The 108,652-nt window shown below is 55.7% G+C and overlaps 5 protein-coding genes and 1 long non-coding RNA gene across 14 annotated transcripts; 4 read left to right on the top strand and 2 right to left on the bottom strand.

Moving 5' to 3' along the window:
• Window positions 1–7,297: 7,297 nt before the first annotated feature.
• Window positions 7,298–26,744, top strand: GRK2 (G protein-coupled receptor kinase 2). The gene is made up of 21 exons (XM_082628269.1): window positions 7,298–7,615; window positions 17,642–17,718; window positions 19,606–19,679; window positions 19,811–19,912; window positions 20,000–20,074; window positions 20,200–20,261; window positions 21,061–21,112; window positions 21,357–21,448; window positions 21,748–21,847; window positions 21,933–22,011; window positions 22,100–22,230; window positions 22,440–22,534; window positions 22,607–22,714; window positions 22,922–22,988; window positions 23,303–23,403; window positions 24,001–24,067; window positions 24,150–24,245; window positions 24,484–24,646; window positions 25,032–25,168; window positions 25,257–25,370; window positions 25,455–26,744. The coding sequence occupies exons 1-21, from the start codon at window positions 7,503–7,505 to the stop codon at window positions 25,617–25,619; spliced, it is 2,070 nt and encodes a 689-aa protein (XP_082484395.1). The 5' UTR covers window positions 7,298–7,502; the 3' UTR covers window positions 25,620–26,744.
• Window positions 26,745–29,812: 3,068 nt separating this feature from the next.
• On the top strand, window positions 29,813–41,612 carry ANKRD13D (ankyrin repeat domain 13D). 3 transcript variants are annotated; one of them, XM_082629579.1, is made up of 16 exons: window positions 29,813–30,046; window positions 30,626–30,761; window positions 30,886–31,010; window positions 31,875–31,920; window positions 32,003–32,146; window positions 32,397–32,586; window positions 34,918–35,001; window positions 38,006–38,081; window positions 38,474–38,555; window positions 38,881–38,942; window positions 39,050–39,180; window positions 40,131–40,288; window positions 40,378–40,494; window positions 40,580–40,743; window positions 40,877–40,911; window positions 41,261–41,612. In XM_082629579.1, the coding sequence occupies exons 1-16, from the start codon at window positions 29,957–29,959 to the stop codon at window positions 41,457–41,459; spliced, it is 1,839 nt and encodes a 612-aa protein (XP_082485705.1). In that variant the 5' UTR covers window positions 29,813–29,956; the 3' UTR covers window positions 41,460–41,612. The 3 variants fall into 3 exon arrangements, with proteins under 3 accessions (XP_082485705.1, XP_082485704.1, XP_082485706.1); XM_082629578.1 differs by having other exon boundaries at window positions 40,823–40,911; XM_082629580.1 differs by lacking the exon at window positions 34,918–35,001 and having other exon boundaries at window positions 38,006–38,072; window positions 40,823–40,911.
• A 928-nt stretch (window positions 41,613–42,540) lies between these two features.
• Window positions 42,541–50,605, top strand: SSH3 (slingshot protein phosphatase 3). 2 transcript variants are annotated; one of them, XM_082628549.1, is made up of 14 exons: window positions 42,541–42,820; window positions 43,378–43,415; window positions 43,995–44,226; window positions 45,187–45,305; window positions 45,385–45,456; window positions 45,813–45,878; window positions 45,965–46,153; window positions 46,237–46,330; window positions 46,594–46,722; window positions 46,805–46,851; window positions 47,510–47,656; window positions 47,883–48,083; window positions 48,180–48,453; window positions 49,587–50,605. In XM_082628549.1, the coding sequence occupies exons 1-14, from the start codon at window positions 42,755–42,757 to the stop codon at window positions 49,857–49,859; spliced, it is 1,947 nt and encodes a 648-aa protein (XP_082484675.1). In that variant the 5' UTR covers window positions 42,541–42,754; the 3' UTR covers window positions 49,860–50,605. The 2 variants fall into 2 exon arrangements, with proteins under 2 accessions (XP_082484675.1, XP_082484674.1); XM_082628548.1 differs by having other exon boundaries at window positions 43,375–43,415.
• Window positions 50,606–53,668: 3,063 nt separating this feature from the next.
• LOC309807869 lies at window positions 53,669–84,637 on the top strand. Of its 5 annotated transcripts, none has more exons than XR_014294681.1 (3): window positions 53,669–54,007; window positions 56,673–56,841; window positions 83,759–84,637. It is a non-coding gene; the product is annotated as an uncharacterized lncRNA (long non-coding RNA). The 5 variants fall into 5 exon arrangements; XR_014294682.1 differs by lacking the exon at window positions 83,759–84,637 and adding an exon at window positions 82,431–82,494; XR_014294683.1 differs by lacking the exon at window positions 83,759–84,637 and adding an exon at window positions 81,151–81,534.
• Window positions 81,661–83,511, bottom strand: POLD4 (DNA polymerase delta 4, accessory subunit). Its single transcript, XM_082627811.1, has 4 exons — window positions 83,172–83,511; window positions 82,845–82,934; window positions 82,519–82,630; window positions 81,661–82,159 (listed from the first exon to the last, which is right to left on the bottom strand). The coding sequence occupies exons 1-4, from the start codon at window positions 83,485–83,487 to the stop codon at window positions 82,135–82,137; spliced, it is 543 nt and encodes a 180-aa protein (XP_082483937.1). The 5' UTR covers window positions 83,488–83,511; the 3' UTR covers window positions 81,661–82,134.
• Window positions 84,638–91,284: 6,647 nt separating the features above from the next.
• CLCF1 (cardiotrophin like cytokine factor 1) lies at window positions 91,285–101,404 on the bottom strand. 2 transcript variants are annotated; one of them, XM_082626904.1, is made up of 3 exons: window positions 100,901–101,404; window positions 94,580–94,746; window positions 91,285–92,722 (listed from the first exon to the last, which is right to left on the bottom strand). In XM_082626904.1, the coding sequence occupies exons 1-3, from the start codon at window positions 100,914–100,916 to the stop codon at window positions 92,228–92,230; spliced, it is 678 nt and encodes a 225-aa protein (XP_082483030.1). In that variant the 5' UTR covers window positions 100,917–101,404; the 3' UTR covers window positions 91,285–92,227. The 2 variants fall into 2 exon arrangements, with proteins under 2 accessions (XP_082483030.1, XP_082483031.1); XM_082626905.1 differs by lacking the exon at window positions 100,901–101,404 and adding an exon at window positions 99,656–99,780.
• Window positions 101,405–108,652: the final 7,248 nt, after the last annotated feature.

Here is a 108,652-nt window from a genome sequence, read left to right as displayed (position 1 = left end):
GTAACTGTGACACGTGGGTTCAGTAGTTGTGGCTCACGGGCTCTAGAGCACAGGCTCAGTAGCTGTGGCGCACGGGCTTAGTTGCTCCGTGGCATGTGGGATCTTCCTGGACCAGGGCTTGAACCCGTGTCCCCTGCATTGGCAGGCAGATTCTTAACCACTGCGCTACCAGGGAAGCCCTCCCATGGCACTTTGAACTTCTTAAGGGTGGGGCTAGACTTAGCTAGCTCTGCTTCCCCCCTTCATCTGCCCTGGGAGTCGAGGGATAAGGAAATTTACTGAGCATAATGAAAAGTGGATTTATAGGAGAGGGAAGCAGGACCAATTTCATGGGTGAGTGACCCACGCAGTCACACAGGGCCCTGCCCTCAGACGGACCCCACACTTAGTTTAATGCACTGTTGTCACCATCTTGAAATTCTTAATTTTTGAGCAAGAGGACGTGCATTTTATTTGCAGTGGACCCCACAAATGATGTAGCTAGACCTGGGGAGAGGGCCAGTACCAGCTCCCCCCACCCTCCCAGGCCACCTCTGTGCTAAGTGCCATTTGGGTGGCCAGCAGCAGAGCAGGCCTGGCACTTGCTGGCTGGGGAGACTCGCCCTACCACCACCTTTCCAGGTGCCAGGCCGGAAAGGAAACCTCAGCGCTGACGCCCATGTACGGGCAGGAAACAGTGAGAGCAGACACCCAACGTCGGGGAGGACCTGTTTTGCCCTCAGCCTGGCGCTTCTGCCTCCCCACCCGCCCCCCTCCAGAGAGCTACAAGGGGGGCAGGAAGTCCAGCTGCTATGCCCCCTGACTGTGCCATGACAGTGCTAGGATGGCAAGACAGAGGGAGAGAAGCAGAAAGAGAGCCAGACCCAGAGGGAAACACCCTGAAAGACCCAGAAAAGGAAAGGCAGAGAAAGAGGTAGAGAAAGGAGGAGGGGAGAAGAGAAATGAGAGAAAAGAGACCATGGAGGACGCTGAGAGAGAGGCACAAGTGAGGCCCAAGGTACTCAGGACAGTGGCCACTCAGCAAGCCATCTCCCTCGGCTCAACACTGCACAGACGTCATCTCCGTTTATCCTCAAAACAATCCAGTGAGGCCAGGAGGGAGGCGCCCCGGGTACAGATGAGAAAGGCAGTGCTCAGAGAGGTGCAGTAACTTGCCTAAGGCACCCAGAGAGGCAGCCGGAAGTGGCACTAGCATTCGACCCCAGGTCTTTTCCGCACACATCCTCCCTCCCCCTGACACGGCAAGTACCAGTCGCCACAGTGGGGCCGGTGGGGGCTACGAGACCGTGACTGGGACACTCGCAGGCGGGCTGAGAGGGTCAAGGCACAGACACCCACGGTGGGAACGCAGCAAGGACCTAGCGCCAGGCTGAGCCGCGGACGTCGAGGCGCATGCGCGCTGGGAACGGCCCCGGGAGGGCGCCGGGGGCTGGGGCGGGGCCGGATTCAGGGGCGGGGCCACGTCGCGCTGAAGCTCCGAGGCGGAAAAGGAGACTGGGGTCGGGGCAGCCGTGGGGCTAGTGACCTTACGGAGGGTTCCGAGGAGAGCCGCTGCTCTAGGGAAGTGGGTCAGGCGGAGCCAGCGGTCTGGAAGCCTGGCCCAGAGTTGTGGGCCATCAAAGGCCCTTGGATTGTGCGGGAGGGAGCAAAGAGCCTGTCTCCTGGAGATGTAGGAACCTCCTGGATAACCAGGCTCTTTCCTCCCTCAGGGCCTGTGCACTTGCTGTTCCACATGCCTGGAAAGCTCTTTTCCCTGCCCCTAACAAAGCTGCTTCCCTCCTAGCCTAGCTCTGGCAAAAGTGCCAGTCCGCAGAGGTTCCCCCGACTTCACCTGGGGAGGCTGCTGGCTCTTACAATAACTTGTCACTTGCCTCATAAGGATGTTTTGAGCATTAAATGAGATCATCTGGGTTCTAGGAACAGTGACCTGCAAGTGGGGAGAACCCAGTAAGTGTCAGTGTTTATTATTATGTATGGTTTGCCCATAGATTCACTGTCTTTCTCTATGTTGGATCCCCAAGGCCAAGCACCAGTGCCTGGCATGTAGTAGGAGCTCAACAAATATTGTTGGATAAGTGAATGAGTAAATGAGGTGAAGTCCCAGCAGCCTAGCCAGAGCCTGGCACAGTCTGTGCCCTGGGACATCAAAGAGGTGGCTGTCCACTTTAGGCAGGAGTTTCTCCTGGTCAATCTGCACACCCCTGGTGAGGTGTACAGATCGGGAAGCCCTCAAGCTCATCCTCCAGGATCTTCAAACCCCAGGATGGAGACAAAGAAGTGAAGCCCCAGCAGGAGGAAACTTGCACCCCTGGGCCTTGGCACATGCCAGTCCTCACCCCCAAACTCACTCATGCTCACGTGCATACAGTGTCAAGTTCAAGACCTTCCCCAACTCTTCCCCTGACTCTTCTCCTGAGCATCCCATCTCCTCACATTATAGCTCTTGTCAGGTTAATTAGAGGCATTCATTTAGGGGTCTTCTTCCTCACCAGACTGGGCCACCACTGAATCCTGTTTCTCCTTGTGGCCCTAACTTTGTGCCCAGCGCCATGGTGGGGGTTAAAGAGTGCCCCAGTGACCACAACAAACAGGGGGACCCGGGGAGAGCCCCTTGAACAGGAACTTTTTTTTTTTTCACTAAAAATGAACAGGGTACCGCAAAAAAAAAAAAAAAAAGAACAGGAAGTTTTCAGCCCTCGGGATGCAGAGTGAGCAGGAGTCTTTCTTGCCGGAAAGGAGGGAAAGGAAGGTCATTCCAGGCAAGGGGAGTTATAAAGTCAACACCCAGAGGTGGAAATGAACTTGGCTTGTTGTAGGGACAGAAGGAAGACCAGAGAGACTGGAGAATAAAGGACACAGGGACGGGCGAGTGGACTGAGTTAGACAGATGGGCAGGGGCCAGACTGCAGGGCTCACAGGCCACAGAGAGGGGTGGGTTTTCTCCTAAGTGCAGGGGTGGTCATTGGAGATGGGGTTAGATTTAGGGCTGTAAAAATTCTGGCTAGGGACTTCCTTGGTGGTCCAGGGGTTAAGACTCCACACTCCCACTTCAGGGGGCCCGGGTTCGATCCCTGGTCAGGGAACTAGTTCCCGCATGCAACTAAAGATCCCCACGTGCCGCAGCTAAGACCCGCCGCAGCTAAGACCCATCGCAGTCTAAATAAATAAATAAATAAGGACTTCCCTGGTGGCGCAGTGGTTAAGAATCCACCTGCCAATGGGCTTCCCTGGTGGCGCAGTGGTTGAAAGTCTGCCTGCTGATGCAGAGCACATGGGTTCATGCCCCGGTCCGGGAAGATCCCACGTGCCGCGGAGCGGCTGGGCCCGTGAGCCATGGCCACTGAGCCTGCGCGTCCGGAGCCTGTGCTCTGCAACGGGAGAGGCCACAACAGTGAGAGGCCCGCGTACCGCAAAAAAAATAATAATAATAATCCACCTGCCAATGCAGGAGACATAGGTTTGAGCCCTGGTCCGGGAAAATCCCACATGCCACAGCGCAACTACTGAGCCTGTGCTCTAGAGCCCGTGAGCCACAACTCCTGAGCCCACGCTCCTAGAGCCTGTCTGCGACAAGAGAAGCCACGGCAGTGAGAAGCCCGCGCACCACAACGAAGAGTAGCCCCTGCCCGCCTCAACTAGAGAAAGCCCACGCGCAGCAATGAAGACCCAGTGCAGCCAAAAATAAATAAATAAGTAAATTTATTTATTTAATAATAAATAAATAAATAAACAAAAAAACTCTGGCTAGAGGAGAGGCAGGGAGGAGGCTGGTGCAGGCATCAGCGCCAGGCAGCACCAGGTGATGGGACTCAGATTGGGTTTAGCAGGGCACAGTGGAAGGATTTGTGGTGACACAGCAGGGTAGTCGACAGGACAGGCTGGATGAGAGCATGTGTATGTGGGGGTGGGGGGGGCGGCAGAGGCAAGTGAGGGAAGAGAGGAATGGAGGATGACTCCTGGGTTTTTTCGGTGGACGAAGGAGCCACTACTGAGATGGGGAGGCGGGAGAGGAGCAGGTGGGACCGGGCTGGGTGCGGAGCCAGAGCTCTCAGTGTGGGACGCGTTAAATTTGCAACACCTATTAGTCATCTGGGCAAGATGCCAGGTAATGATGTATCTGCAGTCCTGCCAGCTAGGCAGAGACGGGGTTCCACTCCTCATTCACTCCCAGCATTCCAGCCAGAGGCTGGCACGGTCTAGGCACCAAAGTTGGTTGAAAACGACTGAAGCCAGCCTGAAAAGGCAGGTTGACAATCGACCTTCCCTCAACCACCAGAGGGCAGCACTACCCAAAAAAAGCCTCCCTAGGCCCGCGCTGGGACCAACCTCTCCCCAGCCCAGGGCTTCCAAGAGCGGCTTTCCAGGGTCCCAGGAATCAGTGAGGGGTGCCCTGGAGACTCTCTCCCTCCCTCTCTCTCTCTCTCTCCCACTCCTTCAACCCCAGCTTCAGGCCTGCCTGGGTTGCGGGTTGGGCAGTGGCTGGGAAGGGCCTTCTGGGCTTTCAGGTGGTGTCGGGGAGGTAGGGCCACCTCGGGGAGCAGGATGGCTGGCTTTTCAGAATTCACGGGGACTCTGGTCTGATGAGTTCTTTGGACAGGATTTTTCAATAGGTGTGGCTCCAGAAACCCCAGGTGGCCGTAGTTAGAGTCCCGAAGAGTTGGGGAGAGGCGTGAGGAGAGGAAGTTAGATGCCTTCTGGCGCATCCTCCTGTGCCTCTGGCCGTCTTCTACCCCAAACTCCATGTGCCACCTTGGGCTGTGGAGCTCATTCACTCAATCACTCATTCATTCATCAAACATTGACTATACCTTTCTGTGCCAGGTCCCACGGTGGGCACTGGGGGCAAGAGGTGAACTGGGAGCTTCAGTTACAGTGGGAGGAGGTATGAACCCTTTTTTTTTTTTTGCAGTACTTTGGCCTCTCACTGTTGTGGCCTCTCCCATTGCGGAGCACAGGCTCCGGATGCGCAGGCTCAGCGGCCATGGCTCACGGGCCCAGCCGCTCCGCGGCATGTGGGATCTTCCTGGACCGGGGCACGAACCCATGTCCCCTGCATCAGCAGGCGGACTCTCAACCACTGCGCCACCAGGGAAGCCCTGAACCCCTTTTTTTATACGTTAGCATTTCTAACATCAGGATGCATTTTCCAATGGATACAAACATTTAATAAAGCTTCACACACACACACATCCCACCCCTCTGTCAAAAACTTGAAATGATGCATCTTGCAATTGACGATGCTTTCAAATCAAGGAAATAGCCAGTTAGTGCAGAACTGGAGATGAACAGAATTGGAGGCAGGGGATTGGGGAAGGCTACCTGGAGGAGGTGGGTCTTAATGGATGAGCAAGAGTTAGCCAGGGAAGAGGGCACACAGAGTGCTTCCAGACACAGGGCGGAAGAACAAAGGCACAGAGGTAAAAACTGATGGGCAGGCTGGTGGGGGGACCCCAGGCATAGGGGATGGTGGCAACACAGGCCTGAGAGAGGAGCAGGACCCAGTCATCCAAGACCTTGACTTGCAGGTTAGGGAACTTGCTCACCTGATCTGCTTTGGGCAGAGTGGGCCCCCCTCTGATTTCCCACTCTCAGCAGCCCCAGAAGGCTGGGAGCACTGCTCCTCAGTGCTAAGCAGGCAGTAACCCTATCAGATCTAGATTTGGGAGAGGCATCTCTGGTCAGGGCCTGCATCAGGGCAGCAGCTGTGGGGATCCTCAGAAGCAGACAGGTTTAAGAAGATTCTTATCTGGAGGCCAGATAAGAGGGTGTGGTGACAGATTAGGGAAGGGGAGATGGAGAGCCAAGGATGATGCCTGGAGTTCTGGCTTGAGTGTCTGGGTGGATGGTGGTGTCGCCCACTGACGAGGAGACCTCACTATCCTGATGTGCTCCGGTTCCAGGCTCTGCGGAGGCTGATCTCAGAAGGTAGCCTGAGAAGTGCAAAGAGCGGGGGCGGGGCGTGGGGATCCTATGCTTTGCAAAAGGGTTCTGATTACTGGCCCACCAACTGGCATGAGGCTTTGGCTCCACGTGCCCAGGACTGGGAGGGGATCTTGTCACCTTGGAAAGCAGAGAGAGGCTCTGGAGGGCGTGTTGAGTAAGGGGTGCCGCTTTGAGATACATGGATTTCCCCTCCCCCGCACTGTGGGCTCTCAGCAGAGTAAGTTTCTCTTGCCAGGCAGTACAGTGACCCGGGTGCCCTCCCAGGCTGAGAGAGGTTTGACCCCACTTTGTGGAATCATGATGATTCTGGTCCGGGGCGGGGAGTGGTGTTGGTGCAGGGTCCTTGGTCCTGAGTGGCAGTCCTGGGGGCCTGGATTGGGTCTGGAGCAAGAGGAATGGGGATTGGGACTGGGGTTAAGTCTGGAGTCTGACTGCAGTTGTCAGGTCCCGGGTCCATGGTGGCCTGTTAAGGGTTCTAGGTCCAGTCTGGGTCCCAGTTGGATGACCTGGTCCTGGGTCCGTGTCCAGAGTTTTTGGTGTTGGGTCTAGAACCCTGGTCTGGGATTGATGGTCCAAGCCCAGGTCTGGGTCCTGCCCCTAAGTCCAGGGTTTGGAGTCATGATAGTGGTCTGAGTCTGGGGGTGGAATCAAGGTGGGGGTCAGTAACCAAGATGGGATCAAGGTGGTGGTCTGTGGTTGGGATCAGTGTTTGAGGTCATGGTCCAAAATATGGATCTGGGGTCCTGTTGCGGGTCGGGGGTCAGTGTCAGGATCTGGGTTTGAAGGGGGTTGGGCCCAGGGTGGTGATCTGAGGTCATGGTCAGAGTCTGAGGTGGTGGTCCAAGGTCTAGGTCTGGGGTCCTGTTTGGAGTCTGGGGTCAGGAATGTTATCCGGGTCTGGCGTCAGGTTTCCGACTCTGTCCAAGGTCAGGGGTCAGGGGTTATAGATCACGTTCTGCAATGGCCGTCTGGGGTCACAGCCATGGTCTGTCGTGGAGTCTGGGATCCGAGGTGTGATCTGAGTTGTGGTCAAGGTCTGGGTCTAGGGTCTTCTTCTGGCCAGGGTCCCTGTCGTGTTTCAAGTCTGGGGTCAGAGTCATGGCTGGGGGTCGGGGTCAGAGAGCCGAGGACCTGGTTGGGGGCTGAGGCGGGGTCTGGGTGCCGCGGGGGTCAGGCTCGGTCCAGCCCGCGCGGCCTCCAGGGGGCGCCGCCGCCCGCCCGCCCGCCCGGCCCCTCGCGGGCTCGCTGGCGCTGTGCGCGGCAGGCGGGGTCGGAGGCGGCGGCGGCTCCGGGGCGCGGGCGGCGGCGGTGGCGGCGGCGGCGGCGACGGCGGCGGCGGCGGCCCGACTGCAGTCCCGGCGGGAGCCGAGCGAGCCGGGGCCGGGCCTGAGCCGGCGCCATGGGGCGGCGCCGCCTGTGAGCCGCGGCGAGCGGAGCCGCGGGCGCCCAGCGGGGCCAGGCAGGCGGCGGCGCCCGAGGCCGACGGAGCGGCCGGGCCGGGCCGAGCGCGCCGAGCGGAGCGGAGCCGAGCGGCGGGAGAGGCCGCCGCCGCCGCCAAGATGGCGGACCTGGAGGCGGTGCTGGCCGATGTGAGCTACCTGATGGCCATGGAGAAGAGCAAGGCCACGCCGGCCGCGCGCGCCAGCAAGAAGATCCTGCTGCCCGAGCCCAGGTGAGGCGGGCGCCGGCCCCGGCCCGCCGGCCCCTCTGCCCCGCTCCCCGCGCCCCGACCCCGCAGCCCCAGACCACCCGGGCACTGGCCCCGAGACCCCCTCTACTCCGCCAGCTCTCCGCGTCCCGCAGCCCTGACCGGACCCCTGCGCCCCAGGCCCTGTGCACCTGAACCCGGAGCGCCCCAACGCCGGGGTTTTCCAGTTGCACTGGCTCCCCGACCCGCTCAGTGCCCCTGCCCTACTCTGCCGCCTTTCCCTTCACACACTCCGCCTGGCCCCCTTCTCCGTCAGCCCCTTGCTCTTGCCTTCTCCCCCAGGGCCTCCGTGCTCCCCTTCCTCCTCCTCCGGGTGGCCCCGGGTCCCGTGGAGTCCCCTCCTCTGCCTGCCCATCTACCTGGCCTGACTATATCGCCCATACTTTCGCCACCCCTACTCTCAGCATCCCCGGCTTGGGGTTCCACCACCCGCCCAGGCCCCCCCTCGGGTGGACACTTCTGTGAGGTTTGGGGCAGACAAGTCTTCCCGGACCTTCCCCATTCTTCTGGCGGGTCACTGGCCTGGGGTGGGGATTGAGAGTGCTTTGGGGGCCAGGGTAGCGTGGGGATCAGGGTATGGTGTGCGCCACATCCCTCAGTCCCTCTCCCCTCGAATCCCTCCTCTGGTGAGGCCCGCCTGTGGTGCCCCGTGGGTGCTGTTTGCCAGGGGACGTCCCAGCACCCCTGCAGCAGCTGGACCACAGCTGCCACCTCTCTGTGAGGTAACTGGTATCATTGCACCTGATATCCAAGTTTCAGCTGTTCAGGATTTGGGCACAGGAGTGGACAGGATATGGACAATAGCTGAGGCTGTCCAGCATTTTACGGCTTCTAGAGTATTTTCCCATTGCCTGAGCCTCACAGCAGCCCATGGGCGGGTAGGTCAGGTGTGGTTTTGTCCCCATGGAACAGGTGGGGAAGCTGAAGGCCCAGAGGTGAGTGGCCTGCCCAGTGTCACCGGCATCCAGGGTGGTGGCTGGCTACCAGATCGGGGCTTCCGGCTTCTGGTTCCACACTGTGTCCACCACTGTGGCCTGAGCCAGGGGGGCCTGGCCATTCTGCATCTACAGGAGCCATGTGCCCACCACGATCTCTCGTGCTGCGTGGTGAGGCCAGCCCCAGAAGCTCCTCCACCCCTGCCTGAGAGTTGCCATGCTGGTGCCCTGCCAGCCCAGGAGCCTGGGCCCGTCCTAGCTCTCCTGGTCTTATCATGTGACTTTGGGCAAGTCCCTTCCCATTTTGGGGCCTCGGTTTTCTCATCTGTGAAATGTGGATGGTGTGAAATAAGGACTGTGACTCTGTGGCATCCTGAGTGTTTGAAGCGGGGCCCAAGGCTGCGGCGGTGGGGAGGGGGTACGGTGTCCACGTCTCTGGTGCCCTCCTCTGTGACCCGTTCTCTGGGTTTCAGATTGACTGAACACCAGACCTGGGAGAGGAAAATTGGCCTGCGTTTTGAAAAGGCCGTTAGGGCCCTTTTTTTCTAAGACATTTGCAATCAGATTTCTCAAAACGGGAACCAGACTGACTGTCAGCTGCGGGCTGTCCAGGGAGCGGCGACAGTTAGAACAAAAATGAGTTCAGAAATGACAAAGCCACGAGGGAGGAAATGGGGGAGTCACCCTCTGGGTCTCACAGCGGCTCCCCTTGGTGGCCTTGGCCTCGAGACCCTCTGGCAGGTTGGACTTCTGCAAAGTATGAGGTGGGGCCTTTTCTGGAACTCTCTGCGTTTGGGTAATCTCGCCCCAGAATGCATTGCTCCTGATGGGGCCCCGCCTTGGGTTGGCTGTGCAGGTGTAAGAACCGTGAGCAACAAGATGTTCCTCTTTTCCTGTCCCCTTTACATCCGTGATATTGATGGTGGTGATAGGAGTAATGGTGGAAATTATAATTACTTATTTTTGACTTTTGTCATCTCAGTCGATCCAAAAACCAACCTGTGAGGTTGGCAAGGCCATGCCTTGCATGTAGTAGTTGCTCAAGAAACATCAGGACTGTGTATAGTGTCTGAAACCAGGTGAGCTGTGAGTTTTAGGGGAACACAGCAGGAGACCGAGAGCCAGGTGTCATGGGTTCTCAGGTAGGGTCACCGTCTGGCGGCGCCGCATTGGGCAGATTGCCCACACCTGTGAGATGGACTAGAGGCCCTAGCAGTGACTGTTAGTGAGCTAAGGCTGAGGAAGGGCCTAGGAATCCAGGCCTCCCGCCTCGGAGGATATGCCACCCTTTGCGTTATGCTTCGCCCACCCCCTGGGTCAGATGTCTCCTGCCCTGAAGACCATTATGTCTGTAACTTACGTCTGCCTGGCACTTCCCAGTTTGCAAAGTGCTTTTTACTCCATTTTATCCTTTTCACGACTGTGGGAAACAGGCATGGCAGGTGGTATTTTCCCACTTAATAGTTGAAGCAACTGAGGCTGGGAGAGGGGAAGAGACGTGGTCACAGAGGCGAGGTGGCACTTGAACTTGGGGTCTCTGGACTCCCAAGTGCCCTGTCCCTGCTATGCATCATTTCTTCCACACACCCCTCTGTACCTCTGCTCTCAGCTCGGTCCTTGTTTTGTGGAATGTGCCAGCTGGCACCCCTGGCCCGGAAGCACAAGGGCAGCCCCCGGCACCACCAAGGCCCAGCCCCTCACCGTCGGCTGGGACAGAGCTGAGCTGCTCTGGCAAAGCTAGTGCACGGAGGAGACGGCTCCACGCCTGGGGTCACGTCTTCCCCTCAGCTGTGAGGTCAGGGCCAGGGACGAAGGCCGCGGTTTGTCTATGACAAGGTGCCATTTGGAGTCGTTCCCACCTTGGGGTGGTCCCTCTTGGCAGCCTCCCTGTGGCTGGTGCCCGGGTTGTGGCTTGGCCGGGAGCTGGGGCTGGCATCACAGCTCTGACTTCTGAGCGCTGCAGAACAGGAGCTGTTGGGCACAGTGCCACTCTGAGTTGGCACGGGGGCCTTCCCTTCTGTCACCCTATAGAACCCGAGGAAACAGACCCATTTCTCGCGCTTCTCATGGAGGGAGGCAGCTGTGCAGCTGGAATCAGGAGACCGGCTTCTAATCCCACCGCAGTCCCAGCTCACATGGGCCCCAGCACGTCCCTTATGCTGGCCCAGCCTGCCTCCGTTTCCACCTCGGTAAAACGAGGGGCTGCCCTTTACCGGTGAGCTCACCGCTCCTTCGGCCCTCGGGGTCTGTGGTCTGGACCTCTCCCTGAAGGAGCCGCTGTCTCGCTTTCCCAGCAGCAGCAGCAGTCCTGCAATTAGCGTCATTTGCTTCATGTGACCACGGAGGCCTCGTGTAATTAAGCTCTGGGCTCCTGGCGGAGGAGACCGGCCTGGGCGGTCCCAGGAGATGTCCCTGCCCTCCCTGGTGACAGTGGCAGCCCAGCGGCAGATGTCAGAGCCGGGTGCCTCTTGCAGCCTCCCATTCTCTCGGCTCTTCCTTTCCTGGTCCCTCCCCCACCGTGGATTTCCTCCTTCCTGCCCTTTTCTGGCTTCCCCGTCTCCCAGACCCGCAGCTCTTCCTCCGCTGCTTCTTCGTTCCTGTTAACTCTTTGCTCCCAGGACTTCCTGCCCTTGATGTGTGGAGCGGGAAGAGGTGCAGGGAGTGGTTTTCTCCCTTCCTTCTTCCAGTTCTGCATCACCAGGAGAAACCCTGCTGTTTTCAGCCTTTATCCCTTACCCAGAACTTTCCACTCCAGTAGCAGCGTTCTCCGCCCCCGCCTCCCCCCACAAAACAAGATCCTCTTTTGGGCAGTCATTCCCTCTGGGCCTCTGAAGCCCCCGCGTTCCCCAGGAATGGGTCTCCGGGACATCTTTTCCCATCTGTTCTCCTTTCCAGATCATGGGGTTTCACATTTTTGCCATTAAGTTGCTCGCCCGCCTGCTGTTCCCTCAGTAAAAGGATTTGAAGGGCGCGTGAGCATGACAGGTTGGAATCCGTGTCGGGGAATCTGGGCTCTGTCAACCCAGGAAAAGTGTGTCCTATTAATGCACGATTAATTCCTAGTAGTAAACTCCCGGTGACATCAGGTGTAGGCAGGCTCTGCAGCGGTGTTTCCTGCCTGCCCCGGGCACCCAGGGAGGCTCTGCAGCGGGGCCGAGCGCTTGGGGGCCGGTGGGGTCGGGCTGCGTGCACACGGCTGGTGCTTCCAGGATACTACGCTCCCGCCTCAGCACAGACAGCAGAAGCCACGAGCACGTGAGAGTCTTTGAGGAACGCACAGCCTCCAGCACACCTGCCCTTTGTTCCTGTGGCCCCGAGGGGCCAGTGTCCTCTGCTGGACACATAAGACAGAGTCACACTCGAGTTCTCACTAATCTGTTTCAAACAGGAGGTCCTAAAACGGAGGCGTTTGGCTGCAGCCTTTTCTAAAACAATAACCTGCCCTCTCTGCATCGCTGCTAACGGGGAGGGTAGTGTCTCCGCGGGCCGAAGAGCGGGGTTTCAGAAGCGGGTTTTCAGGTGTGAATGAGTTAGCAGCTCTCTTCTCTGAGCGGGGAGTTCTCTGAGTCTGGAGGCCATTCTGGGTTTGGGGTCGGGGATAGCCCCCTTTCTGGGAGCTGCAGGGCAGGGGGCCCTGGAAGTTGTTCTGGGTTTGTTCTGAGGTGATGGCAGCAGTGAATTGTGGGGTGTAGAAGTCGTGATGTGTGACAAGGCCGCCAGAGTGCCTTTTCCCGCACATCCTGCAAGCTGTCACTTTGTGGCCACCATGCCCTGGGGAACCTGGGTTGCTGCGGACATTCGTGGTGGGCTCGTGTGTGGTGCCCCGTGCTGTCGTTTTCTCTTCCCTGGCCCGGGACTTGCTCCAGAGTTGGCCGTTTGGGTTGGTCTTTCCCATTTGATGTGTGGCCCTGTCCTCGAGCTCAGAGGGTGTTGTCAGCCCCAAGGAGAGTCACTGAGAAATATTAATGAGAAGCCCCAGGGGACTTCCTCGTGCAGCTGCCACCGCGGTGCCAGGTTTCCTGGAAATGCCATGGAGGAGCGCCCCAGCCACGGCTGTAGCCTCTGATCTGCTGGCTGAACCGCCGTCGTCTCCCACAGCGTGACGGTTCCCGGCGTGGCTGCACCAGACCCTCCAGGCCCGGAGTCCCCGGGCCAGCTTGCACCGACCGTCCTGAGGTTTCGTGGTTGTGGCATTCCTGTCACACGGGAGCACAGGAACCATGGCCCTTGGCCGGCCAAGGTGCCGGCCAAGGCTGCCCCCAGCCTGACGGGCTCCCGCAGCCACTGGCAGTGGGTGGAGGGCAAGGCAGGCAGGGCAAGAGTCCGGGGCCCCCCGGGACTCTGCACCCAGCTCTCCGGCAGAGGCTGGGGTAGGCCCTTGCCTGGTGGGAGGCCCTTTCTCAGGGAGGGCTGGACATTTTCTTGCCACTAACTTGGTTGGGACTCAGGGTGAGCTACTCAGCTTCTTCTGGCCTCGATTTCCTCACTATCAAGATGAGTGTGTTTGCTTCTGACCCTGCGGTCCCCCCCGGTCCATACAAGCTACAGTTTGTGACCCTGAGTGGGTGTCATCTGTGAGGCCCGTGTGCCACAGAGAGAAGGAATTAGCTTTCCCTTTGAACCATGTGGTGCCGGAAGGTGCCGGAAGTCCTCCCCCTCGGCCCTCACCCCCTCCCTGCTGTCCCATCACCCCAGCCCGCGCTCTGGGCTGGGAGGGCGGAAGTGCTCTCTCCCCTGGTGTCAGGCTGGGCCTGCTCCTCAGAGCAGCTGGAGCCGGAGTGAGCAGCCCTGGCTGTCGGGCAGCGGGGCCGGGCAGCTCCTGCCAGGGGGCCCTTGCTCCTTTGGCAGGGCAGGTATTGGGCTCTGCCCACTGGGGCCCCCAGGCTGTGCGGCACGAGTGCCTGAGGCTGGTCTGTGAGCAGAGCGGAGGGGCAGCCGCTCAGGGTCGGGGGTGCTCATGGGCCCAGCCGCGGGGCGGGCTGCCAGCCAGAGCCCCACCCTCTGAGGAAACAGCAGGTGTGGGGCTGAGACCCCAGCAAGACTGGGGAGCTTCTGATCACACTCCAGAAGGAGGCGCTTGCTGGGGGTTCCAGCAGGAGGGCTCCCTTCAGGAGAGGGAGGGAGCTGACAGCCCTCGCAGCAGGGCTGCGTTCTCCCCTTGCTGTGTCCTCTCCGCCTTTTTCAGTGGCCAGCTCAGTGTTGGCAATTCAGCATTTGTTGACATCCTCATTTTACAAGTGGGGAAACTGGACATTTGAAGTTTGTGACTTGGCCTGGCCTCAGGGAGGGAGGTGGGGAGGGCCATTCGGAGCCCAGGCCTGGGTACCGGTCCGACTGCAGCAACAAAGGCCACTGAGGCTGTTCCCCGGAGGGGCTGGGTCCTTCGGGGGCTGGGGCGGGGAGGGTGCAGATACTGGGCTCTCGGACAACCTGGAGTCCATCTGGGGACCACGTGCTCCTGGATATCAGAGTTGTTGACCTGGGCGGGGACAGGAATGCTGCTCTGGGCCCTTCGCCACTCAGACTCCGCCAGTATCAAGGAGAGGGGGTAGGAGATGAAGGTGACCCAGCCCAGGAGGCCGCCATCGCCTTCTGTGCCAGCCTGTATTTGCCGCCCTGGCGGGAGCATCCCCCATAACACACTTGTCTAACCTGCCAGCTCCCTGGGCTCCAGCCCTGTGGGAATGGACAGGAAACCCTAACGTTGCAGCCTTGGGGGCCTCTCCTTCAAGGACTCCGCTGAGTCTGACCTCATGTTTGGTTGGGGGGGGTGTTTATTTTATTTAGAAAACATTTTTTTCTTTTTAAGGAAGAAAGTGGAAGTCCTGCGGGCTGGGAAGAATGCTGTGGCCATCCACCCTGTGCAGCCTTCCGAGGGAGGCAGGGTCTGGCCGCTGAGCAGCGCGGAGCCCGGGCCTTTCCTCCGTGCCCTGGGCCGAGCCGGTGGCAGAGCCCCCAGGAGGGCAGAAGGCCCGCGCCGGGTGCCATGCCCGGAGAGGAGCCGGCGGCTCCGCTCTCTCGCGGGCAGGCCCTCTGCGAGCGCCTTTCCCGGCCTTTGCATGTCCAGCCCACGAGCCCGCGGCGGGAAGTGGCGGCACTGCTCTGGGCTGGGCATTCCCATCGCGCCGCCTTGGCTGAGCTGGCGCCAGTCTTGCTGGTTCAGGGGCAGGGGGCTTCCCAGTGACCATTGCAGGGGCTATGCCCAGCTGCCCCGTGGGGTCATCTGACAGGCCAGAGTCACCCTGCCTGTTACCTGCACCTACCTGTCTGGACGTTCCCTCTGACCATCCAGCCCCATGGAAGATCGACATTTTGTGATATTTCTTCTCTCTTTATTGCTTTGTCCACCTCCCAGGAGAAATCTGGCCCTTGCAGGGTCCCCGGGCTCCACACCCCTACCTCCCGGCTGCCTGGTCTCGTGACCCTGCCGAGCCTTCGCTACCTTGGACTGGGCCCACCCCGCTGTGCTCCACCCAGCACACCCCCCGGCCTGTTTCCCTGTCCGAACGGGAGGCCCCAAGCTGTCCCTCGCAGAGCTGGGAGCCCTGAGAGATGGGCGCAAAATGCACCCCACAGACTCCCAGGGCTCCCTGTCTCCAGTCCGCAGGCCCCAGGGCAGGGGCTGTGTCTTGCTCAGTGTCACAGATTTTTTTAGCTTCTGATGTGTGTGAAGTGCACGAGGGACTTGGGGGCTGGTCTCATCTCCTGAGTCCCTGGGAGTCCCACAGAGCCAGGGAGATATGTCCTTGACGGTGGCTGGTGGACGTGAGCAGGTGTGTGGCCCCCAGGAGGGTAGGGTGTGCCAGCGTGGCTGAGGTACACGTCCCGGCCTTGGAGTCCCTGCGGTTGTGGAGGGCGTCCTCACTTTCCGGGAGGGAACTGGCTCTGACGTGGTAGTGCAGGGCCACTGGGCCGCTGGCCCTCAGCTGGAGCTCTTCTCTTGTCGGCTGGAGTAACAGGATGGCGACACAGGAGGGCTGTCCAGGTCATCAGCACCTTTCTTCCTGTTGGAGACAGTTTTCGGAGGAGGTCACGGCATCTCCGAGCGTCTGGGGAGAGGGGTCACAGCTCCAGGACTGCTCACACCGGCTCTGCACGCTCCCATGTTGTCTTGCGTGGCCCGAATGTGGACAAAGGGCCCGGGAGGGCCAGGGCCTGGGCCTCCACCCAGACCACCTGAGAAGGAAAGTGCTGAGCAGGACAGGGCAGGAGTCGCCCCGCCTGCGAGCCCAGGCCAGGGGTTGGGTGGCGTCTGCTGGCTGCACTGGCCCTGCCTGGAGCCTTCTCTCCTCAGGCCCCCTCTCTGATGGGGCCCGGGGCCTCAAGACCCCCAGCTGGCCTCGTCAGCTCTTCTTCTGTCCTTCCATCCGTCCATCCAACAGACGAGCCTGCTCCTACCCCACCTTGTTTCTTCCCCTCCTTCCTGGCCCAGTGTCGTCAGCTACCTGGGCTTCCTCCTGTGCGCGCCCCCAGCAGAGTCTGTCCGCCCACCCGCCACCCTGGACCGAGCTTCCCAAGTGTTGTCTGCTGGGCCTCCTCCCTGCCCTGTGGCTCATCCCTGGCTAGGTCCTCCCTGCCTGCCCCCATGCCCACCCACCTGCCCTGGGCTTTGTCACCTGGTGACATCCTGTTTGCATTTAAGGAACCCAGTGAGGTTCTGCCTTCTCCACACGGCCTCTCCCAATGACCCGGAACATTCTTTCCTGCCTGAGTCTCCTCCAGATGACGGGGCCTCACTCAGGCTTTGTCTCATGCTGTCTAATGTCACAGAACCACCGGTGCAGGACTGGGAGGGCCTGCCTGGGGGGGGTAGGGTTGCGTGGCACCTTCCACTGGGTGATGGGCAGCAGGACCCTGTGCTGGGCTCCAGCAGGGGTGCGGGGGTACAGAGAGGTGGGCACAGAGTCCTCTTCGTCCGTGGCCTGCGGGCAGCCCCACATATCCTGAGGCCTGTGAGCATCGCACGGGCTCAGGTGTGACTGCCCAGCACGGCCCTCAGTATAGGCAGCTGGAGCCCAGGCTAGTGAGGTCCAAATGGGACCACAGCTGGTTGGCAGGGCAGGACTGCAGGTGGCCCAGGAAAGGAGAGGAAGGGACAAGAGGTGACTGAGGCGTGAAGCGTGGCCAGGTGTGGCTTTCCCAGACAGTGCTCGGCAGTGGGGGGAGATAGCCAGGGGCGGGGAGTGTGGGCTTGGGCTTCCGTGGTCACAACAGTGGCCTCTGCTCTGCTGCCCTCCCAGGCGACCCGGGGCAGGGATTTTTACTTCGGGTGTCAGGGACACGGGAGCTGAGGCTTGGCTTTTCTTTTTCAATATTGAGATATAATTCACATAACATAAAATTCATCATGTTAAAGTGTACAATTCACTGGATTTTAGTACATTTACTATGTTGTGCAACCTTCACCACTACCTGATTCCAGAACGTTTCCATCACCTTATAAAGAAACCCTGTGCCCATTAGAAGTTATTCCCCTTTTCTTCTCCAGCCTGACACTCACTAATCTGCTTTCTGTCTGTAGATTTGCCTGTTCTGGACAGGTGGTATAAATGGAATCATATAATATGTGGTCTTTTGTGACTGTCCTTTCACGTAGCAGAATCCCCTTAGGTTTATCCATACCATGACGCACACGTACACCAGCACTTGACTCCATTTCCTGGCCAAGTAGTATCCCATTGTCAGGATGGGCCATATTTTCGTGACCCATCATTTGCTGATGGGTGAGTCCTGGCTTCTGAGGTTTGGCCAAGTTCCTAAAGCCAGACGAGGCAGCGCTGGGACCAGGCTTCTGAGCAACCACCTGCTGGTCACCCTAGCTGTGGGGGACAGAGCCTTGGTAGGCAGGCACACGACTGCTCAGGTCCCTCTGGTGTGGCCACGGTCAGGTCTAACAGGGGTGGCTGCCTTCTTGGAGGGAGCAATGACACCCACCAGCAGTGCCCTCCACTCTGGATTCTGGGAGAGGAAGCAGCGACCTTCCAGGGAAGCAGGGCCAGCAGGCCTGACAGGAGACTTGGGGGCTCCAGGTCACCCCGGCCCCTGTGTCTTTCAGCATCCGCAGCGTCATGCAGAAGTACCTGGAGGACCGGGGCGAGGTGACCTTCGAGAAGATCTTCTCCCAGAAGCTGGGTGAGTACGGTGGGGACCCTGCCGGCCCTGGGGCTTCTGCCACTTGTCCAGCTGCCCAGGCCGGTGTGTGGGGGGGTGTGGGCAGGAGGACTCTGGGGCCGCCTTCCTGCCCCCATCCCAGCCGACTGGGCTGTGCTCCCCTCTCCCAGGAGGTTTGGCCTCCCAACCACCGGGGCAGGGGGCAGGGCAGCCGGCGAGCCCCCCGGTGGCAGCAGGGCGGTGACTGAGTGCTCTCCCAGCCCCTGGCCGTCAGCCCCGGAGCCCCCTGAAGGGGCGGGGCCCGCAGTCTCCCAGGGCCGCCAGGGAAGTTCCTCCTTTGGGGTTTGTTTTTGAGAGTTGCAGCTTCCCCTTGGTGCAGGCACAGCTGCTCCGGGCCGTTGGTAGAACTGACAGGAAGGGGCGGGGCCCTTCCTGTGGCGCCCGCTGGGCTGTGGTCGCCCCCCCCCCGCCCCCGCGGGCCCTCTTTGTGAGCAGCCTTCTTTGGCCGGCCCCTCCGTTCCTCGTCCTCAGCGCCCGTGTCTTAGAGGCTTCGTGGGTCCACCCCGCGGACCTGGCACACAGGGAAGGGTGAGGCGGGGCTCAGGGAAGCAGGCTCCGGCCACACACAGCTCCGGAGAACAGGATCTCCGCTCTGAAATGGGAGTGGCCCGGCCTGGCAGGATCGGGCGTTGGAGGTCAGGCTTAGCGAGTCAGTGTGTCGGGAAGCACGCAGTGTGGGTCCCCTGCCTGTGCTGTGTGACCCGGCACATTGCTTCACCTCTCTGAGTCTCACCTGGGAGCTAGGACTCAGGAGCCCCGCTGCCCAAGACTGTTGGGGGGCCAGGTGAGGCAGTGGCAGTGAAAGCCCCTGGCCCACTGGGAAGCCCTGGTCACAGGTTACTAAAGGCACACTATCGAAAAGCCAGTCTGCCCTTACCAGAAGTGCTGGCTGCGAGCTCTGGCAGAGGTGCCCAGGCAGTGGGGACGGTGCCCCCAAGAGGTGTGGAAAGCCACCCAGCTTGAGCCTGGTCACCCATGTTGGGCTGGAGGGAGTACAGGCCACCCTTCCTTCTGCTTTGCCCTCCAGGCCTGCTCTGGGGCCAGGCTTCCGGCCCCCATCCCTGGGGAGGATGAGGCCTAGCCCACGCAAGGTCTCCCGTGAGCTCTTCCTGCAGCCCGTCTCACCTCTTCCCTTCCCCAGAGGCCCATGCCCTTTGAGGCCCCCTGCACCAAGGCCACACTCTCTGGCCTGTCCTTCCCAGGACCTGCCACTGGACAGAGGGGCCCTGAGTTCTACTTATGCTGCCACACACCGCCTGCCTGACGGGTCTCCCTGAGCCTCGGTTTCCCCAGCTGGACCTGCCCTCCCTGTCTGCCTGTTTCTCGTGGCTGCTGTGAAAATCAGCCAGATGACAGAGGGGGGTGTAAGGCCCAGGGAGAGGGACACCCCCCCGCCCCCCGCCCGGAGGCTGCCTTCCTGCCCCCACGCAGCAGCCCTGGCCTGGGCCGGGTGGATCTCACTGCCCCTGCACAGCCTGACCGGTGGGTGTGTCGCCCTCCTTGAGGAGCTGCAGGTCCCAGACTGCAGTGAGAGGGTGGGGGACCCGGGCACCAGAGTCTCCTCCCCACCTCTGCCTCACCAGGGCACCTGTCACTTTCCAGCCATCATCTGAGGAAGCAGATTCTTAGAGGGGTAGAGATGCAGGCATCCCAACCCCGAATCCAAGAATCTTTGGTTGGCGACAGCCTCCGAGGCCACCTTGCCCAGCCTCTGCCTGGGGCAGAGATCACCTCTGCCACCTCCTTGGCCAGTTCTGCCCAGGAAGCCCCAAGCCCACCCCACCCTCCATGATGGGCAGGCCTCTGCGGGGTGTGTGGCTCCGCGTGATGCACAATGCTTGCTTTCAGGGTACCTGCTCTTCCGAGACTTCTGCCTGAAGCACCTGGAGGAGGCCAAGCCCTTGGTGGAGTTCTACGAGGGGGTGAGGCTGGGCTAGCGTGGCCCTGCTGTGCGTGGAGAAAGGGGCAGGGCTTGGGCTGCTTTCGCTGAATCTATAAGACACCCCCGCGCCCCGCTGGGCCAAAGCTCACCTATGGGGATCTTGTCCTCTAGATCAAGAAATACGAGAAGCTGGAGACAGAGGAGGAGCGCCTGGCCTGCAGTCGGGAGATCTTTGACACCTACATCATGAAGGAGCTGCTGGCCTGCTCACACGTGCGTGCCCGGGCCCGCGTGCTGGCAGGGGCGTGGGGACGGGAGGGACGAACCCGTGGAGAATGAACACACCTCTCTCTTCCCCAGCCCTTCTCGAAAAGTGCCATCGAGCACGTCCAGGGCCATCTGGTGAAGAAGCAGGTGCCTCCGGATCTCTTCCAGGTGTGTGCTGGGCTTTTCTCCGCTGCCGCCCAGCCCAGCCGGGGTCCCCCTTGGGCAGCACGGGTCCCAGAGCCTGGTCGGCTCCCGCTCTGGCTCAGCCACCGACCTCCCGCTTCCTCCTTTAGCCATACATCGAAGAGATTTGTCAGAACCTCCGAGGAGATGTGTTCCAGAAATTCATTGAGAGGTGAGAGTGGGGCGTGAGCGGCAGCAGATGGTGCGGAAGGGCCGCTCTGAGAAGCGGTGTGGATGGCGCGGTGGAGAGAAGCCAGCCTGCTTTAGTCCCCAACGCGTGGGCCCCTGGGGCTGTCTACACGCCAGCGCGGGGGCTCCTGAGAGGTCGTCACCTCCCTGACACTCCCCAACACTCCCGCCCCACCCTTCTCAGCACCAGGCACCTCCAAGCCTGTCCAGGGAGGGTCGAAAGGGAGTGAGGGACCACCCATGCATCTTCCCTCCCATGGACTGTCTAGCCCCTTGCTGGGCCCGTTGGGGTTGACAAGCATCAGGCTGGTGGTAGGGCTGGGCACGAGAGGACACACTGCCCACCCCGCTGCCCACTGTGGCCTTCACAGTGCGTGGGAGTTGTGGGGAGATTTCAGCTCCATGCAGGGAACAGCTTTCTTAATGTCCCAGCTGCCTAGTCGTGGAGTGGGGGCTTCACAGGGAATGAGTGGTGTGTCACTGGAAGTATGCAAGCAGGGATGGGGTGAGCATTGTTGTAGATGTGGTAGCAGGAAGTCGGGGTCAGACTGGAAGACCTCACCTCTAAGCTTATCTCATCCCAGCAGGAACCCACAGACAGGCAGCAGTGCCAGTGTTGTGGGGGCTGGGGACAGCTCGGGCTGGCAGTCTTCCTGGGCAACCCCAGAAGAGGGCACTGAGGCTCGGGAGCCCAGGGGATGGTAGTGGGTGAGGCCGGCTCACCCCAGCATCATTTCACTGACTTTCTAAGGCTCAACTGAGCCTGGTTTCTTCTCTCGCAGCGATAAATTCACACGATTTTGCCAGTGGAAGAATGTAGAGCTCAACATCCATGTGAGTGGGCTGGGTGGGCGTGGAGAGCCCTCCCTGCTGCCCCTCCCCAGGGACCCGGGCCCCAGGGCTGGGCCAGGGCCGGGGAGGCCAGGGGAGTCGACCCTTCAATGCCAGGGGCTGGCTGTGGGGTTGGTGCAGGAGCCCAGTGGGGACAGCTCGAGGCAGGGAGGCACATGGCGACGGTGGCCCCAGGGCAGGGCCCAGGCAGCCTGCAGTGACCCCGTTGCTGCTGCCGTCCCCGCAGCTGACCATGAACGACTTCAGCGTGCACCGCATCATCGGGCGAGGGGGCTTCGGCGAGGTCTACGGGTGCCGGAAGGCCGACACAGGCAAGATGTGAGCACTTGGCGGCGTGCCCGAGGGAGAGGGGTGCCCTGAAGGCAGGTGGCAGGGCCCTGAATGGGCAGGTGTCCGCAGAGGGCCACACACAGTTCTTGCTCTGGTACCCGCCGTGGCCCCTGGAGCCCCGGCCTGCCAGCACTTCTGCCCTCTCTCTGTCTCTGTGTGTCATACGCTTGTCGTGGTGTCTAGTCTTCCCCACAAGGGCCCTGAGGACTGCCCACCCCACCTCGCCCCTGGGGCCCTGTACTGCAGGCGCCAGGAGACCGCCTGACCAACCAGCCCCTCCCCCGCAGGTATGCCATGAAGTGTCTGGACAAGAAGCGCATCAAGATGAAGCAAGGGGAGACACTGGCCCTGAACGAGCGCATCATGCTCTCCCTTGTCAGCACCGGGGTGAGTGGGCAGCTGGCCACCAGCTCAGCCTTTGGCTCCGAACCTGGCACAGCTTCTGCTGACCTCCTCTTCCACCCCGTCCTAGGACTGCCCGTTCATCGTCTGCATGTCGTACGCGTTCCACACGCCAGACAAGCTCAGCTTCATCCTGGATCTCATGAACGGTGAGTGCCCGGCCTGGCCCCAGGTGGACCTCGGGGCTGGGGGCCGGGGTGGGAGCTGAGCACCCCTCTGCTCGGCTGCTTCCCTCAGGCGGGGACCTGCACTACCACCTGTCCCAGCACGGGGTCTTCTCCGAGGCCGACATGCGCTTCTACGCGGCCGAGATCATCCTGGGCCTGGAGCACATGCACAACCGCTTTGTCGTCTACCGGGACCTGAAGGTGAGGCGCCCCGCCCTCCTCCCAGCACGGGCTGCCCCCGTTCCCAAGACAGGCCCGGCCCGGCTCCTCGCCTGCGCGCCCCCGACCCAGGGCCCTGTCCCTGGACACCCATACCCTCTAGAGCAAAGACAGCACCCCAGCTGGCGTCGTGCCTGGCCGGGCCCTGTCCTGAGCTGCTCGGGGGACGGCTCACTGGGCTTCCTCCACAGCCGGCCAACATCCTGCTGGACGAGCATGGCCACGTGCGCATCTCAGACCTGGGCCTGGCCTGCGACTTTTCCAAGAAGAAGCCCCACGCCAGCGTGTGAGTGCCCCAGCCCCTTCTCCCTTCCCGCACCCTCCACCGGACCCACTCATGGCCTCCTCGCTCCCACAGGGGCACCCACGGGTACATGGCCCCCGAGGTTCTGCAGAAGGGCGTGGCCTACGATAGCAGCGCCGACTGGTTCTCCCTGGGCTGCATGCTCTTCAAGCTGCTGCGAGGGTGAGCGGGGCCATCCCAGGGCGGGTGGGACAGGACGGAGACAGGCTCTTCCCCAGGCCAGGAAGGAGGCGGGGGGTTAGGGGGCCCACTGCTGCCCGGGTGTTAAGGGTGGCACCATCCCTGGCTTTGGCAAGGATCGTTCATGCTGCCTGCCTCAGTTTCCCCATTCCCATCCTCTGACCTTGGACTTCGGCCTTTCTTGCCCAGGCATAGCCCTTTCCGGCAGCACAAGACCAAAGACAAGCATGAGATCGACAGAATGACATTGACCATGGTGCGTGGAGGGTCCCACCCCGGGGAGGCTGGGCGGAGTCCACGGGGGGCCACAGTGAGGCTGGGGTCTCCTGCGCGCATCAGGGTCTCACCTGCCAGCAGCCATCTCCAGCCGCTTAACCCCACTCTGGCCTCCTTCCCTGTAGGCTCTCCTCTCTCTGTCGTCAGAGCAGAGATGCCTGCTAGGGGCCAGTTAGGAAGCTCTCCCTCTGCTGGGGGCCTGGCCCCTCCCGCCCCTGCCCCAAGCAGCCTCAGGAGCCGCAGAGCTGGCAGGGGGCCCGGGCCTCTGCCAACGTCCCCCCCTCCTCCCTGCAGGCTGTGGAGCTGCCCGACTCCTTCTCCCCCGAGCTCCGCTCCTTGCTGGAGGGGCTGCTACAGAGGGACGTCAACAGGAGGCTAGGCTGCCTGGGCCGAGGGTGAGTGCCTGAGACCAGGGCCATTGTCCCAGGCCTTCCCTGCCTGCTGGGCCCTGGGTGGTGTCCACGCTGCTGTGTCCAGGCCTCTGCAGTGGGCTGCTGGGCCAGTCTGCCCGAGCCTCTGCCTGTGCCCCTAAGAAGACAAGGCCTGTGTCCTGTCACTGGAGCCTCCTCCATGGTTCCAGCCTCCTTTGAAGAGTTCACAAGCTGGGGCGTGGCCAGCCCTGCCCAGTGTTCCCAGGGGGCGGGCTGCCTGCGGTGCAGCTGCTGGAGGTGGGTGTGGACCAGCTTCCCGAGGGGCCTTGTAGCACAGATGATGAGGACAGCAGCTTTTTATGTTTATTAAACATTTACTAAGCGCTGGGCATGACGTTGCAAGATTCACAATATTAAAACTCACGCCAGCCCTACGATGTGGGAACTGCTGTTCTCCCCATTTTAGAGATGGGGAAACCGGCTGAGGTTTAAAGAACTTGCCCAAGGTCGCAGAGCCAGAGTGGCTGAACCAGGAGTTAACCTGGGCCACCTGCCCCACAGCACAGGCTTCGCCCCCCGGCCTGGGTGGTGCCGAGCCCCGATGACCCGCTCTCCCTACAGGGCCCAGGAAGTGAAGGAGAGCCCCTTCTTCCGTTCCCTGGACTGGCAGATGGTCTTCCTGCAGAAGGTAACAGCCTGGAGGCCGCGGCCGGGTGGGGCCCTCTGTAGCCCCTGCCCCGTGCTGATGCCCAGCCCCTGTTCTGCTGCAGTACCCTCCCCCGCTAATGCCCCCACGAGGGGAGGTGAATGCGGCAGATGCCTTCGACATTGGCTCCTTCGATGAGGAGGACACAAAAGGAATCAAGGTACTGGGCCTTGCCTGGCCTCTCAGCCCTGAGCTCTAAGCCCAGCCCGGCTGGCATCCTCCTCCCTCCTCTGCCCCGTGAGACCCCCATGCCAGCCCTGTCTGCCTGTCGGGCCTCAGGCTTCTCCTCCCCAAACATCCCTGGGGGCGGCGGTTGGACCAGACCACCCTGCCCCGGGGCCCTGTGGCCAGGCAGGCCTGTGGCTGATGGATGTCTCTTCCCTGTCCCTGCGATGAAGTTACTGGACAGCGACCAGGAGCTCTACCGCAACTTCCCCCTCACCATCTCGGAGCGGTGGCAGCAGGAGGTGGCAGAGACTGTCTTCGACACCATCAACGCTGAGACGGACCGGCTGGAGGCCCGCAAGAAAACCAAAAACAAGCAGCTGGGCCACGAGGAAGGTGAGGGGCGGCGGCTGCCTGGGCGCCCAGTGCCCGCTTTAAAGATCGGAAACAGGGCTTCCCTGGTGGCGCAGTGGTTGAGGGTCCGCCTGCCGATGCAGGGGACACGGGTTCGTGCCCCGGTCTGGGAGGATCCCACGTGCCGTGGAGTGGCTGGGCCCATGGGCCATGGCCGCTGAGCCTGCGCATCCGGAGCCTGTGCTCCACAACGGGAGAGGCCACAGCAGTGAGAGGCCCGCGTACCACAAAAAAAAAAAAAAAAAAAAAAAAAAAATCGGAAACAGGCTCAGGTTTCAGCCAAGGTCACAGCCGGAGAGCAGCCGACCCAGGATTCAAACCCAGAGCAGGCCCGGCTGAGTCGCCCTCTCTTACTCTCTTGCATCAGACTACGCCCTGGGCAAGGACTGCATCATGCACGGCTACATGTCCAAGATGGGCAACCCCTTCCTGACCCAGTGGCAGCGGCGGTACTTCTACCTGTTCCCCAACCGGCTCGAGTGGCGGGGCGAGGGCGAGGCCCCGGTAAGGAGCGGGCCGGGGCCGGGAGCCCCTGGGGTTGGTGGCTGGCGGGGCCTGTCCCACGCCTCACTGCCCGCTCCCCGCCCTGCAGCAGAGCCTGCTGACCATGGAGGAGATCCAGTCGGTGGAGGAGACACAGATCAAGGAGCGAAAGTGCCTCCTTCTCAAGATCCGCGGCGGCAAGCAGTTCGTCCTGCAGTGCGACGTGAGTGGGGGCCCGGGGCGGTGGGCGGGGGCGGGGACAGAGCGGCCTTCGGGCCCCCCGTGACGGACCTCGGGGTGTGTGCAGAGCGACCCCGAGCTGGTGCAGTGGAAGAAGGAGCTGCGTGACGCCTACCGCGAGGCCCAGCAGCTGGTGCAGCGGGTGCCCAAGATGAAGAACAAGCCGCGCTCGCCCGTCGTGGAGCTGAGCAAGATGCCGCTGGTGCAGCGCGGCAGCGCCAACGGCCTCTGACCTGCTGCCGCCACCAGCCCGGCCGCCCTCCTGCCCGCCCGCCTTTTATAAACCTCTAATTTATTTTGTTGAATTTTTATTATTTGTTTTCCCGCCAAGCGGAAAAGGTTTTATTTTGTAATTATTGTGATTTCCTGTGGCCCCAGCCTGGCCCAGCCCCCAGGGAGGGCCCCGCTTGCCTTGGCTCCGCTGCCGCCCACCCAGCCACTGTCCAGCCACCCTCGGCCCCGCCCCCAGGGGCCACCCACCCCCCGTGTCTTCCCGTGCAGGGAGAGCAGCCGCCCCAGCGGCCCTCCTGCCCCTTCCCCCGGGGTGGTGCCACGTGGAGTTGGGCCACCTCCAGCTCTGTGCCCACAGCCCAGCTGGGTGGCCCGGCGTTCCCCATCCCAGGGGAGGCCGCAGGGCAGGGATGCTACTTGAATTTTCCCACCGCGGCCCCTCCTGTAACAGGGACACAGCCCTGCACTGACCTGCCCTCCAGCTAGTCGGTAGACAAGGGGGCCCATTGTCTCCCTGACCCCAGGGCCTCCCGCGTGACTTAGGCTCCTGCACCCTTCCTTGGGAAGAGTCCCCCGTTCCCACCTTCCCTGGACACCATGGGGCTTGGCCAGGAGGGTGGCGTTGGCAGCGGCTGCTGCTGCCCTCACCGAAGCCCCCTCTTCTTCCCACCCCAAGCGCCCAGGCTCAGGGACCACAGAAAAGGCACCTGTGGATTGTGCCACACTGGCCTCGCCTGGCCCCGAGCCCCCCTTCCCTGGGCTGGGCAGGGCCTCTTCTGCCCAGGACCACAGGGGGCCGGCCTGGGCTGGCCGGGCAGCACAGTGAGAGGGGGCCAGGTGGGGCAGCCCTCCCCATGCCAGGCCGCTCCGTGCGCGCCCCTGGCCGTCCAGCCCCAGAGCCCCGTGCCCCGTCAGTGCCACTGCCCACAGGGTGCCACCTCGCCCGCAGCATGCCCCCTCATGCCAGTCGCTGCCTGTGTGGTGTCACGCCCTCTTCCCCGGGGCTGGGTCAGCGGGCCCTCCACTCCCATCTACTCACCCCCCGGGGCGTTTCTTTGCCGATTTTTGAATGTGATTTTAAAGAGTGAAAAATGATATACGCGTTTTTATAAAAAATGGTGCCTGACTCCTTGGCTGTGTCAGACTCTTTTGTGCCCGATGGTCATTTTCATTCTCCACGGGGCTGGGGCCTGAGGAGGGAGGGTCTTGGTGGTGCCAGATCCCCTCCACCTCCACAGCAGGCATCCACAGCCAGCCCAGGCCCAAGCACCCCCGGGGCGGGGAGGGGCTCCCACTCCGCCCCTCCCACCCTGCGGGAGCAGAGGGGGTCTTCCGCCCACTGCCAGGGAAGCAGGAGGAGGTGCCTGCCCTTTGGTGCTTGGTGTCATGTTTGGACTGACCGAGCCCACCTGGCCCTCCAGGACCCATGCTGAGAACACCCCTGTGGACAGATGAGCACCTCTGCCCTTGGGGCCACACCGCAGCCTCTGGCCTTAGCCTTCTCTGGCTTTGGTTTCACCTCTGGCCTTGCTGTGTAGCCTCCAGTAGAGGTCCCTGAAGCCTGAGCCTGAGGGATACCCCAGCACCAGGCCTCATGTACCCAGATGCTCTGTTCAACTTTCTTTTCCCCAAGTCCCTGCCGTCCAGGCCCCCATGGGTGATGTTGCTGCTGCCCGCTCCATGCAGGACTCTGCTGGCAAGGACTCGGCTCCACGGAGTCTCTGAGGAAATGGCTTTTGAGCTGGGCCTCCAGCATTGGCGTGGAGCAGGTGGGGATGCATTTCCGAGGCAGGGAAGGGCCCGGCAGTCAGGAGTGGCTCAGGTTGGCAGGAGCAGTATGGGAAGGAGCCAGGCCTGGGAGGCCCTGAATGCCAGGCTGAACCCACCCCAGAGCCCAGGGGCACTTAGTGACTGCACGGTGAAGATGGCAATGGAGATGCAGTCTGAACCTGGATAGGCTCTGGGGAGTCCTTGAAGGCTCTGGACAGGGGCTGGGTGATGAGAGCTGGCTGTAGGACAAGTTGCTTGTTACCACGTGCAGGACGTGTGGAAGGAGGTGAAGGACAGGAGGCAGGGAGACGGGTGAAGGGCCACTGATTCTGTCCAGGGAAGAGATGTCATAATGATGGTGGTGGTAAAGGAAGAGATGCAAAGGGGTCAGATGGAAAGAACTGTCTTCTCAACCCTTTCCCGTGGCCCAGTGGGAATGGACGGGACCTGGGGACGAGACAGAGGTGGGAGTCCAAAATGGCACAGCAGGAGGCCCGTGCTATCACTCAGAGTCACGACAGCCAGGGAGCAGAGCTGGCCGGAAGGGAAGAGGGTGAATGTGGCTGCATCTGGTTTGGAACTTGCTGATGGATTGCATGGGACATCGGGCACAGAGGTGTCCCAGAGGGAGCTGAAATGTGGTCCTGGAGGTGGCATCAGGGTGACAGTGGGAACAGACAGGCTTTCAGCTGGGAGAAGTCCGACTGGGAGTCGGGGAGGGACAACCGGGCCCCCGGGAAAGGGTTGAGAAGACAGTGGAATTAGGAGTCAAGGGCCGGGGCGGGGGAAGTTGTGTCACAGGCCGCAGAAATCAGGAAAGGCTAGGCCTGAGACAGTCCCATTAGATTTGGGGTGAAGAGGGCTTGGAGACAGGGTAGCCCCTTTTTTTTTTTTTTTTTTTTTTTTGCGGTACGCGGGCCTCTCACTGCTGTGGCCTCTCCTGTTGCGGAGCACAGGCTCCGGACGCGCAGGCTCAGCGGCCATGGCTCACGGGCCCAGCCGCTCCGCGGCACGTGGGATCCTCCCGGACCGGGGCACGAACCCATGTCCCCTGCATCGGCAGGTGGACTCTCAACCACTGCGCCACCGGGGAAGCCCATGGGTAGCCCCTTTTAAGGATGGTGGAGGCTAGAGAAGGCTGCAATAGTGGCAGCCGGCAGGGACTGATTTTAGAGTTCTGGACATTCAGAGGCCTTTAAGTTGTCCTAGACACAAGGACATTACAATGACCTGATGACACCACAGCATAGGGTAGCAAAGTGACCCCAGAGAGCACAGGAGCCACCCGGCCACAGTGAGAGGGCAGGGTGAAAATGGCAACTAGGGCCTCCCAGCCCAGAGACGCAGCTCAAACATCTACATCAAACTATCTGGTCATTTTTTAAATAGGGAGACTGAAACCAGAAGGTCAGCCTTGGCCAAGCCTGGTCGCTGCCTCACCAAGTCCAGGACCAAAACCCAGGCTAAGGCCAGGGTGAGGACACCAGAGCTCAGCCAACGGAGGCCTGCACCCTGGTTCCGGTGTGGGTGGAGGGGCTGGCCCTGATTTCGAAACTCTCCTTCCTCTCCTGACACTGGCAGCAAAGTGCAGCCTCTGCAAAAGGGATGCACGCGGTGGATGAAAGCAGCCACTCACGGTGAACAGCCCTCTAGAAGATCTAGAGCTAGCCTGGCCTGCTCCCCCCACCCCCCCGTACCCCCATTCCTGACTCCAGTTCACCCCCCGCCCCAGGGCAAGGTCCAGCCCGTGGTGTGCCACCAGCATACACTGGCCCAGGTCCCTGAGAAAGCTGGTCAGCATTTAGGGGCATCTCAGAGGTGATGAGGAGGCAAGCCAGCACCTCGCATCCCACCCGCACACACAGGCCTGGTCAGTACCCGCGGGGTCTGGGGTAAGAACACGGCGGCACAGGCAAGGAACTGCCGGGGGAACGCGCGTACCCCAAGAGCCACCGGACCGCGGTCCGCTGAGCACGCACGCGCACACCCGCGCTCACGTCCCGGGGACCCCGGCCCCGCCCCTCGCCGAACCGCCCAGTCTCCGGACTCCCTCTTTCCCCTTCCGGACCCGCCAGGATGGGTCTGCGCCGTGTCTGAGGCGCCCCCTGCCGGGCGCTTGCGGAGCTGCATCCAGGCCCCGCCCGCCGGAACGCCCTCCGCAGACCCTGCCCGGCTGAGACCTGGGCTGAGACGCACGTCCTGGCTTCTGCCCTGGCGCACGTGGTCACCAGGGCTGCTGGGCAGCACCCCTCGTCCGCCCCCGGCGAGCGCCGGCCGGACTGAGGTTTCCGTGGCTGCGAAGCAAGGTCGCGCCAGGCCCGACGCCCCGCCCCGCCTCGGCGCAGCCCCGCCCGCCGGGCCCGCCGAACCCGCCCTCCCCTCTGCCTGCGCCGCCGCCGCTGCAGCCACTGCCGCGGGGGCGCGGGAGCGCGGGGGCTGCGGTGGGCACTGCTCCGGCTCGGCGCGGACGGGAGGCGAGGGGCCAGCGCCAGGCCCGAAGCCGAGGCGGAGCCGGGCCGCCCCCGCCGCGCCCGCCGGCCCGCCCGGGATGAGGCGCTGAGGCCCAGCATGGCAGGCCCGGGCCCCACCTTCCCGCTGCATCGGCTCGTCTGGGCGAACCGGCACCGCGAACTGGAGGCCGCGCTGCACAGCCGCCAGGTGAGGCCCATCGGGCCCCCGGGCCGTCCTCCTGGTCCCCCACCCAAATCTGTGGTCTGCATCGGGAGGCCGCCTGCCCGGCTCCCTCTCCCCGGCCCAGAAGAGAGGTCACCTGCCCCTCGAGCTTGGGCTTCTGGCCTCGGCTCCCAGCGCTGGGCCTTGCCCTGTCCGTCTCCCCACTTCACACTGCATCCAGCCTCCGAACTCGTGCCGCACCACCCCTAAGCCAGGCTGAGAAAAGCAGCCCGGTCCTGGTCCCCAAGTCAGTCCAAACTCTTGACATCGGCAGCTGCACCTCTACCAGACCAGGCCGTGCCCCCACCCCACCCCACCCCCGCCCCTGCCCACCACCACCGGGCCCCCAGCTCTGTCCCTCGCAGAGGGCAGGAGAGGTGGGCAGGCCCTTCCCACCTACCCCCTCTTCTTCTTTGCCAGGACACTCAGGCCACCCTTTGCCATTTCCACCACCTGTGTGCTGTCCTTATTTCCTGCAGTGACTCCCAACCCTGTTCATCCCAGTGGCCTTCTTGCCTTGGCCTCCCCTTACTTGCCCCGTGCTGAGTGTCTCATCTCCCCCAGCACGACATTGAACAGGAAGACCCCCGGGGTCGCACCCCCCTGGAGCTGGCCGTGTCCCTGGGGAACCTGGAGTCCGTGAGAGTCCTCCTTCGACACAATGCCAACGTGGGCAAAGAGAGCTGCCAGGGCTGGGCAGGTACTGCAGAGGGCAGAGGGGCTCCCCTGAGGCTGGCAGCGGGGGGGCGGGTGGTGTGTGTGGGAGTGAATGGCCAGGCCTGGAGCCATCTAGAGAGCTCCCCTCAGCAGCCCAGTGCCCCCAGTCCTGCAGGAGGCAGTCAGCACTGGGGACCCTGAGATGGTGCAGCTGGTACTCCAGTATCGGGACTACCAGAGGGCCACGCAGAGGCTGGCTGGCATTCCGGAATTGCTCAACAAACTCCGCCAGGTACAGCAGGACGTAGAGGTGTGGCCAGTAAGGGGGGTGTGGGGTGCCATGGAGGGGACCATGACAGACTATGTGGGGTAACCCTGCCGGGCCTGGCCTTGGAAGGGCACCCAGCCTGTGCAGCATGCTTTCCTGACACTGTCAGTGAGGTCCCTCTCTCTTGACCCCAGCCAGGGTCATGTAGGAAAGAGAGGCAACCAGGCCCACATGGATGAGGCTTTTCTCCCTTTGGGGAGAAAGCCTTTTGCCAGCATAGAGGGTCCTCTAGTGCTAGAAATCTCAACAGAGCTTTAGATCATGGGTCTCCTGGTTAATGCAGATTTACTGAAAGGATTTCATCCAACTTACCGGATGCGGCCTGGACTCCTGTCCACCCTTCTCAAAGCACACAGTGGGTGGGTAGGGGGGGCCCCACTGGGAGAGCACACTACCTTGTGCCCTCCACCCCAGGGGCAGGCCCCCAGGGGGTCACTATGCCCCCTTTGCAGATGAGGACTCTGGGATCCAGAGGGGGCAGAAGCTCCCCCAGGAACCCCGTGGGCTAGTGGCCAGGTTGAGCCTGGCCCCAGTCTTGCAGACGCTTATAGCCTGATGACTTGCAGACCTTTCAGGCCCCACTTGGCCCACCCTTTCCTGGGTGGGGTTTGGCTGGGTTGGGGGCAACGCTGGACCATGGCGGCACATCGCGCCTCGCTGAGGGAATTCCCTGGTTGGCACTCCGTGCTTTCACTGTGGGGGGCTGGGTTTGATCCCTGGTTGGGGAAGGGCTGGGCTCCCAGAAGGGGGCCTGTGGACAAGGGGCTTCCCAGGCCCGCTGGGCCCTGCTGCACGCTGGGCCCTGATCGGTGCTCTGGTCTATCTCAGGCCCCCGATTTCTACGTGGAGATGAAGTGGGAGTTCACCAGCTGGGGTGAGTGGGGACCTCTTGGCTCTCAGGGGCCTGGGCTGGGGCCGTTGGGAAAGAACCTTGGTGACCTCTGTGCCTCCTACAGTGCCCCTTGTGTCCAAGATGTGCCCGAGTGATGTGTATCGCGTGTGGAAGCGGGGTGAGAACCTGCGGGTGGACACCAGCCTCCTGGGCTTTGAGCACATGACCTGGCAACGCGGCCGGAGGAGCTTCATCTTCAAGGGCCAGGGTGAGCTCTGGGGGGCTCTCCACAGGCACACAGCAGACCAGGGCCCCCGGGTTCTCCCGTGGCTTGTGAGGACAGTGCTGTCCTCTGTCTCTGTCTCCAGATGTGTAAATGGAGGCGGGGGTGGAGGGCGTCCAGAGGCTGTGGCCACACCCCATAGCAGGAGGTGGCTGAGGGCACCACGATAGCCCTCTGGCCACTGTCTGGGCCTGGCACTTATTTGTCCCCTTCACACCCCCACGCCGGCTGGCAGAGGCGGGAGCCTTGGTGATGGAAGTTGACCACGACCGGCAGTTGGTGCACACGGAGACACTGGGGCTCACGCTGCATGAGCCTGAAGTGCTGCTGGCCACCATGCGGCCCAGTGAGGAGCATGTGGCCAGTCGCCTCACCTCTCCCATCGTCTCCACCCACCTGGACACTCGCAATGTGGCCTTCGAGAGGTTAGTTGGGGCCCGGCCACACCGTGGGCAGTGCCCTCAAGCCTCTAGTTCAGGCTTCTGGGAGGCTGAGCCCCTCACAGAGGCTGCTCGGGAAGGGGAGGGGGTCCCTGCAGGCCCAGTGTCTCTTCTGGACCACCTGCTGGTCCTGGGTCCTGTGGCACCTTCCAGCTCCTGCACGCCTGTCTATACTGGCAGCTGTCTCCCTGGGAGGAGGCTGGGTCAGGGAGTCCCCAGTTTCCTGACTTCTGACCTCATGTGTTTTCCCATAAAAACAAGGATTGAGGCTGCTGTGCAGGGCAGCTGTTTGCAGCAAGGTCGGCTTCTCAGCGGTGCAGCTGCGTCTGGGCCAGAGTCCTTTGTGGGTAGCCTAGGAGCCCACCCTTCCGGCAGGGTGTTATTTCTCTGACAACATGTGCCCCAGTTCCAATAACAGACTTCAGAAACACTTTTTTTAAAAAAACAGCTTTCTTGAGATATAATTTTGTATACTGTACCATTCACCTATTTAAAGTATGCAATTCAGTGGTTTTCAGTATTTTCACAGATATGTAACCAGTACCACCGTCCAATTTTAGAACATTTTCGTCACCTCAGAAAGAAACCCTGTACCCTTTAACAATCAACTCCCAATCAACTCCCTTTAACAATCAACAATCCCCTCCCCCCGAGCTAATCTACTTTCTGTCTATAGGTTTTCCTGTTCTGGATTTTTATATGAATAGAATAATACAATATGTGTGGTCTTTTGTGACTGGCCTCTTTTGCTTAGCGTAATGTTTTCAAGGTTCATCCAAGTTGTAGCATGTAACTGCTGCGTTCCTTTTTATGGCCAGGTCCGTTGCATGAATATCCCACATTTTGTTTATTCATTCGTCCATTGACGGACATAAGGATTATTTCCACCTTTTGACTGTTGACTGTATGACTATGAAGAATGCTGCTCTGAACATTAGTGTACAAGTTTTAGTGTGGACATACATTCTCTTTCTCTTGGGTATTTACTTGCGAGTGGAATTGCTAGGTCCTGTGGTGACATGTGGTAATTAAACACAGATGTTTAATTATTTGAAGAGCTGCCAGACTATTTACCAAAGGGGCTGCAGCATTTTACATTCCCATCAGTGGTATATAAGGGTTCTAATTTCTCCACACCTTCACCAACACTTACAGCTCATTTATTTATTTGGGGGTTATAACCATCCTAGCAGGTGTGAAGTGGTATTCATGTGGTTTTGATTTACATTTCCTTAATGACGAATGATGTTGAGCATCTTTTCATGTGCTTATTGGCCGTTTGTATATCTTCTTTGGAGAAGTGTCTATTCAGATCCTTTGCCCATTTTATCTTTTTAAAAAATTAATTAATTAATTAATTAATTTGGCTGCGTTGGGTCTTTGTTGCCGCGCGCGGGCCCCCTCCAGCTGTGGCGGGCTGGGGCCACTCCTCACCGCGGCGCATGGGCTTCTCATTGCAGTGGCTTCTCTTGTTGTGGAGCACGGGCTCTAGGTGCACGCTGAGGGCCGTGGCCCGCAGGCCCAGTAGTCACAGCTCGCCGGCTCCAGAGCGCAGGCTCAGTAGTTGTGGCGCACGGGATAAGCTGCTCCGCAGCATGTGTGATCCTCCCGGACCAGGGATTGAACCCGTGTCCCCCACATTGGCAGGTGGATTCCCAACCACTGCGCCACCAGGGGAGTCCCCCTTTGCCCATTTTAAAAATTGGGTTATCTTTTTATTATTGAGTCACAAGAGTTCTTTGTATGTTCTAGGTAGAAATCCCTTATCAGCTACATGATTTGCAAATATTTTCTCCCATTCTGTGGGTTGTCTTTTCACTTTCTTGATGGTGTCCTTTGAAGCACAAAAGTTTTTAATTTTCATGAAGTCCAGTTTATCTATTTTTCCTTCTGTTGCTCGTGCTTTTAGTGTCATATCTAACGATACTTTGCCAAATCCAAAGTCATGAAGATTTTCCCCTATGTTTTGTTCTGCAAGTTTTGTAGTTTTAGTTCTTACACTTAGCTCTTTGATTTATTTTGAGTTAATATTTGTATATGGTGGGAGGTAAGGATTCAACTTCATTCTTTTGCATGTGACTGTCCACTTGTTCCAGCACCGTTTGTTAAAAAGACTGTTAATTCCCATTGAATTGTCTTGGCACCCTTGTGGAAAAATCAGTTGACCAGAGATGTATGGGTTTATTTCTAGACTCTCAATTCTATTCCACTGATCTGTATGACTCTCTTTGTGCACTGTCGTAATCACATGTTGCTTTGTAGTAAGTTTTTGAAATCGGAAAGTATAAGTCTTCCGACTTTGTTCTTCTTTCTCAGGATTATTTTACGTATTCTGGGTGGGTCCCTTGAAATGTCACATGAATTCCAGATTCAGCTTGTCAATTTCTACAAAGAATTCAGGTGGGATTCTGATAGTGTTTGTGTTGAATCTGTAAAACACTTTGGGGAGTATTGCCATTTTAATAATGTTAAGTCTTCTGCCATGAACGTTGGATATTTTTCCATTTTAGATCTTTAATTTTTTTCAGTGATGTTTTGTAGTTTTCAGAGTATAAGTTTTACACTTACAGTAAATAAATTTATTCTAAGTATTTTATTCTTTTTGATGCTCTTATAAATTGAATTGTTTTCTTGATTACATTTTTGAACTATTCATTGCAAATCTATAAAAATACAATTGATTTTTATATATTGATCTTACATCCTGTAATCTTGTCAAACTCATTTTTTAGTTCTAATGGGTTTTTAGTGGATTCCTCGTATTTTTTATATGTAAGATCGTGCCATCTGTTAATAGTTTTACTTCTTCCTTTCTAATACGAATGCCTTTTATTTCCTTTTTTTTGTTTAAATGCTTTGTCTGGAACCTCCAGTAGAATGTTGAATAGGAGTGGCAAGAACGGACATCTTTATCTTGTTTCTGATAAAGAAACAAGGGGGAAAGCACTCAGTCTTTCATCATTAAGTGTGACATTAGTTGTGGGTATGCTTTATCAGGCCGAGGAAGTTGCCTTCTGTTCCTAGTTTGTTGAGTGTTTTTATCGTGAAAGGGTTTGGGTTTTGTCAAATGCTTTTTCTGTGTCTTTCGATATGATCATGTGACTTTTATTTATATTCTATTGATATGTGTTGCTGTCAGTTAATTTTCAGATGTTGAACCAACCCCGTATCCCTGGGATAAATTTCACTTTGTCGTGGTGTATAATTCTTTTCATATGTTGCTAGATTTGGTCAGCTACTATTTTGTGTCCATATTCCTAAGAGGTAATGGTTTATAGTTTTCTTGTAATGTCTTTGCCTGGTTTTAGTATCTGGGCAATGCCTCATCGAATGAGTTAGGCAGTGTCACCTCCTTGTCTATTTTTTGCAAGAGTTTGTGAATAACTGGTATTAATTCTTCTTTAAAAGTTCGGTGGGATTCTTTGGTGAAGCCATCTGGGCCTGGGCTTTTCTTTGTGGGTACTTTTTGGTTTGTTTTTGTTTTTACTGCTTCAGTCCCTTTACTTGTTACAAGTCTGTTAGATTATCTACTTCTTCTTGAGTTAGTATTGGTAGTTTATGTCTCTCTAGGATTTGTTTACTTCATCTAAATTATCTAATTTGTTGGGGTACAATTGTTCATCATATTCTTTTATTTATAATCCTTTTTATTTCTGTAATGTCAGTAGTAATGCCCCCTCTTTCATTTCTGATTCTGGTGGTTTGAGTCTTCCCTCTTTGTCAATTCCATTGATGTTTTCAAAGAACCAGCTTTTCGTTGAATTGATTTTCTCTTTTGTTTTTCTCTTCTCCATTTCATTAATTTTCACTCTAATATTTATTATTGCCTTCCTTCTGCTTGCTGTGGGTTTAGTTTGCTCTTTTCCCAGTGTCTTAATATGGAAGTTTAGCTTATTGATTTAAGATCTTTCTTCTTTCTTAATATAGTTATTTACAGCTATAAGTTTCCCTCTAAGCATTGCTTTAGTTGTGTCCCATAAGTTTTGGTATGTTGTATCTTCGTTTCCTTTCATCTCAAAGTATTTTCTGATTTTGCGTTTGATTTATTCTTTGATCCATTGGTTATTTAGGAGTGTGTTGTTTACTCTTCCCGTATTCATGAATTTACCAAGTCATCTTTTTTCTGTTACTGATTCTGATTTCATTCAGTTTTTTTTTTAAATTAAGGTTGCTTTCTTGTTGTTGTTGTTATTTATTTATTTTATTTATTTATTTTTAGCCGCGTTGCGTCTTCGCTGCTGCGCTTGGGCCCTCTCTAGTTGCAGTGAGCAGGGGCCGCTCCTTGGTGCAGTGAGTGGGCTTCTCATTGTGGTGGCTTCTCTTGTTGCTGAGCACAGGCTCCAGGTGCGCAGGCCTCAGTAGTTGTGGCACGTGGGCTCAGTAGTTGTGGCTCGCGGATCCAGATGGCTCTGCAGCACGTGGGATCCTCCCGGACCAGGGCTTGAACCCGTGTCCCCTGCAGTGGCAGGTGGACTCCCAACCACTGTGCCACCAGGCAAGCCCTCATTCAGTTGTGATTGGAGAACATACTGTGTATGATTTCTGTCCTTTCAGTTGTATTGAGGTCTCTTTTATGGCTGAGCCTACGGTCTATCCTGAAGAATGTTTCACATGCCCTTGAGTAGAATATGTTGTTGTTGGGTGGAGTGATCTAAGGATGTCTATCAAGTCTAGTTCGTAGTGTGTTCAAGTCTTCTGTTTCCTTGTTGATCTTCTGTCTGCTTGTTCTATCCATTATTGAAAATGGGGTACTGAAGTCTCCAACTATTATTGTTAAATCAGACATACTTTTATTTTTAAATTTTTATTATGGAAAATTTCAAGCACATATGAAAGAAGAGAGACTAGTATAATGTTCTCATCACCCAACTTCAGCATTTATCAACATTTTGCCAATCTTTTAAAAAAAATTTTTTTTGGCCACGCCGCACGGCTTGTGGGATCTTAGTTCCCCAACCAGGGATAGAACCCAGGCTCTCAGCAGTGAAAGCGCCGAGTCCTAATCACTCGACCGCCAGGGAGTTCCCAACATTTTGCCAATCTTGTTGAATCTACCCTTCCTCACTTTTTTCCTGTTTTCTTTTTCCCCCACCTATTTTAAAGCATGTCCCAGATGTTGTATCATTTCAACAGTAAATGTTTCTGCGTGTGACTCTAACAGATAAGGATGTTTTTAAACCGAGCCCCAGCGCCATTATCACACGTAGCAAAAATTAATAATTGCCCAGTACTTTCTAGTCCTCAGTCCTCTGTTCATTTGTCCCCAGCTGTCCAGGCAGCCTCCTCAAAGGCCCCTGTGTGCTTCACAGCGGGAAGGCTAATTGGAGGGGGTCTTTGGAAGGGACGACTTTGGCCAGAGTTGGGGGGTGTGGGTCCTCATGAGCTCCTGTTTGGTCTGTTTCAGGAACAAATGTGGTATCTGGGGCTGGCGGTCTGAGAAGATGGAAACCGTTAGCGGCTACGAGGCCAAGGCAGGAGAGGCTAGTGGTGGGAGCTGGGGTAGGAGACGAGGCCCAGGAACGCTGCCCCTTCTCCACATCCACCCTGTGTGGAGGGAGAGACCCAGCAGCCCGTGGGCTCCGGATGCCCTGTGTGGCCATGGGAACTCAGTGGGGCCCGAGTGCCCAGCCCCTGCTGAGCACGCAGGGGTTACCCACAGCACGGGCCCCTACCCGATCACCGAGATGAAGCCAGGAGCATTTTACCCTCATTAGTGACTCCCCGGGGTTCAGACCCCACCCCCTCCACTGTGGGGAGCGAGATCCTATCTGTCCCTGGGGACAGGAGGACTTGGGTCCTGTGCTGGTGAGGCTGAGTGTGGGCAGCAGGCTCTGAGCCCCCAGCTCCCCCTGTGTCCCCCCCTGCTCCCCAGGTGTACAGCGCCACCAATGTGGAGCTGGTGACACGCACACGCACGGAGCACCTCTCCGATCAGGACAAGTCGAGGAGCAAAGGTAAACCCAGGTGCGCCTGCCTGCTGCCCAGTCACACCGTACGGGGTGGTCACCCTGATCTGGGGTCAGGGCCAGAGTATCTGGGACCAGCTGGAAGGCTTCCCCGTTCCCGTCTGCTCCGCCTTCCACCACAGGGGAGGCTCCCAGGGTGGAGGCTAGGTGTGGGCAGTCCGCCTTCCACCACAGGGGAGGCTCCCAGGGTGGAGGCTAGGTGTGGGCAGTCCGCCTTCCACCACAGGGGAGGCTCCCAGGGTGGAGGCTAGGTGTGGGCAGTCGGGGGGCAGTGGCCCCAGGTCCCCTCATGGGTTCCACCCCTTCTCCTTAGGGGGGAAGACTCCATTCCAGTCCTTCCTCGGGATGGCCCAGCAGCACTCCTCCCACAATGGGGTGAGCCAGGGCTGGGGGGCGGGGGCTGGGGGCCAACCGGCAGGGCCCACTGGGCGGGGCCGGGCCAGCACCTCCTGAGCACTAAGCCTGGTCCCGGGGCCACCCAGGCTCCTGTGCAGCAGGCAGCCAGCCCCACAAACCCCACCGCCATTTCCCCCGACGAGTACTTTGACCCCAACTTCAGCCTGGAGTCCAGGAACATCGGCCGCCCCATTGAGATGTCCAGCAAAGTACAGAGGTGAGGTCTGGGGGCTGGCGGGGGGGCTTCCCTCTGGGACAAGGGACCCTGCCTGGTGCCCCCTGAGCCCTTGCAGACCCTGTCACACACAGGGCCCCCTGGAGTGGGGAACTCACTCACCCAGCTGGCTGCCTTCTCGACTTCACTCCCTGGGGGCCGGGGCCAGGCCTGCTTTAGCCATGGTCCTTGGCACCCAGCTCGGGGCTTGGCTCAGAGGACTGGTCGCTCTTCTTGGTGAACGAATGAATGGGCAGCACCACCCATGTATGGTTTTCTGTTCAACTGAACGAGCACCTGCTGGGGGCCAGCTTGTGGCAGACAGGAAGGGCACGCGGCTCTAACACCTCCTGGCTTCGTGGCCCAAGGAATCACCTTCCCCTCTGAGAGTCTATTCTCCCCCTCAGTAAAATGAGAACAGTTGCCTTTGGCCACCTGCTCACAAGGGTGCTGTGAGGCTCTGATGAGCCGTGACTTCTAGCGCATCTGGTGGGCCCAGCACTGTGCCAGGAACCTCACGTGGACTCCCTCAGCCACGCAGCGGCCGGGCTGGGATGCAACCCCAGCAGTGCGGTCCTGAACTGTCGGGCTGTGCGGGACCCCAGAGTACGGCGAAGTGCGACGTGCTGGCTGGCTGTGGGCTGAGGAGGGGGACAGGGCTGTGGACGAGGCGGGACTGAAGCCAGGAGCTCAGCCCTGCCCTCCTCATCCAGCAGAGCTGAGCTGGCACAGAGCACCCGGGGCCCAGCCTGAGCCCAGGGCCGGGGGGCAGCTCAGGCTGTAGGGCCAGAAGGACATAAGCTCCTGGGGGAGGCAGGCAGGAGCAGCTGAGCAGAGAAGAGGGTCCCCCAGGCCAGGTGGAGGGCAGCAGAGGCAGATGTCCAGAGTAGGTGTGCCTTAGCAGAGGGGCCACCAGAGGTTCCTTGACCCACGTCCTGCGGTTGGCCGGGCAGGTTCAAGGCAACCCTGTGGCTGAGCGAGGAGCACCCGCTCTCCCTGGGTGACCAGGTGATGCCCATCATCGACCTGATGGCCATCAGCAACGCTCACTTTGCCAAGCTGCGCGACTTCATCACCCTGCGCCTCCCGCCCGGCTTCCCGGTCAAGATTGGTGAGAGGGTGGGCCGGGCAGCAGGAGGGCCCCCGGGGTGGGGTGGGCACGGGCTGCAGGGCTGGCTCAGGCTCGACATCTCCTCACAGAGATCCCCCTTTTCCACGTGCTGAACGCCCGCATCACCTTCAGCAACCTGTGTGGCTGTGACGAGCCCCTGAGCTCGGTGTGGGTGCCAGCGCCCAGCTCTGCCATTGCAGCTTCAGGTACCGCCGTGGGCGGGCGCGGGGCTGTGAGGTTCGCTGGTCTCTGCACACCAGGGGCTGAGCACGACCCCTTTGCTGCACCCAGCGAGCCCCTTCCCCTGTGAGGTGGACCCCGCCGTGTTTGAGGTGCCCGACGGGTACAGCGTGCTGGGCGCAGAGCGCAGCGAGCCCCTTCGCGACGAGGACGACGACCTGCTGCAGTTTGCCATCCAGCAGAGCCTGCTGGAGGCGGGCACAGAGGCGGAGCAGGTGGGGTGCGGGCAGGAGCTGGGCCCTGGGTGTGGGGAGGGGTGGCAGAGGTGACAGCTCTGGGCTCTGGCTGCTGCAGGTGACTGTCTGGGAAGCCCTGACCAACACCCGGCCTGGTGCCCACCTTCCCCAGGTCACGGCTTACGAGGAGCAGCTTCAGCTGGAGCGGTGAGGCCCTCCAGGACCTGCCAGGTCCATGTCTCAGCCCTGCCCTGCCTCGAGGACCCTGCCGGCCGGGGGTGGTTCTTGGCTGGTGGGGTTAAGTAGCAGGGAGGTGCTGGCCCCAGGACCCCACACCCTCTTTGAGGCCACCCTCCATCTTCCGTGCTGCCCACCAGCGAGGGCGGCATGAGGGATGGGGAGAGACGGGGCCCGGCCTCGTCTCTTGTCTCCGGTCCTCGGGTCCCAGCCTCCCCGTCCTTATCTTCGGCCTCCGCAGCCATGTCCCAGCCCTCGGCCTCCTCCCCAGCCTTAGCGCTCACGGGTCTGCTCTCCCCTCTCATGCCTCGCCTGGAAGGGCCCTCCAGGAAAGCCTGCAGATGTCCACAGAGCCTGGGGGTCCGGGGTCCCCTCGCAGGGCGCCCCCGAGCTTTGAAGAGCAGCTTCGCCTGGCCCTGGAGCTGTCTGCGCGGGAGCAGGCGGAGCGGGAGCGGCGGGGGCGGCGGGAGGAGGAGGACCTACAGCGGACCCTGCAGCGCTCGCTCACGGAGCTCTGAGCCCCGCCCTCAGGAGGGCTGCCCCGGGCTGCTCCGCCCCCCCACTTTTGTAACTTATTTATTTATAGACACTCTGCTGCTGCTGGGCTTGGGGCCTGGAGCCCTGCGGGTGGGCTTGCATTGGAGACTGAGATGGAAATAAAGAGACCCTCAGCAGCAGGCTTGCTCCGCTCATTGCGGGGGTCGGGGGTGGGGGGGAGTGCTGGGGGGCACCGAGGGGAGACACTGTGGGCAATGGCCTTAGACTTGGGTTTGAATCCTGACCGTGCTCCCCTTAGCCTCTCTGAGCCTCAGTGTCCTCAGCTGTAAATGAGACCGCCTCCCACCCCCAGGGCTTCTGGGAGGGTAAAATGAGCCGACAGGTGTCAGGTGCCCTAGTAGGTGCTCCGTGAACGTCAGTTCCCCCAGCCCTGTCCCACCTACTGGAGACCCCGGTTCTTCCGGCCACACAGTCTGGCTTTCCGGGAACCCACCCCTGCTCGCGTCAGGGACGGGGAGAGGCTGGTTCTCCAGACTCTGCCGGGTCAGAGGAGGCCCTGCGCCCCAGGCCTGGGTTCCTAACCTGACTCCGGCAGGTTCTACTGCAGTGACATTAGACAAGTCACTTCCCTCTGCCGCCGCCGTGAACCTGCTCAGCCCTGCCCTGCTCACCTCCGAGGTGGCCCTGAGGACCTGCTGTGAGCCTCACGGGTTAGTTCTAAACCCACCCTGATATCCCCTGAAGCTTCGAGTGTCTCTCAGTGATTCATGCTGAGTGGAAGCGCCAGGGCCAACCGGCAAGGAGAAAGAAGTTTGGGGTGCTCCCCACTTAAGACCCACGGTTTCTGGTCCTCTCCAAGACCCGGGTCCTCAGTCCTTCCTCCCTAGGTCCTATCTCTGCTGCTAGCAGAACAGTTGAGGCCCAGAGCACAGCTCAGGTGACCTAACTGGGCGGAGCAGGGAGGACGGGGGCGCCTCCTGTGAGGAGGGACCGAACCCTGAACCCAACGTAGGCTGCCCCTTCCCGCCGCTGTTGCCGGGCTCCGCACCTGCGCCCCGCCCCCAACGTGTTTCGGGGGGCGGGGACGAGGCGGACCCAACCTGTGGAGACGCGAAGGGAGGGGCGGTGGCCACTGCTTGCGGGCTCCCCAGGCCGGGCTGGACGGGTGTCTGGCCCTTTAAGGTCCGCCCTCGAGGAGGTGCCAGGCCCTGGTGGCTCCGGACTCTCCTTCCTGGTCCTGCGGGGCAGGGACTGTCCGTGGGGCTGCGGGAGGGTGCTGTGCCCCTGCCGGGCCAGGTGCCCCCGGTCTGGTCGCATGGCCCTGGTCACCGTAAGCCGCTCGCCCCCGGCCGGCGGCCACTCCACGCCTGTGGGGCCCACGGTGAGTCTGGCTTTGCTGTGGTCCTGCCCACGCAGCTGGCTGCCAGTTGGGCCTGGGGGAGTGCTTGCTGTCCACGGGCAGCCTCCCCTGAAGCCTGGGAGTGTCCGGAGGGGGACTTCAAGTCTCAGGCTGTGGGGAGAGGGGTTGGGGGGGGGAATCTTGAGGCAATCAGGAACTCGGACCAAGGCGAGATCCGGAGCCAGAGTCGTGACCGCCTGCGGAGGCCCTACCCCGCTCTGGGCCCGGACGGGGGCCAAAGTCTCAGGCGTCTCCAGCCTCGGGCTGCCCGCACCGCTCCATCCCCCCACGCCTCCTTACCTCCGGCCGCTGGACCTGAACCTGGGCCCGGGCTTCCCCCAGTGCCTCCACGTGGAGAGTGGACTGGAGCGCCAAGGGGACCTGACCCCCTTTCTGGTTCCATTCCCCACTGCGGGGGTGGGCGGTGTGCGCGGAGGGGGCGCGATCCCCTCACCGTCCACCACAGCAGCCCTGAGACAGGGGAGAGGAGAAACCTTCCCTGCCACTTCACTCTGCCCTGGGGGCTGCTTTCTCAGCAGGACCAGGTGTCCCAGAGCAGAAGCCGGCTCCAGCGAAGGTGAGCACCTCTTCCCAACACACGCACCTCCGTCCAGCCGCCAGCCTTGGCCACTGCCATCCTGGAGGACTTGCAGCCAAAGCCCACTACGTACTGTGTGGGGCAGTGTTGCCAGTAGGCATAGCTGGTGGGCACAGCTGGCTGCCTTTGCTTTCATCTTCCCCCTGGTCAGTTGGGGCTCCTTCACCCACTGTCCTGGACCTGGCTCTGGCCAGTGGTCACGAGCCAGTGGGCAGCATGGGACGGCAGGGCCTGAGGACTCCTGAGTCCCCACCAGGCTCACAGTATCTACTGAGTTAGGCAGGTGGGAAGGAAAAGGAAGCAACCTCCACCCCTCCTCAGACAAGAATAGATGGGCTGGAGGCTTGAGAGCCTCCAGGGCAGTGCTTCCCAAAGTGTTGGGGCAGCGTTACCCGGGAACTGGTTAGAAATGCACATTCTCAGGCCTCCACTCCAGGCCCACTGAGTCTCTGGGGATGGGGTCCAACACCTGTTTTAACAAGCCCTCCAGGTGATTCTGACACACCCCTGTCCTAAGGGCTACGATGGGCCATAATAGTTTCCCTGCTCCCCTGCCAGGCAGAGCTTTGCAGTACTCCGCGGGGCTGTCCTGGGACTGCAGGATGGAGGCGATGATGGAGATGCAGCCAAGGCCAGCTCTGAGCAAGTGGAGGAACCCCCCGGGGAGGAGCAGCCCCACGGGGACCAGACAGACGACGGGCATGGGCCCCAGAGTCTCAGGAAGCAGGAACAGAGTCAGCACCTGCGCCTCATGGTGGGGCTGCTAAGGCCACAAGACGACATCCGCCTGGTGAGGGCCCCGTCCAGAGCCCTCTGGCCCTCTGAAAGGGGAGAGAGCCACTCCCCAGGTGGGAGGAGAGGGTGGAATGGGGCCAGTGTGTGTGTGTTTGGGGAGCAGTGGTGTGAGAGCAGGGGGCCCCCTGGGGAGCGTAGCGGTTACCCAAACCCCAATGACTCTGCTGTTTCGGCTAGAGTTGTCTTAACAGGGCGATCCGGTCATGTCTTCGGGTCTCTGGAGAGCTGGGAGAGGATGGGGAGGTTTGTCCGATGTGAGCCTGTAGGGTCAGATTAGGTCCAAGAGCTGGGAATTACCCAGAGGCGGGTTTCTGTTCAACCAGCACAAGACCTTCCTGACTATGTGAGTTGCCCACAAATGAACTGGTGCTCAGGGGGGCCTGCTGAGCACCCACCGTGGGCTCGTGTGCTGGAGGGGCCCGTGCGGGAATGGGACACAGGTGGGAAAGTGAGGACCAGTTCCCAGATGCCTGTGGAACAATCTCACTGTCTGCAGCAAAATGGGAAAAACAAGATGCAGTCAGTTTTTTGTAAGGCAGAATTCATTCCACAGAAGCACCATCCTTTATTGTGAAACTGTGTCCTTAATATTTCTTTGGTGAAAAACATTCCTTGAATCAAATTATGGTAATGGCAAGTGGAAAGGTGTTTCTTAAACCTCCTTCCTAGGCAGAAAAAAAAAAAGGGCAATCTGTCATGGCCATTCTCCCCTTTTTTTTCACATACACCCTCTCTGAGAAGAATCTTTCTAAACATTTTATTGGACCATGAGATCCCAAAGTTGGGAACCACTAGATTGTAACCACTGATCTGGTATCTGGGAAGAGAGGGATGGATGTGGAGGGAGCAGGTGGCAGGTCTGTTCTAGACCCGGCTGTGTGTCAGGTGGGGGTGGGGGGAGCAGGGTGCTCTGGGCCACTGTGACCCCGGGCTTTTCCCTTCCCATCTTCTCCAGGCAGCCCAGCTGGAGGCGGCCCGGCCCGCCAGGCTCCGCTACCTGCTGGTAGTTTCCACAAGAGAACGTCTGAGCCAGGATGAGACAGTCCTTCTGGGCGTGGATTTCCCTGAAAGCAGGTGGGAGCAGGGAGAGAAAGGGAGGAGGGCAAGGAAGTGAGGTGCTGGGTGACAACAGCTTTCCCTCTGTCCCCGCCAGCTCCCCCAGCTGCACCCTAGGCCTGGTCTTGCCTCTCTGGAGTGACACCCAGGTGTACCTAGATGGAGACGGGTAAGAGGTGGCAACTGGAGGGAAGGGAAAGGAGAGAGGTCAGAGGGTGGAATAACTAAGTGTGATGTATGGGGCGGGGAGGGGTGCAGGGGTGTGGTGGTACTGGGGAGCAACTGCAGAACTCTAGGCTGGGCCTACTGTCAGCTCCACTTGAGATTCGCCGTGTGATCCTGGGCAAGTCACCTAACTGCTCTGGGCCTCAGCTGCCCCATATCTGGCAAACAGGGCTTATTTTGAAGTTTAGATGATGTGTATATACTTTGAGGACCAGCCTTAGGTGGCTAGTGGGAAGGCCTCTCAGGGGACCCTGTCCCAGAGCCAGGAGCTGGGTTCCACCCCCACCTGATCTCCCACAGGGGCTTCAGTGTGACATCTGGTGGGCAGAGTCGAATCTTCAAGCCAGTCTGCATCCAGACCATGTGGTAAGGGGCTGGGTCTTGAAGATGGCTCAGGGTCTGGGTAGGGGCAGCAGGGAGGACAGCGTGACCCAGCCTCTCCTCTGTCCCAGGGCCACGCTCCAGGTGTTGCACCAGGCATGTGAGGCGGCTCTAGGCAGTGGTCTTGTGCCAGGGGGCAGTGCCCTCGCCTGGGCCAGCCACTACCAGGACAGACTGAGCTCTGACCAGAGCTGCCTCAACGAGTGGATGGCCATGGCTGACCTGGAGTCTCTGCGGCCTCCCAGCATCGAGCCCGGCCGGTCAGTACAGGGAGGGGAGGAGAGGGGGCTGTGCCATGGCAGAGCGGGGAAGGGGCCCCTGGACTGACGGGCTCGGTTCCCAGGCCCTCGGGACAGGAGCAGATGGAGCAGGCGATCCGGGCTGAGCTGTGGGAGGTGTTGGACTCCAGTGACCTGGAGAGCATCACTTCCAAAGAGGTGGGCAGGGTGCCGGGGACCAGGCGGGGAGCTGGGCCCTGGTTGCAGGGGCCTCCGGCTGGGCCCCAGAGGCGTCCTCTCCTTGGAGCCTTCCCATTTTAGCTTTCCTCCTGTCTGAGCTGTTGTCACGTGCCTGGCCTCAGCTTCTCTGCCTTGATGGGACAGAGTATTGTCCTCAGAGGCCTTTCCCTCCCCCAGGGAAAGCTGGGGCATCGGGAACCTCGCAAGGCGCCCCCAGCCTCTCCTCACCCTCCTGCCTGCAGATCCGCCAGGCCCTGGAGCTGCGCCTGGGATGCCCTCTCCAACAATACCGCGACTTCATCGACAACCAGATGCTGCTCCTCATGGCCCAGCAAGACCGGGCGTCCCGCATCTTCCCCCACCTCTACCTGGTGAGCTGCAGGCTGAGGGCTGGGAGATGGGGCCTGCTGCCGCTGGGGGAGAGGGCCAATGACACTCTCTCCGTGTTCACAGGGCTCAGAGTGGAATGCAGCGAACCTGGAGGAGCTGCAGAGAAACAGGTGGGGTTTCGAGCCCTCCCAGGACTGCCCGCCCTCTGTCCTCCCCCGTGGGGAAACCTGGCCAGAAACCCCCAGAACCCTCTCAGCAGCAGCTAGCTCTGCTTCCAGCTCTGCCCCTGGGGCCGTTCCCCTCGCATGGGCTCAGGGGGGGACAGGAGAACAAGCTACCCTGCTGGTCTGCTGGCGGAAAAGCCCCTCTTTGCCTGACCACATCTCTGGGAGAAGGGAGGGCCCCTCCCCTGTGGGAGACCTGGCTGCCCGTTCCCAACAGCTCCTGTCACTTGTCCATCATGGGCTTTCGGGAAACCTGCTGTGACCCTTGTCATCCAGCTGCTGCAGATCCACCACCCCATCTCAGCTGAACTCCGAAGCCCTTCTCTAACTGACTTCTGACGATAACAGAAGGGCATGTGTTGCAGGCCGCCCAGCAGCTACCTGGAAGTGGGGTGGGGACGGGCCAGGGGGGACAGTACTCAAGCCCAGTGGGGTGAACCGATTTGCTCAAGGTCACCGTCATCTCCTCCTCCCACCGCAACTGTGCCGCCCCCACCGGACCCTCAGAACCAAGAAAACTAACACCCAGGGTCCGCCGGCTCCGCTGGCCAACGGGCCTGGTGCCCGTGGCCACGTCAGCCTGGCCTTGTGCCCCGTGCTGCAGGGTGAGCCACATCCTGAACATGGCCCGCGAGATTGACAACTTCTACCCTGAGCGCTTCACCTACCACAACGTGCGCCTCTGGGATGAGGAGTCGGCCCAGCTGCTGCCCCACTGGAAGGAGACGCACCGCTTCGTGGAGGCTGCAAGGTCGGGCCGTCCCACCCCTCCGCCCGCCCCATCCCAGCTTCCTGCCATCCAGGACCTGTGCCTCCTCCTGTCTGCTCTGCCCTCAGCTTTTCTGGCCCTCGGGGTCCTTACCTCCTTTCCCCTCTGCTCTGGGAGGTGAGCCCACCACCTTCCTGCCTTTCCCCGACACTCTTGGCACAGCAAGGGGGCGGGGGAGGGGGAAGCTGACCCGGTTCGGCCTCCACAGAGCGCAGGGCACCCGGGTGCTGGTCCACTGTAAGATGGGCGTCAGCCGCTCGGCCGCCACGGTGATCGCCTACGCCATGAAGCAGTATGGCTGGAGCCTGGAGCAGGCTCTGCGCCACGTGCAGGAGCTGCGGCCCATCGCTCGCCCCAACCCCGGCTTCCTGCGCCAGCTGCAGACCTACCAGGGCATCCTGACTGCTAGGTATGGAGTGGGGGACGAGGGGAAGGGGGTGGTTGGGGGTGGGTGCTGGAGGTTGTGGCTGGGTCACTGGAAGCTGACTCGGCCACCCCCTCGCAGCCGGCAGAGCCATGTCTGGGAGCAGAAAGTGGGTGGGGCCTCCCCAGAGGAGCACCTGGCCCCCGAGGTCTCTACACCGTTCCCACCTCTTCAGCCAGAACCCGGGGGCAGTGGGGAGCTGAATGTGGTGGGGTTGGAGGAAATCCAGGCAGCCTCAAAAGAAGAGCCTGGGTCACGGCCCCGTATCAATCTCCGCGGGGTTATGAGGTCCATCAGCCTCCTGGAGCCATCCTCAGAGCTGGAAAGCACCTCGGGGGACAGTGACCTGCCAGAGGTGAGGCTGGGGCTAAGGAAGGAGCCCAGGTTGAGGCAGAGTGGGGGCCAAAAGGAGGAGAGGGCAGATGGCCGGAGGATGGAGAAAGTCCAGGACTGGGGCTCGGCTGGGCCCTGAGCGGGGGGCACCTGAGCAGGGGGACCACACCCTGGGCAGCTCCTTTTCATCCCCTCAGAGTAGCCGAGGAGAACCGATGAGGACAGGCGAGCGCTGCCTTCCATGGGAGCTGGAGAGCAGTCACGGGACAGGGCCATCTGGTGGGCTCCACAGCCAAACCGGCCCTAGGCTGGCGGCTGCAGGCAGCTCTCAGCCTGACGAAAGGACTTGCTACCTAAGCGGCAGGGCTGCCCAGCCTTGGAAGGAGCATCCTCCGCAGGCCAGGAGCTGCACAACCAACTGTTGACGCCAGATGGGTGTGGATAAGAGGCTCTCAGCACCCCCTCCCAAATCGGAAGGGCAACCCATCGAAGGATGGTGTGCAGTGGGGTCATAGCACTCACACAACCGAAGTGCTGGCTGAGTAGCTGAGCAGCCTCTCTGTGCCAAGCGCTGCAGGGCACGAGTGTAAGACCTGGCCCTTGCCTTAGGAAGCCAGGCCCCCCCATGTGACTTGAGGCCAAGGTGGCTGACCCGGAGGAAGGAGAGCTCACCTCACAGAGGATGGGAACATTTGGGAAAGGCACCCTGGAGGAGGTGGCACTGGGTGTGGAAGGCTGGGGGGAGGAACAGATGGTTGATGGGCGGGCGTGTGTGTTCCTAAAGGCAGGGTGTCCTCACTCAGCACCCAGCCCAGGGCCCGGCACCCGGAAGATGTTTCCCTTGTGGCTCATGGGACTGACTGTACAAAGCAGTGGGGGGCAAGAGGAGGAGGAGAGGACCCCAAGGACGCAGTGGGCGCAGGGGAGCTAAGGAGGGCTTCTGGGGGCCACACAGGTGAGGGCTGAAGAGCAGTGGCAGTAGGGCTGGGGTGCTGCCTTCCCTTCTAGGGAAATCTGACCTGTGAGTACCTGCAGTAGCTTTTGCTGTATTCACTCAACAGATGCTCTGCATCTACCCTTTTCTAGGCTCTGTGCTCCGTGCCGCTGCCTTGGAACGACTTCCCGTGACTCTTCTTTATACTCTCATCCTTCCAGGTTTTCTCTCCAACGGAGTTTTCAGATGAAGACCCTCCACAGCCCTTCCCTCAGCTCTCAAGCGCCGAGGGAGGCCAGCAGGCCCGCAAGGGGCCTTGGCCTGCCCTTAAGTCCCGCCAGTCTGTGGTTGCCCTCAACAGCGCCGCCCTGGTGGCCAGCCGGACCCGGGCCTTCCAGGAGCAGCGGAAGGCTGGCTGTCCGTCCACACCCAGGCACCCGAAGGTGGTGAGGCAGCCCAGCGTGGATGACAGTGGCGAGGAGGGCGAGGTGTGAGCCCACCCACATTCCCATGCCCCCCTAGACACAAACAGAGGCACCGGAACACAGCTTCTGGGATGAGCACCCCTCACTCCTGTCGGCCTGTCCATGTTCCTCTTAGCTCCTCCCCAGGAGGCCCCAGACTCCCGTCACTACAGCCTCAGCACCTACAGCCTTAAGTCTCAGACCCATGTCCACCTGTCCAAGGGCTCAAGATTTCCTCCACATTTGGGGATGTGGTAGAGAGACGGAAGGTGCCTTTGGGGGCAACAGTACCGTAGCTTCATTCTCAACTGCTGCCTGAAACACACACTTGCAGCCATGGAATAAAAAACAGTTTCTCAGTGCAGAAAGGCTCATGCTCCCTCCCTCCCCTACTCCTGTCTGCCTCATCCCCCCGACCCCATTTCACTCCTGGGGCTCTGCAGAGAACCAGTGGCCCCCAAAGGCCAAGAGTAACTTCAGTCCCCAAACCTGGGAGTTTCTGAGGAGTGGGGAGCCAGAGCCCTCTGGCGGAGCTGGCTGGTCAGCCTCCCTCACACCCCCCATAAGCAGCCTGAGTCTCCGCTGCTGCCCCCAGCACCCTCCGCCTGCACTGCACTGGAGCACAGGGCACTATGCCAAAGAGAGCCTTCTTTCTGAGCTTCACGGCCTCTGGCCAGTTTTTCATAGTCTTAATAGTGTCTGGCTTTGTACTTAGAAAGAAAAAACATTTTCATATTGTTTTAATTTTATGATAAAGCTTGTCGGTCCACTCTTTCTCTGGTTGCACAAGGAGTGTGGCCTCTCCTTACCCCTTCCATTCTCTTCATAGTTCCCAGGTATCTTGCGACAGGCCCTTTTGGGGAGTGGTGTGTTTGGGGCGGGGTGGGAGGAAAATTGGGGAAGAGAAGAGGGGAGGTCGGCGCTATCTCCCTCATCTCCCGGGGCAGGGCCTGGGTAAATGCTAGCTGCCCCGCCCCCCTCAGGCAGGTCGGCAGGGGAACAAGTCTACACTGGACAGCAGGTGCTGGGCTCTGTCGGGGCAGCGGAAGGGAGTTACCCATGAGGAAATGGAAGCTGTTGATGCCTATGTGGACAGGACCAAGCCTGTCACAGAAGCTAAGGCTCCTTTTGGGCACTTGATGCTAGTTCTTGAGCACACTTTGGGTCCCAAGAATCTTCTTCTTGCTACAATGCAAGAGAGCCTGACTTTCCAAGCCAGCCTATCACTGCCAGGGAAGAAGGACCCTCGGTGGGCCCTCCCCTCTGCCTAGGGGTTCCTTCTGCTCAGTTACAATGTTCAAGAAGAGTAAGTGGGTCCATCTGTGTCACTTCTCTCCCCTCTTCCCCAGATCATATGCTCTGCCCTGTAACACTCTAGTTTGGTTGGGGGTTGGGAGTGGGTGGGTGCAGCTCCTTCCCTCAAAGCAGGCCTCAGATAGGAGCTGGCAGCAAATGTTCTTGTTGATTGAGACCTCACGCCCAGTTTTAGGAATGAATCTCTCACCCAGACCCTGATGGGACCCCCAGCACTGCTCTAACCCTAGTGGACGGAGGAGCAGGACACTTGGGTTCTAGCCCCAGCTGTATCACTTACAAGTTACTTCATCTTAAGTCTCTGTTTCTTTCTGTAAGACAAAAGGATTAAACCAGGAAATCCCTAGACCCCACCTCCTGCTTTGATATTTTAACAATACGTGTCCTCTGTACACTGACAGAATTCAGCCTCAACATGCTCTCTAGAAGAGGAATCATTTGTACCTGTCTGTGGGTAGCAGGCCCAGGGTCACAAGGTGGGGTACAGAGAAGCCAGATGTGATTCTTGATCCATTTGGCTGGTCCACCCTGCCGAGCAGGGAAGGGGCTGCCTGCCATCTACAGCCACCCATGAGTCCCACCCAGACTGCCCTTTCAGCAGTTCTGGGCCGGGGCTCGGGGACAGTGGGGGTGACAGTGTCAGGAGGGAAGCCAAGGTTGGACCCTGCCCTCCTGCAGTCTGTGCAGCTGGGAAGGCAGGATCCAGTCATGAACTCAGAGCTGTGGGGCCCACTAGAATCTATGGAGAAGTAAGAATTCAGCACGAGGAGAAACAAAAATTGGAGGGGAAATTATCTGCATCAAAAATACAGACAAATGGGGCTTCCCTGGTGGCACAGTGGTTGAGAGTCCGCCTGCCGATGCAGGGGACGCGGGTTCGTGCCCCGGTCAGGGAAGATCCTACATGCCGTGGAGCGGCTGGGCCCGTGAGCCATGGCCGCTGAGCCTGCACGTCTGGAGCCTGTGCTCTGCAACAGGAGAGGCCACAACAGTGAGAGGCCCGCGTACCGCAAAAAAAAAAAAAAAAAAATACAGACAAATGATTAAGAACTATATGTACACTGGGAGTTCCCTGGTGGCCTAGTGGTTAAGATTCCAGGCTTTCACTGCTGTGGTCGAGGGTTCAATCCCTCGTTGGGGAACTGAGGTCCCTCAAGGCGTGGCATGGCCCAAAATAAAAAAGAAAAGAAAAGAAAAAGAACTGTATGTATAGACAAAGCTCATACAAGTTGCTAAAGGGGCAAAAAACACAGTTTTTAAAAAAAAGATATAAAATGAAAAGAGTGTCTCCCTCCGATCTTGTCCTCCAATCCTTCACAGGCAATCATTGTTACCAGCTTCTTCTAAGGCCCTCCAAAGACATTCCATGCTTAAGCCATCAAATACATTTGTGTACTCTTTTTTAAGTATAAATTAAAGCATATTAACATACTATTCTGCATTTTGAAAATTTTTTTCATATCACAGAAGAGCTCTACATCAGTACAGAAAGCTCTGTCTAATTTTTAAAATAAGCACACATATTTTATGGAATCCATCATGACTTAAGTGGTCATCTACTGATGGACATTTATATTGTTCTGGGGTTGGTTTTTTTTTTCCATTTCAAGTAATGCTTAAGTACCCTTGTATATACTTTCTTGTGCACACATGGCCACTAATTCCGTAGGACATATTTCTAGAATTGCCGAAGCAAATTCATTCTTCGTTTTTAATTCTGAAGGGCACTGCCTAATTTCCTTGTAAGAAGTTGCACTAATTTACAACGAATGGGAATGCCTGTTTATGTTCTTAAAGGACTGTCCAACCTGCACATCAGTCACCTCATATGAACCTTGCAGCACTCTCAGAGGAGAAAGGGGAGCCATTACAATCACTACCGTTTTAGAAATAAGGAAACTGAGGCTCAGAGAAGTAACTGGGTCTCTGACAGGGCCTGAATTAGGTTTCTAGATCTCAGTCCAGAGGCCTAACTCGGGAATGGAGAAGGTGGTTCCAGGGCAGTCAACGCACTGGGCAGGGAAGCCGGAGGGATGGTCAGGACAGGCCCTGCTCACGGGGTCCCAATTTAACTCCCACCCGATATAGGATTCTCTTAGGGGTCGGAGTGGTCGCCCGGCCCGACTAGAACACTTGTGCGACGAGGAGCTCGGGTCCCTCGGGCAGCCGGTCCCTCCTGGGCCAGCTCCCACCTCCACAACGTTCTCCCTCCGTCGGGGCCGGCTCGACCCGGCCTGGGACGAGTCACGAGCCAGGGCGTCCCCTCAAGAGAAACTACCTTTCAGGCTCTGGCGGCCTCTCCTACGCCGGCAGCGCCCAGAAAGGGCCCAGGGCAGCCGGGGAACCCTGCGTCTCTGAACTGACCGCGACGCTGGAGCGCCATCTTGCGTCCGTTCCTCTGGCCACCAGGTGACAGCCCGGAAACCACATTTCCCATGGTGCCTAGCGCGTCCGCGCAGGCGCAAAGAGCCTCTCTCCTTTTTCCCGTTTCCAGGGCAACCTAGCCCTCCCCGGTCCAGGTGGCTAGACCCTGCTGAGGGTCGAGCCGTTGCTTCCCGTCAGGTGCCCCGGCGCCAGGACCGGGTCTACAGACTGTTGAGGGAGCAAAGTAGGAGCCTGAGGAGAGGAGGCCAGGCGACCCTGCCTCCCTCCGGGGCCAGCGCTTCCGAATTCTGCTCGGCGTCCGGGCGTCCGCGCCCTCCTGGGGCCTCGGCCTTCTGAGGCGAAGGGGTCAGGGGAGGCCCGGGTTAGCGAGGCCATGTCCGGCTCTGGCCTGCGCGGCCCCGCTCGTTCCACGTCAGCGCTTTGTCACTCCCGGCCGAGGGCCTGCGCGCCGCCGACAAGCACTCCCGAGGCGCGGGCCGGTGAGTTGATGGTTGGCGCCCCAGGTGAAGGTGCTGGTAGCGCCGGGCAGGATAACGAGCGCTCCCAGGGTTGGACACGGCTCTGCCTGTGATGGACCCGGGACCTGCGCTCAGCGCTCTGGGCTTCACTTCCCCCTCTGTAAAATGGAGTTTGGACTGGTACTCTTGTGCACCTTGCGATTCTGTTGCAGAAAAGCCCCTGGCTCTGTGTGACCTAAGGGACATGTCCCTTTATCTCTCTGAGCCCAAGTTTCCTGTCTGTAAAGTAAGGAGGTTGAAGCAGATTATCCCTAAGGTCTCTTCTAGGGGATATGGGGTCGTTGCCCCTCACTGCACACCACCAAGTGCAAAAAGAAAAAAAGGGACTTGGATGGTTTGAGCAAGAATCTCAGCTCAAGACCTAGAGTCAGAGACACTTGGATATGTGACTTTGGGCAAAGTGATTACATCTCTTGAGCCTCAGTTTCCTCATTTGCAAAGCTGGGGGTAGTGATAGAACCACCTCAGGTTTTTGATGGTTAAATGGAGTAAGTTTTTAGCCTGCCCGTAATAAGCACTATCCCAGTCCCAGCCATCAGTTCCGATATTTTCAAAAACATCCCTTAGCCACTGTGAGAACTTTTCTTAACTTTTGGAGTCACGTCCTCTATTTAATTTATTTATTTATGCTGCACTGTGTCTTAGTTGTGGCAGGCAGCATCTTTAGTTGTGGCATGCGGACTTCTTAGTTGTGACATGCAGGCAGGATCTAGTTCCCCAACCAGGGATAGAACTGGGGCCCCCTGCACTGGGAGCGTGGAGTCTTACCCACTGGACCACCAGGGAAGTCCCCACTTCCTCTGTTGATGGGCAAATCTGTCCTCCTAGGAAGGATGGTTTTATAGGCTGACTCTGATGGGGAAACCCGAGCCTGCTTACCCAAGGCTGGGTGCTCATGGCCAGGGTATCTCTTCCGTTCAGCTGTAGCCTGGGTTATATCATTACCACACAGCATTAGGAAGAGTGAAAAACTGGACACCACGTAGTGCAGAAGATACTTTCCCTTGCATAAGATACACACAGGATGTGAGCACTTACATGTTATAGTGCAGAAACAGCTGACTATTGAATTATAATATTTACATAATATACCATTTACATAAGACTGGATATATATACAGCTATAAGGGATACATAAGAATCCTATGTTACCTGCATTGAGTTCAAGCTTTGTATTAATTGGGAAAATTCTAATAAGAAGTTTTTAATTAGTGATGAAAATGTATTATTTTTAAATCTGAGAACTCCCAATAGCTTCACAAACAAGACTTCATTCATCCAACCGGCATCTTTATGTGGAAGCCGTGTTCCGTGAGTATTATTTGAGCACCTGTTATGCACGTGGTATTTTGGGGGGACTCCAAAGGATACAAAGATGTGTAAGATGATATTTGCCCTCAAGAAACACGGAGTCTAGTAGAGAAGATCAACTATGCATACAAAACACATATAAGTAGAAAGTGACATGTCTTGAGAGAGGTGCAGGTAACTGTGCTGTGAACCCTCAGAGGCAGGAGACACCACTGCGAAGTGGCTATATGATGAGAGCCACGGAGCAGACAGCGTGTGTGCTGGGCTGTGAAGGATGTGGAGAATGTGGATATGCTAGGAAGTAGGGAAAAGATATTCTGGGCACCCTCGCCACAGCCCTGAGACATGGGGGAGAAATGTCTGTAGATACTGAGTTCTTAGAAGACAGGGACTGGGTTTTGGTCAGTGTTTTTATTCCCAGCTTGGCACATGGATGGCACACAGTAAATAATAGTGAATGAACGGGAGCTGTGAGTTTCCTGCAGAGGGGAAGCGAGATGTGGTCTCTCTGTTACCCTGAGGCCCTTTTATTAGGCTCACTTCTTACAGCCACTCTTCCGGGGAAGAACGTGAAGAGGCAGATGATTATGGGGCAAGGGCCATATCGTTGGCATATTTGGTGCAGGACCAGCCAACTGGGAGCAGGGTGAACAGGGTCTCGTGAATGGGTAGGAGGGTTTGTGAGTCTCCTTCTCTGGAACTGAGCTGAACAGCTACAAGGGGAGGAAGGTACAGCACAGGGTCATGAAGCAATCTGGAGGACCAGTGATGGACACTCCTTTGGCTGTTGTGGCATTTGTGTCTGTTCTTGGCTCTTCTTTTTCAATGGCCCACTCTTCCCCCGAGACATTTCTCTCCCAGCTGTGACCCACCTGGGAGTGGGAAGCTGTGTGCACCACACCAGCAGACTGCCGAGGCCTGCAGCTGCTGCAAGGGAATGAAGCTGGCTGCAGCAGCATCTTCAGGCTGACTTGGAGGCCCTGCCCTTCCACAGGCCTGCCTAGGGCTGAACTTGCGCCAGGAGCTAGCGCTGAAGCAGACTGCGCAGAGCAGTTGTCCCATGACCTGGGGAGTGGAGAACTTCCTTAGGAGCTGGGACGGAGCTGTTACTTGAGGAAGGCAGAGCAGAGAAGATTGAAGGGATAATGGCTTGAGGACAGGGCAAAGCCTCGCAAGTCCTGTTTAGACGTCCCCTCGGACCCTCTCTTGCTCACAGAGGGTATAGTCATCCTCAGAACAAGGAAGCTGGGGAGTGGTTAAGTGAGTACAACAAAGGAAGGGATGGGACACAACTGACTGTCTATTTTGTCCCTAGATGTGGGATGGTGCAGGACTTCTGGGGCCCACAAATGCTCCTTTTCCTGGTGATGTGACCCAAGGTGAGCTGTTACACCCTCTTCCTGGCAGCCTGTGCTCCCACCCCAGGATCCTGTGCTTCTTCTCTGTCCTGCCTCTCCAGTTTGCTTCTGCTCCGCTGGCTGCAGGTAAGTGCCTGCTGGGTGTGTCAGGATTCCTGTATAGCAAAGTGCCCCGGGAAGCCTTAATTACTCCAGACCTGCTGCAGCTCAGGGCCTGCTGTGGAGGCCTACATCAGCCTACGTCAGGGGCGTGACGGTCCATTGCAATTTACAACAGCTGAAAAGTCTTATGTTGTGACTTTAACTTTCCCTTCTGAGAGAGATGAATTTTTAGGTTTAGGTCAAAGAGCCAGTGGTGGCACTGAGACCAGTAATCTTTCCACTGCCTTGGCTGTCACTAAAGGTGTGCCGTCTGCCTCCCGGTAAGGCTAACCTGCAGTTAAACCAGGACTTTCCTTCGTTCCCATTTCAGCCAGATTTCCCTGCCCATTTCCCTCAGTTTTCCAGCCCAGCTTCTCTGTCGCTGGACATATTTCACCAGAGCCTCTCACTCTCACGCCCTTGCTAGTCACTGACTTGTTTCCATGGCAGCAGGTCACACCAGAGCTGGTACTTCTCCCCTTACTCTGCCAGGTTTGCTCGTTCCCAGGCAGACGCCCTGGAGAGCTGGCACACTTTAGGGGATTCTGTATCTGGGCTTGAGGACCAAGAATACAAAAGCTGTTTTCCCAGTGGGTAGGGAGGCAAGTTGGCAAAGGCTGCCCAGTGGGCTTCCCTGGCCTGGGTCGTGACACCACCCCCCAGCCCCCGGCACCCCTGATGGCAGATCAGTGAGCCTGGGAGGTAGAGCTGGGGAGGCAGGTGTGGCAGGGAGGGTCACCCAGAGCAAGCCCGGGCTAGAGCAAGACCCCACGTGCCAGCCTAACTCAGGCCAGACATAACTGTGGTGGCAGGCGACAGGTTGCGTGAAGGAGGCTGCCCCTCCCTGGAGGCTGCGGCGAGGAGAAGGAGCTGATTATATGCACCCCACATAATTGATCTTCATGCGGCCTGAGAAGGCGCGGAGCTGGGCAGCTGTGCCCAGGACAGCAGCCACCTGCCTCTGCAGGCCGTGCTCTGCTGTGCAGCTCACCTCTTGGCTTGGTGGACTGACTCCAAGGCCTCTGACTTTCTCCACAGCTTCCACCCTCACTGGTGGCTCAGCTGGATGCCTCCTCCAGCCCTGTCCGCAGTCTGATTGTCTCCGTGTCCTAAATGTTCCTGTGTGCTAGGCTGAGCTCTGCCTCATCAGAATGTCCACACTCCTGCCGACCTCGAGCTTTTATTTTCTACACAGAAATGGGAAACTGGGAGAGGAGGGCTGAGTGCCATGGGGATAGAGTAAGTGGTTTAGGGGCAACAAATGGAATTATCTGAGCATTGGTGGGATGACTGAGCTGGTAAGCAGAGACCCCCTCCACCAACCCCAGTACTGCTGGGTGTCCTGTATGGCAGGTGGGGCTGGATGGAGCAAGGCCTACTGGGTCTCCCTGCAGCCGGATATGCTGCAGGCGGTCCCTGCTGCCCCCACCACCACCCTGTGCTGGCCTCCCCCTCAGCCCCGCTCTGTCATCTCTTCCCTCTCTCCCGCCACCCCTGACCCACCCACACCTGAGCTGCTTAGGAGTGCCGGTCTTGGCCTGCATGCTGCAGGACTGGTGCGCTTGTGCAGATACTTGATTCCTCTCCTCTTACTGAGGAAAAAGGACTCTGAAAAGAGGGGAAGTTAGGGCAAGAAGACCAAACTACGTGCGGGCTAAGTGGAGAGGAACCAGGGGAGATGCTGAAGAGACACTACAGGAGAAGGACTCAGGGTACCAGTCGGCCCTAAGGGCCTGCTGGTCCCGGGGATGGGTTGTGGGGCCAGGTGAAGCGGGTCCAGTGGAGAATTCTGGTTCTGACTGGACCCTGTCTGACAGCCTGAGGGCTTGTGAAGGATCCATTTGACAGGAAGGCAGGGATAAGACCAAACCTGCTCCGTTTTCTTATAGTTCATGTCTTTGAACCTTGAGCTGCAAACTAGCCTCTCCTGCTGACTTTCCCATTTCCTGTGTTCTCTGACACCCAGGTGTAAACCTCAGGGTGATAACCCGCACTTTCCATGTTTACTCAGTTATCAAATTCTGAAGGTCCTTCACAAAACAGTTGCCTTTTATTCCCACTTCCTCCACCTAGCCCAAGTCCCTGCTCCCATGCCTAGACTACTGTAATAGCCTCCTAGCTGTGATGCCCTTTGGTCTGTCCAGGGCATCATGACTAGATTAATCTTGCAGAAGAATTGCATCACTTCACATGTTACTGCCATGTTTGTTGCCTTCCGTGGTGCTCCCTGTTGCTAGCCAGGAACAGTACAGCCTCTCTGTTCTTTAGCTCAGGACCTTTCCCAGTTTGGCACACAGCCTACCTACCTTTCTGGCTTTATCTCCCAGAACGTCCTAGCATGCACCTTTGACTCAAATCAAACTAGATTACTCGGTGTTTCTTGAAAGCACTTTTTCTTCCTCTTAACCCTTGCTCCTGCTTTTCTCTCTGTCTGGAAGAGTTCTCTCTCACATTCATTTACTCATTTAAAAATATTTATTGAGCATCTTCTTTGTATTTTGAACATCTTCAGACTTACAGAAAAGTTGAAAGAGTAGTACAATGAACATGTATCTAGATTCACCAGTTGTTAACCTTTTGCCACATTTCTTTCTCTTTTCTCTCTCTTTTTCCCTAGATCCACTAAAAATAAGTTGTAGACATTAAGACACTTCACCCCTAAATATTTTGGCCCATATCTCCTAAAAATGAGGACATCTTCTCACGTAACCACAATATCCTTTTTAAAAATTTGTGGTAAAATATACATAACGTGAAATTTACTATGGTAACCTTTTGAAGTTATACAGTTGCATTGCATATAGCTGACTCCCTTTGTTATACAGCAGAAACTTAACACAACATTGTAAAACAATTATACTCCAATAAAGATGTTAAAAAAAAACCACGTATACAACTGTGGCATTAAGTACATTCACAGTGTTATGCAACCATCACCACTATCCACTTCCAGAACTTTTTCATCATCCTGAAAAGAAACTGTACCCAGTAAATATCCCATCCTCCCCTGGTAACCTCTGTTCTACTTTCTGTCTCTATGAAGTTGCCTGTTCTAGGTAGTTCATGTAAGTGGAATCATGCAATATTTGTCCTTTTGTGTCTGGCTTATTTCACTTAGCATAATGTCTTCCAGGTTCACCCATGTTGTAGCATTGTCAGAATTTCATTCCTTTTAAAGGTTGAATAATATTCTAGTGTATGTATATATCACATTTTGTTTAGCTACTCATCTGTTGATGGACACCTGGGTTGTTTCCACCTTTTGGCTGTTGTGAACAATGCTGCTAGGAGCACGGGTGTGCAAGTATCTGTCTGAGTCCCTGCTTTCAATTCTTTCAGATATATACCTAGAAGTGGAATTGCTGGGTCATATGCTAAGTCTATGTTTAAATTTATGAGGACCTGGCAAACTATTTTCCATGGCGACCAAGAAATTTCACAGTGCAGTATTATTATCTAGACTAATTAGGCCATAATTACATTTCTCCACATATCCCTAAAATCTAGACTAGTCCTCTTGCCTTTTTGTTTTTCATGACATTGATATTTTTGAAGAATCCAAGCTAGTTTTCTGGTAAAATATCTCAATTGGAATTTCTTTGAATGTTTCCTCACAATTAGATTCAGGTTAAACCTTTTTGCAAGAATACTACATAAGGGACATGCTCTCTCTTGCGTTGTTTCAATCATTTAATATTGCTTTATCTCATTAGTGTTGATGCTGAACCACTAAGACACCTTACATAGAGGGATACAATGATAGGAAGAAAAGGGGGATAGAAGACAATGGAATCACACCTTTAAATTGCTGACAAAGGGAGAGTTTCCATCTAGAATTCTATAGCCAATGAAAATATCCTTCAAAATGAAAGAGAGGGCTTCCCTGGTGGTGCAGTGGTTGAGAATCTGCCTGCTAATGCAGGGTACACAGGTTCAAGCCCTGGTCTGGGAAGATCCCACGTGCCGCGGAGCAGCTGGGTCCGTGAGCCACAGCTACTGAGCCTGCACGTCTGGAACCTGTGCTCCGCAACAAGAGAGGCCATGACAGTGAGAGGCCCGCGCACCACGATGAAGGGTGGCCCCCGCTTGCCACAACTAGAGAAAGCCTTTGCACAGAAACGAAGACCCAACACAGCCAAAAATAAAAATAAATAAATTAAAAGAAGGCTCAACATTAAAAAAAAAAAAGAAAGAGAAATAAAGACTTCTTCAGAAAAATGAAAGATAAGAGAATTTATTGCCAGCAGACTTGCACTGTGAGAAATGCTAAATGAAGTTATTTAGGCTGAAAGGAAATTTGGAAACTTGGATCTATAGAAAGGAATGAAGAGCCACAGAATTGATAATTCTGGGTAATTATAAAAGCATGGCTGTTTTCTTCTCTTAATTTCCATAAAAGACAAATGACTATTTACAGCAAAAGTAATATAATTATAAGATGCAGTTTGTGACATATGTAGGAAAAAAATATATGATAATAGTACAAAAAATGGAAGAGTAGATTATATTATAGTTTCTTCTTTTGTGAAATGTGGAGTTCAATTACACTGTGAGAAATTAGTGATACATATTTATAATTTCTAGAGCAATCATTAAAAATAAAAAGGTATAGCTAAAATGCAGAGATGAAACAAAGTATAATATTAATTATATTTAATATTGAATTATAATGTGTGACAATTATATCTATATTAATAATACTATTACATTTATAATATTAATTATGTATCATATTAATATAAATATAATATTCAATTCCTCAAAAGAAGTCAGGAAAAGAACTGAGGAACAAAGAACATATGGGGCAGACCTTCCCTGGTGGCACAGTGGTTGAGAGTCCGCCTGCCAGGGCTTCCCTGGTGGCGCAGTGGTTGAGAGTCCGCCTGCCGATGCAGGGGACACGGGCTCGTGCCCCAGTCCGGGAAGATCCCACATGCCGCGGAGTGGCTGGGCCCGTGAGCCATGGCCACTGAGCCTGCGCGTCCGGAGCCTGTGCTCTGCAACGGGAGAAGGCCACAACAGTGAGAGGCCTGCGTACCACAAAAAAAAAAAAAAAAAAAAAAAAAAAAAAATCCGCCTGCCAATGCAGGGGACGTGGATTCGATCCCTGGTCCGGGAAGATCCCACATGCCGCAGAGCAACTAAGCCTGTGCTCCACAACTACTGAGCCTATGCTCTAGAGCCCATGAGCCACAAATACTGAGCCCATGTGCCACAACTACGGAAGCCCGCGTGCCTAGAGCCCGTGCTCCGCAACGAGAGAAGCCACCGCAATGAGAAGCCTGCACACCGCAACAAAGAGTAGCCCCCACTCGCGGCAACTAGAGACAACCCGTGTGCAGCAGCAAAGAACCAACACAGCCAAAAATAAATAAATTAATTAACTTAAAAATATATAATAAAAAAAGAACATATGGGGCAAATAGAAAACAAATAGCAAGATGATAGACTTTGTTATGGGTTGAATTGTGTCCCCCACCAAAGCATATATTGAAATCCTGCACCTCCGAATGTGACTTATTTGGAGACAGGTATTGTTTTTTTTTTGTCTTTAAAAATTTATTTTATTTTATTTTTTTGGAGATAGAGTCTTTGTTGTTTTTTTTTTCACTTCATTAAAGATAAGCTCCTTTATTTCATACAGATATACAGATACATATACGTATAGATAGATATATAATCTTTTTTCTGATTTTATTTTCTTTATATTGAAGTACAGTTGATTTACAATGTTGTGCCAATCGCTGCTGTTATAACAGTTTTTTAATACTAATTACAGCTTTATTTTAATAAACCCTGTCCTTGGTTATTATATCCTACTTTTCCAAGGAGATAGAGTCTTTTCAGAAGTATTATGTTAAAATGAGGTCATTAGGGTAGACCGTAATCCAATATGACTGGTGTCCTTATAAGAAGAGGAAATTGGGACACAGACATGTACAGAGAGAAAATGATGTGAAGGCACAGGGAGAAGATGGTTGTCTGCAGGCCAAAGATTGAGGCCTGGAATAGATCCTTTCCTCACAGCCCTCAGAAGGAACCAACCCTGCCAACACCATAATCTCAGACTTCTTGCTTCTAGAACTATGAGTAAATAAATTTCTGTTGTTTAAGCCACCCAGTCCATGGTACTTTGTTATGGCAGCCCTTGCAAACTAACACAGACTTAAACCCAACTGTATTAATAATTCCATTAAATAGAAATGCTCCAATTAAAAAACAGAGCTTGTCAGAATAAAAAGTCAAAACCCAACTATAGTTGACCCTTGGACAATGCAGGGGTAAAGGGCACCAACCCTCCCTGCAGTGGAAAATGTGAGTATAACTTTACAGCTGGCCCTCCCTATCTGCAGTTCTGCATCAACAGATTCAACCAACCGATGATCGTCTAGTACTGTAGTACATATTTATTGAAAAAAAATCCGTGTATAAATGGATTTCAAACCTGTGTTGTTCAACCTGTATATATCTAAAAGAAGTATAATTTTAACATACAGACACAATGTAAAAGGATGAAAAAAGATATTCTATGCACATAGAAAGCTGGTATGGCTATATTAATATTGGACAAAGAAATGTCACGACAAGGAGAATTAGCAGAGAAATAGACATTTCATAATCAAAAAAGGGTCAATTGAGGAAGGAAGATATAACCCTAAATGTATACGCACCCAATAACAGAGCTACAAAAAATGAAATAAAAGCTGACAGAATTGACAAACCTCTTAGATAGCCTCATCCACCAGAGGGCAGACAGCAGAAGCAAGAAGAACTACAATTCTGCAGCCTGTGGAAGGAAAACCACATTCACAGAAAGACAGATGAAATGAAAAGGCAGAGGACTTTGTACCACATGAAGGAACAAGGTAAAACCCCAGAAAAACAACTAAATGAAGTGGAGATAGGCAACCTTCCAGAAAAAGCATTCAGAATAATGATAATGAAGATGATCCAGGACCTCGGAAAAAGAATGGAGGCAAAGATTGAGAAGATGCAAGAAATGTTTACCAAAGATCTAGAAGAATTAAAGAACAAACACCTAGAAGATCAAAGAACAAACAAACACAGATGAACAATACAACTGAACTGAAATGAAAAATACACTAGAAGGAATCAATAGCAGAATAACTGAGGCAGAAGAATGGATAAGTGGCCTGGAAGACAGAATGGTGGAATTCACTGCTGTGGAACAGAATAAAGAAAAAAGAATGAACAGAATGAAGATAGCCTAAGAGACCTCTGGACAACATTTAATGCAACAACATTCACGTTATAGGGGCCCCAGAAGGAGAAGAGAGACAGAAAGGACCCAAGAAAATATTTGAAGAGATTATAGTCGAAAACTTCCCTAACGTGGGAAAGGAAATAGCCACCCAAGTCCCGGAAGCGCAGAGAGTCCCAGGCAGGATAAACCCAAGGAGAAACATGCCGAGACACATAGTAATCAAACTGACAAAAATTAAAGACAAAGAAAAATTATTGAAAGCAACAAGGGAAAAATGACAAATAACATACAAGGGAACTCCCATAAGGTTAACAGCTGATTTCTCAGCAGAAACTCTACAAGTCAGAAGGGAGTGACATGATATAATTAAAGTGGTGAAAGGGAAGAAACTACAACCAAGATTACTCTACCCGGCAAGGATCTCATTCAGATTCGATGGAGAAATCAAAAGCTTTACAGACAATCAGGGCTTCCCTGGTGGCGCAGTGGTTGAGAGTCCACCTGCCGATGCAGGATGCATGGGTTCGTGCCCCGGTCCGGGAAGATCCCACATGCCACATAGCGGCTGGGCCCGTGAGCCATGGCCACTGAGCCTGTGCATCCGGAGCCTGTGCATCCGGAGCCTGTGCTCCGCAACGGGAGAGGCCACAACAGTGAGAGGCCCATGTATCGCAAAAAAAAAAAAAAAAAAAAAAAAAAGCTTTACAGACAATCAAAAGCTAAGAGAATTCAGCACCACCAAACCAGCTCTACAACAAATGCTAAAGGAACTTCTGTAAGTGGGAAACACAAGAGAAGAAGAAAAAGACCTACAAAGACAAACCCATAACAATTAAGATAAAGGTGATAGGAACATACATATCAATAATTTCCTTAAACGTGAGTGGATTAAATACTCCAGCCAAAAGACACAGTCTCGCTGAATGGATACAAAAACAAGACCCATCTATATGCTGTCTACAAGAGACCCACTTCAGACCTAGGGACACATACAGACTGAAAGTGAGAGGATGGAAAAAGATATTCCGTGCAAAAGGAAATCAAAAGAAAGCTGGAGTAGCAATATTCATATCAGATAAAATAGACTTTAAAATAAAGAACGTTACAAGAGACAAGGAAGGACACTACATAATGAACAAGGGATCAATCCAAGAAGAAGATATAACAATTATAAATATATATGCAGCCAACATAGGAGCGCCTCAATACATAAGGCAACTGCTCACAGCTATAAAAGAGGAAATCGACAGTAACACAATAATACTGGGGGACTTCAACACCTCACTTACACCAATGGACAGATCATCCAGGCAGAAAATTAATAAGGAAACACAAGCTTTAAATGACACAATAGACCAGATAGATTTAATTGCTATTTATAAGACATTCCATCTAAAAACAGCAGATTACACTTTCTTCTCAAGTGCACACAGAACATTCTCCAGGATAGATCACATCTTGGGTCACAAATCAGGCCTCGATAAATTTAAGAAAATTGAAATCATATCAAGCATCTTTTCCAACCACAACACTGTGAGATTAGAAATCAATTACAGGGGAAAAAAACGTAAAAAACACAAACACATGGAGGCTAAACAATACGTTACTAAATAACCAAGAGATCACTGAAGAAATCAAAGAGGAAATCAAAAAATACCTAGAGACAAATGACAAAACGTGACGATCCAAAACCTATGGGATGCAGCAAAAGCAGTTCTAAGAGGGAAGTTTATAGCAATACAAGCCTACCTCAAGAAACAAGAAAAATCTCAAATAAACAATCTAACCTTACACCTAAAGGAATTAGAGAAAGAAGAACAAAAAAAACCCAAAGTTAGTAGAAGGAAAGAAATCATAAAGATCAGAGCAGAAATAAATGAAATAGAAACAAAGAAAACAGTAGCAAAGATCAATGAAACTAAGGGCTGGTTATTTGAGAAGATAAACAAAATTGATAAATCTTTAGCCAGACTCATCAAGAAGAAGAGGGAGAGGACCCAAATCAATAAAACTAGAAATGGAAAAGGAGAAGTTACAACGGACACTGCAAAAATACAAAGCATCCTAAGAGACTACTACAAGCAACTCTATGCCAATAAAATGGACAACCTGGAAGAAATGGACAAATTCTTAGAAAGGTATAACCTTCCAACACTGAACCAGGAAGAAATAGAAAATATTAACAGACCAATCACAAGTAATGAAATTGAAACTTTGATTAAAAATCTTCCAATAAACAAAAGTCCAGGACCAGATGGCTTCACAGGTGAATTCTATCAAACATTTAGAGAAGAGCTAACACCCAACCTTCTCAAACTCTCCCAAAAAATTGCAGAGGAAGGAACACTCCAAACTCATTCTATGAAGCCACCATCACCCTGATACCAAAACCAGACAAAGATACTACAAAAAAAGAAAATTACAGGCCAATATCACTGATGAATATAGATGAACAAATCCTCAACAAAATACTATCAAACAGAATCCAACAACACATTAAAAGGATGATACACCATGATCAAGTGGGATTTATCCCAGGGATGCAAGGATTCTTCAGTATATGCAAATTAATCAATGTGATACACCATATTAACAAATTGAAGAATAAAAACCATATGATCATCTCCATAAATGCAGAGAAAGCTTTTGACAAAATTCAACACTGATTTATGATAAAAATCTCTCCAGAAAGTGGGCATAGAGGGAACCTACCTCAACATAATAAAGGCCATATGTGACAAACCCACAGCAAACATCATTCTCAATGTTAAAAAACTGAAAGCATTTCCTCTAAGATCAGGAACAAGGCAAGGATGTCCACTCTCACCACTATTATTCAACTTGGTTTTGGAAGTCCTAGCCACGGCAATCAGAAAAGCGAAAGAAATAAAAGGAATACAAATTGGAAAGGAAGAAGTAAAACTGTCACTGTTTGCAGATGACATGATACTATACCTAGAGAATCCTAAAGATGCCACCAGAAAACTACTAGAGCTAATCAATGAATTTGGTAAAGTTGCAGGATACAAAATTAATGCATAGAAATCTCTTGCATTCCTATACACTAACAACAAAAGATCGGAAAGAGAAATTAAGGAAACAATCCCATTCACCCTTGCAACAAAAAGAATAAAATACCTAGGAATAAACTTACCTAAGGAGGCAAAAGACCTATACTCAGAAAACTATAAGACACTGATGAAAGAAATCAAAGATGACACAAACAGATGGAGAGATATACCATGTTCTTGGATTGGAAGAATCGATATTGTGAAAATGACTATACTACCCAAAGCAATCTACAGATTCAGTGCAATCCCTATCAAATTACCAGTGGCATTTTTTACAGAACTAGAACAAAAAAATCTTAAAATTTGTATGGAAACACAAAAGACCCTGAACAGCCAAAGCAATCCTGAGGGGAAAAAAGGGAGCTGGAGGAATCAGACTCCCTGACTTCAGACTATACTACAAAGTACAGTAATCAAGACAATATGGTACTGGCACAAAAACAGAAATATAGATCAATGGAACAGGATAGAAAGCCCAGACATAAACCCACACACCTATGAACTAATCTATGACAAAGGAGGCAAGGATATACAATGGAGAAAAGACAGTCTCTTCAATAAGTGGTGCTGGGAAAACTGGACAGCTACATGTAAAAGAATGAAATTAGAACACGCCCTAACACCATACACAAAAATAAACTCAAAATGGATTAGAGACCTGAATGTAAGACCAGACACTATAAAACGCTTAGAGGAAAACATAGGAAGAACACTCTTTGACATAAATCACAGAAAGATCTTTTTAGATCCACCTCCTAGAGTAATGGAAATAAAAACAAAAATAAACAAACGGGACCTAATGAAACTTCAAAGTTTTTGCAAAGCAAAGGAAACCACAAACAAGACGAAAAGACAATGGTCAGAATGGGAGAAAATATTTGAAAACAGATCAACGGACAAAGGATTAATCTCCAAAATATATAAACAGCTCATGCAGCTCAATATTAAAAAACAATATTACAAAAACAAACAACCCAATCAAAAAATGGGCAGAAGGGCTTCCCGAGTGGCGCAGTGGTTAGGAATCCACCTGCCAGTGCAGGGGACACGGGTTCAAGCCCTGGTCCAGGAAGATCCCACATGCCGCGGAGCAGCTAAGCCTGTGCACCACAACTCCCGAGCCTGTGTGCCACAACTACTGAAGCCCGTGTGCCTAGAGCCCATGCTCCACAACAAGAGAAGCCACCGCAATGAGAAGCCCGTGCACCGCAACAAAGAGTAGCCTCTGCTCACCGCAACTACAGGAAGCCCTCACGCAGCAACGAAGACCCAACGCAGCCAAAAATAATAAATAAATAAAATAAATAAATTTACTAAAAATAAAAAATGGGCAGAAGACCTAAATAGACATTTCTCCAAAGAAGACATACAGATGGCCAAGAAGCCCATGAAAAGCTGCCCAACATCACTAATTATTAGAGAAATGCAAATCAAAACTACAATGAGGTATCACCTCACACAGGTTAGAACGGGGATCATCAGAAAATCTACAAACAACAAATGCTGGAGAGGGTCTGGAGAAAAGGGAACCCTCTTGCACTGTTGGTGGGAATGTAAATTGATACAGTCACTATGGAGAACAGTATGGAGGTTCCTTAAAAAACTGAAAATAGAATTACCATATGACCCAGCAATCCCACTACTGGGCATATGCCCTAAGAAAACCATAATTCAAAAAGACACATGCGCCCCAATGTTCATTGCATCACTGTTTATAATAGCCAGGTCATGGAAGCAACCTAAATGCCCATTGACAGATGAATGGATAAAGAAGATGTGGTACATATATACAATGGAGTATTACTCAGCCATAAAAAGGAACAAAATTGGGTCATTTGTAGAGACGTGGGTAGATCTAGAGACTGTCATACAGAGTGAAGTAAGTCAGAAAGAGAAAAACAAATATCATATATTAACGCATATATGTGGAACCTAGAAAATGGTACAGATGAACCGATTTGCAGGGCAGAAATAGAGACACAGATGTAGAGAAGAAATGTATGGACACCAAGGGGGGAAAGCGGCAGGGGGTGGGGGATGGTGGGATGAATTTGGAGATTGGGATTGACATGTATACACTGATGTGTATAAAATGGTTGACTAATAAGAACCTGCTGTATAAAAAATAAAAATAAAAAGCTGACAGAACTAAAGGGAAAAAACAGACAAATGCACACTTACAGTCAGAGATTTGAAAACTCCTCTACTGCTAATTGGTAGAACATCTAGGCAAAAAAGCAATAGGATTTAGAGAATCAGAACAATACAGTCAACCAACTTGATATAATTGACGTTAAAGAAACTCCACCCCATAATTGCAGAATAAATGCAGAACTTTTTTTTTCGAGTACACATGGAATATTCACTAAGCTAGATTATATCCTGGGCCATAAGATAAATCTCAATAAATTTCAAAAGATTAAAATCTCATAGAATATGCTCTCTAATCACAATGGAATTAAATTAGAATAAAAAATATATCTAGAAAATCCACAGATGTTTAGAAATTAAAGAATGTATTTCTATATAACTAATGAGTCAAAGAAGAAAACAAATGAAATTGGAAAATATTTTAAGCTGAACAATAATGAAAGCACAGCATATCAAAATTTGTGTAGTGCAGCTAAAGAAGTACTTAGAGAGGGACTTCCCTGGTGGCACAGAGGTTAAGAATCCGCCTGCCAATGCAAGGGACACGGGTTCGAGCCCTGGTCCGGGAAGATCCCACATGCCACGGAGCAGCTAAGCCTGTACGCCGCAACTACTGAGCCTGCGCTCTAGAGCCCCTGTGCCACAACTACTGAAGCCCGCGTGCCTAGAGCCCATGCTCCGCAACAAGAGAAGACAACGCAATGAGAAGCCTGTGCACCGCAACGAAGAGTAGTCCCTGCTCTCCGCAGCTAGAGAAAGCCCACGCACAGCAACAAAGACCCAACACAGCCAAAAATAAATAAATATTTTTTAAAAAAGTACTTAGAGGAACATGTATAACTTTAAATGCCTGTATCAGAAAAAAAGACAAAGATTTAAAATCAATATTCTACATTTCTACCTTAAGAAGCCAGAAAAAGGGACTTCCCTGGTGGTACAGTGGTTAAGAATCCACCTACTAAGGCAGGGGACATGGGTTCAAGCCCTGGTCAAGGAAGTTCCCACATGCTGCAGAGCAGCCAAGCCCATGCGCCACAACTACTGAGCCTGCGCTCTACAGCCTGTGAGCCACAACTACTGAGCTTGCGTGCCCCAACTACTGAAGCCTGTGTGCCTAGAGCCTGTGCTCCGCAACAAGAGCAGCCACTGCGATGAGAAGCCAGCACACTGCAATGAAGAGTAGCCCCCGCCCGCCACAACTAGAGAAAGTTCGCATGCAGCAACGAAGACCCAACGCAGCCAAAATAGATAAATTAAAAAAAAAAGCACCAGAAAAAGTTTGGTGGTGTCTCAAAAAGTTAAACAGAATTACCATATGATCCATCAATCCTACTCCTAAATATATACCCCACATATGTTCATATAAAAAGTTGTGTAGGGGCTTCCCTGGTGGCGCAGTGGTTGAGAGTCCGCCTGCCGATGCAGGGGACACGGGTTCGTGCCCCGATCCCGGAAGATCCCACATGCCGCGGAGCGGCTGGGCCCGCGAGCCATGGCCGCGGAGCCTGTGTGTCCGGAGCCTGTGCTCCGCAACGGGAGAGGCCACAGCAGTGAGAGGCCCGCGTACAGCAAAAAAAAAAAAAAAAAAAAAAAAAAAAGTTGTGTACATGGATGTTCATAGCAACATTAGTTATATAGCCAAAAAGTAGAAACAACTCAAATGTCCACCAACTAATGAATGGATAAACAAGATATGATATATCCACACAATGGAATACTATTCAGCCATTAAAAGGAATGAAATAATTACAACATATATGATTCTTGAAAACCTTATGCTAAGTGAAAGAAGCCAGACACAAAAGTCCACATATTGTGTGATTCCATTTACATGAAATATTCAGAATAGGCAAATCCATGGAGACAGAAAGTAGGCTAGTGGTTGGCGGGGAGAACTGGGACTGACTGATAATAGAGTAATGGAAAAGTTCTGGAATTAGATGGTGGCAGTGATTGCACAACATTGTGAATATACTAAAAACCATTGAATTGTATGTACACTTTTAAGTAGTGGATTTTATGTTATGTGAATACTATCTCAAAAATAAAATAAGATAAATTAGTAAAAGACCAAGTTAAACCCAGAGGAAGGAAGAGATAGTGAAGAGCAGAAATTAATGCTCTTCACTAATGCTTTTGTATAGAAAATATACAAAGAACAGAGAAAGTTAGCAAAGCCAAAAGTTGGTTCTTTGAAAATATTAATAAATTGATAAACCCCTAGTAAGACTGATTAAGGAAAAAAAGAAGGAAGATACAAATTACCAATTATCAGGGACAAAAGGGTGAAAATTAATTCAAAATAGATCTTAGACCTAAAGTAAAAACTAAAACAATAAAACATCTAGAAAAAAGCATAGAAGATATTTATTACTTTGGGGTAAGTAAATATTTCTTAGGATATAAAAAGCACTAACCATAAAAGAAAAAATTGATAAATCAAATTTCATCAAATTAAAAACTTTGGTTCTTCAAAAGACACTATTAAGAAAAGGAAAAAGCAAGCTACAGACTGGGAGAAAATATTCACAATACGTATATTTAACAAAAGTCATGTATCCAGAATATATAAACAACTTTTACCACTCAATAATAAGAAGCCAAATAACCTGATGTTAAAATGGATAAAATATTTGAAAAGACACTTCACCAAAGGAAATATACAAATGGCAAATAAATCCATTGATTTATTGAAAGATGCTCAACATTAGGAAAATGCAAATTAAAACCACAATGGATGGCTAGTGGGAAGCTGCTGCATAGCACCAGGGAGATCAGCTCGGTGCTTTGTGATGACCTAGAGGGATGGGATTGGGAGGGTGGGAGGGAGACTCAAGAGGGAGGGGATATAGGGATATATGTATATGTATAGCTGATTCACTTTGTTGTACAGCAGAAACTAACACAACATTGTAAAGCATTTATACTCCAATAAAGATGTGGAAAAAAAACCCACAATGACGTACCACTTTACACTCATTAAATGGTTAGAATTCAAAAGACTAACAATAACAAGTGCTGATAGGATATGGGGCAACAAAAACTTTCATGCGTTGCTGATGGGAATGTAAAAGGGTAGAACCACTTTGATGATAGCATAGTTGTCAATCCTCAATAAAAAGATCTTTAAATAATCAAAAAAAAAGAAAAAGTAGAACCACTTTGGAAAACAGATTAGCAGTTTCTTGTAAAATTGAATGTATATTATGTTACACCTTCCAGCATTTCGACTCCCTGGCATCTACACAAGAGAAATGAAACTAAATGCCTACACAAAGACTTGTACCTAAATATTCATAACAGCTTGATTCATTAGAGTCCAAAACTAGAAATAACCCAAATGTTCATCAATTGATAAATGGATAACTACATTTTAGTATGTTCATACAATGGAATATTACTCAGCAACAAAGATGAGTGAAGTGCTGATACACAACAACATGAATGGATCTCATAGGCACTATACTGAGTGAGATAAGTCAGATATGCTGAATGGTGGCATTTGTATGAGTTCTAGAACAGGCAAAACAAATCTTTGATTATAGGAATCAAATTGCCTAGGATGGGAGAGGAGGGAGATATTGGATGCAAAGGAGAGTGAGGGAACTTTCTGGGCTGATGGAAATGTTCTAGATCTTAATTGTGTTGGTAGTTACACTGGTGTATAACTATTATATTGGTGGCATGGCCAGAATAAATAAAATAAGATCTGTAGTTTTGTTGTAGATAAATGATACTTCAAAAAGTTAATTTAAAAAGAAATCAGCATACTGATACCTCCAATTCAAATCCAGCACTTCAGGACTCTTCCTCACCTTCCCCCATTCCTTTTTTTTTTTTTTTGGCCCCTCCTCGCGGCTTGTGGGATCTTACTTCCCCGACCAGGGATCGAACCCATGTCCCCTGCAGTGGAAGCGTGGGGCCCTAACCACTGGACCGCCAGGGAATTTCCCCCCCCCCCATTCCATATTTTACCTCCCTTTTTTCACAGTGCAATCTCTGGCTCCCAACATTTATATGTTTATTCATTATTTTCTATTTGTAATACAAAAACAGCCAAACAGTTTTAGAATTAGTACACCAATACCATTATCAACAACAAACCTACTAAGTAAAGTTCAAGTTTTTTTTTATGTGTGTGGTTCTTTTGTTCTTACGAAGTCCATGAACTGTGTTCAAAATTTACTTGAGGGCTTCCCTGGTGGCGCAGTAGTTGAGAGTCCGCCTGCCGATGCAGGTGACACGGGTTCGTGCCCCGGTCCGGGAAGATCCCACATGCCGCAGAGCGGCTGGGCCCGTGCGTCATGGCCGCTGAGCCTGCGCGTCCGGAGCCTGTGCTCCGCAATGGAAGAGGCCACAACAGTGAGAGGCCCGCGTACCACAAAAAAAAAAAAAAAAAAAAAAAAAATTTACTTGAATCCTTATATTCTTTTTCTGTGAGGTTATATTATTAATTTGACATACAGTTGGATTGATTTGTTACCATTTATATTCAATTTTAGGATTTTTGAAAATCTCTTTTGATATATATTTTTTTGTTTTGCTTTGTTTTTGTTTGCGGTATGCGGGCCTCTCACTGCTGTGGCCTCTCCCGTTGCAGAGCACAGGCTCCGGATGCGCAGGCTCAGCGGCCATGGCTCACGGGCCCAGCCGCTCCGCGGCATGTGGGATCTTCCCGGACTGGGGCACGAACCCGTGTCCCCTGCATCGGCAGGCAGACTCTCAACCACTGCGCCACCAGGGAAGCCCATCTTTCGATATATTTTTGAATATGTAAAATGTTTATGTGGTTCAAGAGCTGAAACTATATAAGAAAATATACTTAGAGGAATATCCTTCCTATCCTGTCTCACCCGCTCCATTCTTATCTGCCCCCAATAGTAACCATTTTACTTGTTTCTAGTTTACTCTTCCCAGTGTTCCCTTTTTCAAATATATATCTCATTTCCCCTTCTTTCTTACACAAAGGTAGCATACTACATACTCAACAATTTGTCCTGGTAATCACTCCATATCAGTTAATGGAAATCTTCCTCATTTTTAACAATGGTTACACAGTATTCCCTTGGGCGGGTTTATTTAATCCGTGGACAAAAATTTAGGGTGTTTCCAATATTCTGCTTTTACAAATAATGCCACAGGGAATACACTTATGCATATGTTGTTTTATGTTTGTGGAAGTGAATTTTCAGGGTAAATTCCTAGCAGTGGGATTGCTGGGTCAAAAGTAAATGCTGTCATCTTATCAGTGCCACCAATTCCCCTCCATAGAGGCTGTGCCATTCTGTACTCCTGCATGTTTCCCCCAAGCCTTGCCAACAGAGTGTACTGTCCAAATGTTTTAGCATTTGCCAGTCTTATTTGGAGTGAAGTTGTGCATCTTTTCATGTATTTAAGGGTAGACTGGAAACTCTTTAAGGTTTGGGACCCAAGCCATATATTCCACATACTACTCACAGTAACAGGTGACCCATCTGCATTTGTTAGATGAATAAATGAATGAACTGGTTGGACTTATACTGGACTCATCATGTTTGCACTCTTTTTTTTTTTTATGTTTGCACTCTTGTGAAACCTGTCCCTGTGACAAGTTGACCCTTGTCCCAGTGTAGGGCAGTGCCAGGTGCCTGGCAGAGGTCTAGTAAAAGAGGAGAGGGGCCTTCTGGACGGAGTGAGTCCTGGACCTTCCCACTGCCAGGACTCCACCATACAGAGAGGTAGAAGACACTTTTCTCCCAGTGGAATATAGTAAAAAGAGTGCAGCATCATGAGCGCTGAGATATGCACAAAGCCATCGCAATGCATGATACAATAACCCTTTTACCCTAGTGGTGTTGTTTCTATTATTTTTAATACTTGTTAAATAAGTGCATCAACATGGATATGGTGAGAGTTTTTTTCTTATTGATTGATTAAATAGGTAATATAGTTACATAGTTCAAAATTCAAAAGTCTTATTCAATGAAAAAATTCCCCTCATTCCTATTTCCAAGCCACCAAGTTACCTTCCTCTCAAAGGCAACTGGTGGTATCAAGTTCTTGGGTGTCCTTTCAGAGATATTGTATGCATGAAACAAGTGAATACACACCTTTTAACCTAAACTATAGCAGAGTGTGCACAGTGTTCTGTAAATCCTTTTTTACACTTAACTGCATATTTCACAGATCGTCCCATTCTGCACCAATACATAAAGAGCTTCCTCAAACTTTTTCACAGCACAGCATCCATCGTTTACTACAACTTACATTCTGGTTGCCTTACTGAGAGACATTTAGGCTATTTATAGTCTTTGCTATTACAAACAATGCTATAATGGTATTTTATACATACAAGAGTATCTGTAGGATACATTTCTACATAGGAACTGAAAGGGATATGTGCATTTGTAATTTTGATAAATAATGCCAAATTGGTGTCTTTGGGATTGTACCAGTTTACACGCCAGTATTGTGGGAGGTAATGTAGGATCCTGGGCGGCCATGCTCTTGAGAGCAAGTAGAAAAGTTGGCTGGATTCTCCTCCACACTCTGGATAGGATGACTGTCTCCGCTCTCATGTGAGAGGACCGCAGATAAACACTCAGCAGGCTGGCCCAGGGGCGGCATAGGCTTCAAAATAGGAATGGAACAGGATCCTGCTTCTGAAGTTGACAGACAGCCTTGATGCCTTCCTTGACGAGAAGCCTCTAGGAAAAGATGGCTCCTGCCGTCAAGGCCACACAACCCCCAGAAGTGACTTAGATGGAGATCAGATTTCACTGGAGTTTAGGGCTGACCTCCACAACTGGTACATAAATGATTCTCACAGGCTGGACAGGACCAACCACTCAAACAGTAGGTGTGAGTGAAGTGGGAAGGTTCTTTCAGCTTTGAGTGCTTACTATGTAGCAATCCCTGTGTTAGTTACACTGGTGACAAGTATAAAATACTCTCCAGCAGCGGAGACAATGAAATGTATTGTTGCAGCCACGTGACATGCTATAATAAAATATAACCAGGTTACCACAGGATGCAGAGGAGGAGTCCTTAGCTCTTCTTAGGGAAAGCTGCAAGGAGAGAACAGCGTGCAATCCAGGTAGGGCTCGCAGGACAGGAGCCATTGGAACCTCTTGGTGAGGTGAGGGAGGCTTCCACCCCATAGGAGGTCTCTAGGAAGTGCCTTTTCCTTCAAGAGACAAAGGACTGAAGTAGGACTCAAGAATTACCAAGGACCTGGTCCACCTTGTGGAAGCCGCTACTCATCCTTAAATGCTGAGCTAAAGGGCCGTTTTCAGGAAGTCTGAGTTCCCAGAGTCCCTTTTACACCCGTCTTGTGGCAGTGTTTAAAATTCTCTTATACATCTTTTCTGTCTCTCTCTCGCACTACAGTAAGCTCTTGAAGCTTAGGGACCAGGGTTCTGATTTGCCTGTGCTGTGACTGGCACAAAGTTGTTTTCTAGATTAGGACTCAGGTGGATGAACTGGAGACCTACCTGCCGAGAAAACTAGCCATCATGTTGAGGATCCCCTAAGTCCTGGAGGTGGTGGTAACCCGAATTCACTCAAGCTGGCACGGCTGTGGCTTCCATCTACGTCTAGACTAATTCAGAAATGTCTTCCTTTCCCTGTTTACTCGAATTTCTTGGTAAATTAGCTCCTTAAGCCCTCACGCTACTAGTGAGTTTGTCAGAGTTTGAGGGTGGATAAATGCTGCCACACCTGAGTCAATAAAGAATGAATCAATGTGCCCCTCTTTGATGGGTGTGGCATGGTAGATACTATGACAGCTGAGATGCCAGCGAGAATTACAAAACAAGGAAGAGGGAAGCAGGAAATGTGGGGACCGAATTAGGGTGAGCCACCCTGTACCTTTCCACCTCCTCCTCATGAGATCTTCCTTGATGTCTCGGCACCATCACACCAGCCACTACCACTTGTGAAGCTCTCGGGAACCTCCCGGACACTACGTCGACTCTCTTGCCACTCTGACACTCTCCCCTCTTCTTTGCTGGTCTTCCACCTTCTTCTAGAGAGAATTTTCCCAAGTGCCATCTTTGGTCCTATCTTTACACCCTCTCCCTGTTTCCCTTTCCTCTCTCAGAGAACTCGTCCATGGTCATGGGCTCAAATGTCAGCTCCTGGTGATTTCCCTCTCTCCCCTGGATTCCACACCCTTCTCTGACCTTGCTGCTGGACTTGACCTCTGGGTTTCCATTGCCTACTAGATGTTTCCATTTGGATGTCCTGTCGTCATCTCAAACTAAACATGCATGAAATCAAGCCTGTCTTCCCCTCCCAGTTTCCATTTTGTTCTGCCCATGGCACAAGCATTCTCTCACCCACATGAGCTCAAAACCTGAGTCATAGTGGCCGGCTCCTCCCTATATCCTTCCTTCCCAAACGCAAGTCTTGCCAGCTTCCTTTGCAACCTCTCGTATAGCTAGCTCTTTGTCCTTTGCATTGTCTGCTAATCTAGGTCTCAGCACCCAGGTTTTGAATATTTTATAGCTTCCTACTTGGCCCTCCTGCCTGCAGTTTCTTCCCCCGTCTAGTCTGGTCAGACAGATTCTCCAGAATGATTATTTTTGTCCTGTCTCTCTCCTGCTCAAAAACCTTCAGGCACTCTCATCACCATCGATGAGTCCAAACTCCTTTGTCTCAGGCTCAAGAAGCTGTGTTTGTTACGGCCACCTCACTAGTGTTGTCCCACATGATATGAGTGCAGGCTCTGGAGCGGGACTCTGGAATCAAATCCTATTTATTCTCCTCAGTCACATGCTACGTGATCCTGGGCAAGTACTTATCCTCTCTGTGCCTGAATTTCCTCTCTAAATTGCTTTATAAAATGTTTATAATCTGTGAGGATAAAAGGCACTTAGGACAGTGCTGGACACATGGCAAGCACTGAAACGCCAGCTTTGGGTTGCGCTGATTTTTGGAGAGCAGGTGCTGCAGTCTGCACACATCTCCCCTGGGCACACACACCCACCTCTCCTCACCGCCTTTGCTCAGCCCAGTCCCTCAGTCTAGAATGTTTTTCTCTGTCTGCTGACTCTTACTCACCCTTCAAGGGCCGCTGACCTCCCATTTCCTCCCAACACACACTTGTTTGGTGCTTTCTGCAGCGCGGCCTCGGCTGGGTGGTAGTGGGCGTGTCGCGGTATATGAAACCAGCCATAGGCAACACAGGAACGCATCTTCCTGGGGTCCATTTTACTTAGTAAGTAAGTTCAGCCATTTTTACGTTACAGCAACTACTCCACACACATCATGGAGAAGAATGCAAAATTGGCCAAAGAGAAAACACACAACTACTAAGAATATTCAGAGTGGCCCTGGTGGCGAGTGTGCATTCATTCTGCCGTGGAAAGATCTGAGAAGCAGGGGCCTGGTGGGTTGAGGGGCCAGGTGTGATGAGGTAAGGCGGGGGCCATGCCGACGTGGCAGTCCTGTGCTCAGGGCCCTTGCAGTGAGGGTCCCTTTAACACTCTCTCCTTCCTGAGGACTCTGTGTCTGTACCTTCCTACTTGCCCCAAGGTAGCACTTGTAGGTACATTGTTTTCTCACGTTCCACATGGGTGGGTCTTATCTCTCCGACGCCACCCTAAACACCTGGAGCGCAGGTGCGGGTGGGAATGCAGGTGTGGGGTGACACAGTGGGAAGACGGACCCGGGTGGAAATTGGGCCCCGGTGCTCACGGGTGAAGCAGGGCACTTTCTCTCTCAGCCTCGGTTTCCTCATCTGTGAGAGTGGATAATACCTAATGAGATTGTTCTGAGCAGTCAACTAGACAGCGTGAAGTGCAGCAGATGGCATGGGGGCGCTCACTAAACATCACATCCCTCCCAGCATACCAGGCTGTCAGCAAACATCTGATTCTTGAATGTTCCCACCCCCAACCGTGTCCTCCTACCTGCATCTACTCCCATATCCTCTGCCTCCCTTCCTGTCACGGTGGATGCTCCGATCTGAGTCCACACTCTTCCTTGTGTCCTCGTCCTGGCCCTTCTCACCTTCACAAAGACTCCCTGTCGGATCACTCTCCTCACCGGGTCATTATGCTGTACTCTCGCTCTAGCTAAAACAAGACAGACAGAACAACACATCAAACCGGTTCCTTGATCCCACACCCTCTCTAGTGGCCACTCGTTTCTCTGCTCCCTTTACAGTAAAAGGTCTCTGAAAGGATCAGCATGCTCCCCGTTTCCACTTCCCTCTGAGCCCACTCCAGGCCCGGTCCCATCCCCATCACTGTGTGGGAGCTGCTCATCTCCTGTGACCGCCACGTTGCCAGTCCAGTGTGCTCTTCTTCTCAGGCTTCATTTTACCAGCCTCTCAGAAGCATCTGAGACTTTGACCCTCTGCCCAGGCTTCCCAGTCCCTACCCTCTCCTGACTTCTCTCCAGTCTGGCCCCTCCTCGGTCTCCTTGCTCAGGCCTTCTCCTCCCTTGCCTCTAAGCATAGAAGCCTCAGGGCTGTCCTCAGACCACTTCTCGCCTCTAACTGTACTCACTCAGGTAGTCTCATCCCCACACACGGCTTTAAATGCCACCTAAAAGGTGCCCCAATTTATATCTCAAACCCAGAGCTCTCCCTAGAATTCCAGACTTGCATGTCCACTGCCTACTCCCCAGCTTGGATGTGTCACAGACCTCAAATCTGAACTCTTAATTCGCCGCCCCACCCTCCCCTTCCCGCAATCTTTCCCATCTTAGTAATGGGAACTCTGTTCTTCCAGTTGCTCAAGCCAAAACCTTTGGAGTTATCCTTGGCTCCTCTCTCTCTTCAACCCCACAGCCAACTGATCAGCAAGTCCTGTCAGTTAGTTCTTCCTTCAAAATACAGAAAGAAAGGAAGCTGGCCGCTTCTTACCACCTCCATCTCCCGCGCGGGGCTAAGTCACCATCACCTCTCACGAGGCCAACTCCAGTAGCCTCCTGAGCGGTTTCATTGCCTCTTCTTCCCCCAAACCCACGGTCTGTTTTCTACCAACAGCCAGAGTAATGCTTTCAAGACATAAGATTGATTGTCATTTATTGGCTTAAGACCCACCCCACCAGTGTCTTCCCCTCTCACTCAGGATAAAATCCAGGTTCCTCGTCCCGCTCCGCTAGGCCCTGTGGGACGAACCTGCTACCTCTCTGGCCTCATTTGCACACCCACTTCCTCACTCCCTCTGCCCGGCCGCTGGCCTCCGTGCTGCCCCTGGACCAGTCTGGAAACACTCCTGCCTTGGAGAGGGTGTGCCCGTTGTCCCTTCGGCCTGCCCGATGCCACCCTGTCAGAGAGCCTCCCCTGACCAACCTCTTCAGCACCCTTGGCATTCTCTGACCTCTCACCCTGATTTTGCCCAGCACTGACATCATATTTACATGTTTGTTGTCCATCTCTTCACCACTAACAGCCCAGAGGAGCTCTAGAGCCCAGCACACAGCAGGTGCTCAGCAGCCGGGCAGGGGCCACGGCGGAGACGGGAAGAGCCCAGTGCACACGGCCCCAGTCTCTGCGCCACCACATACCTGCTGCTGGCGCTTCTGGGCAACTTTGGACAACCGTCTAGGCTTCAGTTTCCCTCTCTGTAAAATCTACCATGAAGGATTTTTAGGAAATATAGGGATAATACATTTAAAGTACTTGAGGCATGGTCAGTGCTCAATAAAATGGGGACTAAAAAGGCCACTTGATTGCCCTCTAGGCCTGTTCCCAAGGAGTTAATAGTTCTGTCTCTATCTGCCCCAGGATGGAGGGCTGATGCATCAAATGAAGTAACACCATTAAAAGGAGAACGGATTCTGTTCTCCACGTCGTACGGCCCAGGGTTCCCTAAGCGCTGTTTCTGAATACGGCCAATTCTCCTCCATCCCCAGGACCTTCCAGTTCCCTACCAAAGCTCCTCAGATGATGGCCATCTTTGAGCAGCTCCTGCAGGTTGAAACGCCCCCCAACCCTGCTTTGGATCCAGGTGGCCCCCGTGTGGGAAGTACAGGTGCTTGCTGGGAATGTGTATGTCTGTCTGGACCTTATGAGTCATGGGCCCCATGGATCCTGCTCTGACAAAGAACCCATTTTTGTGAGGTGGGCAGCCCTGGGCAGGCTAGGTGGTGGCTCCAGTGGGGTTTTCCTGGCTGGTAAGGGAAGGTGGCTAGAATAGTGTGCACCACCAGGGGGCGCCAGAGGTTGCTCAGCGCTTGTGAGGACTGACCGTTGGTTTTTTTTTTTTAAGGTGTCTCTCTTTCCTTCCTCTCAGGTCTAGGGTTAGGCAGTGGAAGAGGCACACGCACCTTGCAGGAAAGCATGGTGCTAGTTCTCTCCCACCTATCAACTTGCTGGGTGCTGCCCGTCCAAGCAGGGCCACATTAAGAGACTGGAGGTCAGGCTTCCAGCCTCAGAGTTCTTTATTGATAAGCACTAGTGAACCCCTCGCCCTGTAAGCTCAGCCAGTTCTGCCCTCAGATTCCCAGCCTGAGGTGCGGAGTGCATCTTTGCCTCTTCGGTCTTCTGCCTTCTGCCCGAGTCTGGTTCTTCCCAAAGCTGTGCCTAATTTGCCACATCATCTCAAGGACCACGGTGTTCAGGTCAGGCATGGGGTAGGCTTCAGAAGGGTCACGGCCAGGTCCTCGTCCTCAGAGACCACTCTCCATGTAGGAGGTGCTTGGCTTCGGCTGTGTCGGCTCTCAGAGGGGGCGCTGGGAGCCTGCTGGTCGGACCTCCACACTCAGCCTCTTCCCTGCCCTGTGAACCTCTTTCCTGACAAACGTGCTCCACAGCAGAGCTGAGCCGAGGGGCAGCAACTGGTTCTAGCTTGTGTCTGGAGGTTCTCAAGTAGCGGGCGGGAGGTCTTAGGTGGTGCTTCAGAGGGGATAGAGATGCCAGAGGCTGTGCAAGGGGGTGTGGGATGGAGGAAAAAACCCGCGTCAGTTAAGTCTCTTGATCTGCTCTCACCAGCCCCAGCTCTTGGCCACGGCCTATAGTCCTTGGCCAACGTCTCAGTATTAAATAGTCCCTTGGGCCCTAGTGTACCCTTCCTCCACCATTAGCTCAGAGATAAGTATTAAGGCAAGCTTCTGCCTCCTGAGCCCAGCACCTTGTAGAACCTTCTTGCCTGCTCAGCGAGGACCCCCCAAGGCTGCACCTGTTTCTTCCTCAGGTCAGGACGGCCCCCATCCAGGGCCAGCAGGCTGGTGGTGCCTGGAGAAGTCCCTAGCTCCCCTGAGAGCCCCCCACCGGCCTCTGACCTGCACTGGAAGCGCGGATCACCGGGGTGGGTCTGCAGCACCTGCCACACTTCTTGGGGAGGCTCCAAGCCCATCTGCTCTGCCCGATGCCAGCGCTGCAGCCGTGTGATCCCTGCGGGGGTGGAAAGAAGACAGTGGGGCCTCGTGGGGGGCAGGGAAGCGTCCAGGCTAGAGAGTGTGGGTGGAGGGGTGTGTCAGGACCTCCACACCCCTGGTCTCCAGAGACAGTGCTGAGAGGGTCAGGCAGGGGCTGGGGCTGCTTGGGCGCCGAGTGGGTGGCAGGACTGGCTCCGGGATGTGCTCTCGGGGCCTGAGGGGGCTCTCACCTGTGCAGGGCCCATACTGCCAGGCCAGGTCAAACTGCCTCAGCAGCTCCATCTCCGCTTCATCCACGCTCAGGGGCTGGGGCTCTTCCCCTGCAATGACATGCTGCTCCTCAGGCCTGCCCAAGCCTGTGCCCTGCCGGGCTGGTCCCCTGCCCCTCGCCTCACAGCTGACCCACTGTTCCCCAGCCCTCACCGCCCCTTTGCCTCTGCTGTCCACTGCCAGGTCTGGCGTAGGAAGCAGAGGACATACTTCACTTCCCCTTCCATTGCCCACGTCCTCTCGTGTCCCTCACATCCACTCCTCCCGCCCTCCCACACCTCAGAGACCTAGATCTGGTGCCAGCTCCCCCTTGCTGTGCCCAGCGGAGCCCTCCCTCCTCTTCACTACAGGGTAGGAATCAGTGATGAGCCGTTTCCGGCCCATGGCGGCCACCCAGGCAGGCGGAGAAGGAGGCGACTGCCGGGAAGGAGAGACAGGCCAGCGGGCACGAGAGAGACAGCTGCAGAGAGAGAGAGAGTGAGAGAGGGCTGGGGCCAGAGAGCGAGCCTGGGGCCAGCGATGGGCAGACGGATGACCCAGACAAACAGAAAGGAAGTCCGAGGGTTCCAGGGAATGACGCCTCTCCCCCACCCCCACAAGCATGCAAACAGTAAAGACCTAAGCCAATGGGAGGCCGCCTCTGCGGGGCGGGGCTTAGCCCCAGCCAATGGCAGGTGGCGCAGACAGAGGGGGCGGGGCAGCTGATGCAGCTGCTTTCTGTGGGAGAAGGGGTGAGGCTGGGGTGGGGGACCTGTCATGGTATCCCCAGACTGCACCACCTCCTCCTGTCCCCCCCCCCCACTGGTCTGCAGCGGGTCTCTGGGGACTTGCAGAGTGTTATCCTCAGCCTCTCACTTCCCGTTTTCCCTTCTAGGCAAATGTTCTTTTCAGCCTCACTAATCCCCGTAGCCGGTGTGTAACTCCCCAGAGCCCAGCCGGAGACTTCCAATCCCGCCCCTTGGCCCGCCAAGCGTTGTGTGGGCAGGTCTGGAGGTCCGGAGAGAGTTTGGGCTCATCCCGACCCCTTCCCGGCTCCCACGCCACCCCCACCGGCCCCAGGAGACCTGCCCGGAGAAGCCCATGGGTTCTGAAAGCTGCGCCCAGAGACACTCACTGCCCACTCTGAGTCCAGACGAGTGCTTGCCTCCTCGGCTCTCCTGGGGCCCTACAGCCTGCGCCTGCCCGTCTTCTAGTCAGGAAGATTCCACCCCGCGCAGGAGGCCAGAGTGCGTTTGGATCCCCAGTCCTTCGTCAGTAAAATCCGCCCCAATGTGAGAGTATGAGCAAAAAATACCAACAATAAACCTAACACATATATGGCACTTAACAGTGTGCCGAGTACTGTTCTAAGCACTCTCCCACATATTCACTCTACTGAAATAGACAGAAATGGTTCTTGAAAGTTGGAAGTACTGGGGACTTCCCTGGCGGTCCAGTGGTTAGGACTCGGAGCTTCCACTGAAGGGGGCGAGGGTTTGGTCCCTGGTTCCGGGAGTTAAGATCCCGCAAGCCACGCAGTACAAGGTAAAATGAGGAAGTAAGAAGTACGGATGGTCACAGGCAGTGGTGGGGCCCCAGAAGCCGTTGTCCCTCCGTGCTCCCCGAGAGCTCACAGGCTAAAGGGCAAGCAGACGGACACACGCATTGTCAGCGCAAGGATAAAATTCCTAACAAACAGGAAAAGGGGGAAGAGAGGGCCAGAGTGGGTTGGACCTTGAGGCTGGCTTAGCACTAGGAGACCTCCTGGAAGAGGTGGGCTGCTGTAAACATCGTCTCTCAATTCTCCACCCATGACCTTTGTCCCTTGGGCTACTGTCATCGCTGACTCACCCCTATACCCGCCTCCTCCTCACCAACTTCCTGGCGGCAGGCGAACGTGCTGGCCACTGGGCGTCTGGGAATCCGTGTGTGGCCCAGCCCAGCTCTGATCGCCCTCTAGAGATCCCATCCAGTCCTTCCTTCCCGGGGTGCAGGGGCCTGCTCAGAGGCTTCTGCCTTCCCCCTGTCGCACTGCTCTGGGGTCTGGGCGCTCTGCCTTAGGAGGATTGCGGGCACATGGGAGGAGAACGCTGTGGAGAGTAGCCACCAAAGAGGAGGAGCAGGAACGAGCCAGCCATGTCTTCAGGGGCCTCCTCCCGCCTGGCTCTCCCCATCCCTTCCTGAAGGAGGGTGGAGTGGAGCAGGGAGAGCTCGTGGGTGCACTGCCCGGGGCTGGAGGGCCCTTCCCTGCTTTACTGTTTGGGCTGGGCCTGGTCTAATCCCCCTTCTGCCTCCTGGACTAAGTGGGGCCCACCCTGAGGCAGACAGGGGCCCTGCTGCCTTGGGGAGGGAAGCAGGGAGGCCCTCACCACCAGGCCTGGGAAGGGCTTCCGTGTGGGGTCCAGTTGGGCACAGAGCGCTCCAGGGAGGGATGGTGCCCAGGCTCTGTGGGACTGACCACCCCTCCTCAGAGGGCGTGTCTGGAGGTGTGTGGCACCCAGCTCCTGCGCCCACAAAGCCCTGAGGGAGTAGGGAGCCATGGGTGGGGCAGACCCCTCCTCATTCCTGGTCCCTCCCACCCCTGAAAGCTGATAGCCGTGGGGCCCTGCCACCGCCCAGGGAGCGTGAAATGGGGTATGCTGCTGGGCGGCCACAGCGGCTCCTACTGCCGCCTGAGCTAGTCCCTCTCCTCTCTGGCACCCTGGCTTGCTCTCTGGGCACTGTCTGGGCCATCCCTGCCAGCTGCCCACAGCCCTGCCTGGCCCAGGCCCTGCTAGCCTCTCCCACCCAGCCTGGAAGATGTCTCCCTTGGCCTTCAGCTTGTCCCAGTCCAGGTCATCAGCTCAAGTGCAGGCACCCTAGGACTGGCTTTCTGGCCTGGAGTTGAGGGAACTCTCCACAAGCAGCGTTGCCCGCCTTGCCTAGTCATACAGCAGTGGAATCAAGCCCCAGGGCTCGAAGGAGTAGACACCCAGGGGTTTTGGAGCCATCTCTGTCCAGTTGGTATCCTTCCCTGACATGGCATCTGGAGTCCTAAGTTGTGCTGGCACAACTAGGCCAGACCTTGGCCTGCCCACCCTCAGGTCTTTTCCCTCTTTAGTCCCCCAACCCTGTCTGCCGCTTTTAACCTTCCTTCCTGGAACCCCTATCCCTATTCAGGCAATCTCCTGGCCTATCCCCAAAACTGCTGTCCTGGGTCCTGTCACAGTTCAGGCTTCAGGCTGGAAGCCCAGGCCAGAGGTCTGACCTGGGGGTTAAGTTCTCTCTCAGGAAATTTCCCAAGACCCAGGCATAGGTTCCTTGTCAGCCCCGATCCCCAGAGGCTGGTGATGAGACTGGCAGGAGTGACCTTTGCACCTTGGCCTGGGAACACTCAAGGCCCTTGCCTCACGGCCAAGGCCAGAGTCTTGGGGGAACGCAAGAGAAAAGGAGAGAAAAGAACTGGAACAGGATCCCAGCACCTTCTTAGGGCTGAGGCCCACCACTGACTGCTCCAAGGGGAAGGGGGATTAGACCTGGCTTAGCTCAGACAATGTGGCAGGATGGGGGGGCCTCAGCACTGCGCACGCGCCCTAGGAGTCCCTTCCCTTCCCCCAGTCACAATGGGGTCTGTGGGGAGAGCCAGTTAGAGCTAGGAAGGTGGGGGCAGGTGGAGGGAGGGAAGCAGCTGCCTGGGGCCCAGCGGGCTGCGGGGCGTAGCCCGCTCTCCTTCCCTCTCCCTGCATCCCCCTTCCTCAGGCCCTCAGGCCCTGCCACCCACCCTGAGCTGGAGATTCTGGGCACCAGACTCCCACCCTTGGCCCCCACATGCTCACACAGCCTGGGCCCCGTTCTCCACCCTGTGGGGCAAATTCTTTCAGGCAGCTCCTCCTGGTCCCTCCTGACCCTCCCAGACACCCTCCTTCCTCCTGCTCCAGGTTCTCTGGCCCCGTGAGCTTAAGGGGAGGAAGGCAAAAGTTCCCCTAGGTCTGGGTGGTTTGCCGCTGGACGTCTCTTCTGCTCTGTCCCAAACACCCCACCCAAACCTCCTCCCATCACCTCCCCTTTCACCTTGGCCTTCCTGGCTCTAGGGCAATCCTAGGGAGATTTGAAAAGGGGCCCTTCTGGCCATTCCTCACCTTGGCCACCAGGTGTCAGACTTTGTCCAGCTGGGAGGAAGGTTCTACTTAGTTTCCACCCCATCAGCCTAGCCTTGGCGACCAGGACGAACTGGAGAGGGGCCCAGAGGTGACCTCTGAACTAGGAAGGCTGAGGGATGCTGAAGGTTGGGGAAAGGGCCAGAGCTCTGGTTCTAAAGCTCACAGTTACTCCCTCAATGCTCCTACCCCCGGCCTACTGACAATGGCTTTGTCCACTGCTGGGAAATTGGGGAACCAGGCTGAGTCAGGGAGCTCAAGAATTGAAGGAACAAAGGCAGGGACAGTTGTGGCTCCAGAGAATAAGGGGGAGCTAAGGGGAAGCCACCCATCAGAGCGCTCAGCCAGGCCTGGATCACTAGCCCTTGCCCTGTAGGTTAAGGGGAACAAGGGCCTCCCTTGGCCCTTCCCCACTTGGGATGGCTACGGCAAGTGGGGAATGTGTGTGTGGGGGGGGGGTGGATGTGGGGGGGTGTGGTGCGTGCTTCAGTGAGTCTCCCCACATAGCAAGGGGGACCTAAGTCCTGGATATGGGTCAGCAGGAAGCTGGCAAGGCATGACTACCCTCTTGCCACCCCCCAGCAGAGCCTCTACTCTGTCCACTCCCCCACCCCAAAAGTTGCCTCGCCCAAGTGACAGTTCTCCATCTTGTACGCGTCCTCTCAAACACAGGTGTGTTTCCAGGCACCCAAGATGAGGATGAGATTTCTCCTCCACAGCATGCTATCTGGAGGTGACAGGGAGAGGGCCTCCTCTCCTTCCCTCCCACTCTCCCTAACCTTCCTGGGAGCAGAAGGCATTCTAGAGATAATGCCCTTCCCCCAGTGACTCTGCAGGGCCCTAGGTGTTCCAGGTTCTTAAATGGACCTCTGTGTACGTGGGCCCCTGACTATAAGACCGTACTTAAGAGGTGGAACCTAAGATAACCAATGAAAACTCATCACCTCTCCTGAAGCCGCTGTGGATGGAGAACAAATGACAAACCCGTTCACAGAAAAGCTGATGAGCTGTTATTCATCCGGAGCTACCCGCCTCGTGGTCCACGGCACCAAAACCCAAAGGAAGGACCCACACCCCTGACCTCATCAGTAGGGAACTGTTGGGGGAGAGTTCAAGAACTCAAACTCTGAAATGCCCTTTCTGGCCGGGCTCCCCTCTGCGTCCACCCCCTGCCCCCCACCCCTACCACCGGTTCCCTCTACTCCCCGCCCTGTACGCATATGCAGCGCTCGGGCTCAAAGCCGCTCAGCGTGCAATCTCTAGCCCTCCAGAGTCTCTCGCCCTTTGATTCACTGCCTTCCCTGCTTGCCTGTCCTCAGCCTTGGGCAATAGCCTCTCTTCACTCTGTCCCCACCTCTGGCTTGCTAGGAAATGTCAGGGAATGTCACAGTCATGCCGATGAGTCCATGACAGAGGTGTGTTTACTGATATCACTGGTGCCACATGGCTACCCAGCAACCCTTTTGATTCTCCTCTGTTTGTCCCTGATTCCATTCCCCAAACCTCTCAGTCCTTCTCCAGCCACCACCCCTCACACAGCAACACCATGTTCTGGTCTCTTCCATTTAAAAACAACAACAGGGGACTTCCCTGGTGTCGCAGTGGTTAAGAATCCGCCTGCCAATGCAGAGGACACGGGTTCGAGCCCTGGTCAGGGAAGACCCCACATGCCGCGGAGCAACTAAGCCCGTGCGCCACAACTACTGAGCCCGCAAGCCACAACTGCTGAAGCCCGCATGCCTAGAGCCCATACTCTGCAACAAGAGAAGCCACCACAATGAGAAGCCCGTGCACCGCAACGAAGAGTAGCCCCCGATCTCTGCAACTAGAGAAAGCCCGCGCACAGCAACGAAGACCCAATGCAGCCAACAATAAACAAACAAACAAACAAACAAACAAATATAAATTTATAAAAACAGCAACAGCAAAAACCAACCAAACAAAAAAACCTTCCGTGATCCTGCTGCTCCCTCTAGATGTTGACTTTGCCATGAAACTCCGGAGGGAATAGATTTACCCTTCCGACTTTCTTCTCACCATCTCCATCTTTAATCTCACAATTCGGTGTCTCTCAACTGCTCTCGCCAAGGTGGCCTGTGACTCCCTGATTACCAGAGAGGTGGTAATCAGGGAGGAGAGCCCCCCCGCCAGTCTCCTCTCTGCTCTCCTGGGACATCTGACACTGCAGATCAGCTGTCTCCTTGAGACTCTCTTCTCTTGGTTTTTCACGCACTATTGTCTTGACACTCTTTAAATCTGTTTAAACCAAATTATTGAGTACATTATCCTGTGCCTAGCATTGTGCTAAAATGCTGCAGGGATGCAAAGATGAATACATGGTGGAGGCTGCCCTCACGGTGCTACCTGCTTAAAAGGGAGGCAGACACAACAGCCCTTGTCCTGCCCATCCTCCAAGAATGGCGTCAGGTCCCACGCGAAAGCAGTTACTGTGTCCTAGGTGCTGGGAGTACAGCGTGGACTTCAGACGCCACTTCCTGCCCTGTGGGGCCCATGGCCCAGCAGACCAGCAGGGCCCTCGCCCAACTGGATGCGATCACTCCCTCCTTCTTGACTTAAATAGTATTTTGCCTGCGTCTTTCTGCACTTAATCAAATTCTGCTTTGGATTCTAGCATTTGGCAGGGGGTGAAGATGGGGGGATGGGGGGGCTGGTCCCTCTTCCCGGATTTTGTTCAACACACTAATTGAACACCTTCTTTGGACTTGAGCTTGAGCCTGAGCTGGGTGCTGGACAGAGAGATGGGGAAGACTCAGAATCTGCCCCCAGGAAGCTCACAGTACGTAGCGTGGGACGTACCTTCCTTCTCCCTGCATCCCGTTTAGCCCCTTGCTAGGTGCCTCACAGTACAGCCTCTGGATGGAGACAGCCCAGAGGCCCTCTCCTTTCTATCTAGTTAGGCTGGTGGTGGGGACTGCAGCTGCCCCCTGGGCAGCCGTCTCTGCCACAAGAGCCTGGACCCTTCTGGGTGGACGTGTTCCCGCCAACTTGGGTCAGGTGACTCAGGGACTTTCGGCAGAGCCTGGCTCGCCCCGCCCACAAGCAGGTCCTGTTGCTCCTGCACCTACACTCCCAGCTCCCCCTCTTCTGGTGGCTCTGCACTTGTCACTATCTCCCAGTGCACATGACGTGAGCGTGATTTTGTTTCTTATCAGCTCAGGTAAGCTCGCTCTCTTCCCAGAGAGATTGCAGGCTCTGTAAGGGCAGGAGCCACTTCAGGCCTTGGACTCCTTTAGGCTCTCCAACACCAGTTAGCACGGTGATGGGCAGGTAGTTAGGTCTTTAAAATATTTGTCAACTGATTGACATCACCATCATTTGTTACTTCCTTCGCTTAGGGCACTGTCTCCAGGAGGCCCTGGTAAAATATCCCCGTATTACCTGGGAGCAATTAGCCCATTGATCTACCCAGTGGTTCTTCACTAGAGCGTCCTGACACGCCAGACATCAGTCATCTGTGATTACTGATCGCCGCTGCCTCGGCCAAGCATCTTACCTTCACTGTTTCTCTTATCCTTTCCAACGTTCTTATAAAGGTATCGATTATTCCCATTTTACAGATGGGGAAACTGGAGAATAGAGAGCTTTAAATCATTTGTTCAAGGTTACTCAGCTGGTAGGTTATGGACCTGGCATTTGATCTTAGGTCATCCCTCAAACAGCATCTGTCCCGTTTGCTTGCAGGCCAGCATGAGTTTCTCTCTCTCCCCCTAATCGGCTGTTTTATGTTGGAGAGAAAAGTGTAGAGTCACAGCTGAGACTTGATACTTGGCCTCAGTCTGTCGCCCTCCCTGGGAGATGAAGGGTATTGAGAAGGTGAGGGTCACTGCTGAGGGACTCCGGCAGCTGGCCACAGGTGGGTGTCCTGGGGAAGCTGAGGGCTAAATGCGCGCGGGTCAGAGAGAGCACTGGAGGGCAGACAGCTGTGCAGGGGGACAGACCCATAAGACCACTGAAGTAAGCCGGAGGAGTGAGGTAGACGAGCAAAGGCTGGGAGGAGGAAGGTAGGCGACAGACATTTGGGAGGACGAGAAGAGGGGGTAGGTGGAGGGGCAGCAGCAGAGTCTGCTGTGTTCACGTCTTCCCGGTGGACACAGGGGAGAGCACCTCTTCCCCAGCTCTTGGCATCTCCTGAACTAACCCTTGGGCTTCCAGCCCTCCACCAGCAGGTGTGGGGGGGGAGGGGGGAGGAGGCAGAAAGGCCCGGAGAACAAGGAGGAGAGCCAGGGGGCGGGGCAAGGCCAAGCAAACAGATGAAGTTCTGGGGCAAGCATTTTATTTGTTAATACAAGAATAGAAATTCTGCAATAAATATCATCTAATAAATAACATCTCCAAATAAATAAATATTAATACAACAAACTTAGAGTCATGAGTGGGTGGGGCTGGGGGGCAGGGCCTGGGGGAGTTGCCCCCCCACACCCCGAAATGCTACTGCAATGTAAACTTTCAGGCAGTTCTGTGGCTGTGGCTATGGCTGCCCTCCCCAGCCTGGGCAACCCACAGATACCCTGGGAAAGGGGGCGGAGAGGAGGCACCCTGGGGCTGGCAAGAAAGTTCAAGGCAATGTCCTTTTGGTTGCCACCCTGTGCCACCGACTGCCTTGGGGACCCCTGGGTCCAGTCTGTCCCTGCCCCTCTGCTTTCAGTATTACCTCCAATGCAGATCCCACCTCTTCCATTTTTGATCCCATCTCTTCCTGTTTGGACTTGCCACTGTGTTTGTTTCCTGAATCGGATGTATTGAGTTATTTGGGGGTAGGGGAGCAACACCCATCTAAGGAGAGCAGGGCAGCCAAAGGGCTTCACCCCAGAAAGGCACATGCGATGGTGGCCCCCTCCCTGCCCTACAGGCACGCTTCCTGGCAGTGCCACTTGAGGTGCTGGGTGGGCACTGGCAAGTGGTGGGCAGGGAGCAGGAAGCTGTGAGAGCCTTGCACCAACTTGAACCATTGTGGGTTCCCTTGAGCATCACGTCCTGTGGAAATGGGATGGGGCCTATTGCACCTCTTCCCCAGACCCGTAGGACTTAGGGAAGCGGGGAGGGGATGGGCCTTATTGCATCACACCCTCCTCCCAGTCCAGGGAGGGCTAGAGGCTCATGGCTTCTGTCTCCTGGCTCAACAAGTGTTGGTGTACGCGTTTCTCACTCCCAGAGTGGGAGCAGGGCTTGAAGGGGGAGGGGAAAGAGACGGTGGTAAAGGTCAGGGATCAGAAGCCATGGGCCTCCAGGTGCAGGGTGACCGCGGCTGCCGGAGGCTGCATCTTCTTCTTGAGCCGGTTGAAGTCCTTGGCCGAGCGCCACAGCCAGGTCTGCAGCTCCTTCAGCAGCCAGAAGTCATCCATCTTCTGGAGGAAGTCACTGTGGGCAGGGTCAGGGGTCCAGGTGGGCTCAGTCCCGGGCAGAGGCTGGGGCAGCGGGTAGCCCAGAGCTGCCATGACGCCCGCGATGCTGCCCAGCAGGCCCTGGAGGCTGGTGCAGAAGTGGGCCAGGCTGCGGCGCAGCTCGGCCGTGGCGGCCTGGCGGTTGAGGCCACGCAAGTAGCACAGGAGGTGGCTGTAGGCCTCGTAGTTCTGGGTCAGCCGCAGTCTGTCGTTGAGGCTTCGCCACACCTCCAGGTTGACAGTGGCCCTGGGCAGAGTCTCCGCCCCGAGCCGAGGTGGGTTGAAATCAGGCTCGTTGAAAGGGGGGCCCAGGTAGTTCAGCTGTGAAAAGGAGAGGGCGATGGGGAGGGAGGGGGACGGAGAAGCCAGCTCGCCTGCCTGCCGGGATATACCTGCTCCCAAAGCTGCTATTTCCTGTGTCCACTGACACCCGGCCCCACCTCCGCGCTAGGCCTCTGTGTTGGTGGGCCTCCCCTAAGTTTCTCCAGGGATGTCATTTGCATGGAGGTGACAGTTGAAGCAATGGGGGTGATGGGCTCTCCTATGGAGAAGTGCAGAAAGAGAATAACACGCAGCAGAAACTCAGGAAGGACGTGCTGATTGGCTGAGAGTACCAGCCTTGGGAGAGCGCCCACCGTGGGGGCGGGACAGAGAGGAAGAGGAGCCACGAGGACCCAGGAGGCCAGGCTGCAGAGGTGAAGGTGGACCAGGAGAGTCAGAGCCAAGGAGAGGAGTTCAAGAAGGCAGCAACGCTCAGCAGTGGGGCTGCAAAACAGAGAGCGAGGAGAATGAACCTTAGAAATGCCATTGGGTTTGGCAAGAAGGAGGTGCCTGACGACCTTGGAGAGAACCATTCCCGTGGCCTGGAAGCCAGATTGCAGGGGGTTAAGGAGTGAGTGGGTGGAGAGGAAGTGGAGGCAGAGGCTGCAGACCACTCCTTCAAGAGATTTGGCAGCCCGGGGAGAAAAAGGGTCGGGAGCTAGGGGGGTAGCAGTCAAGCAAAGGTTTTCTGGACGGGAAACCAGAGAGGGAAGAGCGGGTGGAAAGGCAGAGGGGCCCGTGAGCATCCGAGCTGCCTTGGGTGGAAAGGCAGAGGGGCTCCTGACCATCTGAGCTGCCTTTGCCCCTTGGCACGCATGGTCCACCAGCTGAAGGGCAGGGGACAAGGTACTCACTAAGCCCCCAAAGAAGCACTCATAGGCGCGAGGCTGCAGAAGGAAGAAAGTGAGGCCATCTCAAGAGTTGGGCAGGAGGAAGGGTATCGAAGACAGTCTGGGGAAGAGGAGAGAGCCTTGCCAAGCCTCCGGGGAGAGGCCTGGGGCCCCGGGAAAGGGCGAGGGAGACGGTTCAGCTGGGAGAGAAAGGGAGAAGCGGGAGAAGCGAGGGGCGAGGCCTGGGATAGGCAAGGGCCCGGGGGAGGTTCCCACGCTGACAAGCACAGAGACAAACTCATTTCCTCGGTGTATCCTGGGGCCGGAGCCAGCTCCCCCCGCCACCCTCCTCCCCTTTCTTTCCCTGGCTCCAAAGTAGGGTCTGGGATGTGGAAGAGGAACACGGGAAGAGGGGCCAGTTCCCCACGGTCCTCGGAACCCTGACCCTCCTGCCTTCCCTCCTGGGCTCTCTGAGCATCTCTGGACCGCCCCCAGATCCTTATGGCACAGCTTCCAACCGCACCCTGAAGCCCCTGCCACTCCTGGCCTGGGTTCCCTGCAGCCCCCTTCCCCCAAGTCCCCCCTAGGAGGCCCAGCTAGGATGGGAGAGGCAGACAGAAGGGAGGCCCATGGGTCCAGAGCAGCAGGGCCCCAGGTCTGGGGCAGAGACGAGCTGGAACACAGGCACGGGAGGTGGGGCCCCTCCATCCCCACCCAGCCCCACCCGTGCGCGAGAGACACCACAACACGGTGTAAACAGAGGAGACTTCCCCGGCCCCCAGGGGGAGGCGGGCGGCTGGGCCCGCAGCCAGCGGGGCGATGGGCCAAGGCGGGTGCGAGGCCTGCCCACATGCCTAGTCCTGGGGCCAGGGATGGGGAGGAGGGGCACCCTCCCTAAGAGGGAAGGGCGGGAGACAGGCCCTCCCCATCACCCCATCATTCACCAGGACCCCCACCGGTTGGCCTCTCTTCCCCCACTCCCATTCTTCACCCAACTCCCAGCCCCTGAGCTGCCCTGGATACTCACATAGGTCCCAGCCAAGCTGCGGAGCTGGTGCTCCAGGTAGCGGGTGAGGTCATAGGTTTTCTGGATGGAGGGGCCAGGCCCCGGGTCCCCTGTGCGGTTGAGGGCTGGCACCGCAGGGAGGTGCCAGAGCACGGTGCACAGGCACGCGAGCATCCCCCACGAGTCCCCTGTGGACAAGACGGCGAGAAGCGTGGGTGGCCCGGCCCGGTCAAGGAAGCTAGCTAGCAGCCCCTCAGGTGTCTGTCCCCACCATAGGCTGGGAGGGGGTGAGGGTGGACCACCAGATGGGAGGTGCGGGGAGTGGAGGAGGGGAGTGTTCCTGGCCTGAGAAAGTGTGTGCATGGAGGCATGTTTGTGTCTGAGGAAGAGGACTTGGCCTGTTTGTCTACCAGGAGGTACTGGAGAGTATTTGTGTTTCAGCTAAGTCGCTATGTGTGCCGACATGCGTATGTGTGTGTGTGCACGTGCGTGCGTGCGTGTGTGTGTGTGTGTACATGGGGGACCAGGCCAAGGGACTGCGGATCAGAATCAGTATTCCCAGGTTCCAGGTGTACCTCGGCCTCCTCTCCCACCCTCCGGGTCCCACTGCAGCTTAGGGGGAGCCAAGGGGTTGGGAAACAGCACGTGTCAGAGCTTCAAACTGAGAGAAGTCAGCCCTGAGAGGGGCGCCCCAGAGGCGGCCACGAGTGGGAGTTGAGCCAGAGGCAGGACGTAGGGTCAAACCACCGGGGTCAGAGGCAAGGTGGAGCTGTGGACCACCAGGGGCGGGCTGAAGGACACGGGGCTGGCTCTGGCAGGCGGTGGTGGGTACATTCTGGGATTTGATTCCCGGGTGTGGGAAGTGTAGGATCGACTTAGATTGAAGATTTAGTGTCACCCTGAGAGGCTGGCTGCAGCGTGGAGATCTGCCCCATTCTCCTCTAGGGTATTGGATGGGGAAAATTGGGACCTGAATGAGACCTGGTGATCAGCCTGCAGCGAAGAGAGGGGGCAGGGGGAGGGAGAGGGGGAGGGGGGGAGAGAGAGAGAGAGAGAGAGAGAGAGAGAGAGAGAGAGAGAGAGAGAGAATATGATGTATCTGCCAAGAAGGACTTGTCAGCTGATGGTGCTGGAGGGTTTGGGCCCCACAGGATACCAGAGGCCAGGGGGTCATTGCTGTGAGGACAAACTAGGCAGTTGGGAAACATGATTTTCCCAGCTTTTAGGTGAGGTCCAAGGTCAAGAGCACTAGGCCAGGATTCAGTGGGCATTGGGACTGGCAGTGGCCATGAGGGTTAGCGTAGAGTAAGGCCATAATTGGCATTGAGCTAGGTTAGGTTTAAGGACTGGGTTCCTTTCAAAGCTTCAGGTTAGTTTATTGGGATTTGGTTGACTGAGTGTGGTTGAGGTTTGTGTCCAGCTGGGGGATGTGGTTAGGTCTGGGCAGGCAGAGGGTTGGCTGGGGCTAAGGTTTGTGAATCTGTTGATTTAGCTGTCAGATGGGGTGATGCATGGCCTGTCAGCAAGAGTAGGGCTAGTTTGGGCTTTGAGCTTGGGTAGGTGTGAGATCACGAGTGATTTCTTTCTTCTAGTTTATATTATATACTGTCAAATTTTCTACAATGACATACGTTGCTTTGATAGAAATTAAGTTGGATGGGGGGTTAACAATTTGATTGTACTTAAGATAAGTGTGGATTTAAGAAAGGATTAAGACTAGGTAGGTTTAGACTTAGTCATAACACGGGGTCAGGGCTTCAGCGAGGGTTACAAACGCGGAGGGGTTTAGGATTCACACTCTATGGAATGTCTCTTACAGAGTGCAGGGCTCAGGTGGGAACTTTTGCGATGGCGCAGCTGGTCAGTCCTGACTCTTTCATATGCTTCACTGGCTGGCTTCACTGACAGAATGCAGTAGCAGGGTTGCCACTAGGCCCAGGAACCCTGCCCTCTCGGGGGTGTGTGTGTGTGTGTGTGTGTGTGTGTGTGCGCGCGCGCGCGCGCGTGTGTGTGTGCGCGTGTGTGTGCGTGCGTGTGTGCGTGTGCGTGCGCGTGCGCGTGCGTGTGTGCGTGTGTGTGTGTGTGCGAGCGTGCGTGTGTGTGTGTGTGTGTGTGTGCGCGTGCGCGCGCCCCACCCATGTGTGTTTTAGGACAGAAAGCAGGATCAGGCTCATAACTGCTCCCTGGGGAGACAGGCTCCCCGTTTCCTCTTCCCCATCTGCAGCCTGTGGCTTCCCTCCCAAGCGGTCCTTTCCTCATTCTTCCTTTCCACCCCTAGCTCTTGCTGACCCTCTGAGTTCCTTCCTATTCTCCGTTCTTCACATCCCAACACAATTCCAGGCCCTTCTCCTCTGCTGCCTTCAGCCTGGCTATCTGGTTGAGTCACCTCCAGGATCCTTTGGGTACAATGTGGGGTTAGTTTCAGAGGCTGGAGACCTGCTGAGGTGGGCAGCGGTCCTTGCAGCCTTGAGGTAGCTTTCAGGATTGAGTCTGGTGTCTTCTCGCAGTTAGTGGCAAGGCCAAGGGTCCCAGGTGAAGCAGCAGTTGAGCACTAGGCTCGCCTCTTTTCCCCACCCTGCTCCGGGCAGCCCTGCTAGCCAGAGTTCTGGGACTGGGCTCTGCCTGGCCCACGGTGGGAGAGGGTGGGGGTCAGGAACCCAGCTCTGGGCCTTGTTTGCCCCCTCCCCTTCTGGGCCCTGCGGGACATCCCTGGGGAGGATTGGCTCCCTATACAGGGACAGCAGGGGGAGAAGCCTTTGGAAACACAAGAGAGAAGTCATCTGGGCAGAAAAACGGCTCGTGAAATTAACCAGACGAGGCCGGTGTTTCCAGGAATATTTCAGTTCTGAGGTAACTGTGTCACTGAAGGCTGGGGGGGTGGCAGGGGGGGGGAAGCTGAAGGAGCTGCGGGATTGACCCATGGAGAGAATCAGAAAGAGGGAAGGAGCCTCAGAAATCCAGAGGGAGAAGAGGCCAGGAGAGGAGTAAGGTGACAGGGCTCTACCCTCTATTAGGACAGCCTCCACTCTGGGCAAGATGTCCCGTGTCTTAGGCAGCAAAACTGAAAGCCGTGTGGGGCAGGGAACACCTGTGGTTTAGTCGAGAGCACTGGAACTCAGCACAGCCCGCCGCTTGCCTATGTTCCTAGGAGGGCAAGCCCAGTGGGCATCCTGGAGCCCTCACATCCATCCTCCTCTCCAGGCTCATGGTGTGCAGGTGGACCGGCCACCAGGGGCTGTGTCCTGGGCCCCCTCCCCGAGTCCTGGCCCCCCGCCCAGCCCCCGCCCCAGCTCTGCCTCTGGCTGCTGCCCACTGATTGTTTACATCCCGTCTTCCCCTGTGTTTATAAATCCAGCTGAGCACGTGAGGAGCTAATGAGAGCAGCTCACGTTTCCTGCTGCGGCCCCCCCACCCCCCATCCTGGCCCCCACCCGGGCCAGCCCCTAATTCCATCCAGATCCCTGGGCCCTGGGAACCAAGGCCCCCCCTCATGAACACACACACACACACACAGACACACACACACACACACACACTTAGCCCACGCAAGAGCATGGCCACCCTGACACAGCTACACAGGCAGGCATACCCGTGTACACGTGTTTAGGCAGTTGCCCCCTCAGCCTGTCTCCCCCAGTCTGACCTCACGCAGTGAAGGTAGGGTGCTCAGCGGTGCAAATACGCCAGGGTAGTCAGGGTGGGTAGGACAGGTCAGCCAGGAGACCGTGCACCTGGGATTGGTGGCTAAGAGCCATCAGCCTAACAGGTAGGAGCGGGGGAGGCATCGCAGAGCTCCAGAGGTGTTGGGCTGAATGTGGGAGCCAGAGGAAAGGCCCCACCCTCAGGCCAGACCAGGACCAGCATCCTGGTGACCTTGGAGGGGTCTGTTGAGGTGCACTGAGGGGACGAGCGGTTTAGGGGGTGGTGGGTCCACTGTGGTGTGAGATCCAGGAAACGGCCCTGGGGGTCACCTCCCAGCCCCCCTTCTCAGGGAAGGGCCCAAAGAAACAGCCCATCTTTCCTTGTCCTCTAGGCTGGCTGCCCTCCCCTCTGTTCCTTCTCTCCCTTCCATCCTCTCCTTGGTTCCCTATCCCCCAGGCAACTGAGAATTGGCTTAGTGAGTGGGTACACATGGGCCCAGAAGTCAGGAGACCTCACTTTGTCACCAGCCCATCTGGTGACTGGGCTTGTGTGAAGGGGTTGCACTGTGCATGTGAAATTCCAAACCATGTGATGCTCCATCTCTGCTGTGCTCTTCAGCAACCCCCTCCCTGCCCTTCTCGTCCAGCCTAAATGACAGAAGAAACTGAGGCCCAGGGTAAAAAAACAGATGGGCAGGCAGCCTTCCAGCCTTGTGGAGTCCATTCCCACCCAGGAGTTGGGCTTTTGTTGGAGCAAGAGGGTCCGGATCGTGCTGCAAGAGGACCCTGGGTGGAGCGGGGGAGCTGGGCAGCCAGCAGAAGGCAGGCACGGGGGGCAAAATGAAGGAGATAGTCCGGCAATTGTGTGGGTGTGCTTGAAAGGGTGTTGTTATCCAGCGGGTATGGGAGGGGCTCAGAGGGAATGAGCAGGAGCCAGGGTGTGAATAGGGCAGGTGGGATTGTGGGGAGGAATGTGAAGTGTCACTAATGGAGTAGCTGGTGCAGAGGGGTGGTGTGCAGAAGTGTGAACGGGCCCAGCGCAGGGCTCTGCCAGGGGAGAGGGAGCCATTACATCAGTTGGGAGGAGAGACTTCTGGGGCTGCTGGGTGACAGTTGCTGCCACCTCTGCCTGATGCCCGTTTCCTCCCCTGGTTGAGTGCCTGGCTCCAGGGCAGCGAGGGTGTCTGAGCCAGTGGGGGGAATGGGTCTGATCTGTCAGGGGGATGTATCCCTGTGTCCTACGGTGGGGGGGGGGACAGTTGTGTGCTCCTGGAGCCGGGAAGGGGTCCGTGGGGACAGTGAAAGCTCAGAGGTCTCAGCCTGTATGGGTCAGGGTCAGAGAGCGCCTGCAGAGGAGTGGGTCCAGTGCCTCCAACCACAGCCTCTCTCTGAGGCTCGGACCACTCCTGCCGAGCCGAGCCTCCAGCCCCCTCCCCTCCTGGCAGCCCCCTCCTACCCCAGGGGGGAGGGCCAGGCCGGGCGCAGGAGGAAACAGGGACGCGTCCTCTGGGATTGGGAGTCTGGGGAGGGCTTCTGGAGCGCAGTGTGAAGTTGCTGGGAAGGAAGGTAGGGAGAGCAGGGGTGAGGGGACTCTGGCGAGGCCCGGGGACTTGGGGTTTCCCTCGAGGGGCTCGGCCCGAGAACCCCGCCGGCCCCCCCCCACCGGCGGTGACCTCTCGGCCCCCTCCCCGAAGCGGCGGCGCCTTCCCCCTGTGTGGCCCCCGCGCCCCCGGCCCCGCCCCCGGCCCGCTCCCGCCCGGTCTCTCCCTTCCCGGCGGCGGGGGCGGGGGCGGGGTCCGGGGCGCCGGGCTCCGGGCTCGGCCGGGCCGCTGCCCTTTCCCGCGCGTCAAGTCCCTGCCCTGCCCGCCCGCCCTCCCGCGGGCCGCCGGGGCCGAGCGGCCGCTGCCTCCGCTCCCCGGCCGGTGACAGACTTTCCTGCCCGGTCCGGCCGGGCTGCGCCCGCCCCCCGCACTAATCACTCCCAGGCCACGGCGGGCCGGCCCGGGGGGCTCGCTGCCGCCTCCCGCCCCGCCGCCCGGCCCCTACCTGCCGCCGGCTCCCCCGCTGCGGGCAGCATGGTGGGCTCCGGCCGCGCAGCGCGCAGCGAGGAAGCCGCGACTCCCGCGGCCCGGCCCGGACCAGCCAGGCTCCGCTCTGCCCTCCGCCCTCCTCTCTACTCTCGCCCGCCCTCCTTCCCGCCCTCCCCTCCCGGCGGGCCGGGGAGGGAGAGCGGCGCGGCCCGAGGTGTCGGCCTCTCCTCGCCTCCCGCCGGCCCGGCCTCGGGCTCCCCGTGCCTCCCTCCCTCCCTTCCTCTTCCTCTCCCGGCCCCCTTCTCCCCGCGCGCCGCGTCTCCCTCCCGCAGCCCCGCTCCCGCCTCGGACGCGCTCTCCCCGACTCTTGCGCGGGGCTCTCTCCTCCGGGATCCCGCGACCCCGCCTCGCCGGGCTCCAGGTGGCCGCCTCCCAGGTCTGCGGGTCGCCGGGGCTCCCCGCCGAACGGACTCAAGGAATGCCGCGTCCCCGCCCGGCCCCTCTCGAAGGCGCCCGGCCGTGCCTCCCCTGGCCCGAGCCCCGCTGGCGGGGGCAGCGCCCGGCTCCCAGGCCGGGCCCCGGCTCGGGACTCCCGGGGGGAAGGACTGGAACCGGATCTCGCGGCTCCCGGGCGGGGGCGGGGGCCAGGGCCTCGGACGCCTGGCTCCTACCTGCTCGGAGGTCCATGGGGCTGGGGGCCGGGCGGGCCGGGCGCGGCTCCTCTCCCGGAGGCTGGCGGAGTGGGAGGGCGAGCCGCGGCCCCGGCGAAGCTTTAATAATCCCATCCGCCAGGCCCACTCGCAGGTTTTTTTCGCTCGGTTTCGGATTTTTTTTTTTTTTTCGGTGTGGGACATTCTGCAAACTTTTTTTTTTCTGACGTGTAAAGCTGTAACCACAAATTGTAGCGGCCCTCCCCGGGGTGGGGGGAGGAGGGGGGAGGAGGGAAGGGAGGGCTTCTGGGGCTCCTCTCCCTCCCACAACACCGAGGGGGGGTGAGGTGAGGCGAGGCTGCGGCGGTACCACCCTGGGCCTCCTGGGGGAGGGGGCGGGAGGGCATCAGTGCTTCTGCAAACTCCCAAGAGCCAGGGAAGTGAGCCGGCCGCTCCTTTTCTTCTCCCTCGGTGTCGGCCCGGCGCGCCTGCCCCCTGCCCGGCGGGGTCCCAGCTCTCACCCTACCTCTGCCTCCACGTCTCTAACCTTCCCTCCCCCCTCCCCCCCCCCGAGTAAATGCAATGACACATCCTCCCAAATGCCAGCGAGCTGGCTTCGAAGCAAGTGATGGTGTTTTTCCTGCTGCCCTTTGTCTGGGCTGACCGCCCCCCTTGCCTATTGTCCCGCCGCCTGTCCCATTTCCAAAAGCTGAGGCTAAGCGAGGCTCCGGGGCTGGGGCAGGTGACTAACCGGCTCACAATGCCCCGTGGGGGGCAGGAAGAGCGCAACACAGGCCCACTGCCCAGCGTGGAGGAGAGAAGAGGGCACTTGGCTGAGGGTTTTTCCCTCAAGTTCACAGGGTTCTTCATTCTTCTTCCCAGCCGCCAGGAGAGTGCTCATGGGTGGGGGATTTGTAATTCATTAATCAGCACGAGGCACCGGACCAGTTTCAACACCAGAGGCTTCAGGGGTGACTCAGCGGGACCGCTCGAATTCAAGGCGATGGACAGACCAAGAGTCCCCACTTGTGAAATGCTTCCCCAAGAAGCCATTTGGCTATCTCCTGCCTTTGGGGTTTGGGTTATAGGTTGTTTTCCGGTGCTGGGGTAGCGGTGGTTTGAGTGTGGAGTGCTCTCCCTCCGTCCTTCCCTCAGGCCTGGGTTGGGACTTGCCCGGCAGGATCCCTAGGGGACCCATAGCCTAGACCCTCCCTGGAGGGTCTCCCTTCCTCCCTGTACAGAGGGCTGCCAAGGAGCGTGCAAAGGAAACAGCTCTCCTCTGGGGGCCTGCAGACATCCCCACTCTGTGACTTTTCTTGGGGGACGGTCATTTGGTCTCCAAGGCTTGAGTGCCCTAGAACCGGATGGCCAATTAAATCACTTGGTAATAAGTTGCTTTTGTTGTTGTTTATTTCTGTTTCAAGGAGGGAGAGGTGGTGGGCCAGACCTGAGAGGTGATTCCTCTCTGGAATAGCATCAGAGCCTGCGCTCACCACTCCTGCCCTGGGCCCCCTCTCCCCCCCTCCCCGAGAAGGAAGGGCACCCTGCCCGCCCTGCCATAGCCCCTCCAGCCTGTGGGTCAGAGCAGGCAGCGTGGGCATGACCAGCGCTGGGTTCCCAGGGCAGCTCTTCCCTTTTCTGCACTTCCAGAACTGGGATGGGGGGGTGGGGGGGTGGGGAAGAAGTTTGTTTTCAATTACCTCACTGGAGTGGGACAGACTTTGTTGTTGGGTTTGTTTGGGGTTTTTTTTCCCCCCCGCTTTCTTTCATTTCCTAAACGAGGAGAAAATGAGCTGAGAAAGGGGAGCTGGCGGAGGGTTGGGGGCAGGGGATTTTCTGGGGCGTCAGGAGCAGCTCTGATGAAACCTGCCTTGGAGGGGCCCTTTGCAAAAGTGCTGGGGGGGGCCTCCCTCCCGCCCCTCCCCCAGCCAGAATGCCGTGGAGTTTCAATGACATTCTTGGTCAGTGAGCCCGAAGATCTTCTGATGCCCAGGCCAAGGTCAAGGAGGCAGATGCCCAGTGGGTGACTGGCCCTGAGGCTGGCCAGGAGGTCCCCTAGCAGCCACCCTTTGAGAGGGAGGGAGCCACAGAAGGAAGGGGAGCGGGAGGGGGAGAAGGGAGCCTCTCAAGTCCTTCTCCCCTGGTGTGCAGCCTGCTGCTTGTGGAGAGTGTCTGCACAGACAATGTGGTTTGGATTTGGCTGAGCCCCTCAGCACCTTATAAAGCACCTTGCTGAGTCAGGGAGAAAGCAGCCCCAACACGGGAGAGGAGGAGGGGCCAGGGGAGAAAGGGGAAAGAGGGAGAGGGGAGCCGAAGGAAGGGGGGGTGCTGAGGGAAGAGGAGGGAGAAAAGAAGGGACGGGGCAGGAGACACAGAGAGGAGCGGACTGCAGTGGAATGGGAGGAAAGCTTCCCATGCCCTCACCCCCGCCAGCAAATGTTCACCTCGGGAGTCGAGAGAGAAAGCTTCAGTCTGCAGGAACCGAAGGCTGCAGCTCTGAAGTGGGGACCCAGGCCAGCTGGGTGCAGGGACAACTGGCTTTCCACACAGCCCCGGGCTTGATGCCGTGACCCTACAAGCTGGGGAAGTCGTGTTCTCCCTCTGCCTCTTGTCTGGACTTGCATCCCTGCCCTCTCCCCTCACCTGGCGGGGACGGGGTGGGGGGTGGGGGGCAAGCCTCTCCCCTCCCCCATCTTCCCCACTGCCAAAGGGAAAATCAACTCCGTCTCCAAGCTGCCAGTGCCCCTCTGCCATGTCTGGGCAAAGGCAGCAGGCTAGGAGCTGCCAGTTGGTTTGGGGTAGGGGCTAGAATAAAGACTGTGCCTTTATTCTGCCAAATCCCAGAGGGGGCTGGGCTGAGGGAGTTTCAGGGAGAAGGGAGCAGCAGAGCAGCGAGAGCCCCTCCAGCCTTTCTGTGGGGTGGTGGGCGCAGGTGGCTGCCCTCTGATTCCCAGCTGGGGACCTTGGGGAAGTTCCTGCACCCCTGTGGCTCTCAGAAAGGGATGTTTGTTCGGGGCCCTGCCAGCTCTCACGATCTGGGATTGCTGCTGGGGGCAGGGCAGAGGTTAGAGGAGACACTGGCCCCCTGAGCTCCGGCCCCCTGAGCTCCAGATCCAGGTATTTCCTGAGCCCCTGCTGGGTGCCAGGTCCTGTAAAGGACAGAGAGACAAGGAAAACCCACCCCTGCCTGCAAGAATTTCACAGTCTTGTGACAAGGGACACTCACTAAACTGAGATCAGAGGATGATGAGGGAAGGCGAGCTCTGGGAGGAGGTGGAGCTTCTGGGTGGAAATGTGGCTGGATGGCAGGAGGGGCAGCGGCAGCCAGCCACAGGCCGAAGCCCCACGGTCGGTTGCACTGGGTGTAGCTCACGGGGCTGCCTGCAGTGGGCAGAGGGCAGAGGGCAGGACTGGGAGTCAGGATGCCAGGCCTCCAATTGGGCGGTGGGCCTTGGGACAAGCCCACCACCTCTCGGCGGAATGCGCTATGACCACCTCTGCCTCCCTTCCCACGGGATGGTGGGAGTATCAGTGAGCTGATGAGGAGGATGCTGTTTTGATGCCCTCTCTGGCCTTCCAGACTTCAGTCCTTACCATCCGCAGGGGGTAGCAGGTCAGGCCTCAAAGGGTGTGTCTGGGTAGGGGGCAGGGCTGGCACCCAGAGACGACTGAGCTGCCCTCCAAGGGGCTGGGGGTGAGTCAGTGTTGGCTCAGGGACAGGCTAGGGTTCCACCCCTCCCTCCTGCCTCCCCTCCTCCCCCCATAACTGGCATCCCCAGGGAAGACTCTCTATATGCCCAAAAGGCCCCATGTCCCACGCAGATGCAGAACTGGCATTGAAGGGGCCCTGACCCCTGGGGTGTCCAGGGAAGCCTCTGGTCCGGTCCCCTCCTGGTGGGTGAGCAGGAGTGTGGTATTGGAGAAGCCCACAGAGATGAGTAAGGACATTCACTCATTCACTCATTTGTTCACCAAACATTCCTTGAGTTCCTACTCTGTGCCAGGTGCCAGGGACACAGAGAGGAGGCCTAAGAGGCCCTGGGGTCGAGAGGCAGAGGCTGGCCTGTGCGCAGGCAGGAGAGGCAGCAGCCGGCCCCAGAGACTCCGCCAGCCTGCTGCAACGCCTGGCATTCCTTGGCGACATGCTGCTCCTTTGCGCCTCTCAGGCTTAACTCCTGACAGGCGTTGATTGAAATGTACTGAGCTCTCACCATGAGTCAGGTTCTGTGCTAAGGCTTTATGTGAATGATTTCATTCCGTTCTTACAATAACCCAAGAAAATAAGAACTGCTGTTTCCCCATGTTACACACGAGGGGACTGAGGCTTGGTAAGATGAAGTCACTTGTCTAAGGTCACACCAGGAGGTAGAACCAGGGCTGGAACTGAGGACCATTTGTCTTCAGCACCTCGTCCTCTTAACTGCCCCCACGGCCACCTCGCCCTCTTAACTGCCCCCACGGCCATCTCGCCCTCTTAACTGCCCCCACGGGCGGCGGCGCAGGCGCGCAGGGACTCTTGAAAGGGGAAGAGGCTGGATGTGGAGACGGCAGCGCGTGCTGAGCACCCCCTGGCTGTGAGGCATCTAACCTGGGGCACGCCTGGTCTCTCTCTTCAGGACACGAGCATGTTCTCTGGGACAGAGAGTCCCCATGTGCCTGGAGCAAGAGACCTGGGCTCTCCTGCCCGCGACCCGCCACACGCGACTGACTGGGCCAGCCATGCCACGTGGCCCTCCTGGGTCGGTGAGAGGTGCCAGCCCGGGAGCACTCAGTCCCCTCAGCTGGAATTGTAGATCCCGAGAGCAGAGCAGTGAGTCTGAATCATGGAATGAGCACTGAGCTGGAAGGCAGACGGCTGCCTGCGCACAGAGCCAGGACAAGGCTGTACCTCTTGAGGGCCCGACCGACCGTGTGGCCTGCAAAGCGAGCTGCCGGGGACTTGCACCCCGGGAGGGGCGCCCCTCCGCCGCTGCGCACGCGTGCTCCAGCGTGACTGTGCAGGCGCAGGGGCCACCGAGGGCAGCAGGGGGAGGAAAGGCGGCGGGGAGTGCACTTTCCCCTTTCTTCCAGGGGCAGGAGCCCAGAGGGCCCTGCCTCACCCTGAGCTGGCTGTGATGTCAGCGGAAACCCCGGGGCCAAAGGCCTCCTCCTACCTTAGCAATAGCCCTGCATCCCCCACCTACACCTGGCCCAGCTCAGGCCTCCCGAGAGAAACGGCGCCCACAGCCCCTGCCTCCCAGCCGAGGAGAGGAACCAGGTCGTGCCGCCTGCCTCTCCCCTGCCCTACCTGGGCTCGCTCCCCGTCTGCAAGGATGTCAGGGTGATGGCTGTGTGAGGAGGACAGGGGCAGGAGGGATACCCTCAGGGGCTCCACCACCACCCCAGTCTGCCAGGAGCTCCCCCGCCATTCTCCGGGATGTTCCATTGCCCTGGACGACCCATGCCTCCGGCTCTGGGACTCCGGCACCCCGGCAGAGGAGCAGGGTTACCTCTCCCTTATCCTGCAGGAAGATCCTCATCCTGCCCTGCTGAGTCACTGCCGCTCCTCGGCTCTGACCCCTCCTTCCCGCCGGCCTTCCTCCTTCAGCCTTCTCAACCTTTCTCCAGACTGTCTGCGTTCCACAGGGGCCCTGGGGGGGGGTCCCTGCACTTGGCACCTCTGGGGGGCTGTCCCAGCACTGCTGGGAGCTTGACAGCACATGAGGGTGCCGCTCCGCCTTCACGAGCTGTGTGACCTTGGGCGAGCCACTTGACCCCTCTACACCTCAGTTTTCTCTTGCATAAGACAGGGGAGATGATAATGGTGCCTTCCTCAGTTAACACAAGTCAAATCTCTGGCACTTAACTCTCGACAAGGTTAAATATTATTATTATCCGCCCTTCATGCCCTATCCTTCCATCTCTGCTAATGATGTGCCCCGACCCCTGCAAGCCTCCGTGTCTACAAGTCTGTCTGTCTGTACCTACTCTGTTCTTTCCATTCTGCCTTCTTCCTGAGGCCTGTCCCCAGCACCCCCATGCTGACTCCCCGCACTGGGCACAGACACAGAACTCTTGAGAGTTCTGGAATTGGGCCGCTGCTCAGCTTTCCTCCAACGATAAATGATCCTGAGCACCTGCTTCGGCATCCCAGACAGCCTCCTCTTAGGGGGTCAGTGTCTTGGAGGAGGACCGGCCGGAGCGGGGAGGAGGGACACAGGGCACAGTGAGCTCTGAAGTGACCTGGGGAGACAGCCCACCCTGGCTGTGCCGGGTGCCAGCCCCCATCTGTCTGTGAGGAGCTCGCCGGGCCCCAAAGCCTCCTTTCCGAGGTCCGCCTCGTGATCCTCAGCAGAGCACCCTGAGCACGTGTCAGTTTCAGCCGCTGACGGCTGCACAATGAAAATTTCATTGTTAAGTGAAACAGGGACTCAAGAGCTCGGACAGGTGTGAGAACAGCTGTAGTGCCGAGAAGGGAGAGGTCAGAGGTCAGGGGGATGTCAAGGGAGACTTTGAGGGTGGCTAGGGACAAGCCGAGCAGCCAAAGTTGGGGAACCACACCTGGCCTGGAACCGGTTCCTGGGCCGGGAGGAGCTGGCACTCGGGCCTGTCTGTGGGGCTCAGTCACCCCCCTCAAGGATTTCTGAAACATCTTCTGTATGTGCCCGCGGAACAGCGTGGTCCTACGGAGACCACACCCTGCCCGCCAGAGGCTGGGGGTCTGCGGGGACAGAGGGAAGATGGCTCCAGAGCCGCCCCGCTCTTAGTGGCCTCATCCCCGCCCTGCCCCCAGGTCTCTGAAGTCTCTCCTCCTCACCGCCCCCGGCACTGTAGGAAGCCCACCTTGGCCAGGGAGGATGCCTTCTGGGCCCCTCCCTCCTTGGGCGCCTAGCCCCGTGTTGGACACCGAGCTGGGACCCTCGGGTGCCTGCTTGCCCTCCCCAGGGCAGGCTAGCCTGGTCTCTGTGCTGGAAGCTGGGACTGGACACGGTGTCTGTCTCCCTCTGCTGGTCCCTTAGGGGACAGCCAGGACAGGGCGCTTTCCCCAGAGCGGGTGGTCCCATGGCTCCCGAAACAGCGGTTGGCGAGGGATGGGGGCACTGAGGAAAGGGCCTGGGGACTCAGGCTGGGCTCCAGGCTGTAGGAACACCACACTGCCGCCCGGGCCCCCTCGGCCCAAAGCCGGCCTCGAACAGGGGCCCCGAGGGGTGGTCTCAGGGAGGCCAGGTCGCCTCCCTGATGCTTTCCCCACGGGCCCGCAGGCCACAAACAGCTTCCTTCCCTTCTAACCCATGAATGGAGCTGTCATCCACAGATTTATCTAAACCTTTTGTGAGGCTATTTATACTTCCAGCCGAGACCACATCTTGGGGTAATGAGTTCCATCGGAGTCCTCCCCTGCTGGGTGAAGCACGCTGCCTTTGATTTGTCCTAAACTTACCTCACTTGTGCTCCAAGGGGGCCCTGTAACTCCAGCAGGCCAGGTTTTGGTGAACAAGCCTGAGCTTCCCCTTCCCATCTGCAGGTTTAAAAATTCCATCCCATCTCCTTCCACCTTCAGCCCTGCAGTCTGAAGGGACCTGGTCTCTGACCTGTGCCTGGAGCCTGGCAGTGCGGGCACAGCCATGACCTCATGCCAGCCTCCAGCAGCTAATGGGTCAGAGGGCACACCGAGGGCCCAGAATCAAGGGGCGTAGAATCAAAGGGCGGCACGCAGCCCCGCCTACACCTACGCCTCTTCTTGGGGCTGACTTTTACCCCAACCCTAACTCTCTGAGTATTTTCCAGTTCCTG

This window comes from Mesoplodon mirus, assembly GCF_964341445.2.
Source record: "Mesoplodon mirus genome assembly, chromosome: 7".
NCBI lineage: Eukaryota > Metazoa > Chordata > Mammalia > Artiodactyla > Ziphiidae > Mesoplodon > Mesoplodon mirus.
This window is presented reverse-complemented; position numbering and strand designations above follow the sequence as displayed.

Coding starts and splice junctions, on each gene's coding strand:
- GRK2 (XM_082628269.1), top strand. CDS start 7,503: ATGGCGGACCTGGAGGCGGTGCTGGCCGATGTGAGCTACCTGATGGCC. Junction 21,848..21,932: donor TCTCCCTTGTCAGCACCGGG/GTGAGTGGGCAG, acceptor ACCCCGTCCTAG/GACTGCCCGTTCATCGTCTG. Junction 24,068..24,149: donor AGATGGTCTTCCTGCAGAAG/GTAACAGCCTGG, acceptor GTTCTGCTGCAG/TACCCTCCCCCGCTAATGCC.
- ANKRD13D (XM_082629578.1), top strand. CDS start 29,957: ATGGCAGGCCCGGGCCCCACCTTCCCGCTGCATCGGCTCGTCTGGGCG. Junction 40,744..40,822: donor CGGGCACAGAGGCGGAGCAG/GTGGGGTGCGGG, acceptor TGGCTGCTGCAG/GTGACTGTCTGGGAAGCCCT. Junction 40,912..41,260: donor GAGCAGCTTCAGCTGGAGCG/GTGAGGCCCTCC, acceptor CTCGCCTGGAAG/GGCCCTCCAGGAAAGCCTGC.
- SSH3 (XM_082628548.1), top strand. CDS start 42,755: ATGGCCCTGGTCACCGTAAGCCGCTCGCCCCCGGCCGGCGGCCACTCC. Junction 47,657..47,882: donor CGCTTCGTGGAGGCTGCAAG/GTCGGGCCGTCC, acceptor CGGCCTCCACAG/AGCGCAGGGCACCCGGGTGC. Junction 48,084..48,179: donor CAGGGCATCCTGACTGCTAG/GTATGGAGTGGG, acceptor ACCCCCTCGCAG/CCGGCAGAGCCATGTCTGGG.
- POLD4 (XM_082627811.1), bottom strand. CDS start 83,487: ATGCTTGTGGGGGTGGGGGAGAGGCGTCATTCCCTGGAACCCTCGGAC. Junction 82,935..83,171: donor GGAGCTGGCACCAGATCTAG/GTCTCTGAGGTG, acceptor ATGTCATTGCAG/GGGAAGAGCCCCAGCCCCTG. Junction 82,631..82,844: donor GCAGTATGGGCCCTGCACAG/GTGAGAGCCCCC, acceptor CCACCCCCGCAG/GGATCACACGGCTGCAGCGC.
- CLCF1 (XM_082626904.1), bottom strand. Junction 92,723..94,579: donor GCAGCTTGGCTGGGACCTAT/GTGAGTATCCAG, acceptor TCCTTTTCACAG/CTGAACTACCTGGGCCCCCC.